Source organism: Caloenas nicobarica, chromosome 2 (assembly GCF_036013445.1).
Source record: "Caloenas nicobarica isolate bCalNic1 chromosome 2, bCalNic1.hap1, whole genome shotgun sequence".
Taxonomy (NCBI): domain Eukaryota; kingdom Metazoa; phylum Chordata; class Aves; order Columbiformes; family Columbidae; genus Caloenas; species Caloenas nicobarica.
In genome coordinates, this window is record NC_088246.1 from 158,061,139 (window position 1) to 158,205,317 (window position 144,179).

Below are 144,179 nucleotides of genomic sequence, written 5' to 3' on the forward strand. Positions count from 1 at the left end.
TCTGAACATGAGCAGAAACTTCTTTCCTTTGAGGTGCCAGAGCCCTGGAACAGGCTGCCCAGAGAGGTTGTGGAGTCTCCTTCTCTGGAGACATTCAAACCCACCTGGACACATTCCTGTGTGATCTGCTCTGGTGAACCTGCTTTAGCAGGTGGGTTGGACTGGATGATCTCCAGAGGTCCCTTCCAACCCCAGCCATTCTGTGATTCTGTGATTCTGAATTCTGAGAAGGATGCGTAGCATCTCCTTTGTGGAATTGACTGTGGTGCCTGAAATGCACAGAGGACATAAAAATCAGACTTGTCCCTTGCTCAGAATTTTCTATTAGTAACTCTTGAGCTACTAGCGGTGTGAATCTGAAGGTCTTTGGATTGTCTCCCCAAGAGAACTAGTCCTCTCTACAGCACTGAAGACAAAGCATATGGTAGGCTTTGGCTTCCATTTTTTAGGACCAGCCACCTGAAAAATAACCATTGCAAAAAAAATCACTGTAGTTCTTTATCCATTTGTCTTTATGTGAGACAATTTTACTCTAAGTTGCTAGTACTGAAGGAGTCCTACTTCACCGAAGTACTGTCGTAGAAAACAGCTGACAGGTAACCTGGAGAAACTGGCTGCTCATGGATGGGACAGGTGTACTCTTCACTGGGTAAAGAACTGGCTGGAGGGCCAGGCCCAAAGAGTTGTGGTGAATGGAGCCAAATCCAGTTGGTGGCCGGTCATGAGTGGTGTTCCCCAGGAGTCAGTGTTGAGGCCGGTTCTGTTTAATCTCTTTATCAATGATCTGGATGAGAGGATCGAGTGCACCCTCAGTAAGTTTGCAGATGACACCAAACTGGGAGGGAGTGTTGATCTGCTGGAGGGTAGGAAGGCCATACAGAGGGATCTGGACAGGCTGGGTTGTTGGGCTGAGGCCAATTGCACGAGGTTCAACAAGGCCAAGTGCTGGGTCCTGCACTGGGGTCACACCAACCCCAGGCAGCGCTACAGGCTGAGGGAAGAGTGGCTGGAAAGGGCCTGGAGGAAAAGGACCTGGGGGTGTTGGTGACAGCGGCTGAACATGAGCCAGTGTGTGCCCAGGTGGCGAAAAAGGCCAACAGCATCCTGGCTTGTATCAGGAATAGTGTGGCCAGCAGGACCAGGGAAGTGATTGTGCTGCTCTACTGAGCACTTATGAGTCCACACCTCGAATCCTGTAATCAGTTTTGGGTCTCTCACTACAAGAAATACATTGAGGTTCCAGAGCACGTCCGAAGGAGGGTGACAAAGCTGGTGAGAGATCTAGAGAACAAGTCTGGTGAGGAGCAGCTGAGGGAGCTGGGGCTGTTCAGCCTGGAGAACAGGAGGCTGAGGGGAGACCTGATCGCTGTCTGCAACTGCCTGAAAGGAGCTTGGAGCATGGAGGGGGTTGGTCTCTTCTCCCAAGTAACAAGTGATAGGACAAGAGGAAATGGCCTCAGGTTGTGCCAGAGGAGGTTTAGATTGGATATGAGGAAAAAATTATTCCAGGTAATGGTTGTCGGGCATTGGAACAGGCTGCCCAGGGAAATGGTTGAGTCACCATGCCTGGAGATGTTCAAAAGATGTGGTGCTTAGGAACATGGTTTAGTGCTTGACTTGGCAGCGTTAGGCTAACGGTTGGACTCGATAACCTTAGAGATCTTTTCCAATGTAAATGATTCTATGATTCTATTATTCAAAGCAGACAAGCTGTTCTTGAAGGATATCTTTGCTCACTGAAGCAGATTATATGACTACAAAGATTTATGCAAAGCATGAAAAACTGAGAAGATGTAGAAGGCTCATCTTGGCCAAGATTTCTGTGGCTGCCTGTCCCCATTATACATGTGCTTATTAGAGGCCACCATAGAAGGTCTGCACATATTTTTGAAGTTAAACAGCTGCACAACCTTTGGCACAATGGGGTGATAGCTATTAGCAGTTATATTGGTAGTTATTTTAATCTGCTCTCATGCTAACTTGTTTTTTACACCTTGAAGAGGTTACCAAAGTGCCATGTCACTAAATATCATCAGGACATGAAAATCTTGGTGAAGAACTGTAATTCCTACAGAAAACAAACAAAAAACTAGTAAAGCCACAGAGGAGCAAGCATTTACATTCTTCAAACATTTTTTATAATCACTATCTTTACAGAGTAGAGTTGGTGCACAAAACCAAATCAGCTAATGAGACATTTCACTGGGTCAACAGGAAGGTAACAGAATGTTGCTATCGGATACACCTCAGTCATTTACACAAGAATGAACAGTGTATGAAGTCAATGTATTTGCTTTCTTAATTGGGATCAGAAATCCCAATCATTCCAAGTATTTTTGTCTAAAAAAGACATGACTTTCCTTAAGCTAGGTTATGAGAAAGAAATTCTCCAATAACAGGATGGGCTCAATTCAGTCACCTGAGCTGCAGCATCTAGTGCTACCTGAGATTCCTTAAGGTATCATTATACAGCGAGAGATGGTGCAGCACAGGATCTATAGGTGATTAATGTCCATCTGCAAGAGGAGCTGGAGGTCAGGTGTGCTGCTCTAGGCTTGTCATGTCGCATTAGACACATATTTTTGGTACCTGTTGTTGGTGCATGTGAATATTGTTTCATTTTTATGGTGAAAGAGAGTCCTTGGTGTGCGCTCTGTGCTGAACCACAGGTGGTGGCCCTACTGTCCAGCAGCAATGATGGACAGTAATGAAAACAGAGAAGCCAGAACTATAATTACGGTTGTCAGCAATTCTAACTCACTCTCTATTGTATCTCTGTCTCCACTAAAAGTTGTCTTAAGAACCCATTAAGAGTTAATTGTTTTTCATATACAAAATTTAAGTTAAACATTTTTATTGCTCCGACAGGGTTCATGCAAAATCAAGTTTATAAAACAGCTTTTTTGTTTAAATCTCCACCAGCGGCTTCAGAATGACAGCAAGAAGAATTCACTGAGGATTTTTAAAAGATGTCACGCAGTTCTGGGAACCCTTTTTAAAAACGTATGTGATTGTTGTTTCGCAAACTAAATAGTTAGCCTCATTTTCCAAGAAATTCTTTGTCATTCTGATTCAAAGAGCTAAAAACATTCTCCAGTGGTAGAGCAACATCTACCTGCAGGATCACTACACCATCGGCATTGCAGGAAACTCTGACTTCTACAGTGTATTAAAACTATTGATTCCATCACACAGAAAACAGAGGGATATAAGCAAAAGCTTGTCTGAATATTGAAATAATGTAATCAAACTCAGGATTTCAAGTAGTAAAACTACAAAAAACACCCCCTATTGTAACAGATTTCAATTGATGATTTATTGCATGTTGCTCACAGACCCTGTTATGAAGGAAATAATGCAACCCAAAGCAAACTGTCCTACATTACACTCATAAAAAGCATTTGGCTTCTTTATGGAAAGATATCAAAACACAGGCTCTAAAAATACCAAGTAACCTTGACCAAACGTAGCACAAACAAGGTATGGACCCTTACTACATCCTAATGCTCTCTTGCTATTGCCATGTTGTCTTTAACTGTAAGATACAGCTTTATCGAACACCACCATCTCTTCATCCCCTTTTCCCAGTGTGTAAATAAGGTTTGATTGACAAAATAACCACTTGCATTAGAACTACATTTCCCAGGATGTTTTGCAAAGTTCTTTTCCAATAGTTCTCAAGACCCATAGAACAGGAAACCTCCTTCTTGAACCTTTGTCGGGGACTGGATTTTAGGACCCAGTGGAATCAGTGACTACAACTGGTACTGTAGAGTTGTTCTCAAATCAGGGTTTGCAGGTATTTGTAAACAAAGACAAAAGATTATTTTTGTATAGGGACCTTATCTTGTCTCAGCTTACTTTATTGCTGCATCTGTCACTTGTATATTGTAATAACTGATTTCCTTACAATAAAATTTGAAAGGAGAACAAAATTTTCTAGGAATTTCTTCAACACAGGAAGTGTTAAGTCACATGTAGCACAGGAAACATCTAGGGCTATATTGAGAACTTCAATTTTGAGGGCCTTAAAAATTTTAAAAACCACCATTTATTTATTACAATAATAAGAGACAATATAATTTTTCACATTTTGAATGCAAATTAGCTTTTATTTGTTTCAAAAATCCTAATATTAGAGCTGCTTTTGAGGCTCTGGAGGATCAGAAATGGATTCAGAGTTCCAGGGCTGCTTCTTTCTCAATTCAGATAAAGAAACATGTTACAAATATTGTCAGCTGTGTGTGAGGCTTTAGGGGTTTGTGGTTCTTAAGGGTGGAGGTTGATGGCTTTTTAAAAATCAGGTTAGAAATTACTCCAGTAAAGAATCCTGCTCTATCAGCAGATCTGGATGAAAGTAATCAGTATAAAATGATGTATGGGTTTCTGTTCTTTAATAATAAAAGACCAAACCAAACCAAACAAAAAACCCTGAAAGAAAACAAACGTTGGGAGCTCAGTGTAAGAAAAAGCTAGCTACAATAAAGATTATATGAACACTAAATTACCTTATAATTTATTATTTTTTCTTCCTGTGTCTCATACACTATTTTGAAATTACAAACTCAATATAGTTTCATGTGTTTTAAGTGAATATGTGGACTAAATTTTCTTATTTTTATTAACAATAACTTATACAGTCAAATATTTTTATTCTCCTGCAGGACACAAATTATTAGTCTTCTCAATCTCGGGACAGCCATAACAATGAAATGTCATAAAACCAGATCTTTTAAGCTCCTTGATATGGATGAACCATCCTGTACAATTAGGGCCACAAATATTCAACAGATTTTGATTTCATTCTTTGGGAAGAAAACAACTCACTTGTTTCTCAAATTGCAGTGTTAGCTTTTCTCATCTGATATCAAATTCCTTTAAGTTTTTCAAAGTTTACAGTAGAAAAGAAAAATTAGATGAGTAAACCTCTTTTGACTTCATTTTTTAAATTGAATTAAGATCTTCTGTCTTGCCACTACTGTAGTGATAATACTCTCCACATCTCTTTTCTGAGTCCTTCCCATCTGGGGCAATTTTGAGACTGAATATCGTTTTCTGAACTTCACCCATCCCCTATTGCAGAGTGTAGCAATCTAACTAAAATGACTGAAGCATTAACATTCTAATTATGAAGATTTTATTAAGAATTTATTCTTCAGAAGCCCATAACTTTAATGCTAATCTTTCATAAGTGCCTTCCTATGGCCTTCACATTTAGTGAGACACAGAAGACCATTAGTCTGCAGCAACTTTATTGCAGTAAGTTTTAGATAAAAAATAGACTAACCATTAACCTTTTCATCTAAAAAGGGGCTAATTGGGAGATACTTTTGCTAGTATTTTAATGACTGTTAAAGACTGAAACATGCTAGAAGAGAGGTGTGGAAAAACACGTGGACTCTTTCATCTGTGATTTACTCATTCTACATGTAAATAGATATGGTGGTGTCATAGCATAGAAAATAGTATAGAGGGGGTAAAGTTACACTTCTATCTGATGTTTAATGTAAAAAAGGGTAACTGGGCACTTGTATAGAGACCTAGATTCTAAAAGCATAACATACCTGTTCACATTCTTTAGGTTGGGTGAATGTTAACAAACAAGATGTAGTATGCGTATGAGCAACCTGCACAACCTGAACAAGTGCTATAAACATTATATATGTTGTCTTACAGCTTTAGGGCAAAAGCTCGAGTCCTACACTGAGCTCTGTCCTGGTGTGTGTGCATCCCATAACACTTCACATTTTCAGTTCTGTATCATGCAGCTCACTGTAAAACTGTGTTGTCAAGAAAGAAAATTCACATTGATTTTTTTCCTGCATGTGGAGGACCAGAGCATCTGCCAAAGCATCTTTTATAAAGCTGCAGTTGACCAATGGCACGCTGTGTTAAGGTAATCTGAATATTCGTGTTTCCTTACATATGAAAAATCAGCATGACTTTAACACTGCTGTAGCTAAATACCATAAATCTTGATATGAAAGCATATGCTTCTTTCACACATTCCCACTTTTATGCTTTAATTTTTCCCAGCCTACCTGAAGTGTTTTTACTCAAATTAGATCTGTTACTAGTATAAAATTATAGCTGTTCTATTTATGTGATATAAAAAAATGAAATACAAATGTATCTGGGTATACTTAGGATTGGATATTTTTAGGATTGCTTCCTAATCTGCTGTGGAAATCTAATGCAATACAGAACATAAGAGATCACGTTATTATCCTTATAGCTATAATACAGGCCATTATGAAGCAAAAAAAAAAAAAAGAGGAGACAATAATGAATACTAAAAATCTAACTATTTGTGTCATTTAGAACACTGTATTTGTTTTATAATGTGAATAAGAATATGGAACATTTGTGTAATGCATTCTGTTTATTGAAAAACAAATACAAAATGAGATAATTTTAAGTGCATATTGTATCATATGAACGAAATATCCATGGCAAAACACCAGAAAAAAAAATCACAGTAATGAATGAAAAAATCAGCAGCTGAGAAACTTACAGCTAGGGACCCATTTGGTTTTTAGGATTGTTATGCTAATTTTCGGGACTTGCTACACCAGCAAAGTTGAGATTTAGGATGAATGCATCAATTACTAGCTACTAATGCTATAAAGATATCTTTAGCTTCTCAAGGTAATTTAAAAGACCCTTTCAAGCATCGCACTTTTACTTGAACTCTAGAAGAGATAAACTCTTCAAAAAGCCAATAAAACTTAGGAGTTTCCTTAAGAAAACAGAATTGGTTTCCTTGGGAAGTATTATGTTCTAATGCTCTACTAATTAAAAAAAAAAAAAAAAATCTATCTAGAGGCCTGTGAATAAGACCCAGAATTGAGGTATTAGCGCGTTGATGTATTATTTTTACAGAAGTGTGTGCTTGGGTACATTTTAAGCCTTACTAAGCATTTCTTACCCAAGCTTACATTCAGGGCTGTTCACTGCCAAAATTAGATAGTGCATCAAAAATTCAAACTATTGACTTTTAGTAACTTGTTTTTGACAGAAATATATTTCTCAGCTTAAGTCACAGACCTGCATTAAGTCAATATCCCAAATTATTAAGGAAAATGATTGGGTGAAGGATGTAAACTCCATTTAATTAAAATATTTCAGCAGGAAAGCAAAGGCATATTTTTGTCTTAACATTTCACTTTATACACTGATCTATAATGAAATAGTCCTGCTTCTCATTTTCCCTAATTTTGCTAAAACTTAATAGGTGGACAGAAGTGCTGCGATATGAACATACACTCATGGCTATTGTTTCCCAATTGAGTTCTAAATTAAAAGTCTGAAATCAGGTCACTCTCACCCACTGAATTCTCAAGCATACTTTGTGGAAACAGGTTATTTTTTTTTCCAGTGACTTCTCTTTCTCTTCTCACAGCCACATTTCCTTTTACCATCTCTCAAAGCAACAGCTCTCTCAACCTTTCTTATATTGCTCTATTCTATGTGTTCTGTCTTGTTTCCACAACACATTTCGGAGCAACAAATCTGGGGCAACCTCTTGAATTGCTCTTTAAGTCTCAAAAGCCAATCTCCTAATATACAACTGCCAGACTGTATTCCAAGAGCGCTTTCCCTTGGGATTTATTAGTGCTCAGATATTTTTTTTAAATGTAACTAGATTTGATACTTTTGTAGACTTTTTTTTCTTGTTACATCATAAAAATTCCAGTACACTCTGTGCAATTATAACCTGTCCTTCTGGATTTTTTTTTAACAGGACAGATAAAACTGATTTTCATCTCTTAAGGTGAAATTTTGAAATTATCTAACCTCTTTAAACATTCCTGAAACTACATGTAGTAAAGGAGGCTGTTAAGACAGCCAACAAGATACCACCTGATAACTGTAAAACTAACATGAGGGGTTGTGACAACTGTTGTAATAACTCTCACCCCTTATCTCTGTGCAATACCTGATGCTGTGACCACTCAGCATTTAAACAATGCATGATGCAAATACTGTTTTCTTCCCACAGTGACACAATTAATGGGAGGATGAATCTTGATAAACAATTTTAATTGATACTTCCATTCAGCCTACTTTATCTCAAATAGATAAGTATATGGCTATGTATTTCATCTAATTATTATCAAATATATAATTATTACAAAGAACTCAAGATCACTGTTCTAATGGACCATCTGCAGGGCAGGCTCTTCATGAAAACTTTGCAGATTATGATGAGACCAAAGTACACACAACAATAATAACACTTGTAAGTGACCTTCAAGCGTCTGCATATCTGAAGTGAGATTATGAAGCAAAACAGCAGCTGTAAGAGAGCCCCAAAGGACCTGTCACGAAAGAAAAAAAAAAGGCATAAAGCACTCTAACCAGTTCATCCTCTGTTTAGGAATGGGAACATGCTCCTCCTGCATCTTCTACAAGGAACAGATGAAAGAGGATGAACTCATCATGAAAAACAGCAAGACTCAGATCCTGCTCGAAGTGTACAGGCAAATCTCCACGTGAAACATTGATTTTATAAGTGCTCCCACTCTGCTAGGCAGATTTCCTACAATGGAAGGATCAAAATGTTCTCAGTATCCTGTTCTTGGTGTCTTTTGTGATTCAGAGAGATAAGGAACAGAAACAGAATCATCAAACAGTTGCCATCAGAGATTTGCTCAGCTCACTAGCAGTTACTGTAAAGGCTGGAGTATTTTTATATCTGGCTCCAAATAATGTCATTTACACTTTTAACACAAAGTAGTTCTCTTTTCTAAGGCCCAGTGCTTTGTAGCCACCTATCGATACCATCTGCACACCAAAATGTTGAAGTGGGTGTTACAAATGTATCTCATTGCTTAATTTTGTATTATCACAAAGCAGGTAGCCAATATGTGCAAAACAGTTGTTTTGAAAAATTTTTTAGCTGTGTATATATTGATAATTACTAGTAACAGAAAAAGAAGACACCTATGGTGGCAAGGCAGAATTGTGTCGGATCCTGTATTCATGAATTTTGTCTCACAAGAAAATCACTTTTTAAATCCGTCACATGGTACGTTTAAATTCAGCTCTAATGGAACTTCTAATAATTGTGGATTTGTCTTATATTTTGAAATAAAATGCTTCCTTACTTCTATTTCTTTTGGAATAAGAAAACTAAGTATTATCTCTCTAAGTTTAGCATTTCTTGCTTTAGACAGTAAACAGTCTAGGTAATTCGCATTTCAGTAACAGTCTGATTTCAGTTTTAGGTTTTCTTTTATATCAGATATGAATTGAAATTTTTCAACACTCCCAGATCCCTCTCTGCCAGGCACTTTCCAGCCGCTCTTCCCCGAGCCTGTAGCGCTGCCTGGGGTTGGTGTGACCCAAGTGCAAGACCCAGCACTTGGCCTTGTTGAACCTCATACAATTGGCCTCAGCCCAATGATCCAGCTGGTCCAGATCCCTCTGTATGGGTTTCCTACCCTCCAGCAGATCAACACTCCCTCCCAGTTTGGTGTCATCTGCAAACTTACTGAGGGTGCACTCGATCCTCTCATCCAGATCATTGATAAAGAGATTAAACAGAACTGGCCCCAATACTGAGCCTTGGAGAACATTCTTCACCCTGAATAGCCTCTCATTCCACTAGGTAACAAGGGAAAAAGCAGGGCTATTTTCAAATCTCAGGTATCCAGTAAGCTCATACAAGCAGACAGGACAACACAGATTATCATTCTGAATTCAGTGCTGTTTCTTTTTAAAGAAAGCATCACCATAAAAAAGATAAACGTTGTGAGACACATCAAGGTCTTACTAAGACAACTGATTAGTTATGGCTGATGAGGCCTTGGTAGTTAGGAAAGACAGTCTGTGAAAGACAGGCTTTTAATGGGATTGAATATAAGAGAAAAAAATCAGTAGCAAACAATTTCGCACTGGAAAAAGCACACAACACAATGGGCTAAAAGAGGTGCAACTAGGAAGAAGACAGGAATGACAGATAGGGTGTTCTGGATTTGGCATCACCCACATTCAGAGCAATAAGAGGTACATGGGAGGGCCAGATGCATCTAGGTTTGTAACACATGTTGATTCTCAAGCACTACAGAAGACAGTCACAAAGCGCACAAAGCAAGCCACTTTTATAAGCATACTACACAGGAAAACAGGAAAGTAAAGAGCATAGCAGAGGAATTTAGCAATAGTACAACATTCATTTATAATTACACTACGGGCTCAAGAAAGGAGTGGTAAACAAGTTATTTATATCCAAATACAAGAGAAAAAGAATATACAAAAAAGTGTTTTTGCCATGATAATATTGGTACATTTTGCATCATTAAAACTATACGAAATGAGGATTAGCAAGTACATAAAAGCCAAAATCTAGATTTTTAATAAACACATGTACAAAGCTAATATTGGGACAGAGAGCTGTAAAATCATTGCACCTTATTTATAACAAAATTAGAAAAGACTCTTTTGATCTTACAAAATACTCAGAGCAGAGAAAATTAAGTTCATCGTGATGCCTACAGGCACATCATATGATCAACATATACGTGCAAGCAGATCCAGGACTATGTGCACTGTGACAGCTGCCATTTGCAATAATGCCTAAAGGAAAGAAAAAAGCCCTTTAGAGCAGGGCATGCATGAGTGAAAAAGGTGGTGAACTCACTGCAATGTATTGGCTCAGTTACAGCACTGGAAACTGGACTGTTCTGATACAGTGCGTAAGCTTTTAAGATCTAAAAAGAACAATAAGGTGGAATGCTAAAATTTATCTGCTACAGACGATGTAATTTTTTTGCTCTCTAGGTCTCATACTTTCTACGTACCATGTGTTCTACCTGCATACCAGGAGTTCAGGCCAGGCAGAGTGTAGTAACCGACTTCTCAGCTCTCTGGAAGATGGTAGTTCAAGAAAATGCTTTTTATCTTCACTGTTGCACATGAGATTTTTAAGGAATGATATACTAGAAGGACTTTTGGAATTAGCCGTTATCAATACTATACTGAAACAACAACAACAAATGATGGCAAAATCTTAATGTCACAGGCAAAAGATTGTGGGAGCAGCAGGACGTGCAGTTCCAGCCACCTGGATGATAAAGGAAGATCGATACTAACATGACCATCTGGACAAATGATACTAACATGATTAAATTACAGCAATTAGTCAAAACATAAAGGGCCTTGGACAGGTTATATAAGAGTATGTTTTTTTATGAGTGTAAGGAGTGATAGCCCAGGCCAGTGAGAATGATATCTCGGGTCAGAACACCACCCCCATATGTATGATGTATAAAAGTTGGGCCTGGGCGTGTGAATGAGTGGGCCAGAAAACCACCCACAAGATATGCATGGGAACGTGGCTGAAAACAGTCACGAGTGTGGTATATTTGGAAGAACAGTTACTGAAAAAAACATCCTGTCTAACATAGAATCATAGAACCATTTTGGTTGGAAGTGACCCTCAGGATCGAGTCCAACCATAACCTAACCTAACTCTAGCACTAAGCCATGTCGCTAAGAACCTCGTCTAAATGCCTTTTAAATGCCTCCAGGGATGGTGACTCTTCCTTGGGCAGCCTGTTCCAATGCCTGACAATCCTTTCCGTGAACATTTTTTTCCTAATATCCAATCTAAACCTCGCCTGGCACAACTTGAGGCCATTTCCTCTTGTCCTATCACTTGCTACTCAGGAGAAGAGACCAAACTCCTCCATGTTCCAACCTCCTTTCAGGTAGTTGTAGACAATGATAAGGTCTCTCCTCAGCCTCTTTTTGTCCAGGCTGAACAGCCCCAGTTCCCTCATCAGACTTGTGCTCCAGGCCCCTCACCAGCTTTGTCACCCTCCTCTTTGTCCAGGCCCATATTTGTAAACCTATAAATTGAGAACTGTTAATTAAAGACAGCTCAGATCTGCTCTGCCTGGCTCTGCTAACAAGAACTGTGTGTCTGTGCATCTCTGTGTCTCTGTATGTGTTGTTCTCAATTGCTACAAAAGATACAAGGAGATGCAATCTAAAATTCAATTACACTCGATGGAAAACTAGTGTTAATCATTTTGGTTATGTCTAGGAATAGAGATATATCTAACTCTCCAGAGTTAGTGCTTAAAGCAAGTAAAAATATTTTCTTCTTACAAGAGCTGAAGAACATAATGAAGATGATGACTAAGACTGGCAGAAATCTAGAGTAATTGGGAAGGGAAGGATGAAAATGGTATTGGGATCACAGTCTGAATGATTTCACAAATGATGTTTCCCACAACATGAAAGATTTAGTCATTTACTTGTTCTACTTAGTATCTCAGCTCATTCAGAGAAACGCTCTGTAGGCTGATACATAATAAGGAGAAGTTAAGAGCAGCCCTTCATTAATGTAAAATTCTGGTTATCAGAATAGTCCTTACTTGTGGATACTACACATATTTTATTTATCACAGATATGGGTACATGGGGACAGTAGAAACTAAACACAATCAGTTCACATACAACAAAAATCTTGATAAACCTTTGGGCCTTCCAGTGCTGGTTCTATAACACAATATATAAACCACAAACATACAACTTGAATGAAGAATTTAACCCTTAAAAAAAATCTTATTTACATATCTTTTGTACAACACAGAATGGTTGAGGTTGGAAGGCACCTCTGGAGGTCATCTGGTCCAACCTCCCTGCTCAAGCAGGGCCACCTGCAGCCAGTTTGCCCAGGACCATGTCCAGGTGGCTTTGGAATATCTCCAGGGACTGGAGACTCCACAACCTCCCCGGGCAAACTGTGCCAGTGCTTGGTCACCCTCACAGTACAAAAGTGTTTCCAGATGTTCAAAGGGAACCTCCTGTGTTTCAGTTTGTGCCTCTGGTCCTGTCACTGGGCACCACTGAAAGAGCCTCTTTGCACCCTCCCTTCAGGTATTTATAGGCAATAAGCCTTTTGTCCTGGCTGAACAGTCCCAGCTTTCTCAGCCTTTCCTCATAGAGGAGATGCACCAGACCCTTCATCATCTCCGTGGCCCTTTGTTGAACTCTATCCAATACGTCCATGTCCGTCTTGTACTGGGGAGCCCAGAACTGGATACATCTCTCTGTGTGTGTCCTCACCAGTATGAAGCAGAAGATAAGGATCGCCTCCCTCAGCCTGCAAGCAACACTCCTCCTAATGCGGTCCAGGATACCATCAGCCCTCTTTGCAGCCAGGGCACGTTGCTGGCCCATGCTCAACTTGGTGTCCACCAACACCACCGGGGCCTTTTCTGGCAACCTGCTTTTCAGCTGGGTGGCCCCAGCAGGTACTGCTGCCTGGGGTTATTCTTACCCAGGTGCAGGACTTTCCACTCCCCCTTATGGAACTTCAGGAGGGTCCTGTCAGCCCTTTTCCGACATTTAATACCATAAAGGTATAAAACAAATGGTAGACTTGGATAAACAGGTGCATGTGACACTATGGCATGCTGTAGTGACTACAAATATGCTGGCAAAGAATTTACATGCCTGAAAGCCTTTTTTTTTCCTAACAGAAGATACCTTCTTCCAGCATACCTTGTTTCTCTTAGAAATAAATATACAGGAAGAGTGAATAAAATACCAAAATAATGTAAAAAGTATTTTAAAAGAAACAATCTTAACGTAGCTGAAAATGAAATAAGTCTCATGAGGGACAAAAGTAGCCTAACCTTTGAACTATGAGGCAAAAGGTGTACAAGAGAAAGCCATGAATTTTTAGAAGAAAGCATATGGAGCTTTTGAAAATGGTTCATGATGGATGTCTTGATATGACAGTGTACTCTTATCTATATTTTCATAGTTTAACCCATGTGCAAGTCAAAAAAAAAAAAAAAAGAAATGGCCACAGGAATACTAGAGAAAGGAGTGCAGTGAAAACTTCAACATGCCTAATAGAAATTGGCAAGTGATGTATCGGAATATGAAGGAAGCCAGTACCTACTTAGCAACATGCTAATAGGAACTGTGGCGAGTCACATCGAGGACATATTTGCCAGATGTGGTATTTGTGACAAACTATGTTACAAAATAGAACTTGCTTCTATAGGTCTTCTGCTGTATGCGTTCTAGTGAGCTGAAGTCTCAAATAAATAATGATTCTTTAACAGTCTGTTGTGGTCTGAGCTTTAAATCAGGAACCCAGACGTAAATCAGTGGCAAGAAATACATTAGAGCCAAGTAAAATCTGCCATGGAGAGTCACAGCTTGATATGATCATTGAATAAATGGAATAACACTAGTCATATTAAAAAAAAAAAAGTGGACAGCAATTTAGGCAAAATTACACATTTTTAAGTGTACTTTCAATATTAGGAACAAAAACTTCATGGTGAAAATACTGCTTGTTGTGTTGATCTAGGAAACAAAGAAACCTTAATTGTGATAAGTTGTACAGAACCTCCTACACACCAGCGAGAGGATGCAGCTTAGTTTCAGCCTCTTCGCACACAGTCCCCAGACGTCTCGTTGGCTGCATCAAAAGGTACAAGAAGTAAGAAAGTGAATCTCATCCCTGAGAGCGAGGGTACCAACACATCCTAATGCTTCTATCATGTATGAATATTGTTATCTACAATTATTGTTTACAAATTGGCAGGCACACTGTCAGGTTAGACAACCGTTGCTTTAAGAAAGGTAACGGACATTAGTCTGACATGGGTTCCCGACTGATGCAGACCTACCAAATGAACTTCCTGAGGCTACCCCAAGCGTATAGACAACAGAGTGGACACATGTAAAAAACCTTGTTCAGTTTACTGTTGGGGAGTAGGGATAAACACATTTAAACCATGAATTTTAAAAGTTCGGACTCAAGACTTTCAAGTTTTTGTGAATACTAAAGCCAATACTGACTGGGTAATTCCTTGATCAAGCTGCCTTTTAAGTCTTGTATAAATTTCAGAGCAGGAAGACCTTATTGTGACCTTTCAGTACTTAAAAGGGACTACAAGAAAGATGGGGACGGGCTTTTTAGCAAGGTCTGTTGCAACAGGACAAGGGTAATGCTTTTAAACTAAAGCAGGCCAGACATGAGGAAGAAATTTTTTACAATGAGGGTGGTGAAACCCTGTCCCAGGTTGCCCAGAGAGGTGGTGGATGCCCCATCCCTGGAGACATCCCAGGCCAGGCTGGACGGGTCTCTGAGCAGCCTGATCTGGGTGAAGATGTCCCTGCTCGTGGCAGGGGGTTGGACTAGATGATCTTTGAAGGTCCCTTCCAACCCAAACTATTCTATGGTTCTGACTTGGTGTTTCCTGCTTTTCCTGGTCAGCAAGAACTGTGCTCACAGGCTTTTCCCAGCTAACCCCATCCTAGGCTGCTTTCTATGGCCTGAGGCTCGTAATTCCCCATCTTTTCTGTCTTCTTTTTGTTTTATTGCATCCTAGTGAATTTTGTTGGAGAAAACAATAGACTGCACTTGTTTTGTGCAGGTTTGAGTTTGAAAAATAGCGTGAAATTTGCATAATTTTATAATTGCTATATTATTACAGACCTGGTGAGAAACAGGTCATCAGACTTCCAGTAAGTCTTTCTCTGTTGTAAGCCAGAGGGAATTGGTATAATTTGGGAAGAAATACTGTGGTTTCCTGAAACACCAAATGTTTATTTAATCACTTACCAGGGAGAATATAACCCTTCCCAAGAAAGGTGCATTGCATTTTACACCATATGTAATAATAGAGCTACCTTTCTGTTTGAGGTCCTGTACGCTGTTGAAGGACTTTAAATACTTTTTTTGCTTTACTGGCAAAGATAGGGATTATTTTGCTCCAGGTCATTCAAGAAAGATTACACTCCTACATATTGTTGTGTCAAAGTTGTACGTGTCTGTCTGTTTCACAACAGATGGCTGCATTTCAGTTGTTTTTTATAAAAGATATATATGGAAGGTTGAAATAAAACATTCATTGTAACCCAACTTCTTCTAGCTGCTTGTATGTTTTATTTGTATCCGTCAAGCTTGATGTCACGCAGGAGAATTTTTAAATTATAACTTTGTAAATTTGTTTCTGTTAGTCCTGGGTCAAGATTTATTGGGAATGGTTGTAGAGAGAATGTAAATCAAGTATATTTCATATTGTAACAAATCAGACATTGTTTTATGAGATATTGGTCTGTAAAATACAACAAATAAGATACCTTAATATATGATCCTCCTGTTTTACGGGTGAAAGAGCACATGTAATTCTGAGAAGGGAGTCTTAACCTCTGCTTTCAAGCTTTGAGTGATTTCTCATGCTAGACTTTTTTTTTTTCAGAGCTTTTTTCTCCCCATCTTGAAAGGATATGACTAACATACATTGCAAAGTTTTTTTTTTCCCCATGAAATACAAATGTATGGTTATGTATGGTTACCAAGCTCAAGATCAGTGCATCCCGACGCGCAGGAAGTCAAGGAAGGGAGCCAGGAGACCTGCGTGGTTAAACAGGGAACTGCTGGGCAAACTCAAGTGGAAGAGGAGGGTTTACAAATCATGGAAGGAGGGGCTGGCCACTTGGGAAGAATATAAGGCTGTTGTCAGAGGATGTAGGGAGGCAACTAGGAAAGCTAAGGCCTCCTTAGAGTTAAACCTGGCGAGAGGGGTCAAGGACAACAGGAAGAGGTTCTTCAAATACATGGCAGATAAAACTAACACCAGAGGCAATGTAGGCCCACTGATGAACGGGGTGGGTGCCCTGGTGACAGAAGATACAGAGAAGGCAGAATTACTGAATGCCTTCTTTGTCTCTGTCTACTCTGCCGGAGGCTGTCCTGAGGAGCCCCGTACCCCTGAGGCCCCAGAGGAAGGCAGGGCAATGGAGGAGTCTGCCTCAGTTGATGAGGACTGGGTTAGGGAGCAATTAAGCAATCTGGACATCCATAAATCCATGGGTCCAGATGGGATGCACCCGAGGGTGCTGAGGGAGCTGGCTGAAGTCATTGCTGGACCACTCTCCATCATCTTTGCCAAGTCTTGGGAAACGGGAGAGGTGCCTGAGGACTGGAGGAAAGCAAATATCACTCCGGTCTTCAAAAAGGGCAAGAAGGAGGACCCGGGCAACTATAGACCGGTCAGCCTCACCTCCATCCCTGGGAAAGTGATGGAACACCTTATCCTTGGTGCCATCTTAAGACATATCAAGGATAAGAGGGTCATCAGGGACAGTCAACATGGCTTCACCAAGGGGAAGTCGTGTTTGACCAACCTCATAGCCTTTTATGAAGACGTAACAAGGTGGATTGACGATGGCAGAGCAGTGGATGTGGTCTACCTTGACTTCAGCAAAGCATTTGACACCGTCTCCCACAGCATCCTCACGGCAAAACTGAGGAAGAGTGGACTGGATGATCGGGTAGTGAGGTGGACTGCAAACTGGCTGAAGGAGAGAAGCCAGAGAGTTGTGATCAATGGGGCGGAGTCTGGTTGGAGGCCTGTATCTAGTGGAGTGCCTCAAGGGTCAGTTCTGGGACCAATACTGTTCAATATATTCATCAATGACTTGGATGAGGGAATTGAGTGTACTATCAGCAAGTTTGCTGATGACACCAAGCTGGGAGGAGTGGCTGACACGCCAGAGGGCTGTGCTGCCATCCAGCGAGACCTGGACAGGCTAGAGAGTTGGGCGGGGAAAAATTTAATGAAATATAACAAGGGGAAATGTAGAGTCTTGCATCTGGGCAGGAACAACCCCAGGTTCCAGTACAGGTTGGGGAATGACCTATTAGAGAGCAGTGTAGGGGAAAGAGACCTGGGGGTCCTGGTGGACAGCAGGATGACCATGAGCCAGCACTGTGCCCTTGTGGCCAAGAAGGCCAATGGCATCCTGGGGTGTATTAGAAGGGGGGTGGTTAGTAGGTCCAGAGAGGTTCTCCTTCCCCTCTACTCTGCCCTGGTGAGACCTCATCTGGAATATTGTGTCCAGTTCTGGGCCCCTCAGTTCAAGAAGGACAGGGAACTGCTGGAGAGAGTCCAGCGCAGGGCCACAAAGATGATTAAGGGAGTGGAGCATCTCCCTTATGAGGAAAGGCTGAGGGAGCTGGGTCTCTTTAGCTTGGAGAAGAGGAGACTGAGGGGTGACCTCATTAATGTTTATAAATATATAAAGGGTGGGTGTCACGAGGATGGAGCCAGGCTCTTCTCGGTGACAACCAACAGTAAGACAAGGGGTAATGGGTCCAAGCTGGAACACAAGAGGTTCCACTTAAATGTGAGAAGAAACTTCTTCTCAGTGAGGGTGACAGAACACTGGAACAGGCTGCCCAGGGGGGTTGTGGATTCTCCTTCTCTGGAGACATTCAAAACCCGCCTGGACGCCTTCCTTTGTAACCTCACCTAAGTTTTCCTGCTCTGGCAGGGGGATTGGACTAGATGATCTTTTGAGGTCCCTTCCAATCCCTAACATTCTGTGATTCTGTGATTCTGTGATTTGATTCACAGACACACAAATATTTTGAGTGGTCTTTTAACCGTAGCTTATCACTTAAAGTTTCTTATCAGCTTTTCCAGCAAATGTTGGTTTAAAATGTTTCTTTAGCATTAGGGTTTGGGCTTTGGGGATTTTGTAATTTTTCTCTGTTCTGCCTTTGTGCTCTGTTACAAAGAACAGTTGGTCTTGCTTCCTTTGGGCTTTTGTCACCGAAGATTCATTGATGAAACACCTAAGGTGTGCTGAGGAAGCTACGTAAAGCCTCAAAGCTAAAGATCAAAGTGAACAATGATCTAAAATATCAAGTGTATCCACTGAAAAAAACCAGGGAAGCAGGCTTGAGCAAGGTCTTTTAAAGTTTGCTTCTATTCCTTGTAAAACATGCTGCTACTGAACCACAAGCCCACTTACAATGGCCCATCGGTGTAATCCATCAGGAATAAGATTTTCTGGCTAGCATTTATGAAGGGCTTTGCATTACCGGAGGCAGAAGCACAGAATGCTGGATAAATAAAGAGCACCACTGTTTAGGGTTGAAGAAAAAAAAAAAAATCGCGGTTATACCCCTCCTTTAAAAGCAAATTCCGCCTGCCCCCGTTCCCCCTCCCGTTTAGGTGTGACGGGGCGGGCCTGGCGGGAGCCGGGACACCCGGGGGTCGCTCCTCCCGCCCCAGCTCGGCCCTCAGGGCGCTCCCGCAGGCCCAGCGCCCGCAGATCCGCCAGCGCCGACGGGGCGCTGCCGTGCCGGGGGGCCTGCGAGCTCCCGAAGAGAAACAGGAGACGGTCCGCTGTGGGTTTTAACGGGAGAACCCGCTCCCGCCTCCTCTCAGCCCCTCAGGCCGGCCCCGCCCGCCCGAGCGTTACCACAGCGCCGCGCGCGCCCGCCGCGAGCGCCACCCTCCCAGCCCGGCGGCGGGGAGAGGGGAAAGGACAACGCCAGCCACCAATCAGAAGCTGCGGCTCGCCCCTGACTGACAAGGCAAACCACCCAATGGGAGTTGCCACTTGAGTAGGCGGGGCGACAGTGCAGGGGGCTCTACAATCACCACCCATTGGGAGGAGCCGGGGAGGCGGGCACAGCCCGGGGCGGGGCTTAGTGGGCACGGGGCGGGGCTTCTGGGCGGTGAGGGGGCGTGGCCTGACCAGGGGTATTTAAACCTGGCGCGGAGGGGTTCGTCCCCTCAGTCGGCGCAAGCACCGCGCGGAGTTGGGTGCGCGGTGCGTGGCAGCCGACTCGCGTGGTCCCGTTTCGGTTACGCGCGGGTGTCAGGAGGGCCCGTCCCGCCGGGGACAGCGGCTCCTTCCCTCCCTTCCCGCCTCCGTAGAGGGATTTCTCCGCGTCCCTTGTCCGCTGGGCGGGGGCGTCCCCCCCCCCCCCAACCCGGAGCTCGCTCCCCTTCCCTCCCCGCTCCCGGCCGGGCGTTCGCGGCGCTTCCCTCTGGATGCGTCCCCGCAGCTCCGGGCGGGAGGCGGCCAGAGGGAAGCGCTGCCTCCGAGGATTTACCGCCGCCTGGGACTCCGACCCGCGCCGCCGCCTCCCCCTTCCCCGCGGGGGCACCCGGCGCCCCGTGTCCGCTGCCGCTCGGGGCCGTCACCATGGACGAGAAGTACCTGCCCGAGCTGATGGCGGAGAAGGACTCGCTGGACCCGTCCTTCACCCACGCCCTGCGGCTGGTCAACCAAGGTGAGCCCGGCCGGGGCGGAGCGGTGCCGCCTCGTCCCGCCGCGGGGACGAGCGGTGGTGCCGAGCCGGCCGTCGGGAGATGCTCAGTGACAGGGTTTACTCTTCGCTTTGCACCGCTCGGTGTGGGTTTTTTTGTTTGTTTTGTGGGCAGGCTGGTGGTGTTCACCGCCTCCTTCCCCTTGCTGGGCTGGGGGCAGGAGGCGGGGGCTCCGCCCGGAGCGCAGCGGGAGCAGCGCGGCCGCTGCCCGGCGGAGGCTCCGCCGCCGGCCCCGGGGCTGCCCGGGCTGCTCCTCGGCAGGCGGAGCATCTCCCCGAACAGCGGCAGACGCTGCACTGCCTGCCCCAATTTCTCCTCTTTCATAGGTGTTTCTTCTTTATAATATCCGAGGTGTGATCGCTCGCCGAGTTATAAATTATTCCGAGTTGAATTGTTGCGTGGAACAGCTTGGGTCTCCTGTGCTCTGCTTGGGCTCCAAGTCGGTTAAATCCCCCAAAGGTTTTCATGTTTCATCCTGCTAATGGGTTTCTGAACAATGAACAGCTTATTGTTTATATACGTGTGAGCCTTTTTGAAAAGGAGCCCACAACCTATGTCCTTTCCTAGGGACTTTCGGCTTTTTAACTCAAATATTAAAGAACCAACAGTGCATTTTGGTGAATCTTTCAAAAACACAAGCATATCTTCTTTTGCAGTTATATAACTCTAGATGATAAGCAATTCCTACCCCTTCTGCATCTGACATGTCAGATATGCTTAAAAGTGCTGGGTCTTTGTTTCAATGATACTGTATTGAATAGAAAAGTAATTCTGTGTCATTTACAATATGACTTACTGGAAATTTGGGAATACAGTATAATTGGCATGTGACTTTCAAGTACAGCTCTAGAGAGACAAACATTTGATACAGTGCTTGGGATGGCCAAGTGAAATAAGTTACCAACTAATCTTCTAATATAACTTAATGACAGCTGAAATGATTTTGGCTGTGCAAGTGTACTGTACATCCTATTACAGGAATAGGTCTAAATCAGTGTGGCTTCTTTTAAATGCCTCGTTGTAGTTTTTGATGTGTAATGGACTGCAAATGCTCACCTCTAAATCAGAAGTAGAAATAACTATTGTCTTGAAACACTCTGGAGTTAGGGGCAGCTGTCACAGTGTCAACCATGGAAAGCGTGTGCCATGTGATTTGTAGCTGAATGTCCTTGGTTGATATTTTGCATTTTTTTGTAATTTTGTAAAAATACCATTGTTGATAGTGAGGAAAAGGAGAATTATGTTAATAAATATATATAAATATTATTTGCGGTAAATAAACTTGTCAAAATTTAGCTTGATGGCTGAGAATTTAAGGCTGCAAATTAGTGAAGTTCCTCTCAGAGAAGGAAGAATCTTTTTTGCAAATCTAAATTATTTTAGAGAGTTACAGAAGTATGTGACTTGATATTTTACAAACAGGGCTTATGGAGGTAGAAATGACTGTATGGCTGTTATCAAAATTGTGACCTTTTGGGACTATGGTAGTTTGAGTTTCTCATTGAAATGAGAAACCAGAGGACAGATTAACTTCTGCCTGCTTGTATCATGTAATGCTTGGTATCTGCATGCATACTTTCAGCTCAAAAAAAAAAAATTACACTGTTAGTGAAAAAAAAAATCAGTGTAGCACATGTGGATCCAAAGTATTCTAGTATGTCTCTAGAATTTTTTTACTTACTTTGAAAGTGAAGTCTTGCATTAAATCTGAGATTTTGCACGTGTTAGATGGGTTAAAAACATTAAACAGGGTGACTATCAACTGGCTAACAGTAGTTCAAATGCAAATTTGTGTAATATCTCTGTAAAATAGATATTTTGGGCAGTTGTAGAGTCACCAAATAATCAGAGAAGGTAAAGTGACTGTATAATACAAGTGGGAAGTGTTAAGAGGATCTTTCACAAACCCATCCTGTTGTGACACTGACTTTCAGTGACTAGTTCTTTCTTAATTGTAACAATTCTGTGCAGTTAAATGAAGGCAAATATTAGTGGAAATGTATATGAAATAATTCCGGCTTGTACTTCATATGTCTAATCCACTCAGTCCTTCCTGTGATAGTTCAGTAAGCAGGTAAATGAAATGATTTGTCCAAATTGTTTAAACTGGGTTTGTTTAGCTTTTCAATTTAACACAAAACATGTGTCTCAGTTTGGCTTCTTCCAGGTACGTGTGAGAATAACTTAGAGAAGGTTTTAAGTGCTTAAAATGACCAGCTCAATTATGTAATGGCATTTGGATGTCTTAATAGTGTGACATTTACTGTCTGTATTTACTTGAACAGAAATACTGATTTGTAAGAATTATATGGTTGAATTAGTAAATCTTCCAAGATGCTGAAGGAATTGAAGCGTCTGTACTGCTTAGACAGAAGAGCCAAATCTCTAACAAATATCTAACCATGTCGAAATTTGGTTTCTAGGGAAAAGTCTTGTGTCTAGACTTTCAAAATCTGTTAATTATAGTTCTAAAATGGAAGTGGACACATCTGCATATTATGCTTGTAATTACAAATTACAAATTGGGTACACACAAATTACATAATTTTAAATGATACAGGGAAAAAGTGGAGCTTGACATGCTTTTTGGGTTCCAGGGTAGCCTTTCAGCTGAAAAAGAACAATCTGGAGAGAATTAGGATGCTGCCAAACACTTTCCTGGGTGCTATTAATCTGTATTTCAGAATTAGGAGATGCTGTCATCTCCTCTTGCCCTAATAAAACCTTATTTCAAGCCTTTTGAAAGCGTTGAAATCAAAATCACTGTCCTTCATTGTTCCTGCATAGTACATGGAAGTGCTGATTTTTCTTGTTGAAAACTCTGCTCAAGTAGTCGATGACTTGTCTCTTTGGGACACAGAAGACTAATTGCTTAAATTTTGCTTTAAACAGTCATTGAAACATTCAGCTGCTGCTTAAATGTTCAAACAGTAGGAATCTTCTCCAGCGGACTAGACTATATCCTAATTAAGATGATTTACTTGTGTACTTGAGCACTAAGCCTTCCTGAAATGGAGATTTTTTTTTGTAGAACTTTAAACATGTTACAGATTGAAAGTAGATTTATTTTGTATGTGTAGTAAGGTGACCATGCTAAGAGGAACAATTTGCAGCTGGTACCAGACAATGGGAATTGGAAAACTATGTCCAATTCTTATCTTGTAATAAGTTCTGTAATTGAAGAACTTTGGGGAAGATCTTCTATGAAGAAAGAGTTGAGTACATATCTGTTTGTATTGTTCCTATTTACAACTCAGAGGTGCTCATCTTTATGCAAAATCAGAAAAATATTTCATCCAAAAATATTTTTTATGCGAAAGTGATGGTGGTTCTGAAATCAGGGTAGTTCTTTGTGTTTATTGTTGCAAGGAACTGAGCAGCTTTACTTTTCAGCCTTTGAGAGCTTTATTTTTGAAGGCTGACTTTGCCCTTGGGGTTGCATGTAAATACTGATAAATGTGCAAGTGTAATGTTGATCATTGTAACTTCACAAGTGATGCTGGGAAAAAACAACTGGAAGATCTGTAAGAGAAGAGTTATTTTAGTTTTGTCTTTTACGTGTCTGCATAGTCTTGATTTATGACACATTTTGGAAATGTTGGGTGAAGTATGTGAAACTGCAGATGGAAGAAGTTAACTGTAAGTAAAACATGTTGATACCAGACATGTTTTGTAACAGGGGAGACATTAAAATGCATGCCTGGCACTTATTTGTGTCATGGTAAATGTGTAGGTGGAGAGGACCCTGTAACCAAAATTAGGGCAGCTGTAATGGTTACAAATTCTGGCGCATTGCTGGAGGGAGCTTGTACTTCTCTGTGGGCTGTACCTGTGGAATTCTTCCTGGCCGGCTCGTTTGAGTGACTTTGAGTTAATATCTTAAATTGGTGAGGCTTGCTTTAAATTGTCAGCAAGAGGATGTAGAGGAATAACAACCCTTCCTATCAGTAGATGGCTGTATGTACCAGCTGTATATGGAATTACTGAGCCACGTGACTGGTAGTGATCAGGAGAGGCAGCTTCTTGTGTGAGATTTTGTGAGTGGGAGTTCAGTAATCAAACAGATCAGTATGTCCCTAAATATCAGGGAGAATGGACCATGAGGAAAAATGCACTGACATTCTGCATTGGGGAGGGTATTAACTGATTTCTTTAGCAGGTAAATGATAGATTTGTAAAAACGTTTGAAGTAGGAACTTGTCAATTAAGATTCCATAGATGTCTCTGATTTTGAATAAATCTGTCTTGGTATGCAAGGGCATCTGGGCTGCCTAGCAAAGATTTTCTTTAATTTTCACAAATGGAAGTATATTTCACAATTCTGAAAGGTGTACTTTTAGTGAAGTATGTAGTGAAGTGGCGTATCTTGTAATCTAAATTGGTTTGCTACTGAATCATCCACTTTCCTCTGAGAACAGATGTTTCATGGCATGGAACAGACATGTGTGGTGCTGCTCGTTCCCAGCCCATAATGATGTTACACGTACTTCATTGCTGTGTAACCTCAAACTCTCCTTCATTTCTCATTGTAGTCTCAACCCTATGAGCAACCCTTGTTTCAACTGTCTTGTTCTTGGAGGCTGGCAAAAACACTTTATAAAGTTCATAGGTGTTTCGTAAAGCAAACAGAGCTGAAGAAAGCTGGTGGGGTTTTAAGATTACTTGGGGCATCCTAATAATTTGAATAAAATAGTATGTTTTGTAATATGCCTTGGAGACAAAGGTGGTGTGTGGTTTTTTTTTTTTCAGACTGCAGGACACTTTAAGTCAGGGTTGCCAAACTCATATTCACCGGGAGCCACATCAGCATTGTGGTTGCCTTCAAAGGTCCGAATGTAATTTTAGGACTGTATAAATGTAGGATTAGTTTCATTTGTACAGTCCTAAAATTACATTTGGCCCTTTGAAGGCAACCGCGAGGCTGATGTGGCCCCCGGTGAAAATGAGTTTGATAACCTTGCTTTAAGGTTTGATAACCTTGCTGAAGGCTAACTAGAAAGAAGGGACTCTTCTAGTAATCAGACTTCAGCAGTCTGTGAAAATGTGCAGGTGGAATTGGTTATTTGACAGGCTCAGTGCGATGAGAAATTCAAGTGACAGTAATAGGAATGGATATGGTGTGATGGTAGCACCATAAAACCAGGGAAGAAGGCTGGCTTTGGTTTTATTTCTATGAAAGCAGCAGGAAAAGTAATAAGATCTGGAGTGGAGAAGGGATATTTTGGAGATTGTCCCTCCTGTCTCAGCCTTCCTTGTTCAGTAACACTTCAGAATTTCACATTTTTGTAATGGTTGCCTCTTTGCTTTTTACTGCAGTGAAACTGTATGGGGAAAATCACAGGACTTATTCACAATTAGATTCCAGTCTTGGTCTCTGAGAAGGCTGGGGAAATGATTTATCAGGTATTCCAGTCATGTTAAGAGGGCTGCTGTGAAATGCGGCTGCAGATAATCGCACACACTTCACCCTGGGCGCGTCGGCCCTGGACCGTGACTCCAGCCCTGGGTGATCGCGGTTAGTCTGAACCTGACTTCTAATTCACTTGCACACTTACTTTGGCAGTCAATGAGAGATCGAATTTAAAGGTTTCAAATTTAAACTGACATGGTTTGTCACTTCCAATCCTTTTCGACACCAGCCACGCAAATTAAAACTGTAACCTTCTGAGCGCTTATTTATTGCAGAAATCAGAAAGAAGGTCACAATGCTGAATAGTTGCTCTTCTGGCCTGTGGCTTGTTTGACTTGCAGATTTTAAATATATGCAAGTTACGTGAACTTTCTGCCCTCTGAGTTTCCCTCCCCAGCCCAACTTCAAGTACAATTAAGAAACAAAAGAGTTTAGTATGTGCTTTGATTTGAAAGTAACGGGTATCAAAGTTCAGAATTCAGTAGCCTATGTAAAGTATTCGGTGTGGTACTGCATGACTTTTTAATTAGTATTTAGCAGTTTCAGTAAAAAGCGTGTTTAAGTGGATTAGCTGGTAACTGACACACCTAATATTTTATGGTGAATTAACTGCCTGTTCTTAGCTGAGCTCTACAGGAGTCTTGCAAGCTTGATGTTTACATTATTAATACTGTTTTTTCAAATAGAAAATTAGAAAGGATGGGACGTTTATACTGGGCAAGTGTCTTGATGAAGTGGGGTTATCTGACCTGGGGAAGGAAAATCTCACCTGTGCAATGGGAGCTGCGTGGTAGGGGTGACAGCAATGCTGGGAATTACTTTAAAGCCAAATATTGCTAGCTGAGTGTGACTTCCAAGTACAACACTAGCTAGAAAATTAATATCTTTATAACCTTAAGCTAAAGCCATAAGGACATACGGGCTAGAGAATTTCATTTTCTTGTGACATTCTAGGTAAAGATGTCCATGTGTCTTAATATTTGAGAAGATCATGGAAAAAAAAAAAACGACAGGGCTTTGCAAGCTTGAGAAGGTCTGCAGGCCTTTTGCTGGTCTGATTGGTTTGTAAAAGTGATTGACCTGTGGTTTGAGTGTGCTGCTACTTTCATAGACGTAAATAAAGGTGCTAAGAAATGCTTTAAACAAGTGATCAAGTGTCCGGCCGAAAAAAGTGCAAGTGGAAAAATGAAGCACAGCGCTTTAGCGATGGATGGTTAGCTCTTATATTTAAGAACTGGTAGATTTTTGGATCTCTTGATATCTTTGATTCAATTTGGGATACATTTCTGGATATAATCTTGACTAAGTTCTTAGGCTTTTTACTGAACTGTCAGTAACTTAGGCAGCTAACCTCAACTCTATATACTATTTGTGGCAAGGGGCAAATTAAAGAGTAGCAACTGGAGAGGTGGGATGAAGAAACGTTTTGAGCTGTATTTTTGAGTGTCTCAACAGCTGAGCAGTGTGTGTATTATTCTTTGTGCATTTATCCTGTCTTAAAATATTCCTTTGCATTCAGCTTTGTCATATTTATCACTTATTGTTCTTTTGTTTTGTGTTGTCATTTTTCATCCATTCACCGTATTGCCAAGGTAAAATGAGTAAGAAACTGGAAAGTTAAATGGATTTCAGTCCTATTCTCCATTTCCAGTTTCTGTTTTGCTGGCTGCCTTCCATTTCTTATTTTGATGTGTTTATCAGGCTTTTGGCTTCAGCTAGCAGCTCAACAGGGACAAAGTTGCAAGGCAGCAAACAAATGTCAGTTTAATGCTTGCAGTTGGTAAATCTTTCACTTTTTTGGCCGATATAGGTGTTTTTTAATAGGCCTTTATTTTCTCAGAATAATTTCTTGGCAAAATAATAGGAAACCTAAAAGATTAGAAATCATTTCAGTAAACCTATTGTTCTTGCACTTAATCCAAAATAAAATTTGTTTTCCGCTGCTGTGCTGAACTTGGTATAATGTAGTGACAGTGAAAATCTGAAGTTGCAAATCTGGTGAGGATTTGCTGTTTTTTCTTCGACTTTATTAATCCGTTTGGGTTTTACAAAAGGCATAATCAGTAGGGGAAGATGCCTTTTTGTAGACAAAATCCAGGACAAAGTCAGAATTGCTGCAGTTGCTCTGATATGGAATGCTGCTGCATTTACTGAATGCTTGGAGGGTAAATGTATCTGTAGTTTTACTGCCTCTCATCCAATGACAGTATTCTGGTAAGCAGGTGTGCTTGAAAGCAAGACGTTTTAGGTATTTTTTAGTCAGTTTTTCTTGCTGCTTTGGGGATAATGTTTTTAAAAGATTTGGAATTAGAAGGACTGCTTTTAATGCAGTCGTTCTTCCTTTCATGTGTCTCCTTTCTGTTAACTGATAATGGGCAGAAGTTTTGTTACTGGTTGCTTTTGATCTGTGTCCTAATTAACTCGGGTGATGGTGAAGCCCCAATCCTGATGTCTCTCTGCTCAGCAGCCCAGTTTCTGCTCCCCAAGCTCTTTAACCTTCAGACAGATACTGAGGATCTGTATTTTTTTTCACGTTGTCTTTATCCTCCTGCCAAGCAGAAATGGTGTGCTCCCTTCTATGCAGATTTGAGTGATAAAACACTATGGGGTAAACCAGTAAAGTAAAAAAAATCACCCTTTTCTCTTCTGCCTACCTTTGAAGGCATATTAAATGATAGATTTCACTTCTGCAAAAGTGTAAACGCGAAGGTCCATCATGTGCTTGGTTCTTTCATGGCTTTTTGTTGTGCTTGAAGACACCCTGTACCTCTTCCCGAGTTTGAAGGAAACAGATTTTTCTCTTCTAGACTTGCCGTCACACACTTTGAGTGTTCTCAGTCCATGGAGGTTCAGAAACCTGGAATGGTTTTCCACTTTACTGATTATCTGTTTCGTGAGCACTTCCAGCTTGCTTTTTCTTTTGTTTTTTTAGGATCAAGAAGTCCTAAATTCAAGGAGGAGGACTAGGTCACAGCTGAGTTTTCTGTTTCACTTACAGGGGTTCCCCAGAACTTTTGCGTGTGGAGTAGCTTCTCAAAGCGGAACAGTTTCTTACTAGTGATTTTACTCAGTTTCTCCATTTAAGTCCTCATGTGTGTGGAGAAGCTGATCTGCTTCACTTGGTGCTCCACAGCAGATCGCAGTGACACCTTTAGCTCCAGTTGACACTTGGTGCTTTTCTAGAGATCCTGATGATGTCCTAGACTGAGCCTATAAGGTGAAAAGTGGCACCTTGGTACTAGATCTTAAGACTGGAGAGAACCACTGTGGTCCGATTTGTCTTGCGTAACACAAATTGGTCTTAAAGATTCTTTTCACTTACGTACCCTTGACCTTTTCATTACACCATGCATCCATGGTCTGGAAAAATGATTAGGCTTTTATTGGCCTACTGTATAAAAGCATACAACAGAAGATTTATCATGGTTTTTAAAGCTTACTGTATCTGTTCTTCAGACATTTCTTTCTGCAGACATTTGAAGTCTTCACAGAAGCCTCTTAATACCATGTGAAACAAGTGTTTGACATGACATAAGCGTAGTCATATAAAATGCTTGTGAGGGAATTAATGACCTTTTAAGATTTCTTCCAGCCTTTTTTTCTGTGGATTTTTAGGATCCTGGGCAATTATGAAGTAATATTATGAGCACACTTAGGAAAGAACAGAATGAGTTTTCCTATCGGATACCCATAGAGTGTCTTAAATCTAGCGATGCTGGAATTTTGAAGATATAACTTACCCAGGAAGGTTTTTGGATCCTACCGCGCTGTCAGGAAACTCCATTGTGCTAGAGAAATCATCATCAAGTTTTTAATTTTGCGTGGAGCTTTTGCTGAAGGGCTTGGTAGACAATTTTTGGAGTTATTTAAAGTACAGGCTGCGTTTTCAGCAGGAGCGCAGAGTCCCGTAGCTGCAGGGCTGCCGTGGTGTCCCAGGGAGAGCTGGCGCTCCGTCCTTCTGGCCGTACTGGGGCTGCTGGAAGCGGGGGATCACCCCAAAAAGGAAAGTTGGGAGCCATACTCGAATGCTGCGTGCCATCGCTGTTGGCTTGTCACAACAGGTCTTGCAGCCAGATGTGTTCTGTCTGCTGCTTAAAACTCAGGTGCTTCCTGAGAGCCAATATTCTGCTGACCGAGACCTCAGCGCTTAGAGAATCACTTTATCAGTGTCACTTTTCATGCAGCCTCACTATATGAATATAAAAAGCTGATGCTCAAGGTGTAAAGGCTTTAATTGGTAACTGGCCTGTTTGAAATCAGTGCTAGTTGGTTTTTTTCTGCTCGGCCATCTCATAGGTATTTGTTTTTACTGCTCAGACCTTGGTCACAAGCTTGGGCTCAAATACAGGCTGAACGCAGTGGCTGTGATAGAACTGCCTTATCTTTGGACACAGGGTTTCCAAATACAATGGAGATGTGGATGGGAGCTGAAATAGCTTTGGCCTGTGCTGTTCTCTTGATGTGTGCTTTAACTAGTAACACTGCTGTCCATCAGTTCAATTTGATAAGTGTTGAATGTGGTTTTAAAAGAAACACTTTGTCAGACTTTTAAAGTTCTTAGAATATCATGTTATTATCAGCTGATTAAATGGAGAGTGCAGGGAAACTGCCATAATATTTAAAGTTGTTTGTTCATAGATGCACTTAGTGTTCCAAACAAGGACTACTATTTCAGGTTATTTGTAAGTTCTTTTAAGTAATAGCTCACATAGTTCAATCTAAGGTTAATTAAAAATGCTGATGTATGTTTTATTATCACGTAAGTGGCAAGTAGCTAGCTGCGAAATGAGGTCTATTAAGAACTCTAGACAAAATATCCTTTCCAAATTAATGCCCTTGATAGAAGAAAATTGATGTGATTTGCTTTCTTAACCAGTAGATCTTAATTTCTTTAGACTTCAGTGGTATGCTGTGCATTATGCTAACATAATGTATTTTCTGCTTCAGAGTAGCTTGTAGGGCTTGGAGCACTGATCTCTTTTGTCAAGGTGGTCAAAGCAATGACCAGAGCCTTCAGTGCCTGGTTGTCAGGGCTAGAAGGCTATGTGTTATCATGGTTTGCATGAAGGTGATGCTGAGAGGTGAGGTGCTCTAGGCACTAACCAAAGTACTCGGCTTGCTGGGCAACCTTCTGCTTGTGTGTTTTTGTGTTCTGGGGAAAACAGTAAAATGGATAGGAAAAAAAAAAGAATCAGAAGTAGGTTTTTTTCCCACTTGGATGAAGTGGGATGTAAAACTATAGGTTACATTCTGTACAGTCCTTTCAAGATCCTTTGTTTAACTTGATATTATTGTATTGGAGTAATACCTGGCTAAAGTTCCAACCTGTAGTTTGTAGTGAGTAAATTTTTCAGGGTAACTGTTCATTATTTGTAAAACTGCAGACAGTGCTAATGGTGTAGGTATGTCTTGTCAGCATTGGTATGAGGTATTTTGGGGCACCTCATTTGGAAGGTTTTTGTGCTGTTACCAAAGCAGAGGTTTGAAGCTTTTCTGCAGAGTCATCTGGAAAGAGCTGGTACAGAGAATTCAGAAAGCAAGCAGGATCCCTTTATTCAGGTTTGGCACCTTTAAAACATGGCTGTGCATACTTGTCAGTAATGGATTTCAAGCTGTGTTGTAATGAAACAAACATTAGAACATTATTTTTCTCTTCATTTTTTTGATGACTACTTAGCTATTTGAGCTGTATCAATTATAGTCAATCAGCTTTTGGTAATAACCCCTTTTCCCTCTTCACCTTACGGTACTACATCCTCAAGACAGCTGTCCTGACATGGGAGAAAATTTTACATGTAACTAATTGAAATACTAATAGAATAGTAAATGCAATTTCAAGCTATGCCACAAAATGAAGAAATAAGAGCAGATGGCCCCTTCAGAAAAATAGATTAAAGAGAATAGATGCTCCTGGACAGCTATGTAGTTAATCCCTTGCTTCTTGTTGAGAGGTACTGCCAATAGATAGTTGCTATGCAAGGGTAAAATAAAAGCTGTAAGAATTTAATGAAAAATGCCTTTCCTCATTCCCTGTTCTTTCTGGTGATTTAGTGTTATGTTCATAATTTTAAGATACAGCTATTGTAAATTGGCATAGTAACCTGCTAAATTACTTGTGCCTTACTTCAGAAAGGGATACTACAAAAAAGAGCGATCCTGGAAATGTACTTCCACTTATGTCCAGCAAAGATTAATTCTAGCATTTCTGGTATTTTCTTGCTATGTGACATGCTGAATCTTTAAACCCTCATGTAAAATTCGGTAGAGATATTTGTGGCTGTATGTCTTCTGATGGCTTGATGAAGAATTTAACTTCTCCCTTGTTCAATGTTCTTTCTTGGTTTATTATTAGTGAATAGTCGGATCTTGTTCAGTTAAGCACCTTTATTTCTTAGCTTTATACGAAGCAGCGCATACCAGCATTTTAGGTGGTTATTCTACTTTAACTAGGCAAGTCCTTCCTGCGCTTGCTCTAAAATCAGTGAATGAGGAGCAGGGGACTGAGATTTGAAAGTTAATATGCATGTGAAGTCTTCAGGAAGACTTATTCATGGGACCATGAGCACCCAGTGTGACCATTTTGGTCTCTTTCTTCCCAAATGCACTTTTATGCTTTGTTTCTCTGGTAGCAAGGAGTAATAGAACAATCTGCCATATTAAGTGGTTATTGCTGTCTCAGCTATCCTTCATCTTTTGAGCACCAAGACCCTGAATTTCTTAGGCAGCTGTGTTTTTGGTGTTTTGTTTTTTTTAAACTCATCCCCTTGTCCTCTACCACACCTAGAAGGTAACTTGATGCTATCCTTTTAGAAACTGGAGCATCAAAATTTCTTTTCTCATATAGAAGCAATTTAAACATCACTGAACCAAGAAGTAATGGCACTTCAGGTTCTTGGCACTTGCACTTCTTGTTTCTTGGCTGACAGAAGTGATGAAGGAGCAGAAATTTGAATATATGGGATTATGAAGGCAAGTGGGGGACAGGCTTCTGCATTTTCCCAGTGCTGCTCATATCTTAATGTGCCTGGTTCAGCTTTGGCTTGAACGTAGATGCAGTTCCCTAGCTGTGAATTGTTCCTCTGCGCTTTAAAGTATCAGCTGCTTTGTGCATGTGACACTTCTAGAAGTTCATTATTTTATGTAAAATATATAGAGATGTACCAAAATCTGCTGTTTAAACTATTAAATATAGGATTTGCTACCACAAGAAAATTCATAATGGACACAGTCATCACTGGGGAAAAAATCGTAGTGTCTAGTGAAAGCTGGGATTTTGAAATCAGCTGGGTTAAAACTATTAACATACATAAAATTCATCACATAAGTACACAAGTAATGTGGCTTCTGAAACTGCAGTAGAACCAAGGCATCACATTTTCTACTTCCACGTAAGCACTTGACTTTGAACTGTCTTTGAAAGAAATCTGTAAGACTACAGAATTTACAGTATCTTGGCTGCTGAGTAGTGGCATGGAACATCATGCTGGTATTCTGCTTCTTACAGCTATAACTTAACCATGTCTATTGGAAAGAAACTTGGCCTTGGGTTTTTAAAAATACTTTTTACTGAAGATGCCTTTTTATAAACAATTTCACTAACCTGAAATATGACTTTATTCAGAAGGAACTGTTTAGTTCTACCTAAGCTAAACACAAAGACACTTTCTTTAAATAAATTTTCCTATAGCATGTAGAGCCATACTGTAAATGCTACTAAAATTGTAGTATATTTTGTTTACTTACCGGTTATGTTTCAGCAAAAGGTTGCTGACGTGCTAATTATTGGAGAGACTTATGCAGGTATAAATTATGAATGTCTGTTTCATTTTTTCTTAAATCTGGAAAATTGGTTAATGTTCTATTAAGTGAATGCTAGAAATACAAGTTAAAGAAACTTTATCCAACAGATGCTGTAAGAGTTGGAAGACTACTTTCTTCAGTGAAGGTACTACATGGATAAGCACATGGTCCTCCAGAGAACAGGCTTATTGCAGACTTGGATCTCACTTTTTCCTGGAGAAACTGGTCTGTTGGCAGAGATGCTGGTTCCTTCCCTTCTGAGTTGCGGTTGGAAAGAGTCCATGAGCTGGAATTTCAAGGTTTATGACACTTCTAGGGAAGTCTGATCTTAATCTAAAATTCCATGAAGTGATTCAACTGCTTTTATGAGAATAAGTTGAATAGAATAATATTTGGAAGCAATTGGATGTGGTAGCAATCTACTTAATTCGGTGTATCTTCATACATGGAAAATATTTGGGATTCACCTGCTATTGAGCATTTGGAAGAGAGTAATTAATGTTATCCCTCTGCTAGTTAAAAACTCTTAGCATTCAAGTTAATTTTTAACATTCAATTTATACTGACATCAAATTTCCACACGATTTTTAAGCTGCACTTTCCCATCAGGCAGTTGATGTACAAGCTGCCTTTGTATGTTTCTCCTGCCAAGCTGTGTTACTGTAGCCAAGGACTGTAATGGATCAAAAATAATAAAATAAAAGTACTGCCTACAATAATTGTATCTAAAGTAGTGTTTTGCTGCTTTTGTCTGCTGGCAGTGGCAGTAATGGCCTTCTGAAGGATTAGAGTCGCAGAATCACAGAATGTCAGGGACTGGAAGGGACCTCGAAAGCTCATCCAGTCCAATCCTCCTGCTGGAGCAGGAACACCCAGATGAGGTTACACAGGAAGGTGTCCAGGCGGGTTTTGAATGTCTCCAGAGAAGGAGAATCCACAACCTCCTGGGCAGCCTGTTCCAGTGTCTGTCACCCTCACTGTGAAGTTTCTTCTCAAATTTAAGTGGAACCTCTTGTGTTCCAGTTTGTACCCACTGCCCCTTGTCCTATCATTGGCTGTCACCGAGAAGAGCCTGGCTCCATCCTCGTGACACTCACCCTTTACATATTTATAAACATGAATGAGGTCTCCCCTCAGTCTCCTCCAAGCTCAAGAGCCCCAGCTCCCTCAGCCTTTCCTCATAAGGGAGATGCTCCACTCCCTTCAGCATCTTTGTGGCCCTGCGCTGGACTCTCTCCAGCAGTTCCCTGTCCTTCTGGAACTGAGGGGCCCAGAACTGGACACAATATTCCAGATGAGGTCTCACCAGGGCAGAGTAGAGGGGAAGGAGAACCTCTCTGGACCTACTAACCACCCCCCTTCTAATCCACCCCAGGATGCCATTGGCCTTCTTGGCCACAAGGGCCCAGTGCTGGCTCATGGTCATCCTGCTGTCCACCAGGACCCCCAGGTCCCTTTCCCCTACACTGCTCTCTAATAGGTCATTCCCCAACCTATACTGGAACCTGGGGTTGTTCCTGCCCAGATGCAAGACTCTGCACTTGCCCTTGTTATATTTCATTAAATTTTTCCCTGCCCAACTCTCTAGCCTGTCCAGATCTCGCTGGATGGCAGCACAGCCCTCTGGTGTGTCAGCCACCTCTCCCAGCTTGGTGTCATCAGCAAACCTGCTGATAGTGCACTCAGTTTCCCCATCCAAGTCGTTGATGAATATATTGAACAGTACTGGTCCCAGTACTGACCCTTGAGGCACTCCACTAGATACAGAAGTGTGTTGAAGTAATTAAGTGGTGCACTGGACTTAGTCCTCTTTTTACATGCACCAGCTAACAGCCATAGGCTTGTTATGTACATCTGTGGACCAGAATATACAAATGCTTTAGGATCTTTGGCTTACCTTTTTTTCAGGAGTATTCTGAAAGCATTTTTCAATTTCTTGAGCTGTATCTTTGTTTTATGGATTGAAGTACAACCCATCCACAGTGATATGTCCCTTTGCATTCACTTGATTTCATGTTCTTTCTGTACAAGTTTACTTTTTCATATGTTACTTACACATAAATAGTTTGTGGTTCAATAAACAAAGTTGCAGACATGAAATCTCAGGAATTTTGGAGCAGTTTACATCAAATGACTGGGAAATTTGTGGTAGAATCTTCAAGCTGAGAAATTTAGGAACAGTAGGTTGAGTCAACACAGGTACATATAGACATAACTCGAGGATATACTGTTTCAATAGCTGATCTTTTACAGGCTCTAAAGCAGTGGGAGCATCTGCTTTCCTAGTTCACTTGACCAGTGTAATGTCAGAGAATTTATAGATGTTTTTTCTCAATTTCTGTAGTAAGAGTGAGATTACAGTTGCTGGTAATAGTTATGTTGGATCCAGTGAGTGTGAGTTTCCCAAGTCCTGACAATGTCAGTTGCTAACTCTGAGTTTCACTGAATTAAATGTAGGAATAGACAAAAGGAGGCTGAGGGGAGACCTTATCGCTGTCTGCAACTGCCTGAAAAGAGCTTGGAGCATGGAGGGGTTTGGTCTCTTCTCCCAAGTAACAAGTGATAGGATAAGAGAAAATGGCCTCAAGTTGCGCCAGGGGAGGTTCAGGTTGGATATTAGGAAGAAATTCTTCATGGAAAGGTTTGTCAGGAGTGGGAACAGGCTGCCCAGGGAAGTGGTTGAGTGACCATCCCTGGAGGTGTTGAAAAGGTGTTTAGATGAGGTTCTTAGGGACATGGTTTAGTGCCAGAGTTGGGTTATGGTTGTACTCGATGATCCTGAGAGATCCAGCTGAAATGATTCTATGATTCTAATTTAGATGCGTTACAGGTACTTGTGATAGCCTCATCTCTGTTCCTTTTCCTAACACTGCAAAGTATGAACAATTAGTTTTTATCAGACAGAAATGTATTTTAGACAGCATGGTGTTCTGGGAAACCATGGCAAGAGATGTGTAAGTTTGGAAGAACGTGCACACTCCCAGCCATGCAGAGCAGAGTAATGGTGGTGGGGCTGTGGAGGGGGGGAACCATGAACTGCTGTCCTCCAGATCTGTCCAAATCCATTTTTCTGGATTGTTTGAGCATGTGTCATTCTATGATGTAACATGAATGTCTAACATGCTCTCAGGTAACAAAACATGGCTTTCTGGGCTATTTCATGAGAAATAAATCTTGAGGTGGGCACAGAATTTACTAGAACTAGTATTCCTTAAAATTACCAAAGATGGAACAAATCTTTCCATTAAAAAAAAAAACCCTTTCAGAACTCTTCTGCAAAAACGACAGAAATCAAACAAGTAGCTTGCTGAAACCTGCACCAGTGCTGAGCAGAGAGGAAGGATCACCGCCTTCAAAGTGCTGGCAGTGCTGTTTTGGTGCAGCCCAGGATGATGGTGGCCTTCACAAGCATGTGTTCCTGGCTCGTGATCAGCTTGTTAGGACTCCCAGGTCCTTTTCTGCAAAGCTGCTTTCTGCTGTTCAGTTGCCAGTATGTTCTGGGCCATGGGGTTATTCCTCCACAGGTACAGGACTTGGCAGAATTCCCTTTGAACTAAATGTCATTCCTGTTTGCTTGTTTCTCCAGCTCTCCAAGGTATTTGAGTGTCATCACAACCCTCTGGTGTTTGAACCACCTCTCCCGGTTTTCTGTTATCTGTAAATTTGCTGAAGCTGCACCGTGTCCTGGTGCATCCAGCCGGGCAGGGAGGGGATTGTCCCGCTCTGCTCTGCGCTGGGGCGGCCTCACCTGGAGCGCTGTGTGCAGGGCTGGGGACATAGGGTAAAAAAGATATAAAGCTACTGGAGGGTGTCCAGAAGAGGCTACGAAGTTGTTGAAGGGTTTGGAGAGGAAGCTGTATGAGGAGCGGCTAAGGTCACTTGGTTTGTTCAGCCTGGAGAAGAGGAGGCTGAGAGGAGACCTCATCACGGTTACCGCTTCCTCACAAGGGGAGGAGGAGGAGCAGGTGCTGAGCTCTTCTCTTTAGTGACCAATGACAGAACTCAAGGGAATGGCAGGAAGATGTGCCGGGGAGGTTTAGGTTGGACATGAGGAAAAGGTTCTTCCCCCAGAGGGTGCTGGACACTGGAACAGGCTCCCCAGGGAGGTGTCACAGCCCCAACCTGACAGTGTTCAAGAAGAGACTGGACGACGTCTTCAGACACACGGTGTGACCTGTGGGGTTGTCCTGTGCAGGGACAGGAGTTGGACTCGATGATCCTTGTGGGTCCCTTTGAACTTGGGACATTCTATGATTCTATGATCAATCCAGGTCTTTGAAGATGTTGAATGGTAGTGACCCTTGGAGTACACCACTAGTGTCTGGTCCCCAGCTGGACTGGTTGTCATGCCAATAATCACAAACCTTCAAGGCAGCAGGTCAGTTTTCGGTCCACTTAGCTGTCCACTTCTCTACCCTGTATCTCATCAGTTTGCATGGGGGTGGGATGGGAGGCAGTATCAAAAGCCCTAGTACAGATGAGATGGACAACATCAGCTGCTTTTGTCTCATCTGTACTCGTATTGATGAAAGTTCTTAGTTTGGTATGGTGTGACTTCCCTGTCATAAATCCATGCAGACTACTCACAATCAGCTTGTCCTTCATATGCTTGGGAGTGATTGTCCAGGGCTGTTTACTGCATCACTTTCCAAGGGACCAGAGTGAGTCTTGCCATCCTGTTCCCTGGATCTTCCTCCTTGCCCTTGAAGACTGATAGTTGGGTTTGGTTCAGTTGTCAAGAATGTTCCACGATGACCATGACCTTTCAAAAACAGAGTGGCCTGTCAGTGACATCAGCCAGCTCCCTCAGCACTTCTGGATGTTTCATGAAATATCTGGTTTGGTAATCATTTCAAGTAAATTATGACTTATAGGTGTGAATTGTGTTTTATTGGGGTTTACCAATAGGATATGACATGTTACTGATTTAAGAGTTGCCAGAGTGTGAGGCTGAACCCTGGCCTTCTGTCATTTGGGATAGAGGGTGCTGGCAAAGCTCTAGAGTTGCTAAAAATGATTTTTAGAGAAGTAGGGGAAGATGACACTACTCTTTCTTGCTGATGGCTACATAAATCTTGCATAATGCTATGGAAACAGTTATACAAAATGTGGGGTTGGAAGATACCCTATTAAGATGTGTTTTGGTAGTGTAGGTATCTTACTGTATTAAGTGTGGCTTGTTTGAGTCTCTCAGCAGATTTTTAGACTGTACTATCTTTGCCAGTGCCTAAAAGGCTTTAAATGTGGTGTTCAGTAGTGCTTCAGTATGTCTGCTTTAGAGTTCGATAACTGGATGTGCTATGGCTTGTGTTTCAACTTGGCAATAGTTTAAAATGTGATATATGCATTAAGAGCTGTGGCTTCTATCCATTTTCTGAATGAGAACTGAATTATGCTTTTTCTTGTGAAAGTTGTTAAATGAATTGCAGAAAGTTTATTGAATAGTGCTGTGTACATAATAAGGAAGAAAGGTTATAGACCCTTCTTGATGACTCACCAAGATGTAGTTGCCAAGCCACTCTCCATGATATCTGAGAAATCATGACAGGTGAAGTTCCTCATGACTAGAAAAAGGGAAACATCGCACCCATTTTTTACAAGGGTAGAAAGGAGAACGCGAGGAACTACCAGCCTGTCAGCCTCACCTCTGTGCCTGGGAAGATCATGGAACGGATCCTCCTAGAAGCTCTGCTAAGGTACAGAGAGGTGATTCAAAACAGCCAGCACGGCTTCACCAAGGACAAGTCCTGCCTGACCAACCTACTGGCTTTCTATGATGGAGTAAATACATCAGTGGACAAAGGAAGGGCTATGGATATCATCTATCTGGACTTCTGTAGAGCCTTTGACATGGTCCCTCACAACATCTTCTCTCTAAACTGGAGAGGTATGGATTTGATGGGTGGACTGTTTGGTGGATGAGGAACTGGCTGGATGGTCACACCCAGAGAATAGTAGTCAATGGCACAATGTCTGGATGGACACCAGTGACAAGTGGTGTCCCTCAGGGGTCCATACTAGGACCAGTACTGTTTAACGTCTTCATCAATGACATGGTGGGATCAAGTGCGTCCTCAGCAGGTTTTCAGGTGACACCAAGCTGAGTGGTGCAGCTGACATGCCTGAGGGATGGAACGCCATTCAGACGGACCTGGACAAGCTTGAGAAATGGGGCTACGTGAACCTCATGAGGTTCAACAAGGCCAAGTGCAAGGTCCTGCACCTGGGTCAGGGCAACCCCCATATCAATACAGGCTGGGGGATGAAGGGATTGAGAGCAGCCCTGCCGAGAAGGACTTGAGGGTACTGGTGGATGAAAGATTAGACATGAGCTGACAAAGTGTGCTTGGAGCCCAGAAGGCCAATTGGATCTTGGGCTGCATCAAAAGGAGTGTGACCAGCAGGTCGAGGGAGGTGATTCTGCCCCTCTGCTCTGGTGAGACCCCACCTGGAGTCCTGTGTCCAGCTCTGGAGACCTCAGTACAGAAAAGACATGGACCTGTTGGAGAGGGGCCAGAGGAGGCCACAGAAATGATCAGATGAATGGAACAGCTCTGCTGTGAGGACAGGCTGAGAGAGTTGGGGTTGTGCAGCCTGGAGAAGAGAAGGCTCCAGGGAGACCTTATTGTGGCCTTTCAGTACTTTAAAAGGACCAATAAGAAAGATGGCGACAGAGTCTGTTATGACAGGACAAGAGGTGACGGTTTTAAACTAAAGGAGAGGAGATTCAGGCTGGACATGAGGAACAAGTTTTATACAGTGAGGGTGGTGAAACCCTGTCCCAGGTTGCCCAGAGAGGTGGTGGATGCCCCATCCCTGGAGACATCCCAGGCCAGGCTGGATGGGGCTCTGAGCAACCTGATCTGGGTGAAGATGTCCCTGCTCATGGCAGGGCGGTTGGACTAGATGAGCTTTGAAGGTCCCTTCCAACCCCAACTGTTCTATGATTCTAAGACGACAAGTTAAATCTTGTGCAAGGGCTACCTGTTCGTGTTCGTGCATATAAATGAAAGATGAAACACCTTTTGTAAGGGCTCTTGATACAAAATATGAACTTCATTTTGTCTAAGCCCTATATCCCAGGGGGTATAAGACGATCCGTGTGTTGGATCCTTCTCTGAAATAAGGTCATAGATTTACATTTAAAATCTGAGTCCAAAGTAGCTTTATATCCTTACTGCCAATTGTCATGTTTGGATCTGCTGCTTTTTGAGGGAACTACTTTACTTGATACTAACTGCTCCCTTTTGTTCCTGCCATACCATCAAAATAGTTTCGAGGGCTTCCAGAGCTTTGCCTTTGGGGCTTGGGGGCTACTTGTGCTGTCATACAGAAGCACAAAAAAGTATTTGCAGAAAGAGAACGGTATTACCTATGGCTATTGCTCAGTAGATCCAGTAGGTCAATACAAGACAGCATGGGTCCCTTTTTGGACACCTTGTTATAGGAAGAATTATAGGATGCCTGAAGGGTTCAGAAACCTCTGAAGGTCCAGTCTCCTGCTCAAAGCAGGACAAAAGCCAATGCCTTTCCCAATATTTAGGCAGTAATGTTTGGTGTTCCTGAAGCAGGGAGGAACAGAGAAGTCAAATGTTTTCATCCTGACAGGATGAAGCATCCAGGTTTGAAGTACTTGGCTATAGGACACTGGGTACTGTTTTTCCACATATATATGTTGCTTTCGGATTTTATTTTTAAGTTATGGACCAAATGAATTGACATTCTTGCAGTTAGTAGATTCCTGACCCTGTTGATGTACAAATATTCAAGTTTAAAGAAAATGACTGTCAATAGTAAGTGAATCATGTTAGCGCTTTAAGTTCAGAATCTCTCTTCACAATAAGATAAATAGTAATTTTCAGTGGAGTTGGGTGGGTATAAGGGACTGATATCTATGTTTACATCTTGTATTTTTCCTGGGCAAGACTGACTGAACATTTGTTAATCTTAGATGTTACTTTTGACAGTTTCTACTGTGGTGCTTTCTACTTTAGTGCTAATATTAATCAGTCTGAACAGATTTTAGTGTAGTCATTTTTGATGTGAAGGTAATAGGTGTTCAATTAGTTTTGAATTGCTGAAATAAAAAGGCCTATTCAAAATATTTGTCATATTGGTGACTGAAATGCATTTTCAGATCAGTGCAGACAGTAGTACTTAGACTCTAAAATATAACTGAAGATGCCTGTGAATGTTATTTAAATAAAGATTGGTTTAAGTCCTTTAACAGGGGTATTATTATTAATTTGAGTATGCTGAATGTTGTAGACATCATTCTAGCATGAACCACTCATTTTATTGTAAATTCAAATTAGAGTCATTGTCAGTTGCTTCTACAAAATTAAGGTAGCTCATAAAAGACAGTTTTTCTGAATTCAGCTATTGTAATGTTCATTTGTTGAAACAAATTTATATTTCATATGCACAGTTTGTGCTCTTAATGGATTACTTATTATGCCAATTCAGAATTAGGGTGTACTGTGAAGGCTAAACTTGTGATTTTAAAAAGGATTTTTTTAAAGTACCAAAATGGTGGCCGAGGATAGGCGAAGTTTTCTGAAGTTCATAGAGGGATGAGGATGGATAGAGTAGTAGAGCAGCTGCTTTAAAAATGGACAATTTTGTTGCATTTTTCATCCAAGTCTTTTAGACCCACTCAGGATGGATCTAGATGTAGCCACTGCACATATATTTAACTTATTTTAGAATTTTTGAGGCTATGTTTGTTTTATTTGCTTGATTACTTTCATTCTGATTTGCCTTTTTCGTGAAGATATGCTAATCACTGTTTACTTTGGAACAGTCTTGTGGGTGGAAAAAGGGGTATATGTCCAAGGATTTAATTACAACAGAAAATGTTCGGTTGCTGCTAATTGTCTTTTTTTTTTTTTAATGGGGGATTGGGATGCTACATAAGATTCAAACTGAGGAATTCTGCATCTCTTGTGAATACATACGCAGAGAAACTGCTTCTAAGCTAACTAGGCTATGCTAGACACGTTCTAAGATGCTCAAGAGCAGAAGGCTGTTTACCTCTTCTGTTTAGTGCAAAAATTGGGAGGATCATCCAGCTTCACACTGATCAAAAGGACAGGGCGAGGGAGTTCTAGGTCTCTTAGGGGCTGCCTTCAGGAAATCCAGGGGGTTTATTTCAGAAAGCCGTTGTGTGTTGATTGTAGTTCAAGTTCATGTTGTGCAGTACTATTTTCAGGTGAGAACACAAGAAATATTTGTTGGAGAGGTCCTGTTTTAGATGGCTTTTAATTGCCCCATCAGCGGGAGAGGAAATAATGGAGTCCTGTTTGAGATGTGTAATCTGAAGCGCAGTTGAAACCGTTTCATTATGCTAACAGAGATTAAGCTGTCATGAAAATCATCAAAATTAGAACTATCACTGGGTTCATCATCCTATGTTACTTTGGATTTAGCAGAACAGGTCATGAACTGTGAGCATTAAATCTACATCCAGCCTACCAGAATTTCTATGATTTGGCTTCATTGCAGAAGTTCTCACTGCCAGTATTTTCAGAATAGGTGTGCTTAAAACATGTTTTCTGAGATACAATATGGATTTTGGCACAACGAAAATTTTCAAATGTTAAACAGTATAGAATGCTGGAGAATTTTCCACATTGTATAATAGTAATGTTTTAATCCCAAAGTCTATTTCAGAAGTATTTACTGATACTCTGAACTGGAAGGATTGTATGATGTCTGAGGAAACTGAACTGATACTGTCCATGGTTTTTTCCTCTGTTAAGGAAAAAACTATTTTTGTTCTGAAATTCTGCTACAACTGACTTGCAGTCACCTTCCTTCTCCGTTGGAAAGTTGCTTTATGTTCCTTAAAGGAGATCTTTATAAAATGCGAACTGATAAGCCAAAGCCTTTTCTTTTGTAGTATTATTTTGATTGTTTCCTGGTGTGAAATCGTAAGGAATCGTACTTGGTGTCAGCTCAGAATATCCATTTAGTTCAGTCTTGTAGCACCAGCAATGGTCAATAGGAGAGTTTTTGTTCAAGAAGTAAAAGGACAGGGAAAGTTTATGAAGATACTTCCACAGCTTCAATTTCACTTAAAGAGCTTTCTGAACTGGAGATGGTATATTTTTGTTTGTTTGTGGTTTTTTGTTTATTTGGGGTTTTTTTGGTGTGGTTTTTTGTTTGTTTGGTTTTTGTGTGTGTTTTTCTGGGTTTTTTTGTTTTGTTTTTTTTAAAGTCAGCTATGAAGTTTTGAGAATTTACTGAAGAAAAACTATTGTTGTTGGTGCATGCGCCAGTAGTTCTCGGTCTAAATTTTAGTGTTTATCTTAGCTATGAGCTAATAAAATAGGAATTGTCCAAATAAAACAAAATATACTGCTGCTGTTGTTTAGTGTTAGTAATTTCCAAGACCTCTTTGGTCTATTTCAGTTAAGCATTATTTAAGAGTCATTATAAAGGATAATGCTATTCTTACAATATTTTCATTTTCAAAATTAATATAGAAGCTTTTTTTAGTGAAATTGCAGTGCAGTTCTGTCAATCTCCTGGGTTTTCTGAAGCCACAGTCACTTGGATGTACTAGAATTTGAGCCTTGGATTCTTCACTTGTTCTTCCATCTGAAGTCGAAAAAAAAAAAGTATGAAATGATTTGGATTTAATAGGGTGTCTGATAAGAATTCTGAATGTAAGGAAAAATAATAGAATGTTTCTTAAGGCTTTGCAGACAATTTTACCTGATTCCTGTTTCTCCTGGTCTTGTATTTTGGAAAGTTTGCAGTAAGGACAAATGCAGTAAATATTTTTCTTTACTTTGAGTTTGATATTTGATCTTACATTGATTATTTTGATTTACTACAGAAAAATACAGAGCATTACTTTGTTCTACACTGCACTCAAGTATTTATATTGGCTTAGGACCAGGAGCTGGAATCCTGGTTTGTAATTCTGCCACAGGAAGATTAATTCTACCTAAAGATTAATGTGGAACAATTCTACTTTGTCATTATCTGATGTATCTAGCAACATTATTTGGTGAATTAACTGAGGAGTAATCATTGCTTAGACCTCTCTGCTATGATTAAATATAAAGAAAATCCATGCAGTTATTACTTCATCCAGTTAAATTCCTGGACTGTTGCATTAGCTGCATCCTTGGTCAGAGAACATGGGATTTTAATCTCTAGCATTATGGGAAGCTTTAATCACATGTTTATTTACTACTTCTGATCTAGGAAATGTCACAGCTTTGTATAGTGAAGCAGTACTGAATGTAATCTGAGGATTAAGACAAAGCAAATCTTCCTATCCATTTGACCTTGAAAATCTGATTGGATTTCCCGTGTGATTTGGCATGATTTTTCCCTAATTATCTAAAGCTTGATGTATGTGATAGATACCAAACGAGCTGTGCAGTTATGGGTAAAATTCTAATGCTTAACTTTATTTCATACTCAGATTCGAGTGGAATGAAATAACAAGAAAAAACAAATCTGAGGTAAAATGTGGTCTCAATGCAAGATAAATTTTCAGTAATTCAGTGGCCTTGACATTGTTCATTCAAAACAAAGAGCTTACGATAGCAGTGAATATGCATAAAGTCTTAAGTCAGTTTGATTAACTTTGGACCATAATAGGAAAAAATATTCTATTTTATAGTGCTACGTGGCTGGTTATTAGAAGAAAAACAAGTCACTTGACTTCGAAACAAATGGGGAAAATTGTGATCCATTTTGCTAAGAGTTAATTGGCAGCTTCTTCTAGGTTTTAGTAGCTTCTTTGAGCAAATGGCAAGTTGATTAAACAGTGGAAGTTGGGATAAATAAGGAAATGGTGGCTCTTAAAATGGTTGAAAAGTATGTAGCTATTTGTGGGGTGGGAACTGATCTTCACAGTAATAAATGGATTTCTTTTAATATTTGCTTCGGTCACTTCAAGTTGAGTGATTACCAGAGCAAGAAAGTTCTATGACCTTTTAATTTTTTGTTTGTAGTAAGTCACTCAAAATACTATAGAATTGAGTGTATCTAGCAATAATCAAGTTGTTGCAGTCAAGTCCTTCAAATACCAAATTCAAAAACTTACGTAAGCTAAAATATTTGGGAAATACCAAACCCAGTGTATTGATCTTTTAAGGAATTTGTGCAGCTGGCTTATCTGAGGAATGTTACTGAGATATTGTTAGAACGCTGCTCTTAACTCTTCAAGTGCATTTTAACCTTGACAAGTCCATTTGAGACATCTGAATGTTCCTTGAAACGAAACTCATTTTTAGGTGTAGTATTTCTTGGCAATTTCTAAGGTCATGAAACCACTGTTCACTCAAACTTGTGGTTCTAATTTAAAATTTCTTACTGCATCTAGAAAAGAAATTTTGATGAAATTAAGTTTTTAGGTGGGCAGCAGGATTGCAGTGCGTGCCGTGTTTTGCAGTTGTGTACAATAGTACGTGACTCAACAGGAGAAAACAACTTTCTAACTTTACCAGTTCATAAAAACATGGTGGGACTTGATGTTACAAGTACATTTATTTTGTAAGTTTGGATTACTTCAGTAAAAAAAAACCCTTTACTTTAACAGTGATGATAGCTACTGAAAACTCCTAAAGATCCTCTATCAATCTAACTACCAGGAACCTTTGGTGCACTGATCTGTTGCAAAATACTACAGCACGGTGCATTATTTTAATCTTAAATGGAGTTGAACTGTGCTTTTCTGATTTTTCTGAACAAATTCTAGTTTTAACATCTAAAACCAATACTAAATGGAGTCACATTACATTTTGTTGTAACTGCATTTGCTTCAGTCATTAAAAAAATGACGTATTTTTGTTACAACTTGAATATTCGATACTGCTTGGTGTAGAATGCTGCTAAAGAGCAACATACTTCTCATTGCATAGTTTCAAGCTTTGAGTATTTAGACTGTTAATAGTGTATACCAACAGCAGCATTAAAAATCAGTGTCATGTTTCTGTTTTCTGCTCTTAAAACATACAAACCTTCAAGTATCTAGTCTTATTTTCCAAGAGAAAACAGTTTTATAACTACCCTTGTATCACAAAGCAGGGGTGTTTAAAAGTAATTTACTTGATTTGAGTGTTGTGATGGTACCAGACTCTTAATTCTCAATGTGTTATTCAGAAACTTCGACTTCTGAAACATCCCAGTCACCTGCTTTCCAAGCGGGAACGTCATGCCCTATAATGTTTGTCTTAATTTCATCTGGAAATGAATTTTAATGTAACTATACGTCTATTTGATTGCCTATAATTCTCTACTCCATAAAGTTGTCTACAAAGAACTCGTGAATTCCATTTTTACTGGGATTCAGCTGTTAAAATACGTTCCTTGGTAGTTGTTGCCAGCATGTGGGCTGAGGGATTTGGAGATTTTTTCTTCAGTCACTGAACACTAGTTGAAAAAATGCAATTGTATTTATTCCCTGCTCTGCACTAGTGAGGTGAAAACTTGCGTAAAAGACTGGAGTTTCAGTTATTGGGAAAGATGTTAATATCTTCATTTCTGGTAAATGGGAATGGGCTGGTATTCATTAAAAAAAGCTGCTAATGGTGCATGGATTTTTTTTCAGTAGTAAGAAATGTATTGATTTACTACTCCTTTTTTTCATTGGAAGTAATTTCTTACTAAATTGTCCTTTAAAGTGTACCCAGAGGATGCTTTTTTCTATATTTTTGATCAGTTTCTTGGTACTCCAAAGTTGTTACTGTTGTCTATTGGCATAAGTTCGCATTCCCACTAAATCTTCAAGCTCTTCATAAATGTCACTAACTTGTTCTGGTCAAGTCGAGAGAAGGCTGTTTCTTGTTGTGAAAAAACTAACAAGGTATTTGAAGATTATTATGGAGGACAAATGCTACATGTCCACAGAAGAACTCTTATTCCACTTCTGAAATTGATTGAATTTTGGTATGTCCTGTGCTAACACGCTGAACACAGCATGTGGGACTCCAGTCCAGCAAAGGCTTCAGGCTGTGCTTCATTTTTAGGCTCCTTTTATGCTCATGGTTTCCCACCAGTGAAATGAAATCTGCAATATTTCGTAAGCACACTGGAGAGTCAATATTTAGAGACTTAGAATCAAGGATCAGTTTTGTGTGTATCCCTGGAATGAGTCATGCAGCCTGGGTTTGAACTTCTAAATCTCCTTCCTAATCATTTTGTTATTAGTATAACACTAAATCTTAGATTTTTTTGGGTATGATCTACGTGCCTCAGTTACATTCCTGAAATTTTGAAAGATCGATTTGACATTTGCTCATAAGTGCACTGTAGACAACCACGATTAGCTGTACACTCTGTTTATAGTATAGAGGAATAAAATAGTCAAGTATTAAACTATGCTGTAAGTTTTTGAATTTAAAAATGAATAATGGTATCTGAGAACAGTTTTTCATGCTTGAACCTTATAAAATGTAAATTTATGCTAAGGATTAAGCTAAAAGTTAGCGTTTAAAATGCTTGCAATGCTAATTCAAAGTGCTGATATGACCATGAGTATTAAAAAAAACCTGAAAAAGCAAAACATGGTTTACCTCATTGACCCATGTAACTAATTATCTATATTAATTACAAATTATGCCATATGTATAATGCCATACAGTGTTAGCTTTAAAGTTTTTAATTCATACTGACTTTGAAGATTCTCCTCTTTTAGATTATTATATTAAATTGAGAAAATAACTTTTTTTCCTTTAACAGAAATTGAGAAATTCCAAAAAGGTGAAAGAAAGGAAGAAGAAAAGTATATCGATGTAGTCATCAATAAAAATATGAAGTTGGGACAAAAAGTCTTGATTCCAGTGAAGCAATTCCCTAAGGTAAGCCAAATTTTCATACTTGATAAATCTAGGTGCTTATAAAAGATAGTCCACTAATATCTTGAGTAGTTTAACTGCTACATTTATAACAGTATTAACAATATCTACTGTTGTTGATCTGCAATCTGTTCTATAGAAGTTCTAAGGTAGAAATGGCTCTTGTTGGAATAAACGTACAGGAAGGTGGTGCCCGTCACACAAAGTAGTATGTTGAGAACAAATGATAAATGAATCGTTTTCAGGATAGTGGAAACATCAGAGTAGTAAAAGGCATGAAATATATTTTAGTTGGCCCTGGTGCCAAGCTTTGAAACTTTCTCATTGTACGTGGAAGTGCAGCTTAAAATGCACCATTAAAATAACTGACTGTGTAACTTTTTTCTTCTTAGTCTCTTAAGTTTCAGCCGTTGTTATTCTTCAGTTAGTTAAATCTGCACTACTAAATTATACAGTCTATTTTGGAGGGGTAGGGACTGTTTTGTTGGTATCTATAGCCACCGTGAATTCTTAATTCTTTACTACCGAGTATTATCCTGCATTAAAATATCACTACCTGGAAGCATTTATTCAAGATTTACTAGGCTGTGTTACTTTATTCTTTTGGTCCTTTTTTTAAAAATTTTAAGTTTAATGTTATGAAAATCAGATTAGCATTTTTTTCCACTTGTTTGACATGTCTTTCTTCCTACTAGAGATATCAAGACTGTTTCTGCTCACGGCAGAAAGGAATTCCTTCATTCCTTCCCTTATTTTTTTAGGAAGACTTTTTCTATATATTTTTTATACACTGTCAGGGTTTTCCTCAAAGACTATACTGGGTAACTGTCACGTCCTGCCTGGAGGTGTGAGTGGGGAGTAGAGGTAACTCAGGTTCGTGGGTCCCCTTGGCTGGAAAACAGTACACAGAGTACTTAAGGTCTGTAAACAAAAGGCTTTTATTTTGCAGCTTGGCCCAATTGGCAAACGATTTGGTGGCAGAAGGATTTATGTTATTGTAGGTTGAATTGGTAAACATAAAAAGTTTGCGGCACACGTGGGGCTGTGAATCTTATGCTACTATATTATGAAGAGGAAAGCAAAAGAATAGAAGTATAGGAAAGAAAGAAAAGATTTAACCATCCTTATGCCTCTGCTTTGTGTATGATGGGGTTCGTAGTCTCAGATCCAGCGACGTGCAGTGTCCTCTGGTGTCCAGTTCATGTGGTGAGAATGGTGGATGGACTGGTCCTCAGGATGGCGTGTGGACATCACCAGTGCTTGCACAAGGTGGGCCTTTATAGCCCTCTGGGTTGCCTGCTTGTGTAATCTTTGGTCTTTTGTGCAGGCGTTACCGAGGGGTGATTGCAAAAGATGAAGTCCTGAAGGATCTCGGGCCATCTGGAAGGGTCTCGGCTTTTCCTTCAGTGCCATGCTGGGCCCATCAGAAGACAGAGCTACGTGCTGTCCAACACATCCCCTACCTCCTGTGTTGGCCAGCTGGCCTTTGTCTGGGGCTTGTTAGCTTATCGTTGATATGCAAATCGCAATTCACCTTATCACCTAATTCACCTCATGTCCCATCTCCTGTTGCTGGATGAATTGGTTTTGCCACCATGTTTGAGCCATTCTGCTTTTCAGTCTCTGATAGTAACTTGCAGGGGTTGCTTTACTGCTGTTCCGAATTTCATGGCATACTGCTTCACTGAATTCAAGATTGCGTGCCATTTTTATGTAAGCACCTCTTTGGATCTCCAACTTAAAAGTCATCTTTATCACTAGGAAAAACTATATACAAACAAACATAAGAAGGTAAAATATAGGGGAAGGTTATATCGTCAGTGTTTGATCGGGATGTTTCTCTGATAGATGTTGAGATGTAGATACTTGATCTCAAGGGGTAGAAAGGCAAAATAGATGTTAAAAAGGGAAACTGTCTTTTGGAAGATGCTTCTGCTTCTTTTCGTAGTGTTAACTTTCTTTAAAGGACTAAACACTGAAATTCCTATTTAGGATAGCTGGTAGGAAAGCCTTTGCCATCTTTCTAATGTGCAGGTGTGCTCTGCTGTGTGCTCAATCGTTCTGGTTCATGGAGACAGTATTTGATCTGAGCTGGAATAAAGCCTGATATGTGCTATGGAACAAAACTGGAACTTATAACCCGGCAGAGCTTTGATGTAATGCTGTATGTGTCTGTTTAGAGCACCAGGACGCAGAGAGCACAGAGTACAACCGCTGTGTGGAACAGACATGCCAGTTGAGTTCCCATGTCTCCACTAGGACTTTCTCCACAGAAAGCAGAATATTGGTATCTCTACTCTCACAAAACTCCCTTCTGCCAAAGTGAATAAAATCGTAGATATTTCCTATTTAAGAATATTTTTACCCCCACATAGGGAGGCTCTATTTTTCTGAGACGCTACCATTTTATTAGATATAGATGGGTATTTATTTTAAAGCTTACTCATTAAGTATTCCATATAGTCAAAAGGAATTAAAATTTCTCATTGTAGAAGAATAGTCTGGGAGGTGAGTGTGAGTTCAGACTTATGACAGTTAGTCTTGAATTTCTCTGAAAAATACCCACCGTAAACCACAAGCAGTCACTGCAGTTTAGTATCACTTGTTTCCTTGGATCAGGCTTGTGGTTTTATTTCTGACATCTAATAAATCTAAATACATTGTATAAAGTGACATAGCTTCAACATGACAAAGTGAGAGCATTATCCTGATGTACAGTAGTCTGCAGTGACGTTAATTTTGAATATTTTTACACAAAGGAACAAAGGCTTTTTGCATCATAATGTTTGCTCAGGAGACTAATCCTCTTCCTGTTAGGTGTATTCAGAGGAGGACTCAAATTTGGGATGCCTTGTGAAGTCTCTTGGGGTACATATGAAGTTGTTCCAGTCACCTTGGTTTCTTGTATTTAGAGTGTACATATTATATATTCTTATTCTGCAGAACTTAAACAGAAGGTATTACATGGTGCCTATAAAACCTGAAACGATGCTTCACTTAAATGCTTTATGCCTCTGTAGCATGATTTTCTGTGCATGTATGCAGTTTTCTAGACCACTTTGCCTACAAGAAGTGTTAGTGTTAGCGCAAATAGTGCAAATTAGTGCAAAGTGTCACTTGTAGAAGATGCCAAGTGATAGTTCCACAAAAGAAACGGTTAGAAGATTTGGTTCTGATTTGAGCAATTTTCTCCTTCTTACTCATCAGGATTGGTGAGAAATGCTTTGAGAATGAAACTTGAGACTTAAATATGGATGAAATCTGTGCAAAAAGCTCTTCTGCATGTGAATATTGAATTTAGAGCAGTTCTCCTAGCAAACTGGTATCTGCTTTTATGTGGCTGCAGTCCACACTATTGTGTAAGATGCTGAACAAAAAGATACCTCCAGTCTTTCAGGAGATGTAGTTTTTTGGTGCTAGTGGACTGAGACTCTGCAGTTTCAAGCTGACCAAGTCACTGCAATAGATGATAAATCTGCCAAACTGGCATTGCTGTACCAGTTAGGGTTAAATCTGGGAAACTTGAGTATCCAGAAAATGGTGCAGAAAAAGCTAAGTTTGTTTCAAATTTATGAACGGAATAGTGCTTCCCCAAATAAATGATTCTGCTTTTAAACAGCATCAAAAAAGCAAAGTTATTAAATCCTTAACAGGGTTTAATATCTGAAAACTAAACTAACTACAAATCACAGAATCACAGAACAGTTGGGGTTGGAAGGGACCTCTGGAGATCATCCAGTCCAACCCAGCTGCTAAAGCAGGGTCACCAGAGCAGATCACACAGGAAGGTGTCCAGGTGGGTTTGAATGTCTCCAGAGAAGGAGACTCCACAGCCTCTCTGGGCAGCCTGTTCCAGGGCTCTGGCACCTCAAAGGAAAGAAGTTTCTCCTCATATTCAGACGGAACCTCCTCTGCTTCAGTCTGTGCCCATTGCCCCTCATCGTATCGTTGGGCACCACTGAAAGGAGTCTGGTCCATCCTCTTGACACCCACCCTGGAGATATTGATAAACATCGATGAGATCCCCTCTCAGCTTCTCTTCTCCAGGCTGAACAGACCCAGCTCTCTGTGTCTCTTCATAAGAAAGGAGCTCCAGACCCCTCATCTTCGTAGCTGAAGATGATATAGTAAAGTGATTTTGCTAGCAGAAACTATTCCTTTGTTTATATTGGCCAGTGATGACTCTGGCAAACCAAGGTGCCTCTGCTGTTTAGGTATATCGATAAGATTAATGAAATATCAATCATAATTTATTTGATAAATGAGGTCTCTGGTCCAAAACAGCTCACCAGTGCGCTAACCCTGTTCACATAGGGTTAACTAAATTTCCTTTCAGTATTTCTTTGCCCTTTTCCTCTTTAAAATGTGTCTCTGACTCCTTGAATAAATCATAATGGCCTCAACAAGGGTCAGGCAGCCCCAGCTCTGATGCCATCGGCCTGGATCGTAACCCCTGCTCACGTTACCTGTCCTGTCAGGTGTGTCCTCATAAGCCGAATGCTGCTGAATTCGGCCTCGTTAGCTCTGCTGGCCCTGGAAGGTGACAGGTGAACTGCAGCAGAAAGCGGGTGCGGAGCAGCTGGGTTTCTATTGGAAAAGAATCTGGTAGACTTCAAGTTCAAAAGCGGGTATTTCACTTCTTTGGGCTGCTTCGCTCCCCCTGAAAAAAAACCTTATGAGTTTCTGGTCTCCCTTGGTCTCCCTCTTACTGTAGAAGTAGTTGTCACTATGTTGATGTGCTTCACTTGGCTCCTACCTAACAGCTCTTGGCTGTTTCTGTGGTGCTGTATGTTTATGTACTTCAGCTGGGACCTGTTGTCTTGCTCAGACCTTGACAATGTTAACAGGCCTAGTATCTCATAGTAGAGCTAGTTGGCCTAAATGTGGTGGTTTTTTCATTTGTTTTCATGCCTGGACCTTGATAGAAAGTGATGGAAGAACCAAGACAGCCTGAATTTTGACTGCATTATGAAATAATTTGTCAAGATAGTAAGTCTCAGGAGTTCAGTTTGGTTTCTGCTTGGGGCTGGTTGTGCATTTGAATTTCTTAATTTCTGCATTTCATTTGTTTTCTTTACAGGCTCCTGTACAAATAAAAACCACTTTAATCTCTTGATATGATAACAGTCTCAATAAGACAAAACATGGTGGAAACTCTTCTGTAGATTGCAGGTCCGGTCAAGTCTTTTCAAAATCCAATTATATACAATCTCATTATAAATTTTTTAGGTTGGTCCAGCTGTACAGATTCCTCTGAGAAGTCTGAATTGCTGTGATATGGAAATTAATTTGAGGTATTTAGGTGAGGCCTGAATATGCTTTGGTAATGCTGTCTCTGCAATCCTATTGTAACTGGGATGTGCTACAAGCAAGGATTGGAGAGGGGAGGGCTTATAGGAGAATGGCAAAGTTCTTGAGGTAGGACTCAGTTCTAAATCAAGTTACCTGTACGTGGGAGTCCACGTGAATGCTGGATGTCTAAACTGCAGTTAGTGGAATGAGATCTTGTCAGCCTAGGTAACAGATTTCAGCGTGATTTAATTCACTTCGCTATTCGATCAGCTGAATACCTCAGCCGAGTCTAGGTCAAGTGTGAAAATGTGACCCTTAAGCCTGTACTTCTGTTGCATTTCATGCTTGAAAATAATCTTCAGATTTGCGCAGACTTAAAGGCAGAAAAAGTGAGCTGGCCTGAAAGGTCACGGTGTGGTTGTCCTGGTAGAGGGGCTTTCTGCATCTGTCCTAACACTGCTATGGAACGCCAGAATGTGCGCAAGGTGTTGTGTATTAATAGCTTAGATATGTCAAAATGAGGCAGGAGGGAGTTACCCCCCTCCCACACATTTCAATGAATGTGTGTTATGAAGTAGTTTAGTCTCAGAAATCTGATTTTGCTTTGACAGTTTAATGAACTCAAGTGTTCTGAATTTGGAGGAAAAATAGCTTCCATGGGTGATAAATGGAATTGATGATGGCTTTCCATGAGACGGATCAAAGCTATGGGAACAATTATTTCTGTTTTGTGACAGGCTACCATTTTACAAATTGCTCTTAAATTTACACTTAAATACTGGGTTAATCTCAGAAGTTGGTAAGACATGGTCTGCGTTGTGTTTCCTGAAGTGATACTTTAAATATATGTTCTCAAAGGTACTGACTTATGGGACTAGTACATGTTTAAGCCTTTTAGCTCAACATTTAAAGTGAAAATATCTATTTTAAAATGTCATTGTCATATACAATATATCTGCAGTTGTTACATAAAGCTATGAAGGGTTTACTATTTCAATCACATGACAAGTTAAAAAATAATTGTTCATAATACCTTCGTTCTAAGGATTTCTTAGAGTAGGAATGAGAAAATGTAATTGTATAACTCTGACATGGAGGAACAAGCATCAAACGTAATATAAAGAATAAATTTTCACCAACTTTATAGTAATTGACCAAGCTTTCTTTTGTGAATAAATGTTTAAATACCTATTAGTGTTGTGTGAAGGAGAGAGTAGTTTGTGGTACAGTGTAGATGCTTGACTTATTTTCCTTTCTGTAGAAACCTTATTTTCTTGAGTAAGAAAAATCTTGAAGATTTCCTCATTTCAGGTCACTATAAGACAAAGTGCTCTGTATCTTAATTTAACTTTTTTTTTTCTAGTGACCCTGTCACAGAGGAACCATTGCAGAAAACTAATATGCCAAGAAAGCTTTCTATGGCTTTAAAGAGAATAGCTTGCTTAGAGCTTTACAGGAAAACATTTGGTCAAGCATTTATATTTTCACTAAGTATTTTAAGCTGGATGAACCATTCTCAGGAGGCTTGTCTTGGTGGGGATAAACAAAGATTATTTTTTCTATTATATCCCCCTTCCTGTAATATATATGTTTTAAAACTCTGTAGCATTGGCATTAATTCCTTTTTTTTGCTGAAATTCATATAGTAGATCAAATGCTTATGAAGACATTGTCTCACTGTGTGCTGTTTGTAGCTTTATTTTCTCCAGAACTGTTTTCAGGGACTATTTTCAAGCAGTGATCTGGTAAGGAAATAAATCTCCAAATAACTGTTAAAGTCATATTTTGATTTGGAGATTCTGACAAAATGGGTGTTACACAGTGATGTCCATAATCTCCATTGTACTATATCTGCAGAAATGCTGCTTAAAATGATGATTTATGAATATCTAGAGGAAACAATTTTCAAGCAAAAACCTGATTATTGATTCATTTATTTCTGTTTCTATGAATATAAATATTTTTTTTCTATGGACGTGTTTTCAATTGGAGATTTCGTAGTTACACAGCAGTTTAAGATAATCTGTGAAAGGGAAACAAATACATGTTTTCAGTATAATTAACCAATACTTGTGGGCTAGTGAACACCATCACCAAGAGATGGAATCTCATATCTGAGGAATCTGAGAAGCAGCAGTTGCACTTCATGGTGTATCTTTATGCACAGAGTAAACCAGAGGTGTAAATATGGGGGAATGTGCTTTCAGTGATCAGAGATTTTAGGAAACGAGACCACTCCCTAAATCTCACATCCTTTTGCTTAAACCAGTGCACATCTGGTGATACTTTCTAATGATGTAAGACTGCAGAGGGTACCATTTAACCCTGCTGGAGTGTTATTTGCCCTGAACTGTAGCTGAAATAACAACTTTTCCCGTCTTCAGTTGTCTGTCAGTCTGTATCTTGATACTGGTTTTGCGAAGATGCCTTGAGTGTTTTGCTGTAATTTTGTTTGAGGTACCTATTGGGTGTATCCTTCAGAGCTGGCCCAGGAGCAACTTTGAGTTGGGGAATTTATCGCCTGCTTTATATACCAATATCCATAATATCCTGATTCTTACATAAGACATCAGAAGCTGTCTTAATGTAGAGACAATACGTACGAGAAGAGCTTCCAGGCCACCTTGCGCTGGAAAGCAGCGTGGTTGCTTTAATACAATGTTAAGCTGGAGCTAGTGAGCTTGAGGAGAATTTTGGTTTTTTATGGCAGTTTGGATGTGATCGTGCTGTACCAGGGAGAAGGATGAGAGAAGAGGTGACCCTGGTGCGTCTGATTCTGAGCCAGAGTTAGTGGATGTGCGTGATCTGACTTGCACGGAGCTGCTCTGGTGTCTTTCTGTTACTACCCAGTGACTCTAATCCAGAGATGGTTTATAAACTTAAGGTCAATACTACACCTGAATTTGTTTTTTGTTCTTGTGCTCTCGAGCGAATAAATTCTAGGAATGGAAGTGTCCACGAAGCTTGTACATGAGGAGCCAACTTGGGTCTGCCAGGCTTATTTGCTTCTGTTTCACCAGGAGATAGGCTGGATTTGTTAATTTTTTTTAATGAGAACTTGTCTTACTGTGTGATGGTTTTGTACCTTTAGGTTTGAGGCCTTCTGCTCCTTGACTGTTGGGGATAAAGAAGTATGTAAATGATGATAATAACTTAGTGGCTGTTAGCTTTTTGAGTGTTTCTATATGAAATATTTCAAACTAAGCATTGGCTAATCAGGTGTTTCCAATTTGATGTAAAAGGGAGAAACCAATAGTTCAAACGAAAGCCAGTACTTGTTCAAAAGTAAATCTGTTTTCTACTGAAAGGATTCATTCAGTATCATAAAAGGGTTTTTATTTATGGAATAATCAACTGAAATGTCCCAAAGCTTTTTAGCTTTGTTATGTATGAGCAAAAAGGCGTTAGGACTGCATTGTAAGCCATTTTTTTTTAGTAACCTTCAGTGTTCGTCTTGTTTTTAAGCTACATCTAGATGTACTCTGCTTTCAAATCAGCAGAATTTCAGACTTGCAGCACAGGCTTCTCATGCTTCGGACTTGTCAAAACTAATATTTGGAGCCTCAGTGCACAGGAAAGAATAGTTCAGTGGATCTCAGGATGCAGCTATTACATTCTCGCGTTCATTAAATGTGTTGTCTAGATCATGTCATCTGTGCAGCTGCTTGTGTAGCTACCACAATGTCCAGCTCCAACGCTAGAGATTTTGTTTTTTTGATTTTCAGAAGACGACATCTTTTGGCGGTATTAAAGTTTTGTAGGTCAAGTTTTAGAAATACACAACATATTAAACTATTCAGCTTTAATTAAACAATACAGCTGGAGTAAACAAATGTGCTTTGGAGCACCCAAGTTTTCTCTGAGCACTGAAGCTCTTTAGTTACTTTGATTACATACAAATTGCATTTCACTTGCAGCTATGCACTTCCATTTGTTATGATTTGTAGTTTGTATTTTAATTGCCAGGTGGTAGTTCGTCCCAGTTAGGAAGTGATATTCAGAGCCATGCGTTGCATAGTTAAATGCAAAAATTGGGTAAAACTTCATCTGAATATTTTAACTCAGAGTACTGCTAGAAATTTAGACTCTGTCAGAGTGTGCGTACTCAGCATTCTGAAATAATTCCAGCATACTGTACTGTAAATGGAAGATCTCTAAATGCATGCAGTGTTTATTTTTGTTCCTAATAGTGATAGAAATAAAAGAAAACTAAAACCTGCTCCCCCTCCTTCGCTGACCTTGGTGTCTGCGGGGCTGTTTTTCTCACATTTTCTCACTTGTCTCGACTTGATGGTGGTTTTGCCCTTTGTTAAATACCTTACCACGTCGGTGCTGTGTCACTGCTGGGCTCAGCTTCACCCTGGAGTCGGCTCTGCCCAACATGGGAGCAGCTTCTGGCATCTTCTCGCAGAAGTCACCCCTGCAGCCTCCTGCTACCAAAACCTTGCCACATAAATCCAATACAGGAATAAATTATTACTTTCAGGAAGTGTTTACAGCATTCCATACCAACTTCCAAGTGTAGCTTGTATTTCCTAGCTCTTGTGATCTTTTTTTTTTTCTGATTAAAACAGTTCTCACTACTTTAAGTGAATCCTCAGGTCTTCCCTAATTCTCCTTCCAATTTTGTATACCTTCCAAAATACAGTGCAGCGAGTCACCATCCCTGGAGGTGTTTAAAAGGTGCATAGATGAGGTTCTTAGGGACATGGTTTAGTGCCAGAGTTAGGTTAACAGTTGGACTCAATCTTGGGGGTCTCCTCCAACCAAAATGATTCCATGATAGACACAAGTGGACTGCTGAAAATACGCTCTAGGGAGCAGTGCTCATAAGAACTTTCACATCCAGCTCCAATAAATACAGCTTTGTGTCATTGAAGTGGCAATAGGTGGATTCTACCTTTTTTGTTTTCCTTTATGAACGATTTTTGATACTTGTTTTCTTTAGCCTACCTTCCCTCTGAGGCACCTTCTGGGCTGAAAGAGCACCTGGAGTATATTTTGGTGTTTTCTGTGCCTGGAAATGGTTGGTTTTTTCCTTCCTTTTTGTGGCTCACCACTTTCTTCTCCCTAGTTATCTTAAACGTGTAATGCCACGGTTATGAACCTCAACTGGTTATGTTAAACTTGAGTGATAATGGGGTTTGAGTGGTAGTTGGGAAGATCTCGAATATTGATTCTGGTTTGGGACTGGATTTATATGCTTATGTTCTCTGAATTTAATTCCCTATTTGTTTCTGTGGTTTAGTTTAGGGTGTACTTAATGAGTTGCTGTATTACTTCGTAAGTCTTCAAGGGAGGATAAGGCAATTAAGATCTTTTTTTTCAGAGCTTCGGTTGCTTAGCATTGTATCTGAGATTGCTGCCAGCTTTGCTTTTATGGCTTTATGTACCTGGTAACAATTGTTGAAAATTGAATTGCAGTTTGAGCACATCTGTTCTCAGTGTCGAATGTGATAAATACAAAGTTCTCTTTATACTATGACTTCTTTGAGTTCAGATACTTCTGTGTTTCTGTTGTTACCCGATGGAGCCACTGATGTGTCCTAGACATTTGTACTTAATGACTGTGTAGTTTATGGTCTGATACTTGTTTGCACCTAGAACAAAAGTTGTTTCATCAAAATGCTCTATTTTGGGTGTTCATTTGTGCTTAAAAATCTAATGAGCTTAATATTTTTGTTTTCTTGCAGTTCAACTTTGTGGGAAAACTTTTGGGTCCCCGTGGCAATTCTCTAAAGCGCTTACAGGAAGAAACACTGACAAAAATGTCTATTTTGGGAAAAGGTTCTATGAGGGACAAGACAAAGGTAAGAACTGAGGATGCTAATGGAAGTGTTTGTTACCTGGTTTTTGTAATTTTTTTTCTTAAAGACTTTGCAGAAGCAAACAAACCCCACGACAAATTAAGGAGCAAACAAAAACCAGAGGATATCCTTGTATCGCTTAGATTCAGGTGGAGTCTCTTTTCTCTAAGGAGTCTTCTCACTATGAGTATTTTGAGGCCACCATGAGTTGTACTTCAGTTACCCCCCCAAACTACGGTTCTTGGGGATGTAAGTGGGAATTACCAGTGACACGTTCTGGATTGATCTTGTGCAGCTTGTAATGCCCAAGTGAACATGAGTGCTGCCACTTTTGGAGGAACGTGACTTCTAGATCCAAACATTTTCACATAAAATAACACTTAACATTGAAATTGAATATCATTTAATAACGTTTCCAGGCGAAGAGAAAAATAGCTGATGAAAGGAGATAAACTACAACTAGAAAAGAACTCACGGCTCTGAGGATGACTTATGCAGCTTAAGCATTTGACAAATTGTGATTGTTTCTATGGGAAATATTTGGTTATAGTGGATGTATCCATTGCAAGAGCCAAAGCAGACAGCAGAAAAGACCTTTAGCTTCATAGGTATTTGTACTAATCACTTTCATTCTTTACTATCTGGCTAAATTTGTAGCAGATAATTGTACATCAGTGAGGAGATGTCACCTGTCTGGTAAGCTGCGTTTTCTAATTGGAGCATTCCTAATGATACAAATTAAAACACTGAACATATTTCTTGCCTGTAGCATAACATGCTTTATAGGCCTCCAGTGAGACCTTTCTGTGGTTACGCAATCTGAAACTTAAAAATACTGCATGCTATAAAGATTGGTAACGACATACATATGAAACAGCGATGTAGAGGGCTAGCTACTGAATTTCCTGAACTATATATCTTTCAGCCCATTTCTCCAGCAGCAAAATGTATATTATGTGATTTATAAAGTATTTATCAAGAACTTGATAAGAGCCTGTAAATGACTTTATTCTGTGCACAACTCAAAAGCTAGCTCTTTTAATTCCTTCTTGAAAAATATTTATTAAATATAACTCTCAGAAATATAACTTATGTTTATGAAAATATAATAAAGACTTGAAGATATGAAATGGATTTTTTGAATGAGAGCTGTTACGTAATACATAATACAGACAATGCAACTCTTAAGGTTTAAATGCTGCACAGTTATGAAAAACTACAAACTTGAAATATGACACAGACAGTTCGGCTGGAGGTAAAGAAACTAAGAATATGAGCTAAATTTGCTACTAAACCAGGATGCCAAAGTAAACCTCCAAATACTGTTTTAAATGACACTTGGTGAACTTTCTCAGTTCTTGTGCAATGTGTCAAAGTGACAGTGTTCTGTTGCTGAATTACATGTTTCTATATCAAAACACGATGTGTCACGGAGTAGGAAGTCCCCTGAGTTTTTCTAATGGCTCTGCAGTATAAAAGTTTGTTTTATTAAAAGCAGAAGCTCAAGCTGGAAAGCTCAGATTCCAACTTGAATCTCAGAATCCTGGGGAAGAATCTTAAAGGTTTACATTTGACTAATTTGAACTTCTCTTGTTTCCTTTCGTAATGCTTTGTTTAAATTTTTGGCTTTTTCTTAATTGAAATGCTAGCCAAAACTGTAAGTAAATTTTTGTTTTTAAATTAAGTGGCAAATATGTTGTTAAAAGTTGGAAGGCTTTTTTTTCTTCCACAGAAAACTTAAATACAATTAATCTTTGTGTTCAGAATCAGTAAGGTTCCTGTCATTGTGGATCTGGTTGGGTTTTTAAAAAGGAACATGAAGAGGACCTAGTTGGATACTTTAGAATAATACAGCTGGAATAGCTTGTATATACCTATTTGGGTATCACTGAAACTGTCTATTTTTAATAATCTAAAGGATGAAGATACCTGGTGTTTGCTAAACACAATGAGCAAGGGGAGAATTATTAGGGCTTTGTTTTTTAGATAGCAGAACTGTTAGGATTTTAATATTATCTGGTAATACAATGAAATTATTTTTAATGGTGTCTTATTCTCTTGGAATGCACCAGTCGAACACACATGGGAGGGATGGGGAGGCGTTCTGAGAGAACTGAGCTCTGTTCCACTCCATTGAAATCACAGCTTTCCAGTCATGTTGAAGTAGGTTGGGTAAAGCAGAATAAAAGAAATAAACTGTTTTGAAATAACTAGTGAACTATTTTTTCCTCTAATGTCCTTCTCCCTTGGCTTATACACTGCATTAGTTTCATCTCCAAGTAGCACAGTTCTGTGAAGGTTGTACTCATGGGGTAGAAATCTCAGTGAGAACAGAAAGTAAACAAGAAATATTGGAGCTGTGCAGTAATAGTAAGAATGAAATAATATTGGTAAAAGAATTTTGCTCCTGTGGAATATTAAATCAAACCTGTTTCTAAAGACTTCTGAGAAAAGAGGCTTCAAGTTCGCTTAGGTTTCTCAGTGTCTTCTACATGAAACTGGTGCACTTGGCAAAACTCCTGCAAATATTTGCCCTTGTGCTACAGTTTCTGTGTGTGAGCAGGAGCTGATGGGTCCTATTTTGTGTGTTACTGGTCACTTAGTGTTGATAAGCAAACTGATAATATTCTGATATCTTAGCAATATGATTGGTTTGAAGTGTATCGGAGAAGTGTGCGTTTCTACATGAGGAAACACTTTGTGCAAATGCCTCTGAAACAGCTTTAGTACTTCCATTATAATATGTTTTAAAAAAGAAGGTGAAAAAAACAAACACAAAAAAAAGAAACAAAAAACCAACCAAACAACAACAACAACTTCTTTCTTACCTTCTAGGAGGAAGAGCTGAGAAAAAGTGGAGAGGCAAAGTACTTCCACCTAAATGATGACTTGCATGTTTTAATTGAAGTATTTGCTCCACCAGCTGAAGCCTATGCCAGAATGGGACATGCATTGGAAGAAATCAAGAAGTTTCTCATCCCTGTTAGTATTTTAATTTTTTTAATAGGAATTTTGGTAGTCTCGAGTAAGAAATTTTCTATAAAGCTAAGTGTATGATATTGGTCTGCTCATGTTGCTTAATTTCCTTTACTTGTGAAAGAAGTGGTCATGTTTACAAATACTTTTCTTTCTGATATAGGCAGTTATTGGGCGAATGCATAACTCTCCACATACACTTCAATGTTATGATATGACCTCTAGCAGAACAGCAACTTATTCTTGCTTAACTGGCAATGTGCAAAGTATTTAAGTTTACAAATAATTGTAAACATCTTTAAAATAGGGAAACATTTGCTTAAGGGTACGGCTTTTCTGTGTTCTTGTTATGCCTGGAGCATCAGCATAGGGTCTGTTTTACTAAGAATAAATAAATTGGAAGTTTGTTTCCACCCATAATCCTGGTTATGTTCCGTGCTGAGGATCGATACAATTTTATCTTGTAATTTTATTTTTCTCATCAAGCTAGTGATACATGGGTTATACTTCTGATGTATTCTTCAACTTGTGATGTATGGATGTATACAATGAGATGTAAATTTCCAGTGTAAGTTTGTACTCCAGGTTTGGGATATGTATAGATACTGATGTTGCAGGGTTTCTAATGTCTTTTTGCGTAAGATTCAGTTTTTGCTTATCACAAAAGGACCAACCTCAATTGTTTTGCAATATCAAACTGCTTGGAACAGTCCAGATTCTCTTAAGCTGAGGCATTTGAGGTGGTTTTACTGTGTATAAAGCTCTTAACTGCATTAGCTCTTCGCTGAATCTTCTTTTTATTTGTTGCTTATCAAATAACTGAACAAGGAAAGCAAAGCATCCTCAAGATGCATTGACTTGTTTATTTTTACTGCTGAAAATTGCTTTCTGATTAGTGTCAGAACTTGGAAATGTGGGAGACTTGAGCTAAAAAAGCTTTACTACGGTGTGTATCTGAGTGGCAGATGTTTGAGTATAGTCAGAGTAGCTGTGTTCAGGATGGGCTGGGATGGATACCTGTTGTATGGATATTGCAGCCTGTTGGGAGCAGAAGGACCAGCTGTTCTCTAGGGTAAAGCAGCTGGTGCTGATGACCTGACAATATTACTGTATGCGTTTTGGGGATTTTAGTTTGTGCGAACTCTAATCTATATCCACGAAACCAAGTCCCAAGTGACTGGACTTGATTGTGTTTTTTGTGTCTTTTCTGGCTTGTTTTTGAATGAAAATTAATTTTTGTGCGCCAATACTACTCCATGACATGAACCAAAGAATGGTAAGTAACAATCATCAGGAGGCACTATGATGTGAAGTAACACAGCAATGTGGGTGCCCCTTAAGACAGTTAAACCTCCCCAAAATATCCTGAGCATTATGTTCTGCTATAGAGAAACAAGCACCACAGCATGACTCCATCTGCGGGTTCCAAATGCCTTTTTTCTTGATGTATATGAAGAGGTAAATAAACATACTGCTGTTCGAACAAACAAACTGATTATAGGTGGGGGATACTCAACAGAATATTTCTAGGAACGCTGGGCTGTCATAATGTCGAAGATTATTGTATTTACATGATTCATTATTTGATTTTGTGAAGAGAAGGGAGAACTGAGTTCTTGGCTATCCTAGTGAGCAAACAGCTGTTTCATTTTTAGATGAAAATCTGCTCAGTTGAAAAAGTACTTTTTGCATGCACTGGAAGTACAGAAATATCTGATTCTCCTGCCTCCTTAATCACATGGTATTTTTCTTCATTGAGCTTGATTGACCTAATGTCAATAAATGAAGTAAGCTTATCAAAGCCTAGTCATTACTGCTGTTAAGCCAGTAGAATTAGACTGATAATGAGCAATTCCATTCAGTGGTTGTACACTTTTCCGTCTCAATTTTTGATCATTGCGTCTGTGGTGTACTGAGCTGAACTGATGCTACATAGTCTTTTCTGAACTATGGGATCGAGCCAACACTGTTTTAATTTCCCTTTGGCTTTTCAAATGTAATCTTATCAGAATGGCTCTAAATGCCTTAATCTCTTCTGCCCCCTCCTTCCACCAGCCATTCTAGGAAGCAATAAGGAGCAGCTTTGTCCTCTCCAAAACTACCATGTGATTAACTGCTGCCAAATACAGCTTGAATTTTATTTTCTGTAAGGTCTGTTGTGGCTTTCTTAGTACATTATTAGTTTTATTTCAAGTAAGAAGTCCTGTTATCAGGATATATGATTTGATCTTAATTTGTGTTTTCCTTACAGTGCAAGCTAAGTATACCTTCCAAGAACTTTAAATGCTAATCCTGGTTTAGGAATATGATCATTGTTCAGTTTTCAGATCGGGCCTGAATATACAATCACAATTGGTGCTAGAATGGGGATACAAAATAACCTTGTAGCTGACTATAGCAAAAGTGCCTTGGCCTCTCAGGTCTTTTTGGATCTGCGAACAAGCACCTTTGCATTGAAGTTCAGCCTCAAGCACCTGCAGTGTTTTACTTTCCTTTAAACTATTGATATAACTCAAACCCAGACATAAAACCTTCTGACTTGAGGTTTTTTGGCTGTGCTTATGTTGCCTTGACTCTTGCCTGTGTTCTGCAGGTGGGACTGTGGCTTCTGATTTCCAGTATATTCTTTTGCCCCCTGTTAAATTAGCCAGTCCCTTTGCTCTGGCCAGACCCTCTGGCCAGCAGTCTGTTGGACTGTCAAAGTGGTGGATATTGTGCTTGACATTTATCCCAGAATTTCTTTTGTCAGATAAGACAAAAAGCCAAGTACTTCCACCCTCACCTCGCCCTGGGTTCTGTATTATACCATCATTACCGCGGTTTTGGCCAGTAGGACTTTTCATAGTCTATTTTGCTTAATTTTTGAGTAGTGGCAGTGTTTCTTTTGACAGCTACACCATTAATTATGCTTTGCTGTTGGTTATTCAAGTTACTTGTTTTCCTTGTCTTTAAAGCAAAGTATAGAAATATCTTTGAGAGAACAATCTGTAGCAGTCCATTTACAACATGAGCAGAATTTACAAGTTTCTCCTATAGTCTGCCTTGCCTCCTGCAAGTTCACTTTGTAAGGTGTGGTGATAAAATAGCGTTTAATGGCATTTGGAAGAGCTGGTGGGCTTTGGAAACACATTTCTTTAAGCAAGCTGGCAAATACCTGTAAAGTGTTTGTATAAAGGTGACTGGAAACCTGATAACTGTTGCTGACTGCGATGATAAAGATCTGTGTGGATTTCCAAAACTGCATAGGGTTTTGCAGGGATCTGTCCTAACATTAAATGAAAGATATTTTTATTAATAGCTTGAATGATGAATTTGAATAAGGTTTTAAGTTACAGATGTACCAGTTAGGGGTGGACCTGCTGGAAAGCAGCACTGCAGAGAAGGACTTGGGAGTTGTGGTTGATGACAGGTTGACCATGAGTCAACGATGTGCCCTTGTGGCCAAGAAGGCCAATGGTATCCTGGGATGCACTAATGTCTGTACAGAAATTTAATATGGTTATAAAACTTCCAGGAACAGTCAGACAAACATACTGATAAGCAACTCGTTTACATATGGTGCTTCTATCCCCTTATCCCTGTGTTATACCGTGTTCGAGGGTGGTGCAACACTGGCCCAGGTTGCCCAGAGAGGTGGTGGATGCCCCATCCCTGGAGACATCCCAGGCCAGGCTGGACGGGGCTCTGAGCAACCTGATCTGGGTGAAGATGTCCCCGCTCATGGTAGAGGTTGGACTGGATGAGCTTCAAAGGTCCCTTCCAACCCCAACCCTTCTATCATTCCTACAGAAGAAAACATCCTCCATGTTCAGAGAACACTAGTCAGTCAAGATGTGCAGTATTCATAAAATGAATACTTCACTTGAACTTGATCAGCAGCATTTGACTGAAATTTGAGCATTGTGCCCGCCTAAACCGTAAAGCAGTACAGTCCAAAGAGTTTCCATGTCCATCTCCTGTTCTAGGTGAAGAAGAGAGAGCTCCCTCAATTTGACTTGCAATGTGCTGTTTTCCAGCAGTGGGTATTTGTAAATCGACCATCCGTTACTTTTAATCGGAGAATCCATTGCAGAGCCTAATGGATTAATGCTGCTGCTTATCATGGCTCCTTGTACTGTTCCTTCACTCTGTGTCCTCCTGCTGCTTCTGGCATATTTGATAAGGGCCGTATTATCTCTTCTGTGCCTTTGTGCAGTGGAGTCCTTGTCTACCACTACAGCTGCTGCTATGTCTAGTAGTCTGCTGTGGGAAAATGAGAAATCATTAGGAAGAAAGAGGACCCAACACGTACACTGGCAACCTGAGCATGTCTCTAGAAAATCAAGTTATACTAATATCAAATGATGATCAAAGGTATTTTTCTAGGAGCCCAATTCTGAGGAAGATGTCTTGTGGAGAAGTTATAAAGGGCATCTGACATATATCAGAACTCCGAATCCTAAGAATTGTGTTTGTGGTACAGTTTTAACCGTTCATTGGCATTTTATTTCAAAACAAAAGTGTTGTTCCATACATACCTTGCATGGAATTTTGCGTTTGTAGCCAGTTCGGTTCCAGCAACAAAGCACAAAGTGAGTTCCTGTACAGTAGTTGGCCAGAATAGTATCAAATTGCCTGTTTTTATTCTACTCTGTAGGGTGGCTTGGCTGTGTGTTGGGTCCAAGCTGGCTTATAATGAAATGTTTCCTCAGTTACCCAGTTTGAAACGGTTGATTCAGTTTTCCAGACTTGCTTTTTCATCTTGTTTGCTGCTTGATCTCTGCTGCTAAGTAGAGGATGATCCGAGATGGGCAATTTGAGTTAAATTTCAGAGCCTATTCAAGGCAGTTTGGACAAAATGCCCTTACAGTGCCACTTTTTAAAAAATACTGACTATTCAGAAATGGCATAAATTAGAAAACTTATTTATTTTTGTGGAAGCTGAGGGGAAGCAGAATGTTTCAAGGATAACTGATGTGTTGGAATTCACAGAAGTTTTAACCTCCTTTCCATGCAGAGTTACCCGATGCAAGGGCTACCTTGCCAGTCTTTTGGTACCTGGCTAGCGCGTAAATGTAATAAACCAGTTTTCCAATAAGAGATGCAGGTCCTTTGTGTTGTAACTGAATTGTAAACTGGGTGGTACTTGAACAAACCTTCCTTCTTTGAAATGGGAAGACTTGCATAAGGTAAGAGCTGTTATATCAGAACTATCACTTCATTCCTAGGACCTATTAATATTTGGATACTTATTTTATATGTATACATGTTGAGTAAAATTTATTTTTCTGATTCACCTTTACGGATGCGTTCTTTAGTTTACTTTAAGTGGAAGAAAAATGACAAAAATATGTATAGTTCAAGGGTTCATTGCTATATCTATTTTATTCCTGTGTGATGCGCTAGTTTTGGAGGGTGGCTCAAGGCCCCTGAAAAGTCCTGTGTATTTTAGAAGTACCATATTAATTCAGTGTAAATAACTTCAGCTTTCTTTTTTGATAAACCTTGAGAGAGGATTTGTGCACAATCAGAAACAACCCATGTGTCTTCAGCTTGTTTACTGTTGCGTATTCTAGAACTGAAATATGTGGAGCTCTTTTTATTAGTTAACAGTGCACGTGTATATTGAACGAATGTCTTTGTTTATTCTTTAACTCCTGATTTTAAGTGTAAATGTCTATAATTTATTCTTCATGAGGGCTGTGCTCAACAGTGTATTTATTCTTTACTGCTTTGCAACACCAAGCAATGAGATTTTTCCTGCTTTTAACTCACTATCATTCTACAGCTGGAACTACAAACCAGATCTCAGCTCAGAATATGAGACCTTGATTTTTATTGTTGTTGTTTCCCTCTATCTACAGCATCTTAACACTGGCATTTTAAGTGGTAATGCTGCATGGAAATAATATGCAATGGAAAAGAGAACCATTCTTGAGCAAAAAATGTGATTAATATGTAGAACTCTTTTAGAAATATTTGACTGAATAATATGCATATAGTATTATTCTACAAATTAAAGTTTTTCAGTGGGATGCTCAGCTTTTTAAGAGGAAACCTTCAGGAGCAGTGTTTGCTGATACTAGGTGATTGAACAGTTTGGGGTTTTTTTCTCACTCTGTTCCCTGTTTTAGGACTACAACGATGAAATCAGACAGGCACAGCTTCAAGAATTAACATATTTAAATGGTGGCTCAGAAAATGCAGAAGTTCCAGTAGTTCGTGGAAAACCATCTATTCGAGCAAGAGGCGTCCCAGTTCCTGCTTTGACCAGGTAAGTGGAATTTCATTTGAACAGACGTATTTTAAGCTTCTTCCTTCGTGCAGAATATACACTCCAGAGCACAGCAGTAAAATTCATGGACTCCCAAAATACAAGCAAAAGATAAGGGGAAAAAATCTTGGATCATTGAAGATAGTCTGGTTAACAATTCCTCTAAGTTATGGGATATACATATTCCTTTTTACACTATTACTAAGTTTTTGTAGTCATGCTAAAATGTTGTGGAAGTGCTTTGGAGGTAGAATGTGGATTTGGTCTCAGCTGAGTGGCACTTTTTTCATAAAAATGTGGCTTTTGCTTGATTCAGGAATAAGCAAGTCTACTGCTTTTGCTTTATTTTCTTTGACACAGGAAACGTTTTATTTTTACTCTAGCATTCCCTGTCTTCCTTGCAGTACTGAGATGACAGCTTCAACTCCTTTGGATCCTGAAGTGTGAAAACAAAAACTAAATAAAGTGCATAAGTGTTTGTGTTACAGTACAGAGAGACTGTGGCTGCAGCAGCTTGGTGTAATTGTTTCTATGGTGAACTATTTTCCTGCAGTTGTGGCTGTGGTTCTTATTAATGCAAGCCTGAAACTTAAAACACTTCAAAATATTATTTTGAAATTATTTTATAACTCAGATTAAGCATGTTAGAAGAAAAAGCACTGAGGAATTCCATTTACAGATCTGCTTACACAGTTACATGTATCCTGATGATGATTGCAAATGCAATGCAGAAGGAACCTTAATTTAGAGAATTTACACTTACTGCTGCTTGTGTCCTATAAGAATGTGATTATTTTCTCTAAATCAACATTTTTTTTGTTATATTCTTAAGCAATGTGTACTGTATCTGTTCTGCTTTTCTTGATTTTAATACTGTTCAGAGTAATGGTAATTATACACCAAGGTTTACTTCTTTAGAACTGCAATCAGCCATACAAAAGTGCTTGCAAATTAGAGATCTCATTTAATTTTGGAGATTGGGGTGTTTTTGCTAATTTTACTTCAGTTCTTAAATATCTGGTTTTAAGTTTGCCATAGATGCCTGTAATGGCTCTACTGCAGATGCTCAGTACAGATACATTTGCAGTTCTATTTCATGTTTTCTTGTTGTTTTTTTTTTTTGTCTGTAAGGTAGTGTTTGTGATACAGAAGTTATTGTTCTGACCTTATCACTAAAGTTTGATACCCAGTTTCCACTACTAGTATCTAGTACATGCATACATAATTAACTTTTTATAGTACTGAATTTCTACCATCCTCTGGTTTTTAGTAAATTTATTGTTTTAAATCTGTTTTTTATGCAGGACATACATGCTGTTGCATAGCTCACAAAATCCTTTGTAGTTGGCCTGCAGCTATTGAAGTGTCTTTAGGGTAAATGTAAATGTTCTTCGTATTTGATTTGGAGATGAGAGGTAAAAGTTGTATTTTTGCCATCTCCATTTTTGTGTGTTCTAAAGAAAACTGAAAGGTTGGTTTGATTGTCCTTACTTCAAGGCTTATCTTAAAATCCATGACTTCTTCCCCTCAGAAATTGAAGCGTGCCATTAACATAAAAGATTCCTGGAGTGAAGCTTCATGCTGTTGCTTCTGAGATGCTACGGTCGTTGAGTTAAAGGTCTCAAACTCAGTTCTAATACTCTGATTCTTCTTTAGCACAAATTGACTTCAGTGACAAGTATTTTTATTGAAGGAAGGCTTTGTTAAAGACTGTGTCTTAGTGCTAAATAAAATATCTTTAATAGCAAGCATTCCTGGGATATCCAAGAGAGGGTGAAGCAAAGCCGGAGAAGACTTGTAAAACGAAGTCGAAAGCCTCAGTCCTGACCTCGCTTTATAATCTGCAGAATATTTTAACATACTAACATTGATCCATGAAACCTCTTGTTAAGGATGCAACAACTGAGTGTGCCTTTTAGCCTTTATTATTCCTGAATAGTTTCACTAAAAAACATACTAATTTACATACTTTTTTTAGTCCTTATCAGACATGTTGAAACTGGAGATAATGCGTTTTATCAAGTGCCTTCTTTTAAGACGACTTGTTACGCCTATCTTTGGCTCCATAACAAAGTTTTATTTTGTAGAAAATAATATATTTGTTGTACTTGCATGCAAAATTCTAGCTTGTGCCACAGGTATTCCTTTGTATGGTAAGTAATTACCTAATGGTTGTTTGGGGAAACTCTTATTCTGCCATTTCTGGGTTGTTCCAGATTTTCCTGACCTTTTCTTTTTTTTCCACTCTAGAACCAAGTAGGATTTTGGGGGTGAATGAGTGGAATTTTCTGTAGAAGAGTTGTGTGTTTTGAGCTATACCTTTCAGAATGTGCTTTTCTTGTCATTTATCTTGGTCTTACAGCTGCTTCCTTCTGTCCTCTTTGCCCTTATTTTTAGTGTTTTCCCTCCTAATACTGCTAAAGAGAATGAACATTGGATGCAATCACAACATTTTTATTGTTTTCTATTATGCTTATGCTGAGCATCATCTCTTTAGGTAGTACTTGCCTCCGCTGTGCAACAAAGGAAAGGGATGTGAGACTCTTTCCCTGGCAAAATTCCAGTTTTCATTCTTTATTGTAAACTAACCTTGTTCTTAAATGGCTTCTTGGATGCGACTATATAAAATGAAGGATCACACCAGTTACTGTTTAATTTATTGTGCTAGCAGGCATAGAGGATCCTCGGTTTGTTTAATGTGATGCTGTTACAGTGAGTAGCTAAAAGATGTTCCCCTCTTGGTATCAGTGTTTCTTTAATGCATTTGAATTCCCATCCTGAACCAGCGCAATATAAATGATAACACTACTGAAATGTGAACTGAGACATCTGATTAACTAAAGGCTGTAAATAAACATGTGTTAATGTGCATGTTAGTGTACGCCTCTAAGGACATTTTGTAAATAAAGCAGCATTTCCTCTCTAAAACTTACATTCATACTGTAAGAGTAGGTATAAATAAGATTTAAGGATCACTCAGTTCTGACTCAAACCAAGATATATTGAAAAAGTGACATTCTAGAGGATGATAGCAGTAAGTTGATAAATTTTCCTTTCTACCTTGGGGCACAGGGGACCAATTCATGTCACTTATAGCTAGAAATCACTGTTACTTATAGAATTGTTTTCATTCCAACCCCTCTTTCCTGGGAAAGGATCTCTTCTTCTAGGTTGCTCAAAGCCCTGTCCAACCTGACCTTCTAATGTTTGGGCATTCACCACTTCTCTGGGCAGCCTGTTCCACTATCTCACCACCATTTTTGTACACGATTTTTTTCATTGTGTCAATCTAAATCTACCCTCATTCAGATTAAAACTGTTGCACTTTGTCCTTTGACTACAGGTCCTGGTAGAAAATCTGTCTTTCTTATAAGCCCCCCTGAAGCATTAAAAGGCCACAAAGAAGGAGAGCTGCTTGGGTTTGCTCCCCAGATTGAGAGAGGAATTGTATTTGAAAGCAGATATTCTGATTTCACTCAGATGAGGGAAGGAAAACGTAATTTCTCATAGAGCCAGCATGTAGGAATAGTCTAATTAAAGAAACAGCAAAGTTCTGGTTCATGCTTGCAAGAGATTGCCTGGGTTTTTTTTTAAATTCCCATTTGTTTTTATTCATATTTAGGTGTATGCATGGCTGGGATCCTAATGGTTGAATGACCGTCACTTTGTTTGGGGACAAATAAAACTGTCACTCTATCTGGAGACAAATAAAACTGTTAGAGAAGTTGCAGGTCAGAATTAGCTGTCCTGTATGTCAGAAGTAAAGCGAGGTGATGTGGATCACTGCAGTAATGTGTTCATAACTTCCAGTTGTCCTTTGTTAGTCACCAGACCAAACTTCAGTCATTCCTGTCATATGTCTGGAATCAACTGGTTTCTTTTTTGAACAGTTCTTTGTTGAGAACATGTAGGCCGTGTACTGCAGAAGATGCTGTAGCACAAAATATATTTGGGAAAGCCAGTTCCAGATCCCAGGACAAAGGCAGATATCATATTCAAGGTGTAATGTTTCTTTGGTCTTGTGATAAATCTCCCACTTCTCATGAAACTGCAATATGAACATACGTATTACTGTTTTCAAATTAAAATCTGCCTAAGTGTTACATTCAATGGTGATTCTCATTTGGAAAAAAAAAGATGAAAAAGTAGGAATCCTAGCTGTGTCTGTGAGTGGTATCTGGATATCGGTGTTCAATATTTTGGTGCTGAAACTTAAAAATAACAGGTCTGTTAGTTTTCAGACACCTCACTTAAATCTGAACAAAAATATTTACTGTTTGGGGAATTTTGTAGTTTACTATGCTCAAAGGTAGAAAATATCTCAACACCTGGTAACAGAACTTGTTATACCTGTTTACTGAACAGTTTAAATCACTGCAGGTGTATGGAACTACAAATGCTAAGATTAAAGAATTCCGAGTGTTTCCTCATTGAATAATGAAGTGTTAGGCAACTGATCCTAAATTCTGCAAGTAATTTTATTTTAAAGCCATTCTCGCATTTACTTCCCCTTCTGGAGGGGGAGAATACTGAAAAGGAGCTTTGTATGGCATGAACATATTTGATTTTTGTTTTTTACTAAAACAAAGTGAAGAAAAGCTGTGAACTGACCCTAGTTGTGATTTCAAGACGGTGGGCTCCGATGGGATGCACCCATGAGTGCTGAGGGAGCTGCCAGATGTCGCTGTGAAGCTTTGCTCAGTCTTTGAACAGTCACGGGCATTGGGAGAGGTGCCTGAGGACTGAAGGAAGTCAGATGTCACTCCTGCCTTCAAAAATGGCAAGGGGGACCTGGTGAACTATAGGCTGGTCAGCCTCACCTCGATCGCCAGGAAGGTGGTCATTTCCAGGCACATCGACTACAAGGACATCAGGAGGAGTAAATATGGATTCGCAAAGGGGAAGTTATGCTTGATTAACATAAGATGCTCATAGAGAAACTGCTGGTTGAGGAGACAGAGGGATTGGAATTCGGCTGAATGGCTATGACCAGAGGGTGGTGATGAGTGGCACGAAGTCCAGCTGGAGGCCAGTAAAAAGCAGTGCACCTCAGGGGTCAATACTGGGTCCAGTCCTGTTTCACGTCATTAATGGTCTGGAGGATGGGGCAGAGTGTACCCTCAGCAGGCCTGTGGGTGACACTGAGCTGGCAGTAGTGGGTGATACGCAAGAGGGTTGTGCTGCCAACCACACGGACCTTGGGCCTGGAGCACAAGTCTGATGAGGAGCGGCTGAGGGACCTGGGGCTGTTTATCCTGGAGAAAAGGAGGCTGAGGAGAGACCACCTTGCTGTCTACAACTACCTGAAAGGCGGTTGGAGCATGGAGGGGGTTGGTCTCTTCTCCCAAGTAGTAAATGATAGGACAAGGGGAAATGGCCTCATGTCGCAGCAGGGGAGGTTTAGATTGGATATTAGGAAAAAATAGGTTGTGGAGCAGTGGGACAGGCTGCCCAGGGAAGTGGTGGAGTCACCATCCCTGGAGGCGTTTAAAAGGCGTGTAGATGAGGTTCTTAAGGACATGGTTTAGCGCAAGAGTTAGGTTATGGTTGGATTCAATCTTTAGGGTCTCTATGACCTTGACAGGCTGGAGAAATGGCCTGACAGGAACCCCATGAAGGTCAACAAGGGAAAATGCCAAAGTCCTGCACCTTGGGAAGGAGCGACCCCATGTACCAATACGTGCTGGAGGCCACTCAGCTGGAGAACAGCTTGGCAGAAAAGGACCTGGGTGGACACAAAGTTGAACACAAGCCAGCAATGTGTCCTTGGTGTAAAGGTAGATAATGGTATCCTGGGATACATTACTGTTGCTTACAGGCTGAGGGAGGTGATCCTTCTGCCCTACTCGTTTCTGGTGAGACCACACCTGGAGGTCTATACACATTTCTGGGCTCCCCGTGCAACAGAGATGGGCATGTACTGCAGAGGGTTCAGCAAAGGGCCCCAAAGATGATGAATGGTGTGGAGCATCTCTCCTATGAGAAAAGCCTGAGAGCTGGGACTGTTCAGCTCAGAGAAGAGAAGGCTCCTTTTGGTGGTGCCCAGTGACAAGACACTAGGCACACATTGCCCAGTGGGGTTATGGAGTCTGTGTCTTTGGACACATTAAAAAAACCCACCTGAACACAGTCCTGGGCAATTGGTTCTAGGTGACCCTGCTTTGAGCAGGATGTTGTATCAGATGATGTCCAGCAGTCCCTTCAAACCTCAACCATTCTGTCATTCAGTGGTCGCATTTCATAGGAGCAGCCATAGTGGCTCAGGCCTTAAGGCAATCTGGTTTAGTATTTTGGCCCTACACGTTGATATCCCCTTATTCTCACATGGGAAATGACCCCTGAATAATTCCTTCAGTACCTTAGAACATCTCAAGTTGCAAGAGACCCATATGGCTTGAGTCCAACTCCCTGCTCTTTGCAGAACTACCTAGAACTGGTTTAGGTAGCATTGTCCAGATGCTCCTTGAACTCTGACAGCCTTGTTGCTGTGACCACTTATCTATGAAGCCTGTTCTAGTGACTGTCCACCCTCCCAGTGAAGAACCTATTCCTGATGTCCAATCGGAACTTCCCCGATGCAGTTTCATTCATTTCCTTGTGTCCTATCACTGGGCACCAGAGAGAGGAGATCAGGTCATCTTCCTCTGCCCAGCTTGAGGAAGGTGTGGATTGTGATGAGTTCCCCCCTCAGCCTTTTCCATTCCTTGGTTTCCATTGGGTTCTATCATATAAACCTCAGTTGTCATTTGTAATATGAAGTGCCTTAATGTCCTTAATTGTTCCTTATACGTAAGCTGTTCTATACTGTCGGTCATCTTTTACATAGTTTCTGATGTACTTCAGTTCTTTTATGTTCTTTCCAGGTCAGGAGGCAGGACTGTGAATATACACAGTTGGGTAATAAAAGTTTTTGGTGTTCTTATATTTTCTGAAATAGTATTGTTTTTTTACAGTCCTAACCACTGGGCCAGTATTAATTATAGATGTGCTATGGGTAGTGATAGCACAGAACCTATTACTTTGTATGATGTTAGAATATATAAATTTATGTATATCTGTGTGTGTGTATTAACTCCCAAGTGTTTCCTCTTATAGTTTGCTGCCTTGAATTTTTGTTTGCTATTTTCCTTTCCTTAACATTCAGGTTGGGATTCAGCTACAGGCTAAAGACCTAAGCAGCTGAACTCTTGATGTAGTTTATAGAAAAACAGCACAATTACTTTTATTTGCTTCCTTTGTTCTGTAATTTGTCTCTAAGACAGTTGGTGGCACCATCCAATGCATTCCCCATGAGGAGAAGCTCTACCATGAAAATCTTGTCCATGCTTGATTGTGTAACAAAAAACTTCATGTATACATATGTGTATATATCATACTGTTCTTCACTGGTGATTTGGCCTCTCTCTGGAGTCAAGAAACTTGCCAGAATGTTTGAAGGAGTTTTTTTTTTTTGACTTTTTACAAATTCTTTACATTATCTCTGACCTGCTTTTCTGAGTATTTTACATTTGTTTTATTAGCATTTTTCCTTTGAGGTTAGAGATGGTTCAGCTTTCCACATAACTCTTTTAATACCTCTCCTTAACCCTGCTGTACGAGCCTTGCTGTGCTCCTTTTGCCCTTTCTCAGACTTCTTTTTTTGACAATTGTTGTGTATTTGCCTTGACTTCCCATGGGATTTCTTTAAATGTCTTCCCGTATGATATATTTACACTTTACTCTTTTAACTCTTTTTAAACATAATTTTTATAGCTGCCTTTTTTTCAAATTAAGCAATAGCAGAGCCGATCTGTTGTTTTTGCAAAGGTTCCTAATCGAGTGGTTCCTCAATATTTTGAGTCAGTCTCTGTTCATTGTTCGTGTCAATCAAACTTCCTTAGTTCCTTGATAACTTCTTAATGAAATAACAACTTCTGGTTTCTAAAAATTTCCTCTTAGCGTCATACCCTGATAGAATTCATATCTGGATGGTGGTAATTGAACTCTCCTGTTACTGGGTTTCCAATCTCTGCACCTTTCTAGTCTCCTCCAGCCAGGTGCAGTAACCATCTGAATGGTGTAATACAGAACTATACATCTCAGATTGTTTATTCTTCCTGCAGCAACTCTTAAAAGCATGTAATTGGTCCCCTAATATAGGAGAAGTATGATTTCCCACCTATCAACGCTCCAGTCCTATTAACTGTTTTTGAAATGCAGAAAAGACCTCATGTGGGTCTGGTGTTCTAATTACTTTAATTACTTTTCAAGAATAAATTTATGATCGCTCTAAAAACTGTACTTTTTCCCTTCAAATGTTTTGGGGTTTTTTTGTTTTGTTTTTCAGCATGTCCCAGTCCCTGCTGCTTTCACTTGCACCCTGTCTGAAGGATGCCATGAAGATTATGGCTAGTGATTCTTGAGTCTTTCTACTGACTTTTTTTTTTTTTTCTCCACTTGGTATTGACTATCGTCTATGCCAGTAGGTTCATTTCCCTTCTTTTGGCTTCACTTGGAAAGTATCACATTTGCTATTTCTTTATATTACTTCAGCAGGCTGTGTCTGGGAACTTCACTGCTCACCCCTGCCCCCACCACAATGAAGTCAAATAAGCAGCTGGTACCCTGTCCTGAGGAGGCATTCTACAGATTAGCCAAAACCAAGTAATAAGCACAGTTTTAAATCACTTACTTTCTAGGCTTATTTAAAATGCTTTGTGACTGTGTTTTGATCAGTAATTAAAACGAATAAAGTCTATCCTGGTTGTATCAAGTCTTTGCTTCTGCATTCTTCATTAGCAATGCAGTTTTTCAAATATTGATTATTTGCGCTAAAATGATTGTATTTTTTTCTGATATGCTTACCAATGAGAAATTGACTTATTTCAAATGGGACAGGAACTCTTAAGGCCAAATCTGGATCGTACTTTAGAATATTGTTTGAGTTGGAAATTTCTCCTGAGATCAGGACAGAGTATTTACACTCTTATTACTGCTCTTCAGATTAATTAGATCATGGTTTGATAGGTAGAAAAGTAGTGTAGAGCTTGTGCTTGTTTGTTTTCTTCTACATATCTGTTACAATGTACAATAAGAGTGTGACTTCCTCAGAACAAGTCTATGTGCCTATAGAGCAGTCATTTAAACTCTATTATAGTCCATAGGGTGAAATGATCTCCTTTAAAAAGGAGGTGTCTGTTAGCAATGTTTTAGACATTCGTTTTAAAAGAGGATAAAAGATGCAAATTTCTCACAGATTGTACCTCTAATTCTCTCCCTTTACTATAGGGAGATGGGGGGAATGCCATGTCTAAATGGATAAAATATTTTTGATTGTTCCTGTTTAGGTCTCAGATTTTTTCATCCATATGTTAAGTGTCCAAAGTAATGGAATGCAAATTAATGCTTGTCCTTCTTTCAGAACTTCAAAAATAAATACACCGTTATTTCTCGTTCTTAAATACATATAGAACATTAGGTTATATCCTATAATCATCCTGCACATTTGTTACATATCTGAATGTTTTCTGCAACAGCTGAAAATTTCTTCTTTAGAACCAGAAGAAAATGTCATTTTTCTGCCCTGCTCAATCTTTTACGTGCGGTGTGATCTTTGGATTGCATTTAGTTGTTTACACAGGATCACAAGGGAATTTCAACTGGTTCCTCTGTGCAGGGTTTGAGTACGATATAGCCTGACAGCTTCAAATTAACCTGTTATTCTGCGATTGTGATTTCACATACTATAAGTTAAATTCTAGTGAAGCTGACTGATTCTAGCAAATGGATTTGTGTGTCTGTGTATGAAAGAATGGCTCAAGCCAGTGAGAAGTTAATTACTGAATTATGTCTAGTTCGTATCTTTCTGCATTTATTGCATAATGCGTGTAATTGAATTAAAGCATATAAAAAAAAATGACGAACTATAAACCTCTTTTAGACTTTTTCTTTTTTCCTGGCTGTAGCAAAGCAAAGTTGTCGTGATGTGGGGGAGGGAGCTGTTGGGTGGCGGTGGGTGCAGTATTTAATGGTAAGCGATCCATGTGTTCGCAGGGGCCGTGGAGGGGTCCCCCCGCCCGCGGCAGGAGTCCCCAGAGGGGCACCAGCACCCCGAGGAGTCCCTCCCAGTCGAGGACCAGTCAGTCGGAGCCGTGGACTCCTGGCACCCAGAGCAAGAGGAGTTCCACCACCCGCGGGCTACCGGCCCCTTCCGCCACCTCCGGCGCAGGAGACTTACGGTGAATATGTAAGTTGAGCTCTTGGCCATGAATAAAGCATTTAATTTTGGAGGGGTGACCTAAACTATCACTTTCAAACGCAGTTGAATCTCTTCAGTTAGCAATTAAGTCTTGAACCCAGAATCTGTGGCAGACCTGGTCGTCTCGTCACCTTTTCAGACTTGAACTGTTTTCGTATAAAACTTCATGTTATATATAGCACCATAAAGACATTTACAGTGCATTTCGCAAAATAGTTACATACCTCTTAAATGTATTATATTAAGCTTCTGCTTTACAAAAATCTAAAAAATCACATTGTCAGTAGATTTTTAATTCTCAAATAAAACTGAGAATAATACTCTTCTTAAGCCTTTGTGGCCATATAAATGTTCAATGATTAGACAACTAAAATATTTTTATGAAACACTAAGAAATGATACTAAAATTTTAACAATGTACACTGTATCTCAATAAGCCATACATATTTATCTTGATTTTATTGTATTAAAAATTAAAAAAGAACCTAAATACTTTCTATTGTACATGACTGAAAATTATAAAGTTATGAATTGATAGGGTAAATTTAATTTAAACAGAACTTACAAAGCAGTGAGATGAAGAAAAAAGTTTATTAAATCAAAACTATCATAAAAATGGATTTAGTCTTATGGAAAATAACATTTTCAAGGACAATGCTTTTAATGTTTTATATCTCCTGAAGCTTTTATCATGCCTTCTTTACAGTCAAGTCTGTCTGAACTTTGCCTCTGTTGTTCAGACTAGCAAAAAAGGAATTCCTGAGCTCCAGAAATGGTTTTGCTATTTAGACACTTTTTGCTTTTCTCTCAACCTTTCTTCCACTTATCTTCACGGAATCACAGAATGTTAGGGATTGGAAGGGACCTCAAAAGATCATCTAGTCCAATCCCCCTGCCAGGGCAGGAACACCCAGATGAGGTTACACAGGAAGGTGTCCAGGCGGTTTGGAATGTCTGCAGAGAAGACGACTCCACAACCTCCCTGGGCAGCCTGGTCCAGGGCTCTGTTACCCTCACTGAGAAGAAGTTTCTTCTCAAATTTAAGTGGAACCTCCTGTGTTCCAGTTTGTACCCATTGTCCTTTATCTTACCATTGGCTGTCACCGAGAAGAGCCTGGCTCCATCCTCCTGACACTCACCCTTTCCATATTTATAAACATTCCTGAGGTCACCCCTCAGTCTCCTCTTCTCCAAGCTAAAGAGCCCCAGCTCCCTCAGCCTTTCCTCATAAGGGAGATGCTCCACTCCCTTCAGCATCTTTGTTGCCCTGTGCTGGACTCTCTCCAGCAGTTCCCTGTCCTTCTGGAACTGAGGGTCCCAGAACTGGACACAATATTCCAGATGAGGTCTCACCAGGGCAGAGTAGAGGGGGAGGAGAACCTCTCTCGATCTACTGACCACCCCCCTTCTAATCCCTCCCAGGATGCCATTGGCCTTCTTGGCCACAAGGGCCCAGTGCTGGCTCATGGTCACCCTGCTGTCCGCCAGGACGCCCAGGTCCCTTTCCCCTTTTTCTTCATCTCTTCTTTCAACCCCCCCAATCCTTCTAAATCAAATCTCAACCATTTTGCTACTGATCAGAAACCTAATTTTCTTTACAACACTTATAGCTTTATGCAGATAGAAGTTTAATGTCAGTACTATAGACACATACCTGAACAACTCAGAAGAAGTTAATGTAGTTTATTAATGTTAGGAGAACTAGTACATGAACAATGTACTTAAATGTCCCCTGACCTGTCTTTTCAAGATGGGTGATGCAAATAGGTAGTTATTTCACAATGTTTTCAAAGGAATTGGTTCTCATTAAACAGCCTGTTTCCATGGCATACATTGTGGAATGCATGGTGATGTGATCCAAAATAAGCCTCCTTGAGTAACTTCATATTTATATATATCTGCTGGTTAAAGCATGAGTATATAGGAGTGGCACGGAAATAACAGCTGTTAGTATCCTGATGTATGCTTCACTTCTGAGAGACAATAATTAGAAAATAGCGCTGTGCTAAGTAACTTCTAAAAAGAATGTCCTCTAGAACTGGATCATTTATCTTCCAAACAAGGTATCTTAACTGGGGTAGATATATTTAAAGACATATATATAAAGATATATAGATATATTTAAAGCTGTAATTGACACAGCAATGCTAGGTGGTCCATTTTAAAATGACCATATTTTATGTGACTCCTTTGTTAAAATGGAGAGTCATTAGAATAAAGTTTTTGTAGGTGATGAACTGCTAGTCTATTTTGTGTTGTGTTAAACTTAATGCATAGTAATTTTTTTTTACCTGCCCAGTTGTCAAAGTGCCTTAACTGTATGTTTTACAGGTTAACGTAACATGGTAGGAGTCATTACCAGTATTTGTCTCTTTCCTTACTAATTGCTCTTATTGCTCCAGTTTCTGATGCTGTGACCACATGTATAATTTCTAGCCGTTAACGCTTCAATTAGAATGTTTCTAGTATTAAGTGCTGGTTTGCTAACTTGAATATCTTTCAGCTGAGAAGTGTCTGTAGAGTGAGAACATCAGTGAGATTGTGGGTATCATAAGCAGTTATTTTAAGCAGAAAATAGTTTCAGAGCCTCGGAGACTGGGATATCCTGGGAGGTTACAGAGCAGCCTTTAGAACTTTTCCATTGAGGACTGGAAAGTCTGCAAGGATTCATGAAGATTTTCATTCCCTCAGGCTTACAAGCCTCTGCTTTGTACTCATTAAAATAATACAAAACTATGCAAGTTCAGAAAGAAGAAAACTATATACTGGATGGAAGACATCAATGACTTGCCTGCTATAACTCTGCAAATATCTTAAAGATGATGCAGGGCTTTCAGTACATCAAGTGCTTGCCCTTTTCCTCTGTGGTGTGCTACTAAGTGAAATGAGGCCATCGAGTCAGAAACACAAACGTTTTCTTTTACTTGCTTTACGAACTTTTTTCTGCAGTCCTTGATCAATGAATCTCTAACATTACGAGGAATTTACTCAGCTCTACCTCCTGCCTATCCTAATATCTCTCCTCCTTCTTGATTAAGAATTTCTTTTTTTAAATATTATGTCAAAATGGGAAGCAGAATGCCTACTTCGTTCTGAAAATTTGGAAGGGTTCATTCTGGAGCCGGTGTCTCACACAGGGGAAAAAATCAAGCTGCAGGCAAAAAATAATTCACTTGAATTTAGATGTATTTTAACAAGGGCTCAAGATTAACAAACCTGGATGATTGTTGCTGTCCAGTGCGTGGAGCCCTTAGGGAAGTTGTCTGGAGCTTGCCCGCTACAGAAAGCTCTGTGCAGAGGTAGACGGCATCCAGCACAGAATCGTAGAATGGTTTGGGTTGGAAGGGACCTTCAAAGCTCATCCAGTCCAAGCCCTGCCATGAGCAGGGACATCTGCACCAGCTCAGGTTGCTCAGAGCCCCGTCCAGCCTGGCCTGGGATGTCTCCAGGGATGGGGCATCCACCACCTCTCTGGGCAACCTGGGCCAGGGTTTCACCACCCTCCTTGTAAAAAATTTCTTGCTCATAGTCTGTCAGCTTTCTGGGAAGTTTGTAACACTGGCTCTGGAAGCTTCATGTGGCCTCCTCTGCTGAAGTTACACGACATATGGGACTAGCAGCAGTCTCTGCACCTTTTTCCAGTTCATTATAACTACTTTTCCCACCCCACTGCTGTTATTCTCGCTTACGTATCTCTCTCAGCACCAGAACCCATTCCTCCTGGGACCTCGCCATATTGTTAGTACCATGATGAAGGTTTTGAAGCCACTAAATGGCACTTCCTTATCATTTTCTGTGAACACTTTTTTTAATAGCTGTAGCATCAGCTTAGGCGATAGCAAGAATTCAGGCCTCTGCAGCCAGCTGGCGTTATAATCACTGTTCTAACCTCACTGCTCTGCTTGGTGTGATAAACTTTCTCTGAAGACCAACATGGCTCGCAGTTTTATGTCCTCAGCCACTGAGGTCAGGAGAAAGCCTGGTATGACATGTGAAGCATGCCCAGGATTATTTTTATAATATTTGGATAAGGGAAATCATACTAGATGGTTGCTAGATTTATGGAAGCATTTAAATATAGTTTCAGGGACATCACTCTCTTATTATTTGAAAACTTTACTCATCAAACAAAACTGTGCAACAGATAAAAATATCTTCATGTATTTTTAAGTCAGCAGTTTATTCCATTAAGATAAGAAATAGAAATTGCATGTAACTACTAGCTGGAGATTTTAAGCTTTTTTATAATTATCAATAAGCAGGGTGCTAATAACAGTATGCTAGTATTTCAGTACGTTTTACATGTCAATTCCTTAGCCAATGTTCAGTAAAACACAGGTTGTTAGTAACTGGGGCTGAACGATTATGTTCTGTCTAGTAACAGTTGCTGCTCTGCCTTTTCCTGCTGTCATCGTCTTACAAGCTTCAAAACTTTGAGGCTTTTTCTAAATTAGTAATATAACAATTTGGCTGAAGCTTTTTTAAGGTTAGTTTTTTATTTCCTGCTGTTTTCATGTCAAAGGTAAATATTTTGCAAATATTTTGTAAATATTTCAATTCTGTACTTCATATGAATATTTTTGATGCCACGTCAAGTCCTGTTTTGGCTGCTTAAATGTGTTAAATGCAAAGTGAGATTTATCCGAGCTGACAATCCGATTTTTTTTTTTTAGGCATTAAAAATTGGACTTTAAACACATATTTAAAACCTGTTGCTGTGGCAGTGTGCAGTGTCTGCACTGAAAAATAAAACTTGGCAATCTAGCAAGTTGTGTCCAAGACTTCAACACTACTTAGGAAAGCAGTGATCAGATCTAAATGTTCCTCCCTAGTCTGTGGTGGGGGAAAGTTGTGTCAGAGTTTTGTTCTGTTTCTGGCAATTTTGTTGATGTTTTCTTGTGTCCAGACAAGGGTTACCTCAGTGACAGGTCTTTCTAATGCCGTGACCACATGTATAATTTCTAGCAGTTAATGCTTCAATTAGAATGTTTCAATGAGATTGCTTTCTGTAATAAGAAGTTGAATTAAGATGGAATGTCTACCAGTAAGAGACCTAGGGAGCCTTTCTAATGTCAAGTAACTTGAAAAAGAATATTATGAACTATTTCCAATTACATGCCAAGTTTTTTTAACTTAGATACAGACTACTTAGAAGGATGCACAGAACATTTGAAAGCAAAAAAGATGCTGATAACAAACTGTAATATCTACTCTTTAAAATCTACACTTAGTTACTGCCTGATTCTGGAAAATCCTAAAGCTTAGGGATTGCTAAGTTTTTAAAGTTTATAGTTCCTGAAGCATGCGTTTCTGGGTGTTTCCAGAAATAATTGCTTTTGCTGGTGGACAAAACAGTGCTTCAGACTGAATTAAGACTTAAGCCTGTGATTCTCATATTAAGTCTATGCTATGAGACTACTCACACTACATATACTATATTACAAATGTAAGTACTGCAATAGTATGAGACTATGCTCATACTGTTTCCAATGAGAAATGGGGAGGACCCAAAAAATATTACCGTAACACACTGGCTAACAAGATCTCACCTAAAACAATGAGCAGATAATGATAGAATCATTTTGGTTGGAAGAGACCCTTAAGATCAAGTCCAGCCATAACCTGACTCTGGCACTAAACCATGTCCCTAAGAACCTCATCTATGTCTTTTTGGCACCTCCAGGGATGGTGACTCCACCGCTTCCCTGGGCAGCCTGTTCCAATGCCTGACAACCCTTTCTGTGAATTTTTCCTAATATTCAATCTGAACCTCCCCTGGCGCAACTTGAGGCCATTTCCTCTTGTTCTATCACTTGTTACTTGGGAGAAGAGACCAACCCCCTCCATGCTCCAAGCTCCTTTCAGGCAGTTGCAGACAGCGATCAGGTCTCCTCTCAGCCTCCTGTTCTCCAGGCTGAACCCTCCGGGTCCCTCAGCTGCTCCTCATCACACTTGTGCTCCAGACCCTTCACCAGCTTTATTGCCCTTCTCTGAACTCTCTCCAGCACCACAAGGTCTTTCTTGTGGTGAGGGGCCCAAAACTGAGCACGGGATTCAAGGTATGGCCTCACCAGCGCCCAGTACAGTGGAACAATATGATGCGCTATGTATTAATTGATAGCTCAATGTTTCTCCAGTAGTGGCAGGCCCTTGGTTCCAATTCCTGTTGAAGATGTTGACATTCCCTCAGTTCTCCCTGGAGATGCTGTGCTGACCACCAGGACACTGCCCATCCTCGCACATGCAGTGTCAGGAGCGGAGGTTTCTCTCCTTTCAATTTTGCAAGAAAGCCTTAGAAATTGGTGGGAACACTTAAGCAAGTTTGTTCACAAATAATATTTGGCTGGACAGAAATCCATGTCATGATCCAGTGATTATTACAAGATATGCATGTGTGTATCCATTAGTGAAAAGAATGAATGCCAAGTCTTACTATTTACAAGTGAGAGCCCATTCAGCTGAATAATCTATAGCCTATTATTTAGTGCACCTTCCTAGAAAGCTGATACAAATTCTGTTTTGATCTCCAGCACTGAGCTTGAATTCCCTCTCTCCTCATTGAGATCATATTTAATTCAGATTTTGCAAAAATGAAAATTAGGATTAAGGTGGTCTCTAGGAAAAAAGAGGAAAAACATTGTATACTATATAAAAAAGGAAGCTTTTTACTTGGAAATAAATGTTTCTTGAAGTAGATGTGGCAAAATATTAGGTAAAGTAAGGAGTAGTCTAGATGATGTAAGACTTTCAAAAGAATTTAAGTTCTCCCTGAACAGAGTTCACGTATAACTTTAATGTTGTTTTGCAAGAGTGATACCATGTTTTAATTTACATTCATCTCCTGAATGTTGATAGTTTCCTAATAACATGCAACATTAATTTCAGATGTTTTTATTTGCTTAGTTTTGAGTGTGAAGCTTTTTGTTTTGATCCCTGGAAAAGGGCTTGAGGTGGCTTCATTCTCCAAGAACTAGAGAAATGATGTTTTGTCCACTCCGTCTCTGGTCCCCTCTGTGGATAATGTTGTGGTTTCCACTTAGCTAATACACCTTTGTATTAAGCAAGCTATTTATTGAGTTCTAGCTTTTTGGAAGTGCTAAGACTATTCTGAAAGTCAGGGTGAATTCAGGTAAGACTTTGGAAAGCATGTTCATAACATCAAACCATTATTCCTTGGCTTTTTTGTCGATTATAATGTTATTTTTCATGTGAAATAGTACAAGCAAGAAGAAATAAATGTAAAAAAAAGTTTAAATTGAAGTCAAATTCATTTTGAATCTTCTACATTTGCCTTTTCTGGGGTTTTCAAGATGAAGTGGAGAAAGCATGGAAAATCTTATTTTCTCAATAACTCGGTTAACTTTGGTTGTAGAAACAGTGGAACGTTTTGTAGGAAAGGCTGAAAAGCTTTTCCACCTGCCTGTCTCTGAGTTGAAAGTTCACCTATAATGTGCATGTAAAATACTTTATTCTCAAAGTATTTTAGTTTAAGCTGACCATTTAAGCGGACTATTTTCTGACTTGGTATTATTGAACAAACATGAGTCGTCCTCCTGATTCGGAGACTGCTCCCTGCTGTTGTACATAGAAAACCAGAATTTTTGGGGGCTGACAGTAGCTTGGTTTAAATGTTACTGCCTATATTCATTAGCAACTCTTCTCTTTAAATTTTTTTTTGAGGTACATTAAAGACAATCTACCAGTACATCTCTCATGCCAGGAATATCTTATTCGTTCTGGTTGAATATGCACTGGGCTCCTTTTAGATTAAACCAGATGAAAATCTACAAAATAAGAGCTTACAGTCTGTGCATGTTTGCTGCTAATGTCCTTAATGTTATTGCTCAGACTTTAGATGGTAGTAGCTGCCCATAATGGTTTTGATTGCCTCGTATTGTCTGTTGATTAAATGACGGGGAGATGTTATTTCCACGTAACAAAATGGCAGTTCCTTCCCTTTACAATTCTAATTCGCCAAGGAAAAACTCTTCATTGCACCGCACTGATGTTGTCATTTGTTCTTTCTCCTTCGAGTTAATCTCTGCGCAAACAATTTTTTTCAATGTGATGGTTTTTAGCTAAAAGGAAGGCATTCCTGCAGTATTCTGTGGTGAAGTACTGGTGCAACTATTAATTTCGGAGAATGATGAGGAAAAGAAACAACCACTTTTTAGTTATAGTGATAACAGCCTTTTTTTTTTTTTTTGCTTGTATGGATTTCCTTAGTTGGGGAGAGCTGGAAAATTGATTTCTTATTGGTTTCATGATTTTTTTTTAGCACTGCAGATGGCCTTTTTGTTAAAATGAACTTTTTCCCTCTTTCTTCCTGTTTCTCTGTCTTGTTCTCTGTAAAACATTAATTTCCCCAAAAGGTGGCCCAAACACTAGTCTGCCACTGCCAGTAGATTATCATTTAAAGCCACCATTTCTTATTCCCTTTGAACAAGAGAATGTTTAGAGTATGGAAAGAAACACTGAGCCAGGCTTAGCATGACTTATGTTTGGGTAGTGCGGAGGTTTTGGCAAGGATCACTTTTATTGCTTTTATCATTTTTTGACCTGTGATAGTCAGTTACCATTTAATATATTTGAAGGGTGCATATTTGCACGTTGCCTTTGGTTCTTTTCCTGAAAAATTTCTGCACTTTGCACAGAACAATGACTGTTACTAGTGCTGCCCTTTGGATTCGTATCAACTGCGGGCACTTCATTGAGACAACTGCAGAAGCTCTTGAGGAGGAAATGTAATGTAGATCTGCCTTACAGGCTGGAGTTTTATTAATAAGTTTTGAGATTTTTACAGAATAATCTCATGCTTTTCAGATTGGTTGTGTAATTCTAGCAGTTCTGCTACTTTGGGGAAAGATGCTGAAGACTGAAATTAGCAGCAGTCAGGACAATCGCTCTTTATACCTTCCTGGTTGATACTCCAAGTGTTACGTGAAAACTCTCTCTAGTTTAAGAGGATTTTCGAATTTTCAGCTCTTTTTGTTCTTCTACATTTTTGTCGTAAGCACAGCACGCTTGCCTCCTTTTGATCAGACTAAATCTGATGAGAATTAGTTTTCTGGATTATCCTGAAAAGTAGAATAATGAATAACGGAAACAAAATGCTCCCATTCATGGGATGAAAATATGATCTTGTTTGGGCTTTTGTTTTTTAGAGTGGGAGAGGAAATAAGCTTCGCAAGCAATCTCTTTCCAATTACAGAGTACCTTTAGGAAGAGCTATCTATAGATTTATTTAATTGGTGTAAAGAGGCAAGTCTATTTTATTGTATTTGGTACATAGTAGGAATGCAAATGCTGTCATCCATGTAAATAATAATGGCTTTAAATACAAAAATGAATGTTTTTATGAATACCTGAAACATGCTGAAAAATCAGCAGGAAAAATACATTTAAAATATTCTTATGAAGGTGTAATTCCTCCTTTGTTATACAGAAATAAATCTATATAGCAATGGTTGTCAGTGACTCTGCGATGTACTTTACTACAAGATATTTTTGCATATTTAAGTTTTGTCTTGTCTGTTTTCATTGTGTGTAAAAATTATACTTATTTTGATTTAAGTTAGCATGGTATTTTTATAGTGCTGAATCATGTCAGATGGCCAAGGATATCTCACCTAGATATAAAATAAAGTTAAAATATTTATTGAAGCCACAAGAGGTCTGTGTTTCAGAAAGAAGGTACTCAGTGTGGATTTCATCTGAAATATAAAACATTCTGCCTTGACCAGCCTTATTTGTAACCCTCTGAAAGAGAAGATTTTCAAATACTGTATGACTAAGAAAATACTGTGTTCAGAGCTTTCCCTGAATTGGGTCTGACATACTTCAGCTGCCCCTGCCTAATTGCTACTTCAAGGGAATAAGTGGACAGTAAACGGATGTTTTGGAATTTGAATCTCTTATCTCTTAACAGCACGAGCCGTTGAGAGCAGCTCTTTAAACATATTCTTTTTATTGCAGCATGTTGCACATGAAGTTTGTCTTGGTTTTAATGTTAATTTTTGGTTTTATAAATGTAAATACAGTAATAAAAAGGAAGAATGGATCTGTTTAAGCAGATGATAGTAATTGCGGCAGCACACGTTGATCTTTTTAATAGTAAGTGACAAGAGTCTCGTGTATAAACTACAAACCAGATATCTTTCCATTCAAAGCTTGTAAGAGCTGCCTTCAATGATATAATAATGCAGGACTTAATTTCTACAGTAGTTAATTTATGAAGACAAAATGGTGAAAGGTAATGAATTCTGGGCAAAATTTCTCTAGAAGAGAAATGCAAATACTAGAAACACTTAAGTCTATAGTATGGACTTCCCCAACATTTTCCTTTTGTTCTGCTGGCCATCTTGTTGAGGGAATTCCTATTTCAAATTTACTTTGTTTCTTCGTCTTTGAGAAGTCATAGATATGCCATAACTTTTCAGTAGTCTGTTTTCCCATTTCCTTTCATGATATTTTTTTTAGTAAAATAGTTTATTATGAAGAATAGGACTGCTTGCTTAAGAATCCTCCAGTGATTCCTTAGTGGCAAAGCTCTCCTGATACATTAAAAGGTGAATTTTAATCCTCTGCTTTGGTTTGTCACCGTTGTGGGGCACGCATGGTTTGAAGTTCGGGATCCCTCATAGGGTTGGCTGGTTCAGAGTTGGGAGTTTCTGAGGCCAAACGTCATGTAAATGTTCTGGAACAGAGCAAACAAGTTGGCTCAGACAGCATCTGCTGTTGATCAATGCCCGTATTGTTAACAGATGTCTGTGTATTGCATCGATAAGTAATAAAGTGCTTGTTCATAATAACTGCCAGGAGGCAATGGTTTTGTGGGTTTAGTGTGTGGCTTATTGAGAAAAATCCGTATGCATATCAGATGGGCAAAGAAGATGCTAAGACTATTCTAATTTTTAGTTTCAATACAGTGAATTACTGCAAGAGAAAACAATGCATTTCCTTTTCAAGTGGGGCTATTTATCCATGGATCTCTTTGCAACAGACAATTGGAAAAATCCTTGTTCTTTCTTCCAGACCTGTAAAGAGATGGTCACTCATTTGCACTGGGAAATATACAACCTTCTACTAATCGTTGCTGGGAAACAATCACGTTCACTAATCTAGCGGTGGTGGGGTGGCATTGGTGTGCAGATTGCCTGATTTTCCATATAAGCAATTTCAAATAACTGGAAAGATGCTCAAAACCCTCTTAGCAAATTGAGTTTCCTGTCAGTCGTTTTGAGGATGTCGCTGGTTTCTGCTGTAGAAAGCTTTCTTTGCAACATCTAGAAAGCTGTCGGATTCCATTCATTGGAGGTGTTTTCTACTAGAGTTGGACAATCCATCATTTGTCATCCCCACCTAGTTGATACTGCTGGTTGGTTTTGTTTTCTGTCATGGCTGAAAGATTCTTAAAGGTTCCTTTTCCTGGGAAGGAGTTGGTTCTTTCATGAGACTTTATCCTTATGTTGTCAGGGTTTGATACACACTTCTGCAAAAAACACCATATATAAGGTGATGCCTGATTTTTTCATTTCTCTGGGTCCCTGTATCTTCAAAGTGTCTTCTCATTAGGTCATTCTCATCTGGCAAAGCTGGACAAGATACTCCTAGGCACATCCATTGACGTCTTTGGCATATTTGGATTTAATTTGGATATTAGAATTTCCTAGGAATCAGTACAGTGGAAATGCCGTTTCTACTTCTCATGCATTTAGCTCAGTTAAATTTATTATGGAATGAAACAATAAATTGGTGGCAGTTCTTTGGATTTCCATGGTTCATCCTTCTCTGGGAAAACACAGCAAAACTTTTTATCTTCCACTTCTGTATGGCTTGTAGCTGGAGTTAGTGGTTTGTTGAACTTGATATTCAAATCCAGCGCTGTTTTGGGAATAGTCTTACTTCAGTGTATACTTCACCAGTATGGATAACGTGGGAAGAGTAAGAAATCCTTACTTTTAGCTTCTTAAAGGATGCTAAACACCCATAAGTTGAAGAGTATACAGCAAGCGTTCAAAGAAGCAAACCCATCATTCTTAAAAGTCTTTTCTGTAGGGAATTTTTTTCTCATCCATATTCTACATAGAATATTGAATTTCTTGTCCAGAAATAAATCAGCTACATAAGTCGGTTGCACAATATTTTTCAGATGGTTTGATTCCTGCGATGCTTCTCAGAGCTCTCTTGAAGATCAGTAGCTCACTTATCTCAAATTCAAGTATGCAGAGATATGAAGCATTTGTTCTGTCTCTGCACAAGCCAGTGTTAACTAAAAAAAAAATCTTTTTGGAACCACATTGCCAATAGTTCGAAATACCATTAAAGTGATTATAGTCTTAGATGTGTGTGGCCTCTTAAATGGAAGTAGTCTCTGTTACTATCATTACAATTTTTTTAAAGTTGTATGTATGTCATATATGTATTGTCTTTAATCTTTAGAACCAGGTTACTCCTTTGTTTGTGGAGTGTGCGTATGGTTAATATTACCTTTCTTTCATGTCACTTCAGGACTATGATGATGGTTATGGAACTGCTTATGATGAACAAAGCTACGATTCCTATGATAACAGCTATAGCACTCAAGCACAAAGGTAAGTCTCCAGATCCACTGTATTTGCATTTTTCAATATTCTACAGCTGGAAAGTTAGTTTTACTTAAACATTTTTTCAATTTAAACAGCAAAAGTGTTATAAGAGGCTTATTACAAATAACTTCTAGTGTTGCCTCTGTCACATAAGTAAAAAAGTAAAGTTACTGAGTGATTGAAAAGAAACAGAAATGAGAACTTGAAACAAAGAGTTTTAGTTAATGCCAAATCATAAATCCGTAGGTTTTCAAAAGTTCAGGAAAATTTAATTCAGATTCACTTCACAGGGTAGGGACAGGGAGGAGAAAGGAGGAAAAAATGTTATAAAAGGTATTAAATCATCTGAAACACAGTTGGTTGCATTTTCTTACTACTAAATCATGGTTGTATTCCAGTGGTTTACTTTTATTTGGCTGTAAAAAAAAAAAAAAAAAAGCACATGGTTTAGTTTGGTTTACTCCTTTGTGGAATTCTTTTTGTGACAAATTTGAAGCTTTTGCCATTTCCAGTCCTTCCTCCACTTCATTCCCAACAGGATTTTTAAGCACTTCTGATTTATTTTCTCAAAACTTTGCTTTCTTCAAAGGCATCGCTCTTTGAAAATTCCATGAATTAGAAGGAATACTAATGTGTTCCAATGATGGGGAAAAATGCCACGAAGTACAAACTGCTTGTGTTAGTTGGTATTTGAACTTAAGGGCAAATATGATACATTATTTAGCAGCTTGGCCGATCATCCCACTATTAGGAACTTTTAATGTGCATGTCTGGAAAGGACCTTCTGTGCACCTTTTACTGAGCTTTAATTTATTCTCTTTTTCTCTTAGACCAAACATTCATAATTTGAGCAGCAGTAGATTTTGTAATGTCATTGAGAATTTCTTGAAAGTTTTATGGCAGTAAACTTCAAATGGTCAAAACAAGAATGTTGAGAAAATGGTGAAATAAACCCAAAAGCTCTATTTCTGTGTGACTGCTTTGGTTGTTTGGGGTGATTAGAGCTTCAAACCTTGCCCTCTGGGAAAAAGATGACAATAGGAAAAGGAGATAATGGTGGATATTGTGATGTTGATAAATAGATACTGATTAGACTGTTTCACCTTTTGAATATTTAAGATGTTTTTAGCATGTGTCCTTACCTAAAATAGTACAGAATGGTTCACAGCAAAGTTGAGAACAAAGCTGTTTGCACCTGACATCTGCTTTGCTGTAGCGTTGACACACCCAGCTTAAATTTTGTGGTATAAATGAATATTTTCCTGTGTCTGACAATTTAGTCAATGTGAAAAAGCTTAGTGAAAAGTTCAAATGTCATTATGGTTGAGAACTCACAGAATGAAAATACCTTTGTGTCTTATACTTGGCTCCTGCAGAGTCTTGTAAGCTACTGAAAACTGATAAAAATAATCTGACTTTAGAAACCAGCAGTGTAGGACCTTCCAAATAGGAGACTTTGTAGGATGTTACATTTAGAGAGCAGCTGCTAGTAATCGACTTTTTTCCAAAAATAAGATTACCAAAATAGTTCTCAACTTTTATGTTGGTAATTCTGTTCTATTTTACTGCTTCTAGTGTTGGTAAATGGGTTTATTGCACACAAACATTTGGACTTCGTTACAAAGTCATTTGCCTGAGTCAAAACTAAACATTACTTGGATTAGATTTTTTTTCCATGTTGAGGTCTTCACCAAGATATTTTTCCTTTGAACTAAAATTAGCAAAAAGTAAATCTCCCAAAAAATTGCTCTTGCAAAGCACTAATAGATAAGAATATCTATAATATCCTTAGATATTATTTGTACAGATGCTTAGCGCAGTCTGGAAGGAGATACTTCATAAAATGATTGCTCTGCTTTGTATTTTACCTATAAATTCACAATAGAGGTATGGTTAGATTTTGTTGAATTCATTATCTTCTGAATGATTACTTCATTTTTTTAATTTTAGTAAGTGCTGCATGGTAAAAGACAACAAGAAATTATTCACTTGCATGTTTCTCACAGGGTATCAACACTCATTTTCTGGCTTGGCAAAAAAGATTTTTAGGATTGTATTGGCAGGCAAGAAGTAATAACTATAAACAGCCATCTGAGCTACCTAGAACAGCATTCCTATCTTTAATCTGAATATCAAATGGTACCCCATATTGCAAAATGTCGTTCTGTAACCACTAAGAGAGACTCATCATATTTAGGTGCATTACAATGTCCTTACTGTGAAGGAAATTAGGGAAAAGTGTATTGTTTTCATAGGTTAGCCTTACATCATTCTTGATACTTTGCCCTTATAAAGCACGGAAAGAAAATACATTTGCGCATTGAGGGCATTCACGTGTTTAAAATGCATCACTTAGTGACTAGCGTGTGTAAATAACTTTTTTCTTTTGTAAGTTGAAAGTAGTAGTAATCTTTAAAATAATTACAGATATTTTGGGGAATCTAGATCGTGGTGTACTGGGACTCAGATTTTATAGAAATTTAGATTGTTTAGATGTTTGTTTCTCTTCCCAGCAGATTATTCAGTAATAATCTTAAAAAACAATAGCATTTCTGGTAAGTGTTCTGATATTAATTTCTCTAGAAGATGGTGATATTAATGATAATGTATATTGAAGAGGAAATTTGATAAATATCTAGTAAACTGAAAAGATGGGTTTGCTGATTAAATTATTTTTAGTAGTTCTTCAGTATATGAACCCTCTTCCTGCACCTTGTAAAACCTGGTTAATCTTCAAGTGAACATTGTGTGTACAATATGCATGTGTGATACAGTGGAGACAGTTGAAAAACTCATTTGTTTTTTAAAGTTTTTGCTTATTTTAGCAATTCCTCTGAAGATGGAAATTCTCCAAATTTGACCATTCAGTACAGCACAGCATGACTCTCCTGTATTGGTCTTTTTTGACGTTTCTAGTGTATTTCCCAGAAATGGCCAAATCTGAGATGTCCTAGGATGGATGATGCGTTCACTTTTGAAGAACAGCATGTTGTGTATTTTTGTGTGCGTTAATGTAGCTGAGACTTTGTGTGTCTCTGCAAACAGTTCTTCCTTTCTATAACCTAACTGCTCACTGCTACCAAATCATGGGTGTTTAAAAGTTTAATGGCATTTTATTTGACACTGTGAGACTGTGTCCTTGCTCGTGCTTCACAATCTGAAGCTTCAGTTAAAACCTGTCACAGCACTAATAAGAAGAGAAAGATCAGAGTTTTTTACAAGTTCTCATCTATCTTAATGCCCTGTAATCCTATAAAAAGTAGTTCCCCTTTAAAATATCATCTTACCCACAGTTGTTTGTTCGTGCAATAAAGCCCCAAATAGTGCTTCAGGATATTTTTAACAGAATTTTTTATGGTCAAAATACTTGAAAAATATCCCTTGGAGCTGTATGGAACTTGAGTAGGTATCTTAACTGATTTTTAGAAGAGAGATAACAAAATTATATGTATAGTTTTCTGCAGGGGATTGTTAGATGATATTTTTACTGGTATAAACTGGGATGGTTAATCGACTCGACTGTTCATTATTGTTATTAAAAAAAAAGGCAATCTAAAATTAATTTTAAAAAAATGTCTGAGTTTCTGAAAATCAAAGGCTGGCATACTTAAAGCAGCCAAGACATTTTTACCTTTATAGAGCGTAATGAACATGGTCAAAGGCTCTGATCATTCATGGTCAATACTCAGCGCCTTGGGAAGGAGAGCAGCAAGGCGAGGCTCAATGTTACTCTGTCATGCAGGGCAGATTTTCAGTAGTTCCTTCAAAATGTCTTCTATATACATATGTAGTCATTTAACATGTGCAGTTGTATGCTAAATACCTCTTTGGGATCTTATAGTAGAACGTGACTTCAAGTGTGAAACCCCACGCTCCTGGTGGCTGGTGCAGAGGAGAATATTGTGGAGGAAGCAGGAGCATTTCGTTCTTCATTTAATTTTGTAGATCAGTTTAAACATTTTCAGCATGAAGAAAAACTCTATTCACTTTAAGCCTCTGAAATATGTTTCAAATTGAGCAAAAGTGCTTTTGTCCCTTAGTGGCTTCCGTACATGATCCGCACAAGTGTTTGTGAAGACAATAATAGGGCAAAGGGAAATGGATGCTAATAAATCAATTGGCACTGTCAGTTCACTCTTTAATGTTCTCTAGAATACATAAGATTTATCACGGAGGAATTGTAGAATAATGGTAGTGTATGGAAGCTGAGTCCACCAGGGAGATGTACTACATCATTCGGATTTAGCGCTGCCATCTGCTTAATAGCACTGAGATGACTACAGAGGTACTTATGATCAACCATTCATAGCAGTGACAGATGCTGCGGAGAGTTAACACGCCAGAGAACGAGGTTTCTTATTAAAATTCAGATTATGTGACAAGGTTGCCAAGGAAGGGGGCTGGGTTCGTTACCTCTCCAACAGCATTAAAGGTTTACTCTGTGCTTTTGAGTTGACTATCAAGAGAGAATGGCTAACGCAGTTACTGTAGCACAAGAAGAAATGTGGACGACCCCATCTGTCTGCTTCATGGCACTCAGAAGTTCCAAATAACTTCTTTAGGCTTGTCTGCTAGCATTTAAAACTGGATACTTCTTTTCCTAGAAAAAAACAAAACACCTTTATCTTCTTTGTTTTTACCTAGAACAGAGATCAACAGTCTCAACTATAAAAAGAATAATTTGTATAACTATGTGCCTGTGTCCATCATTCATGTAGTAATGTAGCCCTTCTGTGTTTAATTAGATTTTGCAGTTTAAAAGCTGGCTTAGGTGTTCAGTCTTGGTGATCTCACCTTCACTCCATTGCAGGAGAAATTAATCTAAACACTGATATAAAAGGGGAAATATTAGGACTTAAGGTAATTGCTGGGGTCGCCTGCAGTTTTCTGGAATGCTTTCTGGTTTCTGCAGTTATTAATGCTCTAGATTTCTCTCTGTAACAACCATTGTGCCATTGGTTTAAACACAGTGTTTCTCAGTTGCTCTTGGATATCCAACAATAATTGCTACCATGTCAAGTTATACTAAAATGTGATACATCCAAATACCTGTAAATTGCCTGTTAAACCTTAGAGCCATCCAGTCAAGCTAATCTGAATTGAGACAACTGGCAAATTCTCCTTACTATACCTATGTTTATTCAGTGCATCTAGTTCACTCTGTGTTTATTGGTTAATGCATTGGGAAGTGAGAAGTACATGCTGCAACTTTATTTTAAATTATTTATCTAAAAGCATAAAGAGAACTGCTCATCTGGTAATCCCGAAGCGTGTTAAAAACGCAGCATTGCAAATGCCATGCAGCAAGGCTTTATTCTTTACTGTTTGTTTTGACAGTGACTGATTCAAGATGTAAAATTTCTTTAAAGTAGGGAAGACTATGGTTTTGAGAGGTTTGAGGAAATTTGCGTTTCATAGGTTATGGTAGTTACTGAAGAACTAAGTAACGGGATGTCAGTTTGAAAAGGGGACTTAAAAAGCACACCACAGTTTGAAATCCAGCAGTGGCCATTGTTCAGCGATGCCTAAATAATACAACTAAATTGGTTTCCTAAAATCCTTCAAATCTCTAAATCCCTAATTTTGTGCCACACCAGGGGCATCTCAGTTCTGAGAGAAGCTGATTCCTAGCGTGTAGTTCTTGGCAAGACCATTTTCCACTAGGAACTCGAATTTCAGGTGCATTCTGAACCTGTGCTTAGTAGTCATAGAAAAGATTACAACATTACTGTTTATAAGAGGAGGATTTTCATTAAAAGCTGAGTGTGCGGATTTGTAATTGGCTTATGAAGGTGTTGCTATTGGTATTTGAAAGTTAATTGCTAACATTTTGTTTGTGATGTTCAGTGTTTTAAATTTACATTGTTAAGTTTGTCAGCAATCATGCATTTCCAGGATGTATAAATATGCATTATATGCAAAACAGTGCCTGTTACTGTAGCTTTTCAAGATGCAATTCTCTCTATTTTAATGCTAGTAGCTGTTTGTATTTCATGCTCTGACTTATAAATCAAATTAATCCACAGCAGTTTGATTTCTGGAGATAGTAAAAATGGCTAGTATTTCACAATTGTTGTTGCTTACGAACACCTGGTATGTGCGATCTTATTGGAGATTATAATTCTGTGCAAATAAAGACTCAAAAGCATTAGCATAAACAAGCTAATCTATCTTTTAACTGAAAATCCCTGCCATGTGGTTTCCTGCTTAATTTTTATGTTCATATTACTGGAAGAGATCACTTTACGCAGTTTTCCAGATCTAGTTATTCAGGTTTAGATACATGTTTTCCTTTTTTGTTACCTGTTAAAATGTGAAAAGTTAAAATATTCAGAAGTGCCCTGATAGCAAAGACAGTTTTAATTGTAAGTCTACAGTATATATTTATTTTTTTTGTTACAGAAATTTTGTCTGAAACCTCAGTAAACAGGAATAAGACTAAGGCAATTCATGTGTAATGATGGAAAAAACACAAGTATATCACATGGTGCACTCATTAAAAAAAACGTTTTTGGAATCCTTGTCATGTTGACATTAGTAGATAAGTTCACTATTTAAGAGATGTTAGGATTACTTTTCATTCGTACTCATTACACTTAGTAAAATGCTTTTTAGGTACAAAAAATATTTTGGTTTTCTTCATGGCTTTGCTATTAAATTTAATTAAGACCTGTTGGAAAAAACTTATATGGAGGTGTTGTAGTACTACAAAAAGCAGTAACATGAATTTTAAAATATTTGAGGATTTAAAAAAAAGGACTTATTTAACAAAATTAGTATTCATTTTGTGTGATTGTTTTAATTTTACATAGGTGATTGTACAGCACCTTAAACTAGGTGGTTGAGTTACCACAATATAATTAAAGAGGATTAGTATTTGACAGCATTTAAGATTTTTTTCCTTCACTGATTACACAGGTGAAAACTTGAGAAAAGGACAGGTCAGAGAGGATCTTTTAAGAATTCCATAACAGGAAGAAAAACGCATTAGCAGTGAATATTTTTGAAATATTGAATGCTATATTGTAGTTATTAATGGTAACTTGTGGAATTAGTCATAGCTTTTAAAATATCTTAATTATATGAGGGCTTCAATTTAATTACAATATGTTTTAAAAAAAGGTACTTTAAGCTTGGATGAGAGCAGTAACAAAGAGGAAGGAGAGGATCCAGTCACTAGGCCTCAGCAGGTCGCTGCAGCAATGCTGCTGGATAGATGGTCTTTGGAGACAGCACTTGGATAATCAGGCTTCCAAGTCTTACAAATTAAAGTTATTCAGTTAGAAATAACATTTCAAATGTCTTCTACAGTAATTAACTTTCTCCCAGTTTCATTAAGAGGCACCAAGATAAGGAAGAAGGACTACATAGTCTCTCTGGCTAGAGAAGGGACAGCATCATAAATTCACACTTGCAGCAGATAGTGAAGAATATATAGAGAGAAGATTTATTTTTATGCAGTGTTGAGAAGGAGCTTCACTGGAAACTCACACTTGGAAGCCAATATTAGTTGCATGAGAGGCTTGAGAAGTCAGGCTTCACCGGTTCAGAACATAATTTTGTCACAAAACACCTTATTGTAGGTGAAGATCTGATGCTGTTTTGCTGGTCGACAGTCAACGTAGTATGTCTGCAGTAATTGAAAATTGCAGTTTTCTGTCTTAGACTATCCTGTGGTATTTGGTTTGCTTTGAAGGGAAGAGAAATCTTGTCTCCTTCTGTTTGTGAGGAAATACATATTCAATTGGACAACTTTAGAAAAGGGAGATGGTTGCAAGGAGACTTCAAAATGATCTTGTTTCTCCTCCTTGTATTTTATTTTAGTAGAAATACTGGGAGCTGTAAATTGTACTTGTAAGCACAATTTTAGCATCGTTCAGTTTACAGACAATGAAAAATATACTTTAGTAACCATCAGAACTTGAGGTTTATCATGGTGTAATTGTCAGGTGGAATGTGTTTGGAATGTACATGTTGATATTATAAAAGTAATAGACACTACATGAGCCCAGCAAACAAGTATTAGCAGTTAAGTGGATTGGATTATCTTTAATACAAGAGGAAGAGATCTACAGTATCCTACTTGGACAGGCAGGGCTAAAACCTGGAAAAATCTCAAACATTGTAGAGCATTGCTTTGAGATCTGTCAGATGCTTTCGATTATGCAACCGTAAAAACAGTTAAATATAATCTGTCTTTAGCCAAATACATTCCTTGATGACACTTCTACTATTTTTGAATTACAATTGTATAAACCTTGGATGGCGTGATTTTTTTTTCTTTCTTTCAAATTCTCTTCGGTTTCCACTGATGAGTAAGGGTATCAGATTTATAGCAAACTGATGAAAGTTGTACCGTTCCTTCAATAAATTAGAACGACAAGGTATGATGTATATCTTACCGAGTTGTATTTCTAATGACGGAATGGTGACATACCGTCTGTGCATTATTTGTGGATGCTGATGTATTGGAGACAGTGTTCTCTTGTACTCCAGTCTCTGACAAGAACATCATCTCAGATCTCTGACATCATCTTATGCAGGACTCAAGAGGGATAACTAAGAAATATATGGAATAAAACCCACAGCTCTTTCCAGTATTGCAATGGATAGTCTAAAGATTTTGACTGACACCTGTCAGATCTTCATTATTCTCTGCTGCTTCCACTGTCCTGAGTAGTCTGGACTGTTTGGAGGGAAAAGAAAAAAACACATATTTTGCCAAAGTTCATGTTGGTTCACATCTCTGTTCTCAGTTCCGCGTTTGGAACACATTTGGTACACACTGAAGTTTAGTTTCCACTGTCTAGTTCACTTCCCCCAAACTGCTTTGCAAACCAGACGTATGTGATGTGGGGATGGCTAGGCCTGGTTCTAATTCACAAGCCAAACCAAAATGCTGACGTTGGCACAGCCTGAGTTTTTAGTTTGTTCCGCTGGTGTTTTCTTGCTTGACGTAGCGAATTTTTGGCGTTTTATTTAGCATTTCTCAAGTTTAGGAATGAATTGTTGCTGTATTCTGTAGTTTCAAGGCCAGTCTGCAGGTCCCTGCTGCTGTTTCTGAAGGGATGTCTTATTTGTGCTGTGTACGTCAGTCACCTCTGGTACTTGCCATTTACCTTTCCTGTTCTGAGAGATGGGAAATGAGAGTGAAATGGGGGGGCGGGGAAAGACTGAGTTCACAGACACCCATAACTGGACACTTCAGATGGTAAAACTGTTAGCTTTAGGGAAATGTGTAGAGTTCTGCTAGAAATATGTAGACAGACATAGTTCTGTGCCTGGTAGGTAGCACCAGAATAAAGATGCCTCTAAGGGCATTTCACTGTTCTACAGAAGTGAATTTTATTACAATTCCCTACATAAAAAGTGATTTCTAAATAGTGATATCTAAGGGAATCCTTGAGGGGGCACTCTGGTCATCTTTTAGGATTACAGGAAATAGATTTGTTATTTGTATTATCCATATGAGAGTACAATAGGATTTAATTTAAGGAAGATTGCATCATTTTTTCCTTATTTTATGAAGCTTTCGTATACAGGTCTCTGCTTTCTGAGATCATTCTTTTACAGACAAACCAAGATGCAGGGAGGACAGTATGTATGAAAGAAGCTTCTGCTAAGAAGTATTGGAACTGGGTATTAAATAAAAATTTGTCTGAAAGATGCAAGAAGAGAGTTGTATCTCTTCTTGATATCTGTTTCTATGCTATCCTGCTGTAATCTGGGTTACACAATATGGTATTCTAATGACCCAAAGAAGCATTAAGAACAGATACTCAACTCAATTATGAGGATATGAGAAACTTGACTACTGTGATGGTTATCTTGACAATAACATTTGGGGATGCTCTTCTTCCTGTTTACTGTTGACAGATATACTTTTTGAGATACTTTTTGATGTAAGTTGAGTGTGAAGATCTGGTATGAGTCATAAAGAGGCATGTCCTTGTAGAAAATTTCTGTTCAGATGTGATCATATCGGTGAGGATCTATCGTAGAAGACCTCTTGCTGGAGAGATGCTCATTTGTTCTTGCACTTTACTGGTCTGTGCAACCTCTATGTGGAAGGACGAAGATGATAAATATGGAGCTGCTCTTATCAGGAAAGATGAGTCACTTTCTGAATCTGCCCTGGCTTCTGTCTAAAGGGATCAGTCCCAAAGTTACTTATGATACCAATATTTGAAAGGGAAAGCAGATTTTTTTCTTTTTTTTCCTAGTAAGCATTACTAGAAGCTGAACTGTTTGCAAAAGCTGTTTTTCATCACTGAAGAGGAAGAAAGTATCAGTTCACTCAGTGCTTAAACCTGGTAACCAGGCTTGTCAGTACCTAAAACTGGGCTTTTCCAGTAAACCAGAAGTTTTTAATCAGAGGCCTTTTACTCTCCCCTTAGCAATCAGGCTCCCTGCCATATGGCTGTTGCTTCAAACACAAAAATGCCATAATGCTGATTCTAAAAGATGCCTGTATCAAATCTAAAGAGCTGTGGCAATCACATTCATTAATCACAATATATTTTGACTACTTTTATTCATTTTTTGGAAATAGAACAGAACACTTCCACTGTGTGGTTGACATGCCTGTCCTATGATTGTCCCCAAAACATAATAATGACCTATTTTGATATCTTCATGAGTGTTAGGTTGAAAAATCTAGCATTCTGTTGATATTTGTACCAAGAGAACATTCCAACATCTCCAAACAAGCTAATAGTTAATATAGTATAAAAGGTAATATAGTTCCTTAAGACTTAACCATCGTGTCAAGAGCAGTTACTGCTATTTGTTTTTTTTTTTAATAAAGATTTGTCTTCTATTATAGTTCATCAAGATATTTTCAGAAACAATCAGCTTAGCAGAAAAGCCTGTGAAATTCAGGTCATATTCCACAAGACCTTTGAAGGCTTATGTTGAATACCTCTAAATTAAAGTATTTTAAGACACTTCTCGCAGTATAGTGGTTTTAGAAAAATGTCAAGAAGCTTCTTGGTCTTCTGTTTTACCAGATAAAAAAGCTCCTCTAAGGCTGTACATCATCAGTGATGCAGTGCTAAAATCTGAGGTTGCTCCTCTCAGGCTATTTCTTGGACGGAGAAAACAGGCATTTCCCCCTGGCCTTATTTAAACTATTTAAGCTTCACTTTACACGTCCTCTAAGCCTTGTCGGATTAATGCCCAGCCCTCAGCAATTAGAAACTACATACTTCTTAAGTTTATTGTTGTTAGCTAATCCTCCCATACCATCAGGTTGTTCCACATTTTTATGTTGACATGCAAAATCGAAGCATTTTTTTCTTCGCTACCTCTGTCTTCTCCGTTGTCAGCCCAAAGGCATTGTGCCAGAATGGCAATACAGAAGAAAATAAAGAACAGTAGATACAGCAAGGGCTCTATATATACAAAAAAGTCTGATTTATACCTAATACTCCAGTGTTGATTGCACCTGTGCTGTTTACTTGATGGGTAGGAAAATGCTTGAAAACTCACCTGACTCACCATGTAATGCAATTATCCATCTACAGAGCAGACACCACCAAATTTTCAGATACCACCCCCATCTGCTGCTAGGGAAAACTACTTGCAGAGAACTGGAGAAGTAAGGAAAAAAGAACAACAGACAGTTGAAGGAAATGGCCTCAAGAAGACATTTCACATCTTGAAACATATGAACTCAAACCAGATTCAAGGTCTAGTCTTGCTGGGTGAGAAAGGAAGGGATCCACATAATGTTTTTACCTTGTCCTGAAAGAAGGGAGGTACATGAGGTAAAAAAGAAAATGAACCTGGTTTGGGGCTGTTATTCTCCTTTCTATGAGAGGAAATTAAAAGAATAGGAAGAAGAGTTTCCAGAATAAATCCATTAATAGGAAATATAGAGTTCAAGTAGTCTTCAGTCAGAATGCTAGGATGCCAGAGAATGTATATAAAAAGATATAAATGATAAGGATGCTTTTAAAACAAAAATGGACGTGATTTCTCACAAATAACTAAATTTCTCACAATAGAATTGACCTCTACTTTCTCAGTTAATGAGTTCAAATATACAATTTACAAAGGAGTTTATTGCAGGTTCCTTTGACTAGTTTTCCTTTTAGTGGGTGATTGAAGAAAATACAGTTCTGTAAGCTGCAACTTCATCTACAGTACTAGATTTTTCTGGAAATCTCCCCCAAAAAAGTCAGATATCTTGTTTTTAACTGAATTCCATGGGCTATTCAGACTGTTACCAATGAAACAAGCCAAAAAAATGTGGGTTTTTTTTACCCAGAACTCCTTACATCTATCTGTCTGTACCCTTTTCTTTGGGTCATAGTTGAAGTTGTCTCGTCTGAAGTTTTTTGTTTGTTTAACATGCAGTTGAATTGAGGGAGCGTTGCCACTGTTCTTAGAGCAAAAATCCAAGTGCTCGGAGTAGAAAGTATCGCACTAGACAACACGACTTCACGTTGTAACTTGTACTTTTTGGAAAGAATATTACTTTTGAAGAGTTTGTCCGTTAATAAAGATATGGGTCATGTTACTCTTTCAGTATAAGTAAAAGATTTTTCCTTTCTGATGTTTATTCATTTTGCGGTTTACATGAGTCATTTTTTGTTTAATAGATATTTTCGGTCTATGAAATGAAACCCTGCGAAAGTCATTCTGACAGGACTGATGGATTTTGGGATAGGGCTCAGCTGCTCTAGGATTCTACGCTTGATGACAACCTTAAACTAAATAATCAAGTACTGTGTGGAAGGATAGTTGAATGTCAGTTTTAAGTTGGCTGTCAGAATAAAGATTGTTTTATCATTGGCTGCTGTGGGCAAAATGATGTTCTATCTCATGCTTCAACTTCACCCCTGTTGTTCTGGGATCCTCATCGCATGGACTGACAAACCACAGATAACATTAAGGTTGGATACAGATAATTTTTTATGGGTCTCCATAGTGCATTCTGGTTAAGATGTAGTTGAGGAAGCCTTATACTAGCAATAACAAATATTCATCCATGCTTTTTAGATACACGTTTGCGCACACACCAGAACTTTATTCTGAACAGGATTATTTTGTGGGATTTAAAACCAGTTAAAAACACAAACAAAGAAAAAAAAATCTTTGCCTTGTGTCCGTTTAGAATGATTGTGGTGTATTATTTGTTTTATATTAATGCTTTACCTGCTAATTCATGTTAAGCCTATAAATGGCCTTTTCTCACAGGTTTCTATTTTGTTAGCAATCAATCTAATGTTAGAAACATTTTGTCAATATTAGTAATTACTTGCTAGTGATCAGATATTACAGTGATTTCCTTCTCACTCAGAATGAAATGACTTGTAGCATCAGTTTGTATTTTCCAAATATCATCAGCCCTGGGCCTGGCTGTGATTAAAGAGAAAAGGAAAGAAACAATTAAGACACTGTCTTTCAATGCCCTGCAAACATGTCTAATACACGTTTGTTCCATCAGTTATATAAAAGACTATACATAGCCCTACTTATATGACATATGAAAGCATAGTGGAAAAATAATATGTAATAAGGCTTCTCCTTCAGTTTCTGCTCAGTGGTCTTAATAGTCACAGAATCATTTTGGTTGGAAAAGGCCTTTAAGATCATCCAAATAAAAATGCCGTCATGAAATAGACTGTTTTGGGCCATGGTTATGGTATTCATACATGCTTTTGAATTCTAATAACTGCAGATTTCTGCTTTCAACTCTGAAGTTCCTGTTGTTGTCTGCCTGTAAAAATGGTAACACTTGCATTTGTGTGCAGGTATCTTGTTTTGAAGACATTGGAACCTGTACATGTATAGAAACTATATAACCCTCTGATCAACAGGTTGCTTGTCCATTATTGAATTTTTATCAGCAAATTTCGAGATGCAAAGACAAAATAGTAGGCAGCAGTAGATAATGAAAAGAAGCTTATAAGACAAAGGAATTGGGTTCAGTAACTACAAGTCCTACTCTTCTTTCAGTGGGACTTCTATGATCTTAAAGCTTCCCATCTATAAGTACAATTGTATAAATATAAATTCTCACATCCATATCTAACACTGTGTACGAGGGGCTCAGTGATTAAAAAAAAAATCCTAAATGGGCCTAAATATGGTTTATTTTATTAATGAACAAACAGGACCTCAGCTGTCATTGCGTCACATGGATGCTTATGTTTCTTACCTCATGGCGTAGATCCTTTAAACTTTCTTCTTTTCAAAGGTAGAATGTGTAATGAGTTTTGCTTCTTAAAACGTAACTGCTTTGTTTCTTTTTTCTTTCCTGCTTCCTTCCTCCCATCCAGTGGAGCAGATTACTATGATTATGGCCACGGACTGAGTGAAGAGACGTACGACTCTTATGGTGAGTGGTTTTATGAGCTGAATGACTACAGTAGTAGACTCTTGAAAAAACCTAATCAAAAGAAGGATTTCCATAAGGCAGGTTTCAGTTCTGCAGTGGGTAACAGCTGCTCAGGGATTCCTGCTCTGTCACAGGGCTCCTCATGTGGTTACTGAGAAAAACACTGAAGGAGGTTCCTGTGGTCTGTTAGCTAACAGAGTCATGGGGAACTAATATCAAAGAAATAAAAATAAAATCTAAATCATGCTGCAAGTACCCTTTTTGTGACACATTCAAAGAGATTTAAGGAGAAATATGGGGGTGTTAGGGCCTTTTTTCAGGAGCTGTTTCCAGCTGAAAGCAAACGCTTCTAATGTGGCACAACTGGCATTAAAAGTTGGTGCATGGTAAGAACACGCCGAAGTTCTCCGTTGAATCAGGGCCTAATTGGGTGCATTTTGGACTTGTATGGTCTTTTTGTATTAGTTCATTTTCATACATCAGTCTTGTCAAATTAAGCAGGCAGTCATCATGTAAAGGTTATGAAAGTATTTTAGGTAGTTAACAGACATGAGGGCAGTGGGTTACTCGTACGGAGACAAAACAACGCATAATGAAGCAAAAAACACATTAGTGGTAAAGATCACATTTTTTTAAGCTAGAAATGTGTTAGTGACAGGTTTAATTAAAGAAATCTGTTACAGATTAGAAGCATAAAGCATGTTAAAAGGCACCTTCGCTTAAAGGATAAATGTTAAATCTCTGGCTAGAGATCAGAGAAGTATAATCTAGATCACTCAAATCTCCAACATTTGGGGATTGTAAGTAAGTAGCGTAAGGGTTGTGATTCTGGGTAATGGATGCTTCAGTGATTTTTTAGTGCTCTGCTTAAAATTTTCTATGGTGAACTCCATTTGGAAGAGCTTTCTGCTGAAAACTAAAATGACCTCAACAAAGTTGTTGTGATTAAGGCACCTAATATAGAAGTTTGCTCAATATCATCTGCTTAAACTAATTATTTTGCTTAAGGGGAAAGTCAGTTCATCAAAAGAAGAGGTCATATGAAATTCCTCTGTTCCTCAGCACTTTCAATTGGTCTTGATAGATATATAGCTTAAATCTGTATTTGAGCATTAAAATAAGCTGCCATTATAAGCCTGATATTTGTAAGACTATTTCATGAAAGCAAAATTGATGGGGGAGAAAAATGTATGAAATGGCTTAATGTAGATAGAGTTGACTGATGGGGGGAAATATGGATTGCAGTATTTAAGGTTGAAAAATATGGATTTTTCATTGCTTTTGCATTTAAAATTGGTTTTCTCTTTATCAAAGCCAAGCTACTCAGAATATTAAGTGATGTATTTACTCAAGTTGAGAGGAAAACTATAAATACCTTGAATGATTATGGGTTACAGCCACTGAAATTTTTGCACATACAAATAAATAGTTACACACTTTTTCTTAACTAACTGACCCTTAAGTACAACCTTAAATGCAGAGTTAGATACTAATAATCATTCTTACAGTATGTAAAGAACATTAGGTGCCTCGGACTAAAATTCAGAAGACTGCTTAGTGAGCAGATAGTTGCCCAGTGCTGGCCAGGAGGGAACATTCCCAGCAAAAACCTGAACTTTTCCTCCCCTGAGAAGCTCAGGTGCCAATCTGGAGGATGTAGGAAGAATATCAGCATTTTTAGGATTCAGAGCCCTGAATGGCACCAAAAAGAAAACTGATAAAAAGGAAGGTGACTCTTTACCCTACTGATTTGTCCAGTTGCTTGAAAAGAAGCAAGTATTCCCCTTAAGCTATAACCAAAACTGATTTTTCACATTTCAACTGTTCCTTGCAGTAGTGTTTAAAAGCTAGACTAGTTTTAATTCTTACCCCTCAGCCAGCTTCCTTTACTGCTAGGCTAGGTTTTTTTTCCTTGCTTAATATAAGCAGCACAAGAGGTTACTTCTCATGTATTAATATATTATTCTGTTACCAGATTCCTGTAGAACTTGCCTGAGGTGCAAGTTTAATTCTTTCAGCCTTATGCCAAATTTGAACTTGTTCCTTTTATCTCCTGGGCAAATGTTCTGGCCACACAGGTATGATATATAACCCAGACTCTGCAGGCAAGCACCTACATCTTTAAAAATAAAGGAGCTAAGATGAAACTTCAATGAAGGGACTGTGAAACTGGACCCTTGACTTATGGGATTGTCACCTGATTTCAGATATCTGCTGTCTGAGGAAGTTATCCTTCCATTCAAAGTAGTACAGGGGCTATTTGTTGTCTTTTTTTTTTTAATCGGCTAGGAAGACAGAAAGTGATGCCTACATTGTAGATTACCATAACTAGTTATTTGGATTCCACCCTTAGTTTCTGAATTGCATTGGGTTCACTCGGACACCCGTCTGCTTAGGGCAGAGCAATTCTCCAAATGTAGATAGGGAAGCACGTACACTGGTTTCAGGTGTGTTTCTGTTTGGGGTTTTTGTTGTTCTTTTCTCTCAGGGGCAGTACTCAGATTCATTTACTTAAAGTGTACTTAAATACTATTGCATTAAACTCTGCGTTTGCTCCTGTCTCTTTTGTTGTGAATGCACGGCACAGTAGATCTGATTCTCATTAAGATAATACTTTTTTACTTTTCATTAATATTTACTACCTCTAAAATCTGGTAGGATTATGAAGCATTAAATATAGCACAAGCTTTTCACAAACTTACTTTGTTTTCAAAATTCAAACAAGCAATCTCCCTCGCCCTTTTAATTTTTTCATAATCTGCCTTCTATTTCTTGCATCTTAGAGGAAGCGTATGTTCACAGTGAAGTCAAATATAGCCCCTGTATTATTAGAAGCCACAGGTGTTTGTAGTGAAACTTGAGGCTTTTCACTATTGGATTGCGTATTCGAATTAAGCCTAGATTGGTACTGATGCAAATAAACTTGATTCTGAGGGCAGCTTGTTTGCTTTTATGTAATTCATCTCCTCTGTTCGTTTCATCTTAGCATAATTATTTGTAGGTCTGCCGCTATAGCTGGCACTTCTGTGTATTTACAACAAGCAAGTCCAGCTGAATGCCAGAGCCCTGAATCTCTTTGCCGTTACCCTGTCACGCTCCCTGCTGTTATGTGCTGAAAAAGCATCGTGGGGTAGCTCATAAGGATGTTTTGTACCCAGATTTTTTCGGTTCAAGTGTTAGACTCCACTTTGTGCACCTTGCTTTCAGTAAATACAATGTCATAATCTAATTCTCGATTAATAAGGAAAAAAATGAGTACGGCATCTGAGAATATTGGAAGGGGTCTAACTGTATTTTCCCTTCTTGTAGGGCAAGAAGAATGGACCAACTCAAGACACAAGGCACCTTCTGCAAGGACAACGAAAGGAGTCTACAGAGACCAGCCATATGCCAGATACTGATTGTACTGTCTGATGTTGTGAAATATCCAATCTCCACCAGTCCTGTATACTGTTCAAAGTAATTTTTTCTATGAACAATCCCTTTTTATTAAATTGAAGCGCTTAAAATTCTGAATGGATGGACTGAACTTAAAATATTTTGTTGAGAGAACAACCTGGACATAAAGATATGTAAAACAAGGAACTTTGTTATTTCCAAACTGTATTTGAACAAATAGGTGATCAGAAAGAATAACCTTTGATTAACTAGTGTTAAACAAAAAATAGGTTTACTAAATATGTTAGTCCATTCTTTTAACATAAGCGTAACCTTTTATTTTAAAGGTTTTCAACAACTTAGTTTTTAGTTTTTATTTTCAGCCATTTGCTAGTTATTCTCTTTGCAAACATGCGTAAAAAGGGAAGCAAATTACAAATGCAAATAATGTGGTATTTTGTAACTCAAGTCATGAAATGTTCTGTAGTGTTAAGCAAAGTTTTACCCTTGCTTGATACTAAATAAACTTTTGAAAGAAAATCAGTGTGTGTGACCTTAATTTTATGCTTTATCTTATAATAAAACAACATAAATAGTAGTAAACAGGGAGAAATACTTTTAACAGTGATCAGCATAAAAGGCTCATATTAAACACTGCGCAACTTCTTTAAAAAAATTGTATAAACCTAAATGTATATATATATATACTCATAGTAGATATAAATGCTGTTTAAAGTATCCAAATGGTATGGATCTGCTTGAGTGCCACATTAAATCAAATTATTTTTGTTAAAAATGCTTTAAAATAGCTAATGAATTTTCTGAAAAAGATGTGACTAGTTTTCATCTTGTTGAGCATTTTTTCACTAGTGCAACTTTGGAATTTTTATGAGAATTTTGGCATGTTAATGACCACCTCGCTCCGTGCTGGAAGCAATAAACCCAAAGCTTTTAAAGACTTTCTGACTTGACTAATTGAGGTCGCTTTCGTCAGAGGCAGAGGATGTGTAACCCTTAAAACGGTCTTCATTTGCAAAGGTAAATAAATCAAATAAGATTTTAATCTCACTTAATTTATCTTAATATCACCAATAAAAACAGGGAGGCTACACCTTAGAAAGTTTCATTTTAGAATGTAGGAAAGACTTTAAGGACACCTAAATTCTCATTTTAAAACGTATAATTTGTGTTAGTAATCTAAAAAGCCTTAGCTTAGCTAGTTAAATTTGGACAAACTATGCCCTATTAAACAACTGTAAAACCTCATAACCAATACTTTGTAATATATTATTCTTTCCATAAATTCTAGTAACTTAAACATTACAAATGTTATCTAAAGCTTTTTTGTTAATCATTATGTATATATTATAGTTTGATTTATTATTGTTCTTTTAGTTTTTATTTGAAAGTCTTTGAAATTGAGTAAAAATACCTTTTTTTTTTTTCTCTTGTCAGGAAACCCACCTCCTTGGACAGCCAAGAGAACAAAAACCTTACTCTTCCGATGCTTTGGTAGGTATCTTTATTCATCTGTGAAATTATTAGAGAAATAACAGAGCTTTTGATGAGGTCCTTAATTCTTTTTACACAGGGCTTTAATTTATATCACGATTACAGGTACTGAGCTGGAGGCCAGCAAAAATCAGTGGCTATGTATGCTCGGATTGTGTATATTTTACATAGAACATATTTTTTTCTTTATTTCCTATTTGGAATGGTAATTCCACCTGCTAACCTCGTGATCTCAGTGCCTTTAGCTGACTTGACTTAGATAAATAGAGCTCCATACTTAGAAATATTGCATACGTTGCACTGCCTCTGTATACTACAGTAAATTTAAGAGACTCCTGTCACAGGCTAAAGGAACTTTTTGTGCATACAAGTTGGCTTTATAACAATTTTGAGAGTATTTTAAAGATTTAAAGCAAAGAACTCTTTTAAGGTTAGGAGAGCTTGGAGATTTCTGCATTTAGAGCTCAAAGAGTAAAATTCGATACCAGCTGCCAGAACTGCTATGGCAAAACTGAGTGTAGAAATATATATTTTTTTAAATATTTATAATGGAATTGGCTAAACTTCTATTTTCTGTTCACATCTTAAATCATGTAATATGATGAGTTACGTAAGTCATAACAAGCTTTCATTTGAAAATGTGTTTTATATTAACCGTATATAATGAAAGTTGATGGGTTAAAACTCAAATATCTAGTAGCAGAGATGGCTAGTAGACGAATAAGTTAATCAGAAGTAAATTGAATATTCTGTAATATTTATCCACCTTTTTTATGCCATCTTTCCTTAGTGCCTCCTCTATGGAGGATGAATGTATCAGCGGACATTTGTGCCAATTTTTGTCTACTCTGAAGTCCTATAAACTCTTCAGTTGTTCCAGGTCCCCTCTTGGTGTGGGAGGGAAAAAACGAGTGTGTCCCTGTCAAATCATGCAGGGGTTGTTTGGATGCACAGTTGTGTGGCCATTTAGTTGTGGCCCATCTTGGCAGAAACCTTAACCATTTTAGTCCAATTTTATTTGTTTTTTTTTCCTAATGAGCTGCAAGATCTAAATTTGATACATCTAGGAAAAAGTCTGCATATATTGAGAATCATAGTGGTATGAATTTTAAATCCATTAAGTCTTCCTTCTTCCAGTGCTCCACATTGATACATCTTATTTCTCTTAAGAAAATGTGTTTTAATACCTCTTTAAAAAAAAATACATTGTATCAGTTCTCATGTCCTATACATTAAGCTACCACAGTTCCAACAGCTGGTATTAGATATTCTTAGAAACTACATATTTGCAGTATAGAACTTCTCTTGACAGTTCCTGAAATAACATGCACGAGCATTGTGTTCTGCTGGTGCATTTCTGGTTTGGTTTGCTTTTTTCTTTAGGGTAATCTGTGCAAAGAAATCTGTTAGGTTTTGAAGAGAAGGAAAAATAATCTAAAAAAGACCTCTAAACTAAAAAAAAAAAAAAATCTATGTAGAAGGCAGCCTTTCTTTTATTGTAACTAATCTAGGAGTGTTTATCCATTCTGATAGGATTTTGTGTTCTGACACTGTCAATTTCTGTGTGTTACTGGTCAAACAAGTAATGTTAATGATAATAATTAACCATATCATTAATTTGCCTTTGTTGAACTTTATCACATTTGCACTGAATTTCAATGATAGCAGTTCCTGCAATGATTTCTATAAATCTGCATACATGTATTATATGAGTAATTGCCTGATCCCACTGCTCATAATCTGACAGCCTTCAGACAATTCATGGTTGCTAAGTCTCAGGATATGTACAAATAAATTTTGCTCTTTTTCAGGAACTTCTGCCATGTTAATTACGGACTGCTTAGAGCATTGTACTTACCCGTGCGCCTCGCCAGCAATGAGACAGGCTGCGGAGTATGAAAACCCTCTTCTGTATTTCTTGTATTAAAGCCTTAAAGTGTATATTATACACTTTTTAAAATGTATATTTAAACTCTTAATTGTTTAGTGATGCAAGTGTTTTATTTGGAGCTCAATAAAGAATTTTCATCTAAGTTCCTGTTACAAAGCAATAATGCAGCCTCATGTTCATTTAGTAATTCTTTTTAGCCTTATGCAGCAAGTGTAAGAGAGAATGTGCGAAGTGTCATAACTAGAATTTAAATGCTTTTGGAAATAGTTTGTCTAATGTATGAGCAACATGGATGAGTTAAAATGAAGACTGGGTGGTTTTTGCTGAAGCTTTTCTTAATAGCTAATTATGAACAGGTCTTCTCAAAACAAGACTCTTGGGTAGAAGTGATACTCCAACATCCATTTCCTTCAGAAACTTGTATAACATGGAAGTGTTTTAATCCCTGTCAATTATACTGTGCTGCTTATTCTCTTTCACTTGGTGTTTCATGCATAGAACTGTTTTCTCTAATATACAGTCACAGGTTTTCTAGTAGTAGTCTTGGATGAGGCTTTTACACCTTGATAAACCTTGTATCTAACAGTCAAGTTTTCTCAGTGCTTTCTCTGTTTTATATTAATTGTGATTGTGATAATTTGTAACAGAAATAAAATTCCGATAATTTAATTTCTTGTGTTCTTTTTTCTTAAATACTGCTTGCAAAGTATGAGTGTCCCATGCTTCAGTTTTGTTTCCATCAGATGTGTATTTTTTTCACTGAATCTCAAATTCATCCCAAGAAAATTTGGTTCTCGTTTGTTTTATTTTGAAAATAAGCAATATCATTTAATAGCTTCACACCAAATGCCTGCTTTTCAACATATATTCATAACTTCTAACACTGTATACTATTGAAGAATCATTTTGAAATTTATGGATGTGGAGAAAATTAAGATTTTCTGTTAACCCTGGCACTGATCAAAGTGGCTTGAGTAACACATCATGTTTAAGAGATGAAAGAATCTTTAACAGTATTAAAAAAAAGTCTAATTTTAACCTTCAAATATTTAAGATGATTTTATCAGTTAATCTCAGAATCGCAAAAGACTTTCCCTGCCATCATCTCTCTGGTGTAAGACAGCACCTAACATTTTTAATGCTAGCCAAGTATAAAAATTCCATATAGATACTGGGGGGGCAATTTAGATAAGCAGAATGCAATTTCACTTGCTGTAATTTGGACCGGACATCAGGATTTACTGACACAATCTCATTTGAGGAGTGCTGTGAACTATTGAAGGAGTGAAGTTTCAAGCCTTCCACTCTGGAGTTATGAAAAACAGAGCTTCTTCATGTCAATACTAAAATATTTTGCTAGTATGACTTAATTTGTGACTGTCGAAGCTATCTAGCAAATCCAGGTTTGGTTTGTTTTGGTTTTTTTTTTTGAGATCTTGTCTGATTACAGAGTGGCCTAACGTGGGAACTCTTGAGGTCCAAAGTACGTTGACTGCAGACAAAACAGCTCTTTGTCTTGCAAGTACTTTCCTTAGTTTCACCAAAAACTGAAGGACTGACCGTTTCTGTGCTTTAAAGCCTGGACTTCATTTCTGCTGCTTTTTATTATCACTAGGTAGAGATTTATATATTTCTTGTGATTGTCTTTTGAGTGAAATCTGGGTCTCGTTGGAATAGTTTTGTCATTGATTTCAAGAGACTACATAATATGTGCGTTGATGACTTTAACCTACACAGAGACAGTCCTGATGCCCTGTTCTGTGATACCACTTCTACGTGATATTGCATTATTTAAAGATTTTGAGCAAGGACATGAACCTGCTGCTTCAAATGAATTGTCCAGTCTGCATCACAGTCTTTCCAATGGTGTTAATGTGGGGATGTCCCCACATTTAGGTACGTAATGAATGTCTAAAATAATGTTCCATGGCTGTATGTATTAGAACAAACCTTGAGGTTGTACATCTTCTAAATGATATTGCAGGGCGTACTTCTCAAGTTGGAACTTGTCCTTCTGGGCAAAGGAACTGAAAATAATTTAAAGATCAAAATGCAAAGTTAAACTTATATATAATGATTTGTGATAGATGTGATCAAATCTGCCCTCAAGTAGTTCTGCTTCCATTTCTCCACACAGAACTTCGACATCTTTTCTACTGTTTTAGTATTATAGTTGGATTTTTGTAGCAGGTTCAGAATTGTGTGCTAAAAGGCCCAAATTGTAGTAGAATTTCCAGGTTACCGATGTCCAAGAATCTCAGTACATCTGTAGCTGAGTAAATGCACACCAAGAATCAGAATATCTTTATGAAAAAGATTAATTGGATGAAGGGGCTGAGAATTATTTTCACAAGCTCAGCAAGTTTGTCCAAGACAGCTGCATTTGTTTAATGGGGAGAAAAACCCCTTTGGTAATGGAAATTATCGAAGGTATTTAGTGTTAAAGCACATATTGCTAAGATGATAAATGTTTGTGCAGCCTCAGATATTTCAATGAGTTTGCAGTGCATTAACCCTTGTCTTCAGGCAGGCTTTCTATACGATTGCAAGTGAAGAGAACATCTCTGGAAAACTTGGATTTAAAAAATGCTTAGAAATTGTAGCCAAGGGCAGGAATAAAGCTGCTTTGCTGTGTAGTTCTTTTTTAGATTTCTCATTGGGAAAGTATTAAGAAAGTATGAAATGTCGACTTTTCTAAAAATAGTGAACTAGAGAACAGGCTTAATGGAAACTTCCAGTTTTCAGTCAAGGATGTACTCGAAAATTATGAAATTAAAATAATTTAGATTTAATAAAGGCTTATGAGATAATTTCTCATGAATCTTTATATCCAGCAATCAAAATAACTCATGCTCTACAAGATAGAAAGCTACTGAGCTGAAATTCCTGACTAAACAAAGTTCTACTCTTATTAGCCTGGGAGAAAGCAAATGTAAATCAGTCCTTGGAGCTGAGTTTCTGCTTTTGCAAAGCTAAACACTTATCCAGTTCTTAATGCCTAGAACCATTTGGTATAACAGAGATTAAACGATCTTATCTTTATATTCTTACTGAAATTTAGAATCAAACAAAATTTTCACCTGAAGCGAAGTACCAAACCCTTTGTGAAGATAAAGAGAAGTTGTTTCTCTTACTGACCTCCACAGATGGATTTTTTTTTTTTTCCCTTGTCCTGGTTTCGGCTGGGATAGGGTTAATTTTCTTCCTAGTAGCTGATATAGTGCTGTGTTTTCGATTTAGAATGAAAATAATGCACAAGAAGCTGAGAGGGGGCACAGCCAGGACAGCTGACCCAAACTGGCCAAAGGGATATTCCATACCATATGACATCATGCTCAGTATGTATTATGGGGGAAGCTGGCCAGGGGAACCACTGCTCAGGGATGGGCTGAGCATCAATAACTGGTGGTGAGCAACTGCATTGTGCATCACTCATTTATGTTACTACCTTTGCCGTTATTATTTTTGTTATTTCACTTTCTGTTCTATTAAGCTGTTGTTATCTTAACCCTTGAGGTTTAGGGTTCTTTTTTTTCCCCCTCAATTCTCTCCTCTATCCTATGGGGGTGGGGGGAAGTGAGTGAATGCTTGTGTGTGGTGTTGAGCTGCCTGCCAGGTTATACCACAACACCCTCTTATGCAAAACATAATGAACTGTTCCAAATGTTTACTCAAGCAGCAACCTATGAACTCAATATCACATTGACTTCTACGGCAAAAGAGCGAGTGGTAACTTGTGCTATTGCTGTTGATCTGTTTGTGAAAGATTCTGGTACCCTAAGCATCTCATGAAGATGAAACACTTTCTATCATTTGATGAATTGCCTTGTTTCTTCACTCTTCTGTTAAGAGTTGGGGTTTCTTAACCTGGAGACAGCTGTTTCTTACTGAGAGAAAATATGCAGACTCCATCTCACAAAATTCACTACTCTTAATAAGGTTCTATTAAAACAAACAAACAAAAAAATACCACCACCACCAACAACAACAAAAAAAGTCTCTAAGTTCATTTATCTGAAAATGCAACTACCAGTTCAAAAATCCATGAGTGGATACAGATGCTTTTGCTTCAAATAGTAAGACTGCTGCAGCATTACACTGCTAAACACACTTTGGGCTTTTACCAAATCGTTTTGCAATGTTCATATCACAGTGTAAATACTTACTGGTTTAAAAATGCAGTAGACCTTTCAGGATAGTTAATCACAGGCTTGAAAGCAAATAAGAAGTACAAACTATGGTGAATGCTGCCTATATGCATATTGGAAATCACCTGACTGATGATGGTGTTCGGAAGTATCCACATGTGAAAGTTAACCTTATTATGAATAGTATGTTTCTACTTTTTTACAGCACTTGGGGCTCTAACTTGAAATTATTTGAACAGAAAATTCCCTTAGAAATTTAGAATATTCCAGTGATGATTTTCTCATACAGTATATTAATAAGAAATTTGTGTCTGGTTTTTTTTCATTATTCGCTTGAATATTCACTTATTATTACATCAGAAATAGAGTTCTTCTAAGACTGACAGAAGTAAGGCAGTGTAAGTCAAGAAAGCAGAGATGATCCTCGGGCAGTTACTCCTCTTGAAAGAACTGTGGGATAAATACATTAGGGATTGTGATAAAGTTTTGTGGTATGTTTTACGGTGCTGATCATGAGTTGCATTTACTTTATTATACTCATTACAGATTTGAGCAAATGAAAATGGAAAAAAATAATAGAAGCATATTACACAACAGGAAACCGGAGGAGCAGTGAGAAAGATAGTTTGTTAAAAAGTAATTCAGACACTAAAAGCCATTTTGGATTTCAAATTTTGCAATGGAAGGGGAAAGCCTCTCTATTCCAGAGCATGTCTTCCCCAAGCTAGTTTAGGAAGCCATGGAATAGTCACTAATCTTTAAAATGGAACTTTTTGCCATAGACTATTCCAACAATTATTCCCTGGACTTCACTCTTGGCTTAGACGTATTTGATGTTAGGAAGTTGAAGTGATGCATCCTAGGCCAGAGGGGTAAGAGAAACAAAGGTAAAAGGCATGGTCGATAATAACTACTATTTTTTTTTTCCCTGTATCTAGCTAGTCTGGCACTGGAATCCCTCACATAGTAGGAATAGCTTCATTAATTTTCGGTGATATCCTTCAAAGGTATAAACAGGTAATTTTTGTAAATGCCACAATCAATACCCCGTTGAAAGGTCACTTTGTATATTCCTGAATAATATTTATGTGCGTGTGTACATAATTTAACGTGTTTGGTAAGGGCTCTTCAGAAGAATAATTCAAAGGACAGAAGATGATATCTTACTGTGAGAGACTTAAAAAGCTTGATTATGGTTTATAATTGCTTGCATAGGGAGAAAATAACATGTACTAAATGACACTAATCTAGTAGTGACAAAAAGAAAGAACTAATATTGAGTGTAAAAGCCCTGCAGTTTTAAATGAGAAATTAGGCCCAAATGAGAGCGATTAACCAGAGCAGCAGGCTACGTACAGAAGAATGGGCTTCTGTTGGCTTTCCTACATAGCAGGCTGGATTGAATGATCTAATAACTGCGTCTGAACTCGAAAATTGTGGATCCATGATTATTGTATAAAAACTCTAACCATCACAAGAAAGCGCCTTTTTTCTTTTTTTTTTTTGATTTGCAAGCTAATAAGAGTAATCTGTGTGGGTTAATATGATCAATATACCTTTTATTTGACATGGTCAAATTTAGGCAGATATTTACTGAATACTAACATACCAACACAACTCTTGTTCCTCATGCAAGTGCCGTTTAGTACTCTTGTATATTGCTGTGGTTAACTTGCAAATTACATTTTTTGAAAAACAGCATCTACTTATTAGATTAAGAGAAGTCTCTAAATTTTGTTAAAGATGAGAAACAGGCTGGATTTTTCAGTTATGATGTATGTATCTACAACTCTTGACTGGTTGCTAAGGCTTCCCTTATAGTCAACCAAGAGAAACAAGCTCAAAGGATAATTCATCTTTTCGAGACACAAGTACATTGAGAACAGGTGGCTCACCCGCTGAAAGCGCCCGCCTCGTCCCCCCTTAACTCATGTGGGTGATTAAACTTATTTGGACGTTTAAACCTTAGATGTCTGACGCGACGCATGATGCATCCCACTCATATTCCTGATCTGAATCCAGCTTTGTTGATACCTTGAAAACAGCAACAATTGATGGGATCTGGAAACAGATACTTGGAAAAGTTCAGAAGATGTGGTTCGGCGCACAGTATAGAGGGGACTGTTCCAAAAAGGTAGGAGTAGGTGAGAGGATGTGTATGTAACCGTGTTTGTTACCTTCTGTCTTTCTCTCCATCCTTACTTTCTTCAGCAAAAGTTTTATGTTCTGCTTGTTGTAAGCAGAAAAGAAAGGCAGACTGTCTTTTTATGGCTTCTGCTCCATATGTTTCTATGACATACCCTTCTTAACATATGTATTTATCAGGACATTTTCATACTCAGTGTTTGTTTCCAGAGCCTTCTGTTAAACATGGCTACGTGTTTTTGTTTGTTTGTAAGCATCTTATCTAAGGATTAGCTAGAATATTGGCTGAGAGTACTTGTATAAGAAGGAATTTCTCTTTATGCTATAGATGTTAGTCGCTGCTTAAAGGAAAGTTTTCAGTGGTATTGGCTGAAGGGAATTCTAGAGACTAGAAAAAACACTTGAATTTCTATGCATAAATACTTAGGACACTAGGAAGTAAAATATTTCCTATTTCAGTCTAGTGTCTAAAATATTAGTATCCAGCCCCTATTAATAACCATTAGATGCTACACAGAAGGAAAATAAAAACCTCTCGTGTGCTTATCCAGTAATCCAGAGATTTATAAGTCAGATTCTCTCTCTGTTGGAATATCTGCAGGAAATCTTTTAACTAAGAAACAGAAAATATGCAACACTTTGCTAATGGAAATCTAAGACTTCCTACTTCTGAGCATTTAAGGAATTCACTAACATTCAAATGCTGCTGTGTTAAGGAAGAGGTAATGCGGGTTGATAATTTTGCACTATACAGAAGAGCCAAACCAAGCCTGACATTCATCATTGATGCAATATTCCTCAGAAACTCAAATTTTCCCAGTAAAATATTAGTTTGCAGGAAAGCATGTATTTGGAACAGAGTCACTATTTCACTTTAAAATAAATTCTTTCAAAATATTAAAAAAAAAAGAAATTTTTTAGTTTTAAAGCATGATTTTCAGGACATGCCTTGTGTTGCTAGGCCACTCAAAAATATGTGAAATCAATTGGGAGGGAAAAAACAAAATAAATAAAATAAATAAAATAAGAAACAAGAGTAGTAGGACACTGACACAGAACTCTAAAACTGTAGTTTAGTTCTCTGTAGTAACAAAGTCCTGGGCAACCTGCTGTAGGTGGCCCTGCTTGCAGGGAGGGTGGATAAGGTGACCTCAGGAGGTCGCTTCCAACCTCAACCATTCTTTGATTGTCACATAGTGTCACTGTGATGGAGGTCTACCTGAATAGAATCCCTGTCCTGCAATGTGTTAACCGTGTCCCCATCCCCAGTCTGTACAGGTGTATATGTGGTGCACTCTGTCCTATTGTCCAGTATTGGCCCCAGTAGAGATCCCTGAGTCATGCTGCAAGGAACTGGCCATCAAATCTACAAACCAGTGACCACTACCCTTGGTGTTCAGCTGTCTAGTTATTTTTTCAATGGAGCCTAGTTTTCCAGTCACTATGGAGTCCATCCAGCCACTCTTTGTATAATAACTCCAGGCTGATTGCAAGTTTGCCACGCTTGACAAAACGCATGACCCTGATCTCTCCAGGTCTACAAGGCCAGTCACTGCAGAAGGCAACCAGGTGGGTCAGGTGTGATTTGCCCTTGGTAAATTCGTGTTGGCTGTTCCTAGTGACGTTCTTGTCCTTCACATGCATGGAAATATGCTGCTGAGTGGATTTGCTCCATTACCTTCTCAGAGACCAATGTTAGGTCAGCCAGCCTGTAGTTCCCCAGATTTCATTCTTGATGATGGACAAGACATTCGGGCATCAAGAACATAATTCTTTTGTGTTATATTTGGTTTTATATATGCCTTGGGGGGACAGGGAAATGTGGGATGAATCTTCCTTCAATCTTCTTCATTACCTAGTACACCAGACTAGTTACTCAGCTTTTACCCGACTGAAAGTAGTTGAGAGAAGCCTAGAACTATAGAGGTCCTTCCTCCTTTCCCGTCTGTAAAAATGCATGAAAAGGCGGTTAAAAATATGCTACATTCTTTCTTGCAGTTACTTTTTCTTCTCAGGTCAGTCATGGTAAAAGAAAGACGCTTGCACGTCTTTTTTTCTCCCTCAGCCAACAGGCCATGGAACCACTACAACAGTGTTGCTCAGTGCAGTCCTGAAGGATGCGGTGAGCATCTGTGGGCTTCTCAAGGGTGCTCACAGCATCAGGGAGTGTAAATCCCTCCACTGTGTATTGAGGCTTACGTGTTTTGGATAATTTGAGCTACATAATGTGAGTGTAAGTCTAGACTGTAGTTGCTCTAGGTTCCTTTATAGACAGCTGCGATAGGAAGATATGGAAGAAAGGGAGAGACAGGTGTGCCAGGCACAGGAACATAGAATGTCCTGAGCTGGAAGGGACCCACAAGGATCATCTAGTCCAACTCCTGTCCCTGCACAGGACACCCCCACAGGTCACCCCGTGTCTCTGAGGACGTTGTCCGGTCTCTTCTTGAACACTGTCAGGTTGGGGCCGGGACACCTCCCTGGGGAGCCTGTTCCAGTGTCCAGCACCCTCTGGGGGAAGAACCTTTTCCTCATGTCCAGCCTGACCTTCCCCTGGCACATCTTCCTGCCATTCCCTGGGATTCTAACACTGGTTGCCAGAGAGAAGAGATCCGCACCTGCCCCTCCTCCTCCCCTTGTGAGGAAGCTGTAACCGCCATGAGGCCTTCTCTCAGTCTCCTCCAGGCTGAACAAACCAAGTAACTTTAGCCACTCCTCATATGGCTTCCTCTCAACCAACTTTGAAGCCCTTTTCTGGACACTGTCCAGTAGCTTCATATCCTTTTTTACCCTGTGTCCCCAGCCCTGCACACAGCGCTCCAGGTGAGGCCGCCCCAGCGCAGAGCAGAGCGGGACGATCCCGTCCCTGCCCGGCTGGCCGTGCTGGGCTGGATGCACTCCAACTGCATGACCTGGCTAGCCTGAGGAGCATGAGACCATTCTTCTCCAGTGCTACACGCCTCACTTGGTTGCCTGAAGTTCGCTGACACCTCCCTACCAACCCCCACATGGACTGCTTTTGAAATAATTACAGTTGTTAATATAGTAATAAAATTAATTTAGTAAAGAATACAATGAATAAACACACTAAAGATGAAGTCTTTGTTCCCTCCTCTGTCTTCTCTCTTGTGCAAACGCAGACTGTGAGTGAGCTGATTATAAAGAAGTGCCCGATGATCAGCATACATTAGCAGGAAAGAGCTGACTTCCTCATCCTACCCCACCACCAGACTCGTTATTGTTATTCATCGACGATGCCCCGTTCTGTTAATTCAAGTGGAGGATTGTGTAAATGAGAACGCTTTTAATCAGATAGTGCTTGAGAAACAGTGCTACTTATTAATCATCCCTGCAGATCTTTTGTTCTACCACAGGTACATCTAGAGAGCAGGCAACATTTTCAATTATATGCGGGAATTTACTTTTCAAAGAATTTCTCAGTATTTAAACCCCCGCCCCCCAAAACTAGCAAACTGCAATTTATTATTTACTTCCTTTTGAGCACCTGCAGCATTTCACATTGAGTTGGCAGAGCACAACACTGCATTAGTTCAGGTATCTGTGAATGTATTGTTCCTATTAGCTCTGTGTAGCAGGCTTTAAAAAGCCTCAGCTATATTTTAGGACGGGCTTCTTGATCCATCTGTATCCTTCAAAGGATCAATAGTCACAATTTTAAGTACCTGGTCATAATATATTATAGTTTGATCAGGATGCAGCAAGCCTTAAACAATTTACAGCTTTGATTTAGACAGCTCCTCATTCAAGTACAAGTCACCAGTCTTGAAGCAAAAAGAGTTCAAAATTTTGCCATTAGGGTCATATCTGCAAATCAGGGCTCCTGTATTTAAGCAAAAAAGGCAGGTCTCTTAAGCTCAGGGGTCAAGATAAAGACGAGAGGATCACTGTGGTGGGTTGACCTTGGCTGGCCACCAGGTGCCCATCAAGCTGGTCTATCACTCCCCTCTTCAACCGGACAGGGGGAGAAAATATGATGAAAGCCTCGTGGGTTGAGATAAGGACAAGGAGAGACCACTCAGCAATTACCATCACAGGCAAAACAGACTCGAGTAGGGGAAATTAATGTAATTTATTGCCAATCAAAATCAGAATAGGATAATGAGAAACAAGAACAAATCTAAAACCACCCTCCCTTCCACCTCCCCCTTCTTCCCGTGCTCAGCTTTACTCCCGATTTCTCTGCTTTCTCCCCCGCAGTTGTGCAGGGGGATGGTGAATGGGGGTTGTGGTCAGTTCATCACACTTTGTCTCTGCTGCTCCTTCCTCCTCAGCGGGAGGACTCCTCACACTCTTCCCCTGCTCCAGCGTGAGGTCCATCCCACAGGAGACAGTCCTCCTCTGAAGGAAGCAGTGTCTCTGTGAACATCCACCTGCTCTGATGTGGGGTCCTACATGGGCTGTCAGTAGATCTCTGCTCCACCACGGACCTCCATGGGTGCAGGGGGCAGCCGGCCTCACCATGGTCTGCACCACGGGCTGCAGGGGAATCTCTGCTCCGGCACCTGGAGCACCTCCTGCCCTCCTTCTTCACCGACCTGGGTGTCTGCAGAGTTGTTTCTCACATTTTCTCACTTTTCTCTCCCAGCCGCTGCTCCATAAACATATTATCCCAGAGGTGCTACCACCACTGCTGATGGGATCAGCTTGGGCCAGCGGTGGGTCCATCCTGGAGCTGGCTCTGTTGAAATGGGGGAAGCTTCTAGCAACTGCTCACAGAGGCCACCACTGCAGTCCCCTGATGCTAAAACCCTACCACATAAACTCAACACAATCACTTATCAATTTTCATCACAGGCAGAACAGACTTGACTTGAGGAAAAGAATTTAATTTGCAGCCAATTAAAGCAGATCAATGGGTGAGAAAAAAAAATAATAATACAATAAAACAACACCTTCACTCTCTTTCCCACTCCCAGCTTCACCTCCTCCTCTGCCTGGGCCAACTTTGGCCATTTCGGAAACTTGTTTTCCCCCTTGTGCCCCCACCTTGGCTGAACCGCTGTGTCCAGCACAGGGCAGCCCCGGCCTCTCCTCGCAGAGAGCAGAAAGAGGCAGGAGCACAAGTCCCACAGCCTTCAGTGTAACCATCTTCTACCGGCCCTACAAGTGCTCTGCCGGAGGGGACGTCTATTGTTTCTCAGTCCTCTTCAATAACTCTCTGAAATTACTTCTGATCATGAGTTCTTTTTACTTACCGGCATGCTGTGCTCCAGGATTGATACTCTATTGTTGCAGTACTGCTATGGTCATGCATAGCGTTGTGCTGCAATGATATCCTGGGGGGTAAATAAACTCGAAAAAAACCCAACCAAACAAACCAACCAAAAAGCATATAAAGGGTGTTGACCTCTAGATGAGGTTGGTTTGGGCAAATCACCCACTCCCATCTCATGTACTGAGGTCTCATTAATATACCTAAGCACTACTTACCATGCAAAGCTAGACATGGCTGCCCAGAGAGGCTGTGGAGTCTCCTTCTCTGGAGACATTCAAACCCACCTGGACACATTCCTGTGTGATCTGCTCTGGTGAACCTGCTTTAGCAGGTGGGTTGGACCGGATGATCTCCAGAGGTCCCTTCCAACCCCAACCATTCTGTGATTCTGTGACTGTGAATGCCTCAGTACTTAGGGCTGCCAAACCTTGGGTTCCCATACAGTGGACGAGAGGAGCAGGTCTGACTCCTGTGTTGTTGCAGATGGTGGGTTTGTTGGTGGTTTAGATCAGGGCTCCAGTGGGACTCAAAAGCATCTGTTTAACTGTCCCTAAATCCTTCACTTAAGCCTAAATTTTGCACATGGATGTCACGTCTTCGCCTCCTGAAGAGGCCTGTAGGTCACTGGAGGGGTGGTGTACTCCTGCCAGCCAAGCAGGTCATGCAAAGGCAACCTGTGCAAAACGGGAATCTCTTTGATGACTTAAAACCTATGGAAGGTAGTAACAGATCACCTGCCTCCTATTTATAGCGGCAATTTGTGACCCTCACACAAACTGCTGCCGTATTCCTTCTTCGGATGCCTTGTGTATTTACCAGCACTTTAATTAGACATAGCAAAATTCCTTGATGGGCAAACCCATCACGACCTCCTAAGCCTCTCACAAAGATGTTTGTCTCTTAGACTTCCAGCAACTGCATTAATTTTTCACCCTGCACTTCCCCCTTTGAGAAGTAAGTGAACCATATTGTTAATACTTCTAATGTTCATCTAGACCCAGGTATTTATTATCTCAGTTCAGGTCCCTGTTGACTCTGTGGGTTGCATAGCTTGTGATTCATATTTGGATCCTGCCTTTCCTGTTTTCTTCTTTTTTTTTTTTTTTTTTTTAAATATTATTATTTCTTTTTCTCTTCCCCTTTCTGGAAGCAGCCCAAGCTATCAGCACCAGCAAACTCGGTACATAACCAAAAGTTGCTCCTCAATGAAAACGTATCTGCTGTTACGACACTAGAACGGCACTTGCAGCAGCAGGATCAGAGCAAAAGGCTGTGCAAGGTGGTGGTTGCCAGGCTTCAAATAAGACATCAAACTTCAGGCTTTGCCACAGAGGGGTGTTTAAAGGCCCTGTGGTATAGGAAGCCTAATTCCCATCTCTCTCCCAGTAATCTGAATAGGTAATGACTGCACAGTTTGTCTAGCTAAGCTCCTGTGCCGGTGTGATTTCACGTGTGATTTTTGCTTTCCTGTCAAGTTCCTGCGTGGCATCGCTATGCGGTGTTACACAGCTGCTTCTGTTTACCCAAGAGACAGCTGCATTTCAGCAGAAGACAAAGCAATTGCTGTTCTTCGAGCACGTGAAACTCCCTGAGAGTAAAAAGCTCCTAATCTTCTGCCTTATTTGACTTTAAAATCTTTTTCAGACATCTGCAGATTTAAGAGCCATGGTTTGGATAGTGGTAGGGATGTATCCTTAAATTATTATATCCCTGCAGAGGACTAGTTCTTTTCACCTCCCCTACCCAGAAAAATAATTTAGTGATCTCTTCTAGAAGAGACAGACTTTCAGGCTTACTAAATCAGACTAAATGTTTGCAATTGAATTTCAGTGTACTGGCGGTCATTTGTATTTGAAAATGAAAAAAGAAAAAAACCAAAACACAACAGCCTTAACATTCTACCAGATGTGCTCCTTTTTCCTGTTCTTGGGATGAGTTATATTTAATTTGAGTTTGTGTTTATTCCTACTGCAGTTTTTCAGCTGACTTCCACAGTTTATATCAGAAGATCTGACCTAAGTGTTTTGGTCAAATTAGATAATAAGCAAACAATCTATGATGCAAATGAGACGTTAAAAAAACCACTCAGAACACAGTCAAACACCAATTATGTGTTTTCTCAAGAAGGAAGATGGCACCACTTGGTAATTTCACCTAATTTCACCAAATTTTATTTGATCTGAGAAGTTTAAGTGGTCATTCTAACTCTCATTTGAAGCAACTCTAATTGCAGTTTGCTCATTGCTAACTGTAAAAGCAAACCCTGGAGACAAGGGTCACACCAAGCAGGCTGGCTCTGTGGATGCAAACCAGTGGAGCACAGTAGATCTACATCTGATGCTTTTTTTCTCCATGTTTTACATACATAGTTGAGAAAAAAAAAAGATTCCATCCAACGTTTATAGATGATAATCTGGCATGTGAAGTCTAGTGCAAGAAATTATTAACTGCTAGCTAAACTATTGTGTTATGAATACGTTGAGGGCAGCATAAGAAATCTCATTCCTGCCACTAGTGCCCACAGCCATTCAGCAGAGGAGGCTCATATGTCCTTTCCCCCTCAAAAAATGCAAATCCAACAATTCTTTCCAAAGCTGGATAAAGGGATCTCAAACCTTGTTCAAAAGGCCACAGGAGACAGTGTCTGTCCTCCCTTTCCTTGTGCAAGCATTGTGTCAGCTCTTGGCGTACTATTTATAGGAAATCTTCACTGATTTTAACGTTTAATTTTGCAGTCTCCAACTTTCTTGTTATGCCCTTGTTAAAAATGTCAAAATAAAATTTAGAGTGTTTGCTTGCAAGCCTGTGAAATTAATTAGCCCAGATCTGTTACCAAGTGTTTTCATTTTGCACTAGAAAAACGTAAGTGATGAGAATATTGGATTCTGTTTGACTCGTAGAGGCAAATCTAGAATGTGGCACAGTGATACCTTTCCTAAAATTGCGCAGCATGTCACTTCACAACTGCCAGGAATGGCACAGTAGAGAAAGCTTTTTGAACTGAGTAAGGCTTGCAGAATCTGGCCCCAACAGCACAAATGAGACAGGGAGAATAGCTATTAGGAAGATAAACTGTACTGTTAATACATGTGAAGGCTTCAGGGAAAAAAAAAAAAAAAAGAAAGAAACAAAACCAAATAAACAAACAAAATCAGAAACCAAAGGGTGATTCAGATAAAAAGGTGTCCTGGTATTTAGATTTCCCTGCATTGTTCATTATCTAGGATGTTCACAGAGCTGTCTGTGCAGACAAGTGGATGTCCTGTGCTCCATCTCAGCGAACAGCACGGGGGACGAGGGAGCAGCTTCACTAGTCTAGTGGGACTGAGAGCTGTGCTTAGCAAAGCCAGCTCTTTTGGTCCTTTTAATAAAATGACAGTAATTTGACAGTAATAAACATTAGGCTGTCACTGTAATGTAGCCGTTTGCAAATAATGTTGACATTATCTTACGCTTCGTGGCAGAATGTGGGTCCGCTTTATCAGCTGATTAATGGGAAAATCGGATGAAATTCTTTAAATCTGACAAAAAGGACCTTGGATTGCACTGGGAATGAGTTGTCTTTTGTTTTCCTGTGTTCCTTTTAAACCCTCGTAGTTTTTTTTCATCTCCTTTTTGTTTTCACGTTTTCTTTTTTTTTCTCATTCTGACCATTTGTGCAAAGCTATGACAAGTTGAACATAATAATGTTGTCTAAACTACTGCAAGTGCCATTTAGAGAAATCTCAGAGGTTTTTTTCTAGAAATACACAGTTCTGAAATAGTGAAGGTTTGGGTTTTGGTGTGGGTTGTTTATGTTTGTTTGTGGTGTGGTTTTTTGTTTGTTTGGTTTGGTTTTGTTTTCCAAAATGCCTTGATCATTAACTTCATTAATTTCTGTCTACCTGCTGTTATAGATTGTGGCTATTCCTACATGCTAGAGACCTAATAGAAATGACGGTTAGCTTTCCAGAATTCGTATTAGGACTGAGGGAATTATCAACACAGAAATTTTCCAATGCCATGCCAGGGATTTCCTCTGTCATTACAGCCCATCATTGCGAACCTGGCAGTCTGTCACACCAGAGCCCACTCAACCACATCCTTCTGAATCTTATACTTTTCTTTTGTTTGGGATTTCCTAGAAATGCATCTGACTCTAACAGGCACTGGGAAAATTTGGACTTCGTGTACATTTTGTAACTGCATTTGATCTCTGCGCATTTCATACCATTGAAGATGATGACCAAAACCAGGCTATTGTAATGTGTGCAAATGCCAAACAAAATTGTCAACCAGCTTCTTTCCAGAACAGAAAGTGTCACCATCTAGTATCCGCCTTCAGAGGTGTTTAAGGAAGCTGCTGGAAATATATCTGCCTGATAGTGATTTCTGTGCATGCTGGATGTGGAGAATGATGGGTCTTCCCATCTATCCTTCCTCCCAGAGGGCTAACACAATGGAAGTATCCAGCAACAATGTACCCATTGCATAGGGTCATAAAGTATTCACGTGAAATGGGACCTCAGGACATCTCTATTCCAACCTCCTTCTCAAAGCTGGGTCAGCTATGATATCCTATAATATTGCTCAGAGCTTTATCTATTTGCTTTTTGAAAACCTCCAAGGATGAAGAATGAACAATGTACCTGGGCAACCTCCTCCACTGCCTGGTTGTCTTCGTGGGGAAAAAAGGCTTCTCGTTATATCCAGTCTGAGATTCTCTCAGCTTGTCTCTCATCCTTCCACCATGCACCACTGTGAAAAGCCTGGCGAAGTCTTCTTAATGACATTCCCATGGGTACTGAGGGCTACTGTAAGGTCCCCCAAAAGCCACCTCTTCTCCAGGCTGGACAACGCTCATCCCTCAGCAACTCAGGGCGTTCCAGCCCTGATCATCTCAGTGGCCTCCACTGACCTTGTTCTGGTTTGTTGATATATTTCCCTTATTGAGCTACTTAACTCACATCTAAGTCAGCTGAAATATAATATGAGCTAACCACTTAAAACCCTGTAGACCTGGCACCAAGTACTCAAAGCAATTCTGTGAATGATAATAACTTGCCCTTTCCATCTCTGAATCCCATGGGCAAGAGAACAGAATTGCTTTCTAGATGAGAGATGCAAATGTATCATGCAACCTGGACAGAGGTGGTATAGTCATTCGGTGGCAGAGTCATGATTATTACCTGGATCCTTAGTCCTTTTCCAGCCTTGCTGGACTGGACCTCAAAAATCCATCTGATTTTGCTGGCATGGGTGGGAATTATGAGTGAATTGGGAATGAGCGTCAATAAGTACTCCTGAGAGGCACTTGAGTCCCTCTACAGGAAAATCAGCAGCCAATCTTAAAAATCAATTAGTAATTCCACAGCACAACCTTTGCTATACAATATACAATGACCTTTACAGGCCAGAGAAGAATCATTTTAATGTACTATATAATGCCAGATGGTAATGTCTTTGCTCACTTAGGTGGCTTGTGATTAAGCTCAATTTTCTCAGCCACCAATTGACCTTTGTCCATCTCCTGCAATTTAGTGAATGGAAGTTGGTAAAAGCTAACAGGGTATATACATCATGTTGTGACATCTTCTCCTTATAACAAGATACAAGTAGGCAGTGAGGCACATCTGAAATGCAGTCATTTGAAACAAATTTTGTGTTTGTCCAGATAAAGCAAAACTTTTTGAGATGTAACCAAGTTACTTTTGTGTCCGTCACGTCCTAGATGTACATTTTCCATTCAGTGAGAAAGTGGTTATAGCTAGTCCTCTTTTCACTGTCAGGCTGTGTTGGAGGTGTTCAGTAGAGAAATATTTTCCATTTAACAAGAGAAGGCTGAGACATTTGTTATACCCCAGCTGGTGTCCCAGTAAGCATGGAGAGAATTTACCTTCCTTCTCCATCTTTGGAGATCGGTCTGTATTCAAAGGATAGTTGTTGACACCGTGCAGAACCAAAGCGCACGAAATGGCCTTTGCAATAGTTCTTCACCTCCTTGCTGATGCAATGGCTTCCCAGACAAAGACATTTGCTGGCCCTACAGATCTGGCAGATATGGATCCAAGGTCAGTAGTAAAATAAAATGTCACAGTACAGTCTTTTCCTTCTCTCATGATCCAGTGCATGTGCTACCCCAAACAGGAGTGACGAATAGATTACTTCAGCTCATCTACCCCATTGGTAAATCCATGCCAGGGGGAGGACTAGTTGGTATTTATTTCTAAAACACATATTTATGTTTGCTCAAACTCCACAGTTCAACCTGAAGATGTATTTATCATTTACAATTGCTGTTTCACAGGGAAAGTTTAAATTTTACAGGGCCCCAGCATACATGTGGAATACTTGCTTTCCTGGTAAGACTTCTTAACAAAGTGTTTCTGTTTCTTGTAAATGTTCTGCATAATAACTGTGTCCAGGACACAGAACACCAGATCTGAAATCTGGTTTGAATGAAAGTTAATTTGAGCTCTCCCTATGGAACAGGCTGTGGTTAACTCTGTAATCCAGTAATGGAAACACAGCATTCAAAGGGTATATTTGAAATGAAACAGCACATCTTTGTAAGTTAATGAGTATTGTGCTTATTCAGCTTTTCACCATATTTCCCTTCTTTTGAAATAGTCTGGCAGGAAGCAAGGGAAGTACTGTTTTATGGTGCCCATGTTTTCTTCCCTTGCTCATCTTCACTCTGCTTGCAGCATCATGAGTGATGCCTGAAATTTCTTCCCTATTGCAATTTAGAGCTTTCCTTTGGCAAGGCTGTCCTTAAGATGGTTTTATTTTCTGTCCAGACCCCAAAGATGCCAGCATATGGCAATGAAACACCACCACTGAATTACTGTCTCTTTTCATGGTAATTATTTTAGACTTTTGGACTACATCTATCCCAGCTAATTGAGTGGCACCAGGGAACATTCCCAGGGATGGGAACTTGATTGCCTGTCCCATTAAATGGCTCCTCTTATGATTTTGGCCCCAGCCAGCTGGCACTCTCTCAAATGCATCCTGGACACGGTTCGGGAATCAGCAGAGACCAGAGACCATTCCCAGTTAGCAACTTGGATGTGCCCACCTTGTTTCACAGACTGGGAGATTTGAACAGTACAGATATAAGCAAATCTGTGCCAATGAATGATCCCAGATACATATAGCATAACTATCTAGCCATATTGTAACCCACAAGTCATGTCTCCCTTTGTTTTTTTTTTTTCCTAGAAAGAAGCCCAATTACTGCTAGTTCTTAAAAATCTTATGTGTTTTTTTTCTTTTAACATGTATAACCCATATCTTTGGAATCACTAGAACTATTATTTTGTGTGACAGCCGAAGTGGTGCTGTTCATAAATATACATTGCCTTCCAGCCATTGATTATGCAAATACATGCACATATTGCATGTATATGTTGGACCTGCTCCACAAATGAATCAGGACTGTGTAGTGAGAACGCTCCACTGCCTAGACAAATTGCTTATTGCAGCAATTAGAAGGTATATGATGAATAAGAAAGAGAATAGGGGGAGGGAAGAGGGGATTTCTTGACTATCGTGGTTGAATATCAAACTGAAGAACTGGATACTATCCCTCCACCCAGTGTGGAGCTCCCAAGAGATGCTCCACAAGAGACTCAGAGCTGGTACGTTAGCCTAAGGTGGAAATTTTTACTGTTATGATGACACCTCATTGTCTGCAGGTTTTAGGCAAATTCAGGCTGGGCCACAGAGGCAAACATGACTCCTTCTCCTATTTAAGAAAAAGGTGTGGAGGAGAAAGAAATTATGTCTTTGTGAAACAATGATGTATGGCTTTATCTAGATTGGTTTCCTGGATATTCAAGTAAACTGTCTCCTATGAGATTTTCTGCCTAATCAGGCAGCTGCTGTTTTCACATAAAGATCTCAGAAGACCCAGAGGGACAGTCCCCTTCCCATGGTTACAGTTCTACATGTGGCTTTTCTAGGTGACCACATATTCACCCTTGAATAGTGATTTCTTGTAGTGAAAGACAACCTGTAGTGTATGTCAGCAGTACTTTCATACAGATACTGTGGCCTTGACACTAAATGCAGCTATTGGCTTAAAATTGTCTTAATTCGATTGTAAACTCTCCTGGTTTCTGTGCACTGGCAGGAAATTTGCAGCAATAGCTAGAATTTCAGTTCAAAATTGGGAAGATTCTGCAAACGATTCCATTTTCGTGGAATGTGTAGTTCTGGATTAAAAGTTGTATTATATCAAATGCAGATCCATTTTTATATCATAAAAAATGGAATAAAATTTTTGTTTTTTATTTCAGCCAGCTATTAACATTGACACATTGTTAAAACAACCCTGTGCTCCAGAGATGTACAATTAAATGTTCCCGGAATGTACTATCAAGGATAGCAAGTGTTATCGATTAATTTCATGATACAGGTTTCAGTATTCGCTTTAGAGAGTCACTCAATACTAGTTATCAAAATATATGCAGAGGACAGGTGAAGGTTATGAAAGTGCCTGGAGAACACAGCTAACAAAGTAACCTCTGAGCTATGAGCTCTGTGCATGACTTATTACTTCTAATAACGTAAGTATGTGCATATTAGAGGCCCTATTGATCATCGGTAGCTACATTTCAAGTCAGAATTAACAAAGGTAGTAAGACAAACACAGAAAATAATAGCCCATTAATCTCAGTAACAGAAGTGAACTGCAAAGCTTAGTGCCCATTTGAAAGTCAGTAGTAGAAAAAAGTTTTATTCTATCCATATGCTAGCTACAAGTGGAAGAGAAGGAAAAGTAGTATCTTTCTCATATGTCTGAGATTTGTACTGCAACAGGTACTATTGCAAACCCACATATTTTCTTTTTGATGCTATTATTATTTTTCTCAGTGTTCTTAACATATTACACATGTTTGTTTTCATCAATGTACAGTAAATTCCACTACAATCATTTTACTGAATGGAAGGCAAATATAAAGACTCTCTTTCTGACACAAAGATGCTCTAAAACCATAGGCACTTTGACTAATCCTTCTCTGCTTCTGTTTTTCCTTTTACCACCTTTCCTTTGCATTAGAAATATTTATCTGGAATGGTTACTTACTTCATCTTGTTCCAACTGATCTTCCCACTACAGCTGCAAGCTCTAATGCCTTATCATAATACAAATGAAAAATAGCTCTTACATACCAAGAAATAATTTAAGAACAACTTCCATTTTGGTAAAAAAAAAACAACCTCCAGCCTTACCAACAAACAATTAAACAAACAAGAAAAAATTCCTTCCCTCCCAAACTTAGCATCAGTAATTAATTGTTAAAGATTCACATTTATGAAACTGTCCAAAAAATCAGACTACCTGGAAATAAAATGGTTTTGATACATGATAACTTTAGCGTAAACTATACCAATTACACTGAATTTACGTTGCTGTTTGCAGTTACTTGAGGTGACTGGGACAGTGAGGCAGGTGGACCGTGTCACCCAGGTGATGAACGTGGTGGAGGTCACTTGAGCGTCCTCCTGCCAGCTGAAAGGAGAATCCCCTCCTTTCCACAGATGGATGTGGTCAGCAGCCACCTGCAATTGTGGGCTGTTACACTCGCCCAAACACAGCAACTTGCACTGTCTGTGAAGAATTAGAATTCCTTTATTGCTAAAGAGAAAAGAGAAGAAGTCATGGCCTATACAATGGGAATTAGCACACTGAGGTCTGTCACTGTGGTGACCATCTGTGTCTGGCAGGCTAGCAGATTCATTTCACTGGTGGAAACACATGATGTTCTGAATTAGAAGAGGGAAGAAGACAGAAACTTGAATCCACCTGAGCCCTGTAAAATTACTTTTCTCCATTATACGGCAGCTTTGTCATCTTTTACAGTGACTTACAGGTGATAACAAATACCCTCTACATGGAGGCTAGTCTAACTCTCCTATTGATTTTTCTCAGTCTTGTGTGCTTGTTTAATAAGAAAAATGTTGCTGAAAACTGGGTCTGATAATCTTAAAGATGTTATTTACTTTTTGAAAGGTGAGCTGGATTATGATTAATATGGTGAATAGCTAAAACCTAATAGAGTCAATGCTTCTTTATATCTCACAGTGGTCCAGTCCTGGTGCAGGGAAGAAAGTAACAGTCAAACCTGAATTAAACACTCTCAGCTTTCATGTTCATGCAAGGGATTTTGATTTTTTTTTTTTTTTTATATCTATGTGTAGTCCCCTGTTCAATCACGGGAGCTGATGTCATCCCACTGCACAGAACGGGGACAAGAAACTCAGCCATCTGCCAGGTACAACCTGCTTCCCCACTCCCCCTGCCCCTTTCCAGGAGCACTGGGCTCCTCACCACCCCTCCCTTTCAATGATCAACTGAGTAACACGGTACAGGTTTTTCTCCCAGTGGATCAGAGACACTTTTTACAGTACAATGTACTGAATGTATGATAGTTCATCTGTCACTTGTTCGCACTGGGGGGCTGTGACAGGCAAGGACCTCGTATGTGGGATCCCGGTCCAATTTCGGACTCAGGAAGGTTCAAAAATAATGGGCTCCTCATCACCCCTCCCTTTCGATGATCAACTGAGTAACATGGTGCATGTTTTTCTCCAAGTGGATCACAGACACTTTTTACAGGACAATGTAGTGAATGCATTGACAGTTCCTCTGTCACTTGTTTGCACTGCGGGGCTGTGACAGGCAGGGACCTCATGGCACCTGTGTAGCCTGGGAGGAACGGTGCAAGCAAGCCGTGACACCCTGCACCTATCCCCATCCCTCTCTCCTCTCCTTCTTTCTTCCCTATTTAACCAAAATCACATTCTGTCTGCACACCAAGATTTTCAGTAACGCCCTTAGGAGTCACCTTAGGATGGGACTAGCCACCCACCAAATATCTCTTGCTCCCCTCCACTGGAAATGGGGGATCATTTATCACAAGCCTGCAGAAGACACAACTTCTCCCTGACAGGTGAAGCAAGATGGATCACAACCTGTGAGCTGACTTTTGCTGGCTCTCAGCAGGGGCTCCAAAGCCGCAATCAGCCATGAACATGTTCTAGGAGGTCCGAGTGGAGTCTTTCCTGTAGAAGATACTGGAACAGGAGTTCTTCTTGCTATTGATTATCAACGGCTCAATATAAAAGTGTTTTAGGTAGCAGAGCTTTACTGGAACTGCGGTTGCTCCTAGTGCTGCTGACTGTCAAAGACAGAGCACCGTTCATTACACACTTCCTGAGCTGATCTTCCTTTCTCTTGAGATAACAATGTACATTTGTCATGTTGTGCAGGAGACTACAGACACCAGTGCTGGCTTTGATTTTCCTCTTGGCAACCCGGCTGGGCAGTGATATGTTGTCTTGTCATGCTGAACTACCACTTTGTTTTGATATTTTTTACACTGTGCACAAAATTTCCCAAGATCTCACCTTGAAAATGGAGCTGGGCCTAAATGGATGAGAAAAAGCATTGTTAAAACTTTCTTGTTAAAACAGAAAAATTTATTAAAATAAAAAATGAATAAGCCTTTATATGTGAGTACTCATAAATAAATTTATCTATAGCTTGGCTTGAACTCATATATTTAAAGCGATGGTAACTTTTTACACTCTCAACATGTACAAGATTACTTACCAAAATTATTTTAATAATCCATTAATCAGTACAGTAAAATTTCTTCCATTTTCCAAATAATATCAGAAAGAAATTCAGTCATTATAAAAGACCACTGAGTATTATTTCTTCTTATTTATACTGGGAAGAGATTGTGATACATTTTGTGAATTCTCACCAAAGATGTTTGGCACTTGAGTCAGGACTCATTCTGCTGAAGGTCATGGTCACTGGTCATCCCTCCCAGAGAACTGTGATTAAAAACCTTGATTGCAGGGGTTTTTTTGTTTGTTTGTTTATTTTATCTCTCTCTTTTGCTTTCTCAAGAATAAAATACACATCAGAAAGGTACCAATACAAAAATAGAACTGATAAATGATGTAAGTAGTTGAGTCTATTGTTTTAGTAAGTGCTGCTGTGAGCAGTGAAACATGCGTGATGGAGCCTCCACTGTTGTGAACTTTCATGTCAAGATAATTGTTCTTATGAAACCTGTCTCTAGTGACGGAGAATTCATAACATTCCCCTCCCACGTGGATTCTCTGTTGCTTAAATTATTGAGGTTGGAACTCACCATTCCTTGGGGAGGAAACTAACTTGGGTCTTCCTTTATGTATTCCACAAAACATGAAGAAATTTGGTAGTTCCTTCCCCCAATCTTAGAGGCAGAAGAATTTCAGCCACTTGCCTCTTTACTCACTCTTTTCTTGCCCCGGTGACTCTCCCATCTTACAAGTATTTCCCTGTTGGCCTATCTGCTCCTTTATCTCAAATATCTTCAAAGCAAAAAAGAAAGAGAAAGAGAAAAGGCAAACGAGCCTAAAAAAAACAACCAACCAACCAAAAAACCTGAACAAAACCAACTAATTGCCTTTTCAACTTCTGCCCCATGTCCCTCTCCTGCTCTTATTAAAGATACTGTCTACAATAATTTTCTGAGAGTTGGAGTCGTTTAGGCTGGAGAAGGCTCCAGGGAGACCTTATTGTGGCCTTTCAATACTTAAAAGGGGTCTATAAGAAAGATGGGGACAAATTTTTGGCTAGGCCTGTTGCAATAGGACAAGGACTAGTGGTTTTGAACTAAGACAGTGTAGATTCAGATGAGATTTAAGGAAGAAGTTTTTTACAGTGAGGCTGATGAAACACTGGAACAGGTTGCCCAGAGAAGTGGTAGATGATTCATCCCTGTAAACATTCAAGGCCAGGCTGGACGGGGCTCTGAGCAACCTGATCCAGTTGAAGGTGTCCCTGCTCATTGCAGGGGAGTTGGACTAGATGAGCTTTTAAGGTCCCTTTCAACTCAAACTATTTTATGATTCTGTGGAGGGGTTTCCTATGGACCATCCCACTGTTTTGTTAGGCTTGCAGGTCCTTAGTTATGTTGAAATTTAGGTCTTCATCTTTCCTAAATTAAAGGGTTTTGCATCAATTCTGACAGTCCTGCCCAGGTTTTGGTCAGCTCTTGATCTGATAAGAAAGATACTTGTTTGTCACCCCATCATGTACAAGTTTGCCTTCCTCATATCTGTGTAAGTCATTGCTGTCAGGAAAGCTCTCCCAGACTGCTGCTTTGACCATGTCACCCCTCTCGTGCCAACTTTTTGCACTTCTCTCAGGACTCTCCTTTCTTATTAGAACAAAATCAAAACAAAGCACCTATTTGACTTAACTGAACCTAACTGAACTATACACCCAGCCTCTTTCAGTCAGTTTCATAATGTCAACTCCTGCCTCTGCTCCATCCATGATCTGTCAGCTTCCACTTGTTGCCCTCTCACTTACTGCCATGTATTTCCCATAACAAATAGCAAAATTTATGGCATCATCCCTTCAATATAACCTTGAGGTCCATCCTCATCATGAACCCTACAAAGAACTTAACATTATGCAGCCAACCCTTCTGCAGCCTGAATTTTTGCCTTTCTTTTCTTGGTTTCCCCATCTCTACCCAGATATTCAGGTTCAGCTCTACTGTGAGCAGTTCTGGGGTAGAGGATGTAATTTTGTTTTCTGTCTGAGCAGTATGTGGAAAACCAGGATACTGGACTATCACCCTGGTGAGGGTTTCCAAGGACTAACAAAGATAGCAAAAGAATAAAAAGCAATATCTGAGAAAAGTAGATACTACAGAAAAAAAAGCAGAAAAATGTTTTGAACTTTATTTGTATTTTCACCCAGGATCAATGACTTCTTATATACTTTGAGGCAAGAAAGAATCGCTTTCATGAATCCATGTGTTTTTTCTAGCTTACATTTTCTGCTATACTTTTTTCTGCTAGGTAAGAAAGACCATCTCTGGTGAGTATACTACCTCTTGGCATTCAACTATTGAGTTTCCATTCCTACTCCTGCTATCAACATTTGAATTTCAAAAACTTGACTGAAGAGCAGATTTAAAATTCTGCACAGATGTGAGTCTTGATTTGTGTACTGGTTTTGTCTGGGATTAAGTTAATTTTCTTCACAGTAGCTAGAATGGGGCCATGTTTTGGATTTGTGTTGAAAGCAGCATTAATAACACAGATATTTTAGTTATTGCTGAGCAGTGTTTACACGGCGTCAAGGGCTTTTCAGTTTCTCACATTGCACTGCCAGGAAGCAGGCTGTGGGTGCACATGAAGTTGGGATGGGACACAGCTGGGACAACTGACCCCAGCTCATCCAACGGGTTTCCCATGCCATATGATATTGTAGTCAGCAATAAAACTGGAGTGTGTGTGTGTGTGGGAATCACAGAGTCACAGAATGTTTAGGGTTGGAAAGGACCTCTGGAGATCATCCAGTCCAACCACCTGCTAAAGCAGGTTCACTAGAGCAGATCACACAGGAATGTGTCCAGGCAGGTCTGGAATGCCTCCAGAGAAGGAGACTCCACAACCTCTCTGGGCAGCCTGTTCCAGGGCTCTGGCACCTCACAGTAAAGAAGTTTCTCCTCATGTTCAGATGGAACCTCCTGTGCTTCAGTCTGTGCCCATTACCCCTCATCCCGTCATTGGGCACCACTGAAAGGAGTCTGGTCCATCCTCTTGACACCCACCCTTGAGATATTGATAAACATTGACGAGATCTCCTCTCAGCTTCTCTTCTCCAAGATAAACAGACTCAGCTCTCTCAGTCTCTTCTTCATAAGAAAGATGCTCCAGACCCCTAATAATCTTTGTAGCTCCCTCCAGTAATTTCTTGTCCTTCTTAAACTGATGAGCCCAGAGCTGGACACAGTACTCCAGATGTGGCCTCACCAGGGCAGAGTAGAGGGGGAGGACAACCTCCCTTGACCTGCTGGTCATACTCTTCTAAATGCACCTCAGGTACCTGTTGTTGACCTGAACTCCCAAGTCCTTCTCTGCAGAGCTGCTTTCCAGCAGGTCCACCCCTAACCTGTACTGGTGCCTGGGGTTATTCCTCCCCAGGTGCAAGACCTTACACTTGCCCTTGTTAAACTTCATCAAGTTCTTCTCTTCCCAGTCCTCTAGCCTGTCGAGGTCTTGCTGAATGGCAGCCCAGCCTTCTGGTGTGTCAGCCCTTCCTCCCACATCTTAGAAGGACTTTCTTTTCAGAGTTTAACTCTCAAAAGATGTTTGGGAAGGTAAAGCAAAACAGCTATAAATAACCTTAAATTTAAGTTATGCAGAGCTAATCCACAAGATATTTTTGGGGATGTGATTTCTCCTCTTGCCTTAAGTCCGTGGTCCCAGCTCTTGGGCCTCAGGTACAGGCCCACTCTCCTGCAGCCCCAACAACAGCAACCCTGCTCCACTGACCTACATTCACATAGCTGATATAAAGAGCATTTTGCTAACAAGTTTGCCAGGGCTTTTCTAACTTTTGCCCTTCTGATTCTCTTCCCATCCCACTGGGGGAATGAACGAGTGGGGGTGTGTGGTGCTTCACTGCCCACCACAGTTAACCCACAACAATTTGTCCCTGAGGCAGGAAGATAGCTGGCTTAGATTGCATGGGGCATGTCTACCTCTTCTTCTTCTGCCGAGGTGGATGGCAACTACCAGATGGCAAATGACTGGTTCACTGGTGATCAGTGTGAGACTTTGCCTTTTGAGAAATCATCCATGAGTCTTTCATTTGTTTCCCAGGGCCAGAAATAAGAACATCGGTTCCAGTAATCAAATGATCCAGGAATTAGCAGTGTGTCAGCAGTTAGGTCTATCATTATTAGGGTTAGGGAGATAGCATTTTAGGAAGGCATTGAGCCTTATTGGAGCATCTATTACAATAACCCTGTAGTGAACAACACATCATTATTCATATATTGAGCATGTTTTCAAATAGACTATGAATAAAAACTGTGGCCTCCAATTAATCCCAGTTCAGTGCCTTTATTTTCCTTAAATTTGTGTCAAGTGAAGAGGATCACATTTAGAAAGATTAATTTAGCTTGCCTTTTTTTTTTTTTTTTTTTTCTTTCTTGAACTTCATAGACTATTTGTGGTCATTAAATGTAAAGAGAAATGAAGTGAAGATTTACAGCTGGGAATAATTAAGAGCAACTGGGTTCAAATACGAATAGAAACACCTGTGTTGGCTATGTGGTTGGAAAGCAGTCTGACTTCTAAGAGTGTGAGAAGTTTTTCCCCAAGCGTCCCAAGTCTTGCTTGTCATGGTTTTGCATTTTATATTTTAAGGTGTTTTTCTTTTTTTTTTTTCCCTATGATTTTAATCTCAGAACACTTAGCTTCAAATTGGAGAGACTGTAGAAAACCAGATTCACCCAAAAGACTGTTCCGGATGACAAAGAACAGAAGATAGTCCCACATGTGTTTCTCACTTGAACTCTTCTTCAAGCTTACTGATGCTTTCCCTACCATAACTCCCACGTGTGACAAACCGCCATGTCGAGATTCTCAAGCCTTTTTCATTTGACCTTCATTCTTTTTGTTATCAGAGCCATTCAGCCAGTGCCTGTTCTTCTTTTCCCTCCCCTGCCTGTCTGAATGGCTCATCTGTTGTATCCCTTCTGGCATTTAACTTCTGAGTTGTCTGGGCAGGGACTCTGCTGTTGTGATTTAGCTTTATAGCATCTGGTCCTAAGGGACTCTGATCTCCAGCCATGGTCTTTCAGTGTTCTTGCTTTCCAGTGATTCTGTCTTATTTCACAGGCAGCTCAGGAAGTACCTGAAAATATATTAAGCATAGAGCAAAATAACACATCCCAAGAGAATCTGATTTAAGGCCAAACCTTTGTTTTTACTGTATACTCTCGTGTTGAACAGTTCAAGTTAAGGACAGTGTCAGCCTAAATTTACCATCTTGGGTTATCTCATGTCACAGTCTTCATGTTATTTTTATGCAGTTTACATAGACACGCAACAAATAAAGGTCATTTTCTTTTACTTAGAAGAAGTTTTATTGCTTTGTTTTTAAGAGTGACCTTATTGATAGTGAAGAGACAGATTGACAAGCAGCTCAGGAGTCTGGAATAGTTTATTCCAGAATGCATCAAATATGGTGTGCATGCCATTGATAGGGCACAGGCAAGTGCAAAAAGAACAAGGCAGCTGCTCCTGGTGGGCTCTTCAAGGAGATTTGTCTGAGCTGAGAGGTAAGAACACATGCACTTCTGTCTAAATACCTGCTTGGCAATTAACATCTGAGAGGATGAGGCACAAAGCACTGATGCAAGTGCAGGTGGGGAAAGTACTGGGGTGGAAATGATGGCCGTATGTGTTCATGAAGACATAGCTCTGAGTGCTAGAGGATGGGAGGCTTGGACACAGACATAGAGTTTTGCTCTAAGGGAAGAGATTGAGAGTGTATTAATATGTGGGTGGAGAACAGGGAGGGTTGACTCTTCTTACATGTGTACATTGTCCAGAACAGAGCTCAGAATGGACCTACAGCCATGGTGGTACCCAGACAGCCAGATCTGGGAAGTCCTTACATGCAATCTTCTTCCAGGCCGTGCCACAAGCTGACTGGAAAGATTGAGGTGATTTATGCCCCACTCTCTGTGCGCTGGCTTTATGGTGGTCCTTGTCTCTACCTTGCACAAGAGATGATGCTGTTACACGAGGACTTAAGAAATGGCTGCTAATCTGCTCCTCTGCTGTGAAGGTGGCATTATACTTATTTTAGAAGAGAAACAAGGAGAGAGGTAGCTGTCACTGAGGAAACTGTAAGGCAATCTGGCATGAAAGCTGCATCTCACTCCTGCAGGAGGTGGTTCTACAGAAGGGTCAGGAGGCTTGAAATAAGAGTGTGTCAGAACATCTGAAAAATTTAACACTAGACAACTTCTAACATTAAAAATAGGCAAAAGTATATTAAAAGAAATGTCATTAAGACACACAGAAAGACTGTTATTTTTAAGTACCCTTAGGGGTAAGTAAAATAGAGGGAGTTTCATATAATGGGATTTTTCAGTGTCAAAGCCAAAAGAGAATGAAATAAATAGGTAATGTCAGAATTGTAAAAACAAAACAAACCAAACAAACAAAATCCACAAAAAACAACCAACCAACCAACAACAAAAAAGCCTCTGTCCAAGAATGACCTCTTCTAACTTGGGTTTTATTTGACTTCGAAAGACATTTTTAAACAGCAGTTTTGACACCATATTCCTTCCTCCCTCTAAATCAGAGTTAAATGTAGAAGGCTTTAAGGTTTGTTCTGCAATTGTTCAGGTCATCCTCAGCACTGTATCTGTGTATCCTGTAACAACTGTGACATCGTGTAACATGTGAAGTACAGTAAAATCAAAGTAACCTGTAGGCCAAATAGTTGGTTAGAGAAATCTGCACCAAGGTTTTCTTTTTCCCACAGGTCACCATCTGTAAGCTTGGTGACAGTTACAGTGATTGCACCAGAAACACATCACTTGCTATTTGGTGCTTGCATCATTGGCAGCGAAATCTCCTCTTTACGCTTTAGCTGGAATAGCGAAATTTCTAGAAAGGGATGAAGCTTCACAAAATGAAGTAAGGATTTGTTTCTCATATTATTACTTTTATGAGTGGAAAATAGAAGTAATAATAATACTTGCACAATAAGACTATAGTAAATTATATGAAATATGGATCCTTTAAAAAAGGATCCTATGAGCCCTTAAAAAATGCACAGGATAGATTTACTGTGGAAGAAAAGAAAAAACAATATTTTTCAAAATAATTATTCTGGAGTCAAGTGACACAACCTGCTGAACTGAAGGCTGAAAAAGTCACTTTAGTGTGAAAAGTGACACAATCCATACAGAGAAGTGTCACAATCAAGTATCTCTGCTCTGTACTTAGACACATTAAAATTTGTTCAACATGATACAGTATAGGAGGTCCTGCAAAGCAGAACTTCTTTGCAATTTCCATGGCTTTGAACCCAATAGACTGATGATTTAAACAAGCTCTCTAGATTTCCAAGTAGATATGTAATCAGAATGGAAATGCACTGGAAATTTTTTTATTCATGCTACAGTGAATTTATCTCACCATAAAGACACTTTGCAATGTCCTTTTCTCAGGATCAGTGCTGAAATGCCATTCTAGCTAATGCTTTGCGTAAAAAGGGCATATTCTATGAAACGTGAAGTTGGCTCTCCTACCAGTTAAAAGATGGAGGATAAAATGCTAAAAAATACAAAACTACATATTCTTGTCTTGGAAATGTCAGTAGTGGCTTTTGCTTTGTGAGTGTGCAGAGGGGTGGGAGAAGTTATTTTAAATTACCTAATTAAACAAAAGGAAAATGGACATGATGGTGGCAGCTGTGAGAAAAGGATGCTGTATGCAGACATTGCCTGCTACCCTCAGTCCCTGCCCATACTGCTTTTGCAGAACTGTTGCCTGATAATGCATAAGAAGATGCTAAGCTGTAATTGCTGCTACTGATTGGACAAAGATTGCAGCTGCAATTTATATGTGCTATAACAACAACATCAATAATGATAACAGTGACAATGTTGCTTTTTTGATTGGAACAGTCTGCCCAGGGAAGTGGTGGAGTCACCCTCCCTGGAGGTGTTTAAAAGGTGTTTAGATTAGGTTCTTAGGGACATGGTTTAATGCTGGAGTTAGGTTGGGTTATGGTTGGACTTGATGATGCTGAGGGTCTCTTCCAACTGAAATGATTCTATGATTCTATGATCTCAGCCTTACCTGCCCTTTTCGACTACTTGTAACTTTTTGAAGTGAAGAAGTGATATCAATCAAGGTAACAAAAGTACTGCGAATACATCAGTTTAAACTAAACTTATTTCACGTTAAGGCAGCTAAGAATAGCAAATGTAATGAAATGCTAACACTGCTGTTTTGCAGTACAGTTGATGGCATAGGTATACATAGATTTAGCACAATTGGTTTATAGGTTTTGCCAGATGTGTACCTGGATTCACATCTGGGTAGTGTAAGACATTAGTGCGTTTTGACTAAAGGTTGCTGCCCTTTTGGCTGAGATGTGTAATTCCTCCTGTGAACCCTCCTTGACTGTTACAATGTTGAATAAATAAATAAATACTCCCCACACTCCCATTGTTTTGTCCAGTCCACTTCAGATTGCGTATAAATGGATCTGATAGGACGGTAACTGGGAATTGAGAAATGGCCACATCTGAGACCACGCAATGACATCGTCTGGCTATGTCCTGAACAAAATGATACCACACAGCCTGCTCCCAGGTTTTGGATCAAGGAATCTGGGTACAGA

At 39.3% G+C, this 144,179-nt stretch overlaps 1 protein-coding gene across 3 annotated transcripts; it reads left to right on the plus strand.

The window, feature by feature from the left end:
* Positions 1-19,586: 19,586 nt before the first annotated feature.
* Positions 19,587-112,939, plus strand: KHDRBS3 (KH RNA binding domain containing, signal transduction associated 3). Of its 3 annotated transcripts, XR_010605790.1 has the most exons (12): positions 19,587-20,074; positions 48,025-48,143; positions 59,126-59,242; positions 62,075-62,221; positions 68,329-68,468; positions 77,001-77,111; positions 78,501-78,693; positions 91,216-91,298; positions 105,581-105,639; positions 108,949-109,098; positions 110,473-110,529; positions 112,341-112,939. XR_010605790.1 is itself a non-coding variant. In XM_065628883.1 (10 exons), the coding sequence occupies exons 1-10, from the start codon at positions 19,987-19,989 to the stop codon at positions 109,038-109,040; spliced, it is 1,149 nt and encodes a 382-aa protein (XP_065484955.1). In that variant the 5' UTR covers positions 19,587-19,986; the 3' UTR covers positions 109,041-109,481. The 3 variants fall into 3 exon arrangements, 2 of the variants coding, with proteins under 2 accessions (XP_065484955.1, XP_065484956.1); XM_065628883.1 differs by lacking the exons at positions 110,473-110,529; positions 112,341-112,939 and having other exon boundaries at positions 108,949-109,481; XM_065628884.1 differs by lacking the exons at positions 77,001-77,111; positions 110,473-110,529; positions 112,341-112,939 and having other exon boundaries at positions 108,949-109,481.
* Positions 112,940-144,179: the final 31,240 nt, after the last annotated feature.

Coding starts and splice junctions, on each gene's coding strand:
- KHDRBS3 (XM_065628883.1), top strand. CDS start 19,987: ATGGACGAGAAGTACCTGCCCGAGCTGATGGCGGAGAAGGACTCGCTG. Junction 68,469..77,000: donor CCAGTTCCTGCTTTGACCAG/GTAAGTGGAATT, acceptor ATATTACTTCAG/CAGGCTGTGTCTGGGAACTT. Junction 77,112..78,500: donor TACAGATTAGCCAAAACCAA/GTAATAAGCACA, acceptor ATGTGTTCGCAG/GGGCCGTGGAGGGGTCCCCC.